We start from the raw sequence: 144,179 nt of genomic DNA, 5'->3' as shown, positions 1-144,179 counted from the left end.
TCCCCCCGGTCAAAAGGGCCATCTGAAAAAAGTGTAAAATCCAGAAAGGCAGGACAGGCCATGGAGAACTGGGAGCCTTGTTATGCTGATGGGCGGGATGTAAATTGCCAGCAGCCACTGGGGAGAAGTGTATGGTGTTTCCTGAAACATCTAAAAAACAAAGCAACAGAGCCTAGGGCACTTCCACTTATGGTCCTATAGCTTAGGGAAATTAAAATCAAAAGACACAGCCACCCCAAAGGTTGGGACGGCTCTGTTTACAAGAACCTGGTTTACGGTACAAGTTCAATATCGCAGAAAGTGAAAAATGGATCAAGAAGTTGTGGTACTTACGTACAATGCAGTATCACTCAGCAATGAAATCTATGTCATCAGGCCCGTAGCAGCATAATGAGTGGATTCAGGTATGATGATTCTAACTGAAATAAGTCACACAGGAAAAGAAACATCATAAGATATCACTAATACACGGAATGTAAACTTGGCTACATAGGAACTGAATTCCAAAACAGAACAGGGTCTCAAATTTAGAAACCCAACTTATGCTTGCTTAAGGGGAAAGGTGAGTTGGGGTGCTGCATAAAACCAGAGATTGAAATGAGCACAGATAAAGTTCCTTAAGCCAAATATGGAATAGACAAGAGCTACTCCTTGCTCAACGAAATGGATTCAACACCCCATATTAAACACCTAAGAATGTACCTGACTAGGAAGTATCTTAAAACCTATGGATTGCTATGTCTCCGAAAGAGAATCAAGCGTGTGTGCAGGGGCATAATCGCAGCAGTGATAGGATTGGAGAGGTTCGGTGAGCAAATGAAGACCCTTTGAAGTCATATTGCATGGTACCCATTCCACGGGTCTCAACTCTCCAGGTTGAAGGTATTCTTCCTTCAGCTAAAACATGCATGTGGAACCCAGAGTATGATCAACCGTGTGATCGGGAGACGTGTTCCAATATGTGTCAGTTTTCGTCCCCTGGTACTCGGGTGCAACATTCCAGACGCTTTACTAACACTCTCCCGACTTGGAGAGTCAGTGCCTTTAACCTCCTGTTTGGCCCAGTTTGCAATTTCTGCAGAAGATGAACAGAAATAGGGAGAACCAATGACAGACCAGCTGGAGGTGTCTGGACGGGCAAATTTAACTCTCATTTCCCACCAGGAAGAGGAATTAACCAAAGGCTCAGCGTGCCGTGCCGGAACCAGATTAGGGCCTGAAGCCATCCTGCGGTGTTGCGGCCAGCTCACAAGAAAGCGAGTTGAAGAAAGGAGCTCAGGGGCACTGTAATTCACAAACCTGCAGAGTTATAAATGACAGCTATCGTCCAAAAATATACTGAAGTAAGGCTGCCAAGAGGACTTGAAAGCGGGGCAGAATTGCAGGAAACCGATTTCAGGAGGTAGACTGGAATTGCATTTAAAGCATAGGAAAAGAGGCAGAACGTCCACAATGATGCACTTGGCGAAAAAGGGCGTATGCCTTTTTTCCTGAATATATTCAGGAAAAAACGCATACGCCCTTTTTGGCCAACCAAGCAAGCTTGCAAAGGAAATCTGCACTACAGTGAAGTCTCACTTCCCCCCGGTCAAAAGGGCCATCTGAAAAAAGTGTAAAATCCAGAAAGGCAGGACAGGCCATGGAGAACTGGGAGCCTTGTTATGCTGATGGGCGGGATGTAAATTGCCAACAGCCACTGGGGAGAAGTGTATGGTGTTTCCTGAAACATCTAAAAAACAAAGCAACAGAGCCTAGGGCACTTCCACTTATGGTCCTATAGCTTAGGGAAATTAAAATCAAAAGACACAGCCACCCCAAAGGTTGGGACGGCTCTGTTTACAAGAACCTGGTTTACGGTACAAGTTCAATATCGCAGAAAGTGAAAAATGGATAAAGAAGTTGTGGTACTTACGTACAATGCAGTATCACTCAGCAATGAAATCTATGTCATCAGGCCCGTAGCAGCATAATGAGTGGATTCAGGTATGATGATTCTAACTGAAATAAGTCACACAGGAAAAGAAACATCATAAGATATCACTAATACACGGAATGTAAACTTGGCTACATAGGAACTGAATTCCAAAACAGAACAGGGTCTCAAATTTAGAAACCCAACTTATGCTTGCTTAGGGGAAAGGTGAGTTGGGGTGCTGCATAAAACCAGAGATTGAAATGAGCACAGATAAATTTCCTTAAGCCAAATATGGAATAGACAAGAGCTACTCCTTGCTCAACGAAATGGATTCAACACCCCATATTAAACACCTAAGAATGTACCTGACTAGGAAGTATCTTAAAACCTATGGATTGCTATGTCTCCGAAAGAGAATCAAGCGTGTGTGCAGGGGCATAATCGCAGCAGTGATAGGATTGGAGAGGTTCGGTGAGCAAATGAAGACCCTTTGAAGTCATATTGCATGGTACCCATTCCACGGGTCTCAACTCTCCAGGTTGAAGGTATTCTTCCTTCAGCTAAAACATGCATGTGGAACCAAGAGTATGATCAACCGTGTGATCGGGAGACGTGTTCCAATATGTGTCAGTTTTCGTCCCCTGGTACTCGGGTGCAACATTCCAGACGCTTTACTAACACTCTCCCGACTTGGAGAGTCAGTGCCTTTAACCTCCTGTTTGGCCCAGTTTGCAATTTCTGCGGAAGATGAACAGAAATAGGGAGAACCAATGACAGACCAGCTGGAGGTGTCTGGACGGGCAAATTTAACTCTCATTTCCCACCAGGAAGAGGAATTAACCAAAGGCTCAGCGTGCCGTGCCGGAACCAGATTAGGGCCTGAAGCCATCCTGCGGTGTTGCGGCCAGCTCACAAGAAAGCGAGTTGAAGAAAGGAGCTCAGGGGCACTGTAATTCACAAACCTGCAGAGTTATAAATGACAGCTATCGTCCAAAAATATACTGAAGTAAGGCTGCCAAGAGGACTTGAAAGCGGGGCAGAATTGCAGGAAACCGATTTCAGGAGGTAGACTGGAATTGCATTTAAAGCATAGGAAAAGAGGCAGAACGTCCACAATGATGCACTTGGCCCAAAAGGGCGTATGCCTTTTTTCCTGAATATATTCAGGAAAAAATGCATACGCCCTTTTTGGCCAACCAAGCAAGCTTGCAAAGGAAATCTGCACTACAGTGAAGTCTCACTTCCCCCCGGTCAAAAGGGCCATCTGAAAAAAGTGTAAAATCCAGAAAGGCAGGACAGGCCATGGAGAACTGGGAGCCTTGTTATGCTGATGGGCGGGATGTAAATTGCCAACAGCCACTCGGGAGAAGTGTATGGTGTTTCCTGAAACATCTAAAAATCAAAGCAACAGAGCCTAGGGCACTTCCACTTATGGTCCTATAGCTTAGGGAAATTAAAATCAAAAAGACACAGCCACCCCAAATGTTGGGACGGCTCTGTTTACAAGAACCTGGTTTACGGTACAAGTTCAATATCGCAGAAAGTGAAAAATGGATAAAGAAGTTGTGGTACTTACGTACAATGCAGTATCACTCAGCAATGAAATCTATGTCATCAGGCCCGTAGCAGCATAATGAGTGGATTCAGGTATGATGATTCTAACTGAAATAAGTCACACAGGAAAAGAAACATCATAAGATATCACTAATACACGGAATGTAAACTTGGCTACATAGGAACTGAATTCCAAAACAGAACAGGGTCTCAAATTTAGAAACCCAACTTATGCTTGCTTAAGGGGAAAGGTGAGTTGGGGTGCTGCATAAAACCAGAGATTGAAATGAGCACAGATAAAGTTCCTTAAGCCAAATATGGAATAGACAAGAGCTACTCCTTGCTCAACGAAATGGATTCAACACCCCATATTAAACACCTAAGAATGTACCTGACTAGGAAGTATCTTAAAACCTATGGATTGCTATGTCTCCGAAAGAGAATCAAGCGTGTGTGCAGGGGCATAATCGCAGCAGTGATAGGATTGGAGAAGTACGGTGAGCAAATGAAGACCCTTTGAAATCATATTGCATGGTACCCATTCCACGGGTCTCAACTCTCCAGGTTGAAGGTATTCTTCCTTCAGCTAAAACATGCATGTGGAACCCAGAGTATGATCAACCGTGTGATCGGGAGACGTGTTCCAATATGTGTCAGTTTTCGTCCCCTGGTACTCGGGTGCAACATTCCAGACGCTTTACTAACACTCTCCCGACTTGGAGAGTCAGTGCCTTTAACCTCCTGTTTGGCCCACTTTGCAATTTCTGCGGAAGATGAACAGGAATAGGGAGAACCAATGACAGACTAGCTGGAGGTGTCTGGACGGGCAAATTTAACTCTCATTTCCCACCAGGAAGAGGAATTAACCAAAGGCTCAGCGTGCCGTGCCGGAACCAGATTAGGGCCTGAAGCAATCCTGCGGTGATGCGGCCAGCTCACGAGAAAGCGAGTTGAAGAAAGGAGCTCAGGGGCACTGTAATTCACAAACCTGCAGAGTTATAAATGACAGCTATCGTCCAAAAATATACTGAAGTAAGGCTGCCAAGAGGACTTGAAAGCGGGGCAGAATTGCAGGAAACCGATTTCAGGAGGTAGACTGGAATTGCATTTAAAGCATAGGAAAAGAGGCAGAACGTCCACAATGATGCACTTGGCCCAAAAGGGCGTATGCCTTTTTTCCTGAATATATTCAGGAAAAAACGCATACGCCCTTTTTGGCCAACCAAGCAAGCTTGCAAAGGAAATCTGCACTACAGTGAAGTCTCACTTCCCCCCGGTCAAAAGGGCCATCTGAAAAAAGTGTAAAATCCAGAAAGGCAGGACAGGCCATGGAGAACTGGGAGCCTTGTTATGCTGATGGGCGGGATGTAAATTGCCAACAGCCACTCGGGAGAAGTGTATGGTGTTTCCTGAAACATCTAAAAAACAAAGCAACAGAGCCTAGGGCACTTCCACTTATGGTCCTATAGCTTAGGGAAATTAAAATCAAAAGACACAGCCACCCCAAAGGTTGGGACGGCTCTGTTTACAAGAACCTGGTTTACGGTACAAGTTCAATATCGCAGAAAGTGAAAAATGGATAAAGAAGTTGTGGTACTTACGTACAATGCAGTATCACTCAGCAATGAAATCTATGTCATCAGGCCCGTAGCAGCATAATGAGTGGATTCAGGTATGATGATTCTAACTGAAATAAGTCACACAGAAAAAGAAACATCATAAGATATCACTAATACACGGAATGTAAACTTGGCTACATAGGAACTGAATTCCAAAACAGAACAGGGTCTCAAATTTAGAAACCCAACTTATGCTTGCTTAAGGGGAAAGGTGAGTTGGGGTGCTGCATAAAACCAGAGATTGAAATGAGCACAGATAAAGTTCCTTAAGCCAAATATGGAATAGACAAGAGCTACTCCTTGCTCAACGAAATGGATTCAACACCCCATATTAAACACCTAAGAATGTACCTGACTAGGAAGTATCTTAAAACCTATGGATTGCTATGTCTCCGAAAGAGAATCAAGCGTGTGTGCAGGGGCATAATCGCAGCAGTGATAGGATTGGAGAGGTTCGGTGAGCAAATGAAGACCCTTTGAAGTCATATTGCATGGTACCCATTCCACGGGTCTCAACTCTCCAGGTTGAAGGTATTCTTCCTTCAGCTAAAACATGCATGTGGAACCCAGAGTATGATCAACCGTGTGATCGGGAGACGTGTTCCAATATGTGTCAGTTTTCGTCCCCTGGTACTCGGGTGCAACATTCCAGACGCTTTACTAACACTCTCCCGACTTGGAGAGTCAGTGCCTTTAACCTCCTGTTTGGCCCAGTTTGCAATTTCTGCAGAAGATGAACAGAAATAGGGAGAATCAATGACAGACCAGCTGGAGGTGTCTGGACGGGCAAATTTAACTCTCATTTCCCACCAGGAAGAGGAATTAACCAAAGGCTCAGCGTGCCGTGCCGGAACCAGATTAGGGCCTGAAGCCATCCTGCGGTGTTGCGGCCAGCTCACGAGAAAGCGAGTTGAAGAAAGGAGCTCAGGGGCACTGTAATTCACAAACCTGCAGAGTTATAAATGACAGCTATCGTCCAAAAATATACTGAAGTAAGGCTGCCAAGAGGACTTGAAAGCGGGGCAGAATTGCAGGAAACCGATTTCAGGAGGTAGACTGGAATTGCATTTAAAGCATAGGAAAAGAGGCAGAACGTCCACAATGATGCACTTGGCCAAAAAGGGCGTATGCCTGTTTTCCTGAATATATTCAGGAAAAAATGCATACGCCCTTTTTGGCCAACCAAGCAAGCTTGCAAAGGAAATCTGCACTACAATGAAGTCTCACTTCCCCCCGGTCAAAAGGGCCATCTGAAAAAAGTGTAAAATCCAGAAAGGCAGGACAGGCCATGGAGAACTGGGAGCCCTGTTATGCTGATGGGCGGGATGTAAATTGCCAACAGCCACTCGGGAGAAGTGTATGGTGTTTCCTGAAACATCTAAAAATCAAAGCAACAGAGCCTAGGGCACTTCCACTTATGGTCCTATAGCTTAGGGAAATTAAAATCAAAAAGACACAGCCACCCCAAATGTTGGGACGGCTCTGTTTACAAGAACCTGGTTTACGGTACAAGTTCAATATCGCAGAAAGTGAAAAATGGATAAAGAAGTTGTGGTACTTACGTACAATGCAGTATCACTCAGCAATGAAATCTATGTCATCAGGCCCGTAGCAGCATAATGAGTGGATTCAGGTATGATGATTCTAACTGAAATAAGTCACACAGAAAAAGAAACATCATAAGATATCACTAATACACGGAATGTAAACTTGGCTACACAGGAACTGAATTACAAAACAGAACAGGTTCTCAAATTTAGAAAACCAACTTATGCTTGCTTAAGGGGAAAGGTGAGTTGGGGTGCTGCATAAAACCAGAGATTGAAATGAGCACAGATAAAGTTCCTTAAGCCAAATATGGAATAGACAAGAGCTACTCCTTGCTCAACGAAATGGACTCAACACCCCATATTAAATTCCTAAGAATGTACCTGACTAGGAAGTATCTTAAAACCTATGGATTGCTATGTCTCCGAAAAAGAATCAAGCGTGTGTACAGGGGCATAAACGCAGCAGTGATAGGATTGGAGAAGTTCGGTGAGCAAATGAAGACCCTTTGAAGTCATATTGCATGGTACCCATTCCACGGGTCTCAACTCTCCAGGTTGAAGGTATTCTTCCTTCAGCTAAAACATGCATGTGGAACCCAGAGTATGATCAACCGTGTGATCGGGAGACGTGTTCCAATATGTGTCAGTTTTCGTCCCCTGGTACTCGGGTGCAACATTCCAGACGCTTTACTAACACTCTCCCGACTTGGAGAGTCAGTGCCTTTAACCTCCTGTTTGGCCCACTTTGCAATTTCTGCGGAAGATGAACAGGAATAGGGAGAACCAATGACAGACTAGCTGGAGGTGTCTGGACGGGCAAATTTAACTCTCATTTCCCACCAGGAAGAGGAATTAACCAAAGGCTCAGCGTGCCGTGCCGGAACCAGATTAGGGCCTGAAGCAATCCTGCGGTGATGTGGCCAGCTCACGAGAAAGCGACTTGAAGAAAGGAGCTCAGGGGCACTGTAATTCACAAACCTGCAGAGTTATAAATGACAGCTATCATCCAAAAATATACTGAAGTAAGGCTGCCAAGAGGACTTGAAAGCGGGGCAGAATTGCAGGAAACCGATTTCAGGAGGTAGACTGGAATTGCATTTAAAGCATAGGAAAAGAGGCAGAACGTCCACAATGATGCACTTGGCGAAAAAGGGCGTATGCATTTTTTCCTGAATATATTCAGGAAAAAACGCATACGCCCTTTTTGGCCAACCAAGCAAGCTTGCAAAGGAAATCTGCACTACAGTGAAGTCTCACTTCCCCCCGGTCAAAAGGGCCATCTGAAAAAAGTGTAAAATCCAGAAAGGCAGGACAGGCCATGGAGAACTGGGAGCCTTGTTATGCTGATGGGCGGGATGTAAATTGCCAACAGCCACTCGGGAGAAGTGTATGGTGTTTCCTGAAACATCTAAAAAACAAAGCAACAGAGCCTAGGGCACTTCCACTTATGGTCCTATAGCTTAGGGAAATTAAAATCAAAAGACACAGCCACCCCAAAGGTTGGGACGGCTCTGTTTACAAGAACCTGGTTTACGGTACAAGTTCAATATCGCAGAAAGTGAAAAATGGATAAAGAAGTTGTGGTACTTACGTACAATGCAGTATCACTCAGCAATGAAATCTATGTCATCAGGCCCGTAGCAGCATAATGAGTGGATTCAGGTATGATGATTCTAACTGAAATAAGTCACACAGGAAAAGAAACATCATAAGATATCACTAATACACGGAATGTAACCTTGGCTACACAGGAACTGAATTACAAAACAGAACAGGGTCTCAAATTTAGAAACCCAACTTATGCTTGCTTAAGGGGAAAGGTGAGTTGGGGTGCTGCATAAAACCAGAGATTGAAATGAGAACAGATAAAGTTCCTTAAGCCAAATATGGATTAGACAAGAGCTACTCCTTGCTCAACGAAATGGACTCAACACCCCATATTAAATGCCTAAGAGTGTACCTGGCTAGGAAGTATCTTAAAACCTATGGATTGCTATGTCTCTGAAAGAGAATCAAGCATGTGTACAGGGGCCTAAACGCAGCAGTGATAGGATTGGAGAAGTTCGGTGAGCAAATGAAGACCCTTTGAAGTCATATTGCATGGTACCCATTCCACGGGTCTCAACTCTCCAGGTTGAAGGTATTCTTCCTTCAGCTAAAACATGCATGTGGAACCCAGAGTATGATCAACCGTGTGATCGGGAGACGTGTTCCAATATGTGTCAGTTTTCGTCCCCTGGTACTCGGGTGCAACATTCCAGACGCTTTACTAACACTCTCCCGACTTGGAGAGTCAGTGCCTTTAACCTCCTGTTTGGCCCAGTTTGCAATTTCTGCGGAAGATGAACAGGAATAGGGAGAACCAATGACAGACTAGCTGGAGGTGTCTGGATGGGCAAATTTAACTCTCATTTCCCACCAGGAAGAGGAATTAACCAAAGGCTCAGCGTGCCGTGCCGGAACCAGATTAGGGCCTGAAGCAATCCTGCGGTGTTGCGGCCAGCTCACGAGAAAGCGAGTTGAAGAAAGGAGCTCAGGGGCACTGTAATCCACAAACCTGCAGAGTTATAAATGACAGCTATCGTCCAAAAATATACTGAAGTAAGGCTGCCAAGAGGACTTGAAAGCGGGGCAGAATTGCAGGAAACCGATTTCAGGAGGTAGACTGGAATTGCATTTAAAGCATAGGAAAAGAGGCAGAACGTCCACAATGATGCACTTGGCCAAAAAGGGCGTATGCGTTTTTTCATGAATATATTCAGGAAAAAACGCATACGCCCTTTTTGGCCAACCAAGCAAGCTTGCAAAGGAAATCTGCACTACAATGAAGTCTCACTTCCCCCCGGTCAAAAGGGCCATCTGAAAAAAGTGTAAAATCCAGAAAGGCAGGACAGGCCATGGAGAACTGGGAGCCTTGTTATGCTGATGGGCGGGATGTAAATTGCCAACAGCCACTCGGGAGAGGTGTATGGTGTTTCCTGAAACATCTAAAAAACAAAGCAACAGAGCCTAGGGCACTTCCACTTATGGTCCTATAGCTTAGGGAAATTAAAATCAAAACGACACAGCCACCCCAAAGGTTGGGACGGCTCTGTTTACAAGAACCTGGTTTACGGTACAAGTTCAATATCGCAGAAAGTGAAAAATGGATAAAGAAGTTGTGGTACTTACGTACAATGCAATATCACTCAGCAATGAAATCTATGTCATCAGGCCCATAGCAGCATAATGAGTGGATTCAGGTATGATGATTCTAACTGAAATAAGTCACACAGGAAAAGAAACATCATAAGATATCACTAATACACGGAATGTAAACTTGGCTACATAGGAACTGAATTACAAAACAGCACAGGGTCTCAAATGTAGAAAACCAACTTATGCTTGCTTAAGGGGAAAGGTGAGTTGGGGTGCTGCATAAAACCAGAGATTGAAATGAGCACAGATAATATTCCTTAAGCCAAATATGGAATAGACAAGAGCTACTCCTTGCTCAACGAAATGGACTCAACACCCCATATTAAATGCCTAAGAGTGTACCTGACTAGGAAGTATCTTAAAACCTATGGATTGCTATGTCTCTGAAAGAGAATCAGGCGTGTGTACAGGGGCCTAAACGCAGCAGTGATAGGATTGGAGAAGTTCGGTGAGCAAATGAAGACCCTTTGAAGTCATATTGCATGGTACCCATTCCATGGGTCTCAACTCTCCAGGTTTAAGGTATTCTTCCTTCAGCTAAAACATGCATGTGGAACCCAGAGTATGATCAACCGTGTGATCGGGAGACGTGTTCCAATATGTCTCAGTTTTCGTCCCCTGGTACTCGGGTGCAACATTCCAGACACTTTACTAACACTCTCCCGACTTGGAGAGTCATTGCCTTTAACCTCCTGTTTGGCCCAGTTTGCAATTTCTGCGGAAGATGAACAGGAATAGGGAGAACCAATGACAGACTAGCTGGAGGTGTCTGGACGGGCAAATTTAACTCTCATTTCCCACCAGGAAGAGGAATTAACCAAAGGCTCAGCGTGCACTGCCGGAACCAAATTAGGGCCTGAAGCCATCCTGCGGTGTTGTGGCCAGCTCACAAGAAAGCGAGTTGAAGAAAGGAGCTCAGGGGCACTGTAATTCACAAACCTGCAGAGTTATAAATGACAGCTATCGTCCAAAAATATACTGAAGTAAGGCTGCCAAGAGGACTTGAAAGCGGGGCAGAATTGCAGGAAACCGATTTCAGGAGGTAGCCTGGAATTGCATTTAAAGCATAGGAAAAGAGGCAGAACGTCCACAATGATGCACTTGGCCAAAAAGGGCGTATGCGTTTTTTCCTGAATATATTCAGGAAAAAACGCATACGCCCTTTTTGGCCAACCAAGCAAGCTTGCAAAGGAAATCTGCACTACAATGAAGTCTCACTTCCCGCCGGTCAAAAGGGCCATCTGAAAAAAGTGTAAAATCCAGAAAGGCAGGACAGGCCATGGAGAACTGGGAGCCTTGTTATGCTGATGGGCGGGATGTAAATTGCCAACAGCCACTGGGGAGAAGTGTATGGTGTTTCCTGAAACATCTAAAAAACAAAGCAACAGAGCCTAGGGCACTTCCACTTATGGCCCTATAGCTTAGGGAAATTAAAATCAAAAAGACACAGCCACCCCAAAGTTTGGGACGGCTCTGTTTACAAGAACCTGGTTTACGGTACAAGTTCAATATCGCAGAAAGTGAAAAATGGATAAAGAAGTTGTGGTACTTACGTACAATGTAGTATCACTCAGCAATGAAATCTATGTCATCAGGCCCGTAGCAGCATAATGAGTGGATTCAGGTATGATGATTCTAACTGAAATAAGTCACACAGAAAAAGAAACATCATAAGATATCACTAATACACGGAATGTAACCTTGGCTACACAGGAACTGAATTACAAAACAGAACAGGGTCTCAAATTTAGAAACCCAACTTATGCTTGCTTAAGGGGAAAGGTGAGTTGGGGTGCTGCATAAAACCAGAGATTGAAATGAGAACAGATAAAGTTCCTTAAGCCAAATATGGATTAGACAAGAGCTACTCCTTGCTCAACGAAATGGACTCAACACCCCATATTAAATGCCTAAGAGTGTACCTGACTAGGAAGTATCTTAAAACCTATGAATTGCTATGTCTCTGAAAGAGAATCAAGCGTGTGTACAGGGGCATAAACGCAGCAGTGATAGGATTGGAGAAGTTCGGTGAGCAAATGAAGACCCTTTGAAGTCATATTGCATGGTACCCATTCCATGGGTCTCAACTCTCCCGGTTTAAGGTATTCTTCCTTCAGCTAAAACATGCATGTGGAACCCAGAGTATGATCAACCGTGTGATCGGGAGACGTGTTCCAATTTGTGTCAATTTTCGTCCCCTGTTACTCGGGTGCAACATTCCAGACGCTTTACTAACACTCTCCCGACTTGGAGAGTCAGTGCCTTTAACCTCCTGTTTGGCCCAGTTTGCAATTTCTGCGGAAGATGAACAGGAATAGGGAGAACCAATGACAGACTAGCTGGAGGTGTCTGGAATGGCAAATTTAACTCTCATTTCCCACCAGGAAGAGGAATTAACCAAAGGCTCAGCGTGCCGTGCCGGAACCAGATTAGGGCCTGAAGCCATCCTGCGGTGTTGTGGCCAGCTCACAAGAAAGCGACTTGAAGAATGGAGCTCAGGGGCACTGTAATTCACAAACCTGCAGAGTTATAAATGACAGCTATCGTCCAAAAATATACTGAAGTAAGGCTGCCAAGAGGACTTGAAAGCGGGGCAGAATTGCAGGAAACCGATTTCAGGAGGTAGCCTGGAATTGCATTTAAAGCATAGGAAAAGAGGCAGAACGTCCACAATGATGCACTTGGCCAAAAAGGGCGTATGCGTTTTTTCCTGAATATATTCAGGAAAAAACGCATACGCCCTTTTTGGCCAACCAAGCAAGCTTGCAAAGGAAATCTGCACTACAATGAAGTCTCACTTCCCCCCGGTCAAAAGGGCCATCTGAAAAAAGTGTAAAATCCAGAAAGGCAGGACAGGCCATGGAGAACTGGGAGCCTTGTTATGCTGATGGGCGGGATGTAAATTGCCAACAGCCACTCGGGAGAAGTGTATGGTGTTTCCTGAAACATCTAAAAAACAAAGCAACAGAGCCTAGGGCACTTCCACTTATGGTCCTATAGCTTAGGGAAATTAAAATCAAAACGACACAGCCACCCCAAAGGTTGGGACGGCTCTGTTTACAAGAACCTGGTTTACGGTACAAGTTCAATATCGCAGAAAGTGAAAAATGGATAAAGAAGTTGTGGTACTTACGTACAATGCAATATCACTCAGCAATGAAATCTATGTCATCAGGCCCATAGCAGCATAATGAGTGGATTCAGGTATGATGATTCTAACTGAAATAAGTCACACAGGAAAAGAAACATCATAAGATATCACTAATACACGGAATGTAAACTTGGCTACATAGGAACTGAATTACAAAACAGAACAGGGTCTCAAATTTAGAAAACCAACTTATGCTTGCTTAAGGGGAAAGGTGAGTTGGGGTGCTGCATAAAACCAGAGATTGAAATGAGCACAGATAATGTTCCTTAAGCCAAATATGGAATAGACAAGAGCTACTCCTTGCTCAACGAAATGGACTCAACACCCCATATTAAATGCCTAAGAGTGTACCTGACTAGGAAGTATCTTAAAACCTATGGATTGCTATGTCTCTGAAAGAGAATCAGGCGTGTGTACAGGGGCCTAAACGCAGCAGTGATAGGATTGGAGAAGTTCGGTGAGCAAATGAAGACCCTTTGAAGTCATATTGCATGGTACCCATTCCACGGGTCTCAACTCTCCAGGTTGAAGGTATTCTTCTTTCAGCTAAAACATGCATGTGGAACCCAGAGTATGATCAACCGTGTGATCGGGAGACGTGTTCCAATATGTGTCAGTTTTCGTCCCCTGGTACTCGGGTGCAACATTCCAGACGCTTTACTAACACTCTCCCGACTTGGAGAGTCAGTGCCTTTAACCTCCTGTTTGGCCCAGTTTGCAATTTCTGCGGAAGATGAACAGGAATAGGGAGAACCAATGACAGACTAGCTGGAGGTGTCTGGACGGGCAAATTTAACTCTCATTTCCCACCAGGAAGAGGAATTAACCAAAGGCTCAGCGGGCCGTGCCGGAACCAGATTAGGGCCTGAAGCCATCCTGCGGTGTTGTGGCCAGCTCACAAGAAAGCGACTTGAAGAAAGGAGCTCAGGGGCACTGTAATTCACAAACCTGCAGAGTTATAAATGACAGCTATCGTCCAAAAATATACTGAAGTAAGGCTGCCAAGAGGACTTGAAAGCGGGGCAGAATTGCAGGAAACCGATTTCAGGAGGTAGACTGGAATTGCATTGAAAGCATAGGAAAAGAGGCAGAACGTCCACAATGATGCACTTGGCCAAAAAGGGCGTATGCGTTTTTTCCTGAATATATTCAGGAAAAAACGCATACGCCCTGTTTGGCCAACCAAGCAAGCTTGCAAAGGAAATCTGCACTACAGTGAAGTCTCACATCACCCCGGTCAAAAGGGCCATCTGAATAAAGTGTAAAATCCAGAAAGGCAGGACAGGCCATGGAGAACTGGGAGCCTTGTTATGCTGATGGGCGGGATGTAAATTGCCAACAGCCACTCGGGAGAAGTGTATGGTGTTTCCTGAAACATCTAAAAAACAAAGCAACAGAGCCTAGGGCACTTCCACTTATGGTCCTATAGCTTAGGGAAATTAAAATAAAAAGACACAGCCACCCCAAAGGTTGGGACGGCTCTGTTTACAAGAACCTGGTTTACTGTACAAGTTCAATATCGCAGAAAGTGAAAAATGGATAAAGAAGTTGTGGTACTTACGTACAATGCAGTATCACTCAGCAATGAAATCTATGTCATCAGGCCCGTAGCAGCATAATGAGTGGATTCAGGTATGATGATTCTAACTGAAATAAGTCACACAGGAAAAGAAACATCATAAGATATCACTAATACACGGAATGTAAACTTGGCTACACAGGAACTGAATTCCAAAACAGAAGAGGGTCTCAAATTTAGAAACCCAACTTATGCTTGCTTAAGGGGAAAGGTGAGTTGGGGTGCTGCATAAAACCAGAGATTGAAATGAGCACAGATAAAGTTCCTTAAGCCAAATATGGAATAGACAAGAGCTACTCCTTGCTCAACGAAATGGACTCAACACCCCATATTAAATGCCTAAGAGTGTACCTGACTAGGAAGTATCTTAAAACCTATGGATTGCTATGTCTCTGAAAGAGAATCAGGCGTGTGTACAGGGGCCTAAACGCAGCAGTGATAGGATTGGAGAAGTTCGGTGAGCAAATGAAGACCCTTTGAAGTCATATTGCATGGTACCCATTCCATGGGTCTCAACTCTCCAGGTTTAAGGAATTCTTCCTTCAGCTAAAACATGCATGTGGAACCCAGAGTATGATCAACCGTGTGATCGGGAGACGTGTTCCAATATGTCTCAGTTTTCGTCCCCTGGTACTCGGGTGCAACATTCCAGACACTTTACTAACACTCTCCCGACTTGGAGAGTCATTGCCTTTAACCTCCTGTTTGGCTCAGTTTGTAATTTCTGCGGAAGATGAACAGGAATAGGGAGAACCAATGACAGACTAGCTGGAGGTGTCTGGACGGGCAAATTTAACTCTCATTTCCCACCAGGAAGAGGAATTAACCAAAGGCTCAGCGTGCACTGCCGGAACCAGATTAGGGCCTGAAGCCATCCTGCGGTGTTGTGGCCAGCTCACAAGAAAGCGAGTTGAAGAAAGGAGCTCAGGGGCACTGTAATTCACAAACCTGCAGAGTTATAAATGACAGCTATCGTCCAAAAATATACTGAAGTAAGGCTGCCAAGAGGACTTGAAAGCGGGGCAGAATTGCAGGAAACCGATTTCAGGAGGTAGACTGGAATTGCATTTAAAGCATAGGAAAAGAGGCAGAACGTCCACAATGATGACCTTGGCCAAAAAGGGCGTATGCGTTTTTTCCTGAATATATTCAGGAAAAAACGCATACGCCCTTTTTGGCCAACCAAGCAAGCTTGCAAAGGAAATCTGCACTACAATGAAGTCTCACTTCCCGCCGGTCAAAAGGGCCATCTGAAAAAAGTGTAAAATCCAGAAAGGCAGGACAGGCCATGGAGAACTGGGAGCCTTGTTATGCTGACGGGCCGGATGTCAATTGCCAACAGCCACTGGGGAGAAGTGTATGGTGTTTCCTGAAACATCTAAAAAACAAAGCAACAGAGCCTAGGGCACTTCCACTTATGGCCCTATAGCTTAGGGAAATTAAAATCAAAAAGACACAGCCACCCCAAAGGTTGGGACGGCTCTGTTTACAAGAACCTGGTTTACGGTACAAGTTCAATATCGCAGAAAGTGAAAAATGGATAAAGAAGTTGTGGTACTTACGTACAATGCAGTATCACTCAGCAATGAAATCTATGTCATCAGGCCCGTAGCAGCATAATGAGTGGATTCAGGTATGATGATTCTAACTGAAATAAGTCACACAGAAAAAGAAACATCATAAGATATCACTAATACACGGAATGTAAACTTGGCTACACAGGAACTGAATTACAAAACAGAACAGGGTCTCAAATTTAGAAACCCAACTTATGCTTGCTTAAGGGGAAAGGTGAGTTGGGGTGCTGCATAAAACCAGAGATTGAAATGAGAACAGATAAAGTTCCTTAAGCCAAATATGGATTAGACAAGAGCTACTCCTTGCTCAACGAAATGGACTCAACACCCCATATTAAATGCCTAAGTGTGTACCTGACTAGGAAGTATCTTAAAACCTATGAAATGCTATGTCTCTGAAAGAGAATCAAGCGTGTGTACAGGGGCATAAACGCAGCAGTGATAGGATTGGAGAAGTTCGGTGAGCAAATGAAGACCCTTTGAAGTCATATTGCATGGTACCCATTCCATGGGTCTCAACTCTCCCGGTTTAAGGTATTCTTCCTTCAGCTAAAACATGCATGTGGAACCCAGAGTATGATCAACCGTGTGATCGGGAGACGTGTTCCAATTTGTGTCAATTTTCGTCCCCTGTTACTCGGGTGCAACATTCCAGACGCTTTACTAACACTCTCCCGACTTGGAGAGTCAGTGCCTTTAACCTCCTGTTTGGCCCAGTTTGCAATTTCTGCGGAAGATGAACAGGAATAGGGAGAACCAATGACAGACTAGCTGGAGGTGTCTGGAATGGCAAATTTAACTCTCATTTCCCACCAGGAAGAGGAATTAACCAAAGGCTCAGCGTGCCGTGCCGGAACCAGATTAGGGCCTGAAGCCATCCTGCGGTGTTGTTGCCAGCTCACAAGAAAGCGACTTGAAGAATGGAGCTCAGGGGCACTGTAATTCACAAACCTGCAGAATTATAAATGACAGCTATCGTCCAAAAATATACTGAAGTAAGGCTGCCAAGAGGACTTGAAAGCGGGGCAGAATTGCAGGAAACCGATTTCAGGAGGTAGACTGGAATTGCATTTAAAGCATAGGAAAAGAGGCAGAACGTCCACAATGATGCACTTGGCCAAAAAGGGCGTATGCGTTTTTTCCTGAATATATTCAGGAAAAAACGCATACGCCCTTTTTGGCCAACCAAGCAAGCTTGCAAAGGAAATCTGCACTACAATGAAGTCTCACTTCCCCCCGGTCAAAAGGGCCATCTGAAAAAAGTGTAAAATCCAGAAAGGCAGGACAGGCCATGGAGAACTGGGAGCCTTGTTATGCTGATGGGCGGGATGTAAATTGCCAACAGCCACTCGGGAGAAGTGTATGGTGTTTCCTGAAACATCTAAAAAACAAAGCAACAGAGCCTAGGGCACTTCCACTTATGGTCCTATAGCTTAGGGAAATTAAAATCAAAACGACACAGCCACCCCAAAGGTTGGGACGGCTCTGTTTACAAGAACCTGGTTTACGGTACAAGTTCAATATCGCAGAAAGTGAAAAATGGATAAAGAAGTTGTGGTACTTACGTACAATGCAATATCACTCAGCAATGAAATCTATGTCATCAGGCCCATAGCAGCATAATGAGTGGATTCAGGTATGATGATTCTAACTGAAATAAGTCACACAGGAAAAGAAACATCATAAGATATCACTAATACACGGAATGTAAACTTGGCTACATAGGAACTGAATTACAAAACAGAACAGGGTCTCAAATTTAGAAAACCAACTTATGCTTGCTTAAGGGGAAAGGTGAGTTGGGGTGCTGCATAAAACCAGAGATTGAAATGAGCACAGATAATGTTCCTTAAGCCAAATATGGAATAGACAAGAGCTACTCCTTGCTCAACGAAATGGACTCAACACCCCATATTAAATGCCTAAGAGTGTACCTGACTAGGAAGTATCTTAAAACCTATGGATTGCTATGTCTCTGAAAGAGAATCAGGCGTGTGTACAGGGGCCTAAACGCAGCAGTGATAGGATTGGAGAAGTTCGGTGAGCAAATGAAGACCCTTTGAAGTCATATTGCATGGTACCCATTCCACGGGTCTCAACTCTCCAGGTTGAAGGTATTCTTCTTTCAGCTAAAACATGCATGTGGAACCCAGAGTATGATCAACCGTGTGATCGGGAGACGTGTTCCAATATGTGTCAGTTTTCGTCCCCTGGTACTCGGGTGCAACATTCCAGACGCTTTACTAACACTCTCCCGACTTGGAGAGTCAGTGCCTTTAACCTCCTGTTTGGCCCAGTTTGCAATTTCTGCGGAAGATGAACAGGAATAGGGAGAACCAATGACAGACTAGCTGGAGGTGTCTGGACGGGCAAATTTAACTCTCATTTCCCACCAGGAAGAGGAATTAACCAAAGGCTCAGCGTGCCATGCCGGAACCAGATTAGGGCCTGAAGCAATCCTGCGGTGATGCGGCAAGCTCACGAGAAAGCGAGTTGAAGAAAGGAGCTCAGGGGCACTGTAATTCACAAACCTGCAGAGTTATAAATGACAGCTATCGTCCAAAAATATACTGAAGTAAGGCTGCCAAGAGGACTTGAAAGCGGGGCAGAATTGCAGGAAACCGATTTCAGGAGGTAGACTGGAATTGCATTTAAAGCATAGGAAAAGAGGCAGAACGTCCACAATGATGCACTTGGCCAAAAAGGGCGTATGCGTTTTTTCCTGAATATATTCAGGAAAAAACGCATACGCCCTGTTTGGCCAACCAAGCAAGCTTGCAAAGGAAATCTGCACTACAGTGAAGTCTCACTTCCCCCCGGTCAAAAGGGCCATCTGAATAAAGTGTAAAATCCAGAAAGGCAGGACAGGCCATGGAGAACTGGGAGCCTTGTTATGCTGATGGGCGGGATGTAAATTGCCAACAGCCACTCGGGAGAAGTGTATGGTGTTTCCTGAAACATCTAAAAAACAAAGCAACAGAGCCTAGGGCACTTCCACTTATGGTCCTATAGCTTAGGGAAATTAAAATCAAAAGACACAGCCACCCCAAAGGTTGGGACGGCTCTGTTTACAAGAACCTGGTTTACGGTACAAGTTCAATATCGCAGAAAGTGAAAAATGGATAAAGAAGTTGTGGTACTTACGTACAATGCAGTATCACTCAGCAATGAAATCTATGTCATCAGGCCCGTAGCAGCATAATGAGTGGATTCAGGTATGATGATTCTAACTGAAATAAGTCACACAGGAAAAGAAACATCATAAGATATCACTAATACACGGAATGTAAACTTGGCTACACAGGAACTGAATTACAAAACAGAAGAGGGTCTCAAATTTAGAAACCCAACTTATGCTTGCTTAAGGGGAAAGGTGAGTTGGGGTGCTGCATAAAACCAGAGATTGAAATGAGCACAGATAAAGTTCCTTAAGCCAAATATGGAATAGACAAGAGCTACTCCTTGCTCAACGAAATGGACTCAACACCCCATATTAAATGCCTAAGAGTGTACCTGACTAGGAAGTATCTTAAAACCTATGGATTGCTATGTCTCCGAAAGAGAATCAAGCGTGTGTACAGGGGCATAAACGCAGCAGTGATAGGACTGGAGAGGTTCGGTGAGCAAATGAAGACCCTTTGAAGTCATATTGCATGGTACCCATTCCACGGGTCTCAACTCTCCAGGTTTAAGGTATTCTTCCTTCAGCTAAAACATGCATGTGGAACCCAGAGTATGATCAACCGTGTGATCGGGAGACGTGTTCCAATATGTGTCAGTTTTCGTCCCCTGGTACTCGGGTGCAACATTCCAGACGCTTTACTAACACTCTCCCGACTTGGAGAGTCAGTGCCTTTAACCTCCTGTTTGGCCCAGTTTGCAATTTCTGCGGAAGATGAACAGGAATAGGGAGAACCAATGACAGACCAGCTGGAGGTGTCTGGATGGGCAAATTTAACTCTCATTTCCCACCAGGAAGAGGAATTAACCAAAGGCTCAGCGTGCCGTGCCGGAACCAGATTAGGGCCTGAAGCCATCCTGCGGTGTTGCGGCCAGCTCACGAGAAAGCGAGTTGAAGAAAGGAGCTCAGGGGCACTGTAATTCACAAACCTGCAGAGTTATAAATGACAGCTATCGTCCAAAAATATACTGAAGTAAGGCTGCCAAGAGGACTTGAAAGCGGGGCAGAATTGCAGGAAACCGATTTCAGGAGGTAGACTGGAATTGCATTGAAAGCATAGGAAAAGAGGCAGAACGTCCACAATGACGCACTTGGCCAAAAAGGGCGTATGCGTTTTTTCCTGAATATATTCAGGAAAAAACGCATACGCCCTTTTTGGCCAACCAAGCAAGCTTGCAAAGGAAATCTGCACTACAGTGAAGTCTCACTTCCCCCCGGTCAAAAGGGCCATCTGAAAAAAGTGTAAAATCCAGAAAGGCAGGACAGGCCATGGAGAACTGGGAGCCTTGTTATGCTGATGGGCGGGATGTAAATTGCCAACAGCCACTCGGGAGAAGTGTATGGTGTTTCCTGAAACATCTAAAAAACAAAGCAACAGAGCCTAGGGCACTTCCACTTATGGTCCTATAGCTTAGGGAAATTAAAATCAAAAGACACAGCCACCCCAAAGGTTGGGACGGCTCTGTTTACAAGAACCTGGTTTACGGTACAAGTTCAATATCGCAGAAAGTGAAAAATGGATAAAGAAGTTGTGGTACTTACGTACAATGCAGTATCACTCAGCAATGAAATCTATGTCATCAGGCCCGTAGCAGCATAATGAGTGGATTCAGGTGTGATGATTCTAACTGAAATAAGTCACACAGGAAAAGAAACATCATAAGATATCACTAATACACGGAATGTAAACTTGGCTACATAGGAACTGAATTACAAAACAGAACAGGGTCTCAAATTTAGAAAACCAACTTATGCTTGCTTAAGGGGAAAGGTGAGTTGGGGTGCTGCATAAAACCAGAGATTGAAATGAGCACAGATAAAGTTCCTTAAGCCAAATATGGAATAGACAAGAGTTACTCCTTGCTCAACGAAATGGATTCAACACCCCATATTAAACACCTAAGAATGTACCTGACTAGGAAGTATCTTAAAACCTATGGATTGCTATGTCTCCGAAAGAGAATCAAGCGTGTGTGCAGGGGCATAATCGCAGCAGTGATAGGATTGGAGAAGTTCGGTGAGCAAATGAAGACCTTTTGAAGTCATATTGCATGGTTCCCATTCCACGGGTCTCAACTCTCCAGGTTGAAGGTATTCTTCCTTCAGCTAAAACATGCATGTGGAACCCAGAGTATGATCAACCGTGTGATCGGGAGACGTGTTCCAATATGTGTCAGTTTTCGTCCCCTGGTACTCGGGTGCAACATTCCAGACGCTTTACTAACACTCTCCCGACTTGGAGAGTCAGTGCCTTTAACCTCCTGTTTGGCCCAGTTTGCAATTTCTGCGGAAGATGAACAGGAATAGGGAGAACCAATGACAGACTAGCTGGAGGTGTCTGGACGGGCAAATTTAACTCTCATTTCCCACCAGGAAGAGGAATTAACCAAAGGCTCAGCGTGCCGTGCCGGAACCAGATTAGGGCCTGAAGCAATCCTGCGGTGATGCGGCCAGCTCACGAGAAAGCGAGTTGAAGAAAGGAGCTCAGGGGCACTGTAATTCACAAACCTGCAGAGTTATAAATGACAGCTATCGTCCAAAAATATACTGAAGTAAGGCTGCCAAGAGGACTTGAAAGCGGGGCAGAATTACAGGAAACCGATTTCAGGAGGTAGACTGGAATTGCATTTAAAGCATAGGAAAAGAGGCAGAACGTCCACAATGATGCACTTGGCCAAAAAGGGCGTATGCCTTTTTTCCTGAATATATTCAGGAAAAAACGCATACGCCCTTTTTGGCCAACCAAGCAAGCTTACAAAGGAAATCTGCACTACAATGAAGTCTCACTTCCCCCCGGTCAAAAGGGCCATCTGAAAAAAGTGTAAAATCCAGAAAGGCAGGACAGGCCATGGAGAACTGGGAGCCTTGTTATGCTGATGGGCGGGATGTAAATTGCCAACAGCCACTCGGGAGAAGTGTATGGTGTTTCCTGAAACATCTAAAAATCAAAGCAACAGAGCCTAGGGCACTTCCACTTATGGTCCTATAGCTTAGGGAAATTAAAATCAAAAAGACACAGCCACCCCAAATGTTGGGACGGCTCTGTTTACAAGAACCTGGTTTACGGTACAAGTTCAATATCGCAGAAAGTGAAAAATGGATAAAGAAGTTGTGGTACTTACGTACAATGCAGTATCACTCAGCAATGAAATCTATGTCATCAGGCCCGTAGCAGCATAATGAGTGGATTCAGGTATGATGATTCTAACTGAAATAAGTCACACAGAAAAAGAAACATCATAAGATATCACTAATACACGGAATGTAAACTTGGCTACACAGGAACTGAATTACAAAACAGAAGAGGGTCTCAAATTTAGAAACCCAACTTATGCTTGCTTAAGGGGAAAGGTGAGTTGGGGTGCTGCATAAAACCAGAGATTGAAATGAGCACAGATAAAGTTCCTTAAGCCAAATATGGATTAGACAAGAGCTACTCCTTGCTCAACGAAATGGACTCAACACCCCATATTAAATGCCTAAGAGTGTACCTGACTAGGAAGTATCTTAAAACCTATGGATTGCTATGTCTCCGAAAAAGAATCAAGCGTGGGTTCAGGGGCATAAACGCAGCAGTGATAGGATTGGAGAAGTTCGGTGAGCAAATGAAGACCCTTTGAAGTCATATTGCATGGTACCCATTCCACGGGTCTCAACTCTCCAGGTTTAAGGTATTCTTCCTTCAGCTAAAACATGCATGTGGAACCCAGAGTATGATCAACCGTGTGATCGGGAGACGTGTTCCAATATGTCTCAGTTTTCGTCCCCTGGTACTCGGGTGCAACATTCCAGACGCTTTACTAACACTCTCCCGACTTGGAGAGTCAGTGCCTTTAACCTCCTGTTTGGCCCAGTTTGCAATTTCTGCGGAAGATGAACAGGAATAGGGAGAACCAATGACAGACTAGCTGGAGGTGTCTGGATGGGCAAATTTAACTCTCATTTCCCACCAGGAAGAGGAATTAACCAAAGGCTCAGCGTGCCGTGCCGGAACCAGATTAGGGCCTGAAGCCATCCTTCGGTGTTGCGGCCAGCTCACGAGAAAGCGAGTTGAAGAAAGGAGCTCAGGGGCACTGTAATTCACAAACCTGCAGAGTTATAAATGACAGCTATCGTCCAAAAATATACTGAAGTAAGCCTGCCAAGAGGACTTGAAAGCGGGGCAGAATTGCAGGAAACCGATTTCAGGAGGTAGACTGGAATTGCATTGAAAGCATAGGAAAAGAGGCAGAACGTCCACAATGACGCACTTGGCCAAAAAGGGTGTATGCGTTTTTTCCTGAATATATTCAGGAAAAAACGCATACGCCCTTTTTGGCCAACCAAGCAAGCTTGCAAAGGAAATCTGCACTACAGTGAAGTCTCACTTCCCCCAGGTCAAAAGGGCCATCTGAAAAAAGTGTAAAATCCAGAAAGGCAGGACAGGCCATGGAGAACTGGGAGCCTTGTTATGCTGATGGGCGGGATGTAAATTTCCAACAGCCACTCGGGAGAAGTGTATGGTGTTTCCTGAAACATCTAAAAAACAAAGCAACAGAGCCTAGGGCACTTCCACTTATGGTCCTATAGCTTAGGGAAATTAAAATCAAAAGACACAGCCACCCCAAAGGTTGGGACGGCTCTGTTTACAAGAACCTGGTTTACGGTACAAGTTCAATATCACAGAAAGTGAAAAATGGATAAAGAAGTTGTGGTACTTACGTACAATGCAGTATCACTCAGCAATGAAATCTATGTCATCAGGCCCGTAGCAGCATAATGAGTGGATTCAGGTGTGATGATTCTAACTGAAATAAGTCACACAGGAAAAGAAACATCATAAGATATCACTAATACACGGAATGTAAACTTGGCTACATAGGAACTGAATTACAAAACAGAACAGGGTCTCAAATTTAGAAAACCAACTTATGCTTGCTTAAGGGGAAAGGTGAGTTGGGGTGCTGCATAAAACCAGAGATTGAAATGAGCACAGATAAAGTTCCTTAAGCCAAATATGGAATAGACAAGAGCTACTCCTTGCTCAACGAAATGGATTCAACACCCCATATTAAACACCTAAGAATGTACCTGACTAGGAAGTATCTTAAAACCTATGGATTGCTATGTCTCCGAAAGAGAATCAAGCGTGTGTGCAGGGGCATAATCGCAGCAGTGATAGGATTGGAGAAGTTCGGTGAGCAAATGAAGACCTTTTGAAGTCATATTGCATGGTTCCCATTCCACGGGTCTCAACTCTCCAGGTTGAAGGTATTCTTCCTTCAGCTAAAACATGCATGTGGAACCCAGAGTATGATCAACCGTGTGATCGGGAGACGTGTTCCAATATGTGTCAGTTTTCGTCCCCTGGTACTCGGGTGCAACATTCCAGACGCTTTACTAACACTCTCCCGACTTGGAGAGTCAGTGCCTTTAACCTCCTGTTTGGCCCAGTTTGCAATTTCTGCGGAAGATGAACAGGAATAGGGAGAACCAATGACAGACTAGCTGGAGGTGTCTGGACGGGCAAATTTAACTCTCATTTCCCACCAGGAAGAGGAATTAACCAAAGGCTCAGCGTGCCGTGCCGGAACCAGATTAGGGCCTGAAGCAATCCTGCGGTGATGCGGCCAGCTCACGAGAAAGCGAGTTGAAGAAAGGAGCTCAGGGGCACTGTAATTCACAAACCTGCAGAGTTATAAATGACAGCTATCGTCCAAAAATATACTGAAGTAAGGCTGCCAAGAGGACTTGAAAGCGGGGCAGAATTGCAGGAAACCGATTTCAGGAGGTAGACTGGAATTGCATTGAAAGCATAGGAAAAGAGGCAGAACGTCCACAATGACGCACTTGGCCAAAAAGGGCGTATGCGTTTTTTCCTGAATATATTCAGGAAAAAACGCATACGCCCTTTTTGGCCAACCAAGCAAGCTTGCAAAGGAAATCTGCACTACAGTGAAGTCTCACTTCCCCCCGGTCAAAAGGGCCATCTGAAAAAAGTGTAAAATCCAGAAAGGCAGGACAGGCCATGGAGAACTGGGAGCCTTGTTATGCTGATGGGCGGGATGTAAATTGCCAACAGCCACTCGGGAGAAGTGTATGGTGTTTCCTGAAACATCTAAAAAACAAAGCAACAGAGCCTAGGGCACTTCCACTTATGGTCCTATAGCTTAGGGAAATTAAAATCAAAAGACACAGCCACCCCAAAGGTTGGGACGGCTCTGTTTACAAGAACCTGGTTTACGGTACAAGTTCAATATCGCAGAAAGTGAAAAATGGATAAAGAAGTTGTGGTACTTACGTACAATGCAGTATCACTCAGCAATGAAATCTATGTCATCAGGCCCGTAGCAGCATAATGAGTGGATTCAGGTATGATGATTCTAACTGAAATAAGTCACACAGGAAAAGAAACATCATAAGATATCACTAATACACGGAATGTAAACTTGGCTACATAGGAAGTGAATTACAAAACAGAACAGGGTCTCAAATTTAGAAAACCAACTTATGCTTGCTTAAGGGGAAAGGTGAGTTGGGGTGCTGCATAAAACCAGAGATTGAAATGAGCACAGATAAAGTTCCTTAAGCCAAATATGGAATAGACAAGAGCTACTCCTTGCTCAACGAAATGGATTCAACACCCCATATTAAACACCTAAGAATGTACCTGACTAGGAAGTATCTTAAAACCTATGGATTGCTATGTCTCCGAAAGAGAATCAAGCGTGTGTGCAGGGGCATAATCGCAGCAGTGATAGGATTGGAGAAGTTCGGTGAGCAAATGAAGACCCTTTGAAATCATATTGCATGGTACCCATTCCACGGGTCTCAACTCTCCAGGTTGAAGGTATTCTTCCTTCAGCTAAAACATGCATGTGGAACCCAGAGTATGATCAACCGTGTGATCGGGAGACGTGTTCCAATATGTGTCAGTTTTCGTCCCCTGGTACTCGGGTGCAACATTCCAGACGCTTTACTAACACTCTCCCGACTTGGAGAGTCAGTGCCTTTAACCTCCTGTTTGGCCCAGTTTGCAATTTCTGCGGAAGATGAACAGGAATAGGGAGAACCAATGACAGACCAGCTGGAGGTGTCTGGACGGGCAAATTTAACTCTCATTTCCCACCAGGAAGAGGAATTAACCAAAGGCTCAGCGTGCCATGCCGGAACCAGATTAGGGCCTGAAGCCATCCTGCGGTGTTGCGGCCAGCTCACAAGAAAGCGAGTTGAAGAAAGGAGCTCAGGGGCACTGTAATTCACAAACCTGCAGAGTTATAAATGACAGCTATCGTCCAAAAATATACTGAAGTAAGGCTGCCAAGAGGACTTGAAAGCGGGGCAGAATTACAGGAAACCGATTTCAGGAGGTAGACTGGAATTGCATTTAAAGCATAGGAAAAGAGGCAGAACGTCCACAATGATGCACTTGGCCAAAAAGGGCGTATGCCTTTTTTCCTGAATATATTCAGGAAAAAACGCATACGCCCTTTTTGGCCAACCAAGCAAGCTTGCAAAGGAAATCTGCACTACAATGAAGTCTCACTTCCCCCCGGTCAAAAGGGCCATCTGAAAAAAGTGTAAAATCCAGAAAGGCAGGACAGGCCATGGAGAACTGGGAGCCTTGTTATGCTGATGGGCGGGATGTAAATTGCCAACAGCCACTCGGGAGAAGTGTATGGTGTTTCCTGAAACATCTAAAAATCAAAGCAACAGAGCCTAGGGCACTTCCACTTATGGTCCTATAGCTTAGGGAAATTAAAATCAAAAAGACACAGCCACCCCAAATGTTGGGACGGCTCTGTTTACAAGAACCTGGTTTACGGTACAAGTTCAATATCGCAGAAAGTGAAAAATGGATAAAGAAGTTGTGGTACTTACGTACAATGCAGTATCACTCAGCAATGAAATCTATGTCATCAGGCCCATAGCAGCATAATGAGTGGATTCAGGTATGATGATTCTAACTGAAATAAGTCACACAGAAAAAGAAACATCATAAGATATCACTAATACACGGAATGTAAACTTGGCTACACAGGAACTGAATTCCAAAACAGAAGAGGGTCTCAAATTTAGAAACCCAACTTATGCTTGCTTAAGGGGAAAGGTGAGTTGGGGTGCTGCATAAAACCAGAGATTGAAATGAGCACAGATAAAGTTCCTTAAGCCAAATATGGATTAGACAAGAGCTATTCCTTGCTCAACGAAATGGACTCAACACCCGATATTAAATGCCTAAGAGTGTACCTGACTAGGAAGTATCTTAAAACCTATGGATTGCTATGTCTCCGAAAAAGAATCAAGCGTGGGTTCAGGGGCATAAACGCAGCAGTGATAGGACTGGAGAGGTTCGGTGAGCAAATGAAGACCCTTTGAAGTCATATTGCATGGTACCCATTCCACGGGTCTCAACTCTCCAGGTTTAAGGTATTCTTCCTTCAGCTAAAACATGCATGTGGAACCCAGAGTATGATCAACCGTGTGATCGGGAGACGTGTTCCAATATGTGTCAGTTTTCGTCCCCTGGTACTCGGGTGCAACATTCCAGACGCTTTACTAACACTCTCCCGACTTGGAGAGTCAGTGCCTTTAACCTCCTGTTTGGCCCAGTTTGCAATTTCTGCGGAAGATGAACAGGAATAGGGAGAACCAATGACAGACCAGCTGGAGGTGTCTGGATGGGCAAATTTAACTCTCATTTCCCACCAGGAAGAGGAATTAACCAAAGGCTCAGCGTGCCGTGCCGGAACCAGATTAGGGCCTGAAGCCATCCTGCGGTGTTGCGGCCAGCTCACGAGAAAGCGAGTTGAAGAAAGGAGCTCAGGGGCACTGTAATTCACAAACCTGCAGAGTTATAAATGACAGCTATCGTCCAAAAATATACTGAAGTAAGGCTGCCAAGAGGACTTGAAAGCGGGGCAGAATTGCAGGAAACCGATTTCAGGAGGTAGACTGGAATTGCATTGAAAGCATAGGAAAAGAGGCAGAACGTCCACAATGACGCACTTGGCCAAAAAGGGCGTATGCGTTTTTTCCTGAATATATTCAGGAAAAAACGCATACGCCCTTTTTGGCCAACCAAGCAAGCTTGCAAAGGAAATCTGCACTACAGTGAAGTCTCACTTCCCCCCGGTCAAAAGGGCCATCTGAAAAAAGTGTAAAATCCAGAAAGGCAGGACAGGCCATGGAGAACTGGGAGCCTTGTTATGCTGATGGGCGGGATGTAAATTGCCAACAGCCACTCGGGAGAAGTGTATGGTGTTTCCTGAAACATCTAAAAAACAAAGCAACAGAGCCTAGGGCACTTCCACTTATGGTCCTATAGCTTAGGGAAATTAAAATCAAAAGACACAGCCACCCCAAAGGTTGGGACGGCTCTGTTTACAAGAACCTGGTTTACGGTACAAGTTCAATATCGCAGAAAGTGAAAAATGGATAAAGAAGTTGTGGTACTTACGTACAATGCAGTATCACTCAGCAATGAAATCTATGTCATCAGGCCCGTAGCAGCATAATGAGTGGATTCAGGTGTGATGATTCTAACTGAAATAAGTCACACAGGAAAAGAAACATCATAAGATATCACTAATACACGGAATGTAAACTTGGCTACATAGGAACTGAATTACAAAACAGAACAGGGTCTCAAATTTAGAAAACCAACTTATGCTTGCTTAAGGGGAAAGGTGAGTTGGGGTGCTGCATAAAACCAGAGATTGAAATGAGCACAGATAAAGTTCCTTAAGCCAAATATGGAATAGACAAGAGTTACTCCTTGCTCAACGAAATGGATTCAACACCCCATATTAAACACCTAAGAATGTACCTGACTAGGAAGTATCTTAAAACCTATGGATTGCTATGTCTCCGAAAGAGAATCAAGCGTGTGTGCAGGGGCATAATCGCAGCAGTGATAGGATTGGAGAAGTTCGGTGAGCAAATGAAGACCTTTTGAAGTCATATTGCATGGTTCCCATTCCACGGGTCTCAACTCTCCAGGTTGAAGGTATTCTTCCTTCAGCTAAAACATGCATGTGGAACCCAGAGTATGATCAACCGTGTGATCGGGAGACGTGTTCCAATATGTGTCAGTTTTCGTCCCCTGGTACTCGGGTGCAACATTCCAGACGCTTTACTAACACTCTCCCGACTTGGAGAGTCAGTGCCTTTAACCTCCTGTTTGGCCCAGTTTGCAATTTCTGCGGAAGATGAACAGGAATAGGGAGAACCAATGACAGACTAGCTGGAGGTGTCTGGACGGGCAAATTTAACTCTCATTTCCCACCAGGAAGAGGAATTAACCAAAGGCTCAGCGTGCCGTGCCGGAACCAGATTAGGGCCTGAAGCAATCCTGCGGTGATGCGGCCAGCTCACGAGAAAGCGAGTTGAAGAAAGGAGCTCAGGGGCACTGTAATTCACAAACCTGCAGAGTTATAAATGACAGCTATCGTCCAAAAATATACTGAAGTAAGGCTGCCAAGAGGACTTGAAAGCGGGGCAGAATTACAGGAAACCGATTTCAGGAGGTAGACTGGAATTGCATTTAAAGCATAGGAAAAGAGGCAGAACGTCCACAATGATGCACTTGGCCAAAAAGGGCGTATGCCTTTTTTCCTGAATATATTCAGGAAAAAACGCATACGCCCTTTTTGGCCAACCAAGCAAGCTTGCAAAGGAAATCTGCACTACAATGAAGTCTCACTTCCCCCCGGTCAAAAGGGCCATCTGAAAAAAGTGTAAAATCCAGAAAGGCAGGACAGGCCATGGAGAACTGGGAGCCTTGTTATGCTGATGGGCGGGATGTAAATTGCCAACAGCCACTCGGGAGAAGTGTATGGTGTTTCCTGAAACATCTAAAAATCAAAGCAACAGAGCCTAGGGCACTTCCACTTATGGTCCTATAGCTTAGGGAAATTAAAATCAAAAAGACACAGCCACCCCAAATGTTGGGACGGCTCTGTTTACAAGAACCTGGTTTACGGTACAAGTTCAATATCGCAGAAAGTGAAAAATGGATAAAGAAGTTGTGGTACTTACGTACAATGCAGTATCACTCAGCAATGAAATCTATGTCATCAGGCCCGTAGCAGCATAATGAGTGGATTCAGGTATGATGATTCTAACTGAAATAAGTCACACAGAAAAAGAAACATCATAAGATATCACTAATACACGGAATGTAAACTTGGCTACACAGGAACTGAATTACAAAACAGAAGAGGGTCTCAAATTTAGAAACCCAACTTATGCTTGCTTAAGGGGAAAGGTGAGTTGGGGTGCTGCATAAAACCAGAGATTGAAATGAGCACAGATAAAGTTCCTTAAGCCAAATATGGATTAGACAAGAGCTACTCCTTGCTCAACGAAATGGACTCAACACCCCATATTAAATGCCTAAGAGTGTACCTGACTAGGAAGTATCTTAAAACCTATGGATTGCTATGTCTCCGAAAAAGAATCAAGCGTGGGTTCAGGGGCATAAACGCAGCAGTGATAGGATTGGAGAAGTTCGGTGAGCAAATGAAGACCCTTTGAAGTCATATTGCATGGTACCCATTCCACGGGTCTCAACTCTCCAGGTTTAAGGTATTCTTCCTTCAGCTAAAACATGCATGTGGAACCCAGAGTATGATCAACCGTGTGATCGGGAGACGTGTTCCAATATGTCTCAGTTTTCGTCCCCTGGTACTCGGGTGCAACATTCCAGACGCTTTACTAACACTCTCCCGACTTGGAGAGTCAGTGCCTTTAACCTCCTGTTTGGCCCAGTTTGCAATTTCTGCGGAAGATGAACAGGAATAGGGAGAACCAATGACAGACTAGCTGGAGGTGTCTGGATGGGCAAATTTAACTCTCATTTCCCACCAGGAAGAGGAATTAACCAAAGGCTCAGCGTGCCGTGCCGGAACCAGATTAGGGCCTGAAGCCATCCTTCGGTGTTGCGGCCAGCTCACGAGAAAGCGAGTTGAAGAAAGGAGCTCAGGGGCACTGTAATTCACAAACCTGCAGAGTTATAAATGACAGCTATCGTCCAAAAATATACTGAAGTAAGCCTGCCAAGAGGACTTGAAAGCGGGGCAGAATTGCAGGAAACCGATTTCAGGAGGTAGACTGGAATTGCATTGAAAGCATAGGAAAAGAGGCAGAACGTCCACAATGACGCACTTGGCCAAAAAGGGTGTATGCGTTTTTTCCTGAATATATTCAGGAAAAAACGCATACGCCCTTTTTGGCCAACCAAGCAAGCTTGCAAAGGAAATCTGCACTACAGTGAAGTCTCACTTCCCCCAGGTCAAAAGGGCCATCTGAAAAAAGTGTAAAATCCAGAAAGGCAGGACAGGCCATGGAGAACTGGGAGCCTTGTTATGCTGATGGGCGGGATGTAAATTTCCAACAGCCACTCGGGAGAAGTGTATGGTGTTTCCTGAAACATCTAAAAAACAAAGCAACAGAGCCTAGGGCACTTCCACTTATGGTCCTATAGCTTAGGGAAATTAAAATCAAAAGACACAGCCACCCCAAAGGTTGGGACGGCTCTGTTTACAAGAACCTGGTTTACGGTACAAGTTCAATATCGCAGAAAGTGAAAAATGGATAAAGAAGTTGTGGTACTTACGTACAATGCAGTATCACTCAGCAATGAAATCTATGTCATCAGGCCCGTAGCAGCATAATGAGTGGATTCAGGTGTGATGATTCTAACTGAAATAAGTCACACAGGAAAAGAAACATCATAAGATATCACTAATACACGGAATGTAAACTTGGCTACATAGGAACTGAATTACAAAACAGAACAGGGTCTCAAATTTAGAAAACCAACTTATGCTTGCTTAAGGGGAAAGGTGAGTTGGGGTGCTGCATAAAACCAGAGATTGAAATGAGCACAGATAAAGTTCCTTAAGCCAAATATGGAATAGACAAGAGCTACTCCTTGCTCAACGAAATGGATTCAACACCCCATATTAAACACCTAAGAATGTACCTGACTAGGAAGTATCTTAAAACCTATGGATTGCTATGTCTCCGAAAGAGAATCAAGCGTGTGTGCAGGGGCATAATCGCAGCAGTGATAGGATTGGAGAAGTTCGGTGAGCAAATGAAGACCTTTTGAAGTCATATTGCATGGTTCCCATTCCACGGGTCTCAACTCTCCAGGTTGAAGGTATTCTTCCTTCAGCTAAAACATGCATGTGGAACCCAGAGTATGATCAACCGTGTGATCGGGAGACGTGTTCCAATATGTGTCAGTTTTCGTCCCCTGGTACTCGGGTGCAACATTCCAGACGCTTTACTAACACTCTCCCGACTTGGAGAGTCAGTGCCTTTAACCTCCTGTTTGGCCCAGTTTGCAATTTCTGCGGAAGATGAACAGGAATAGGGAGAACCAATGACAGACTAGCTGGAGGTGTCTGGACGGGCAAATTTAACTCTCATTTCCCACCAGGAAGAGGAATTAACCAAAGGCTCAGCGTGCCGTGCCGGAACCAGATTAGGGCCTGAAGCAATCCTGCGGTGATGCGGCCAGCTCACGAGAAAGCGAGTTGAAGAAAGGAGCTCAGGGGCACTGTAATTCACAAACCTGCAGAGTTATAAATGACAGCTATCGTCCAAAAATATACTGAAGTAAGGCTGCCAAGAGGACTTGAAAGCGGGGCAGAATTGCAGGAAACCGATTTCAGGAGGTAGACTGGAATTGCATTGAAAGCATAGGAAAAGAGGCAGAACGTCCACAATGACGCACTTGGCCAAAAAGGGCGTATGCGTTTTTTCCTGAATATATTCAGGAAAAAACGCATACGCCCTTTTTGGCCAACCAAGCAAGCTTGCAAAGGAAATCTGCACTACAGTGAAGTCTCACTTCCCCCCGGTCAAAAGGGCCATCTGAAAAAAGTGTAAAATCCAGAAAGGCAGGACAGGCCATGGAGAACTGGGAGCCTTGTTATGCTGATGGGCGGGATGTAAATTGCCAACAGCCACTCGGGAGAAGTGTATGGTGTTTCCTGAAACATCTAAAAAACAAAGCAACAGAGCCTAGGGCACTTCCACTTATGGTCCTATAGCTTAGGGAAATTAAAATCAAAAGACACAGCCACCCCAAAGGTTGGGACGGCTCTGTTTACAAGAACCTGGTTTACGGTACAAGTTCAATATCGCAGAAAGTGAAAAATGGATAAAGAAGTTGTGGTACTTACGTACAATGCAGTATCACTCAGCAATGAAATCTATGTCATCAGGCCCGTAGCAGCATAATGAGTGGATTCAGGTATGATGATTCTAACTGAAATAAGTCACACAGGAAAAGAAACATCATAAGATATCACTAATACACGGAATGTAAACTTGGCTACATAGGAAGTGAATTACAAAACAGAACAGGGTCTCAAATTTAGAAAACCAACTTATGCTTGCTTAAGGGGAAAGGTGAGTTGGGGTGCTGCATAAAACCAGAGATTGAAATGAGCACAGATAAAGTTCCTTAAGCCAAATATGGAATAGACAAGAGCTACTCCTTGCTCAACGAAATGGATTCAACACCCCATATTAAACACCTAAGAATGTACCTGACTAGGAAGTATCTTAAAACCTATGGATTGCTATGTCTCCGAAAGAGAATCAAGCGTGTGTGCAGGGGCATAATCGCAGCAGTGATAGGATTGGAGAAGTTCGGTGAGCAAATGAAGACCCTTTGAAATCATATTGCATGGTACCCATTCCACGGGTCTCAACTCTCCAGGTTGAAGGTATTCTTCCTTCAGCTAAAACATGCATGTGGAACCCAGAGTATGATCAACCGTGTGATCGGGAGACGTGTTCCAATATGTGTCAGTTTTCGTCCCCTGGTACTCGGGTGCAACATTCCAGACGCTTTACTAACACTCTCCCGACTTGGAGAGTCAGTGCCTTTAACCTCCTGTTTGGCCCAGTTTGCAATTTCTGCGGAAGATGAACAGGAATAGGGAGAACCAATGACAGACCAGCTGGAGGTGTCTGGACGGGCAAATTTAACTCTCATTTCCCACCAGGAAGAGGAATTAACCAAAGGCTCAGCGTGCCATGCCGGAACCAGATTAGGGCCTGAAGCCATCCTGCGGTGTTGCGGCCAGCTCACAAGAAAGCGAGTTGAAGAAAGGAGCTCAGGGGCACTGTAATTCACAAACCTGCAGAGTTATAAATGACAGCTATCGTCCAAAAATATACTGAAGTAAGGCTGCCAAGAGGACTTGAAAGCGGGGCAGAATTACAGGAAACCGATTTCAGGAGGTAGACTGGAATTGCATTTAAAGCATAGGAAAAGAGGCAGAACGTCCACAATGATGCACTTGGCCAAAAAGGGCGTATGCCTTTTTTCCTGAATATATTCAGGAAAAAACGCATACGCCCTTTTTGGCCAACCAAGCAAGCTTGCAAAGGAAATCTGCACTACAATGAAGTCTCACTTCCCCCCGGTCAAAAGGGCCATCTGAAAAAAGTGTAAAATCCAGAAAGGCAGGACAGGCCATGGAGAACTGGGAGCCTTGTTATGCTGATGGGCGGGATGTAAATTGCCAACAGCCACTCGGGAGAAGTGTATGGTGTTTCCTGAAACATCTAAAAATCAAAGCAACAGAGCCTAGGGCACTTCCACTTATGGTCCTATAGCTTAGGGAAATTAAAATCAAAAAGACACAGCCACCCCAAATGTTGGGACGGCTCTGTTTACAAGAACCTGGTTTACGGTACAAGTTCAATATCGCAGAAAGTGAAAAATGGATAAAGAAGTTGTGGTACTTACGTACAATGCAGTATCACTCAGCAATGAAATCTATGTCATCAGGCCCATAGCAGCATAATGAGTGGATTCAGGTATGATGATTCTAACTGAAATAAGTCACACAGAAAAAGAAACATCATAAGATATCACTAATACACGGAATGTAAACTTGGCTACACAGGAACTGAATTCCAAAACAGAAGAGGGTCTCAAATTTAGAAACCCAACTTATGCTTGCTTAAGGGGAAAGGTGAGTTGGGGTGCTGCATAAAACCAGAGATTGAAATGAGCACAGATAAAGTTCCTTAAGCCAAATATGGATTAGACAAGAGCTATTCCTTGCTCAACGAAATGGACTCAACACCCGATATTAAATGCCTAAGAGTGTACCTGACTAGGAAGTATCTTAAAACCTATGGATTGCTATGTCTCCGAAAAAGAATCAAGCGTGGGTTCAGGGGCATAAACGCAGCAGTGATAGGATAGGAGAAGTTCGGTGAGCAAATGAAGACCCTTTGAAGTCATATTGCATGGTACCCATTCCACGGGTCTCAACTCTCCAGGTTTAAGGTATTCTTCCTTCAGCTAAAACATGCATGTGGAACCCAGAGTATGATCAACCGTGTGATCGGGAGACGTGTTCCAATATGTCTCAGTTTTCGTCCCCTGGTACTCGGGTGCAACATTCCAGACGCTTTACTAACACTCTCCCGACTTGGAGAGTCAGTGCCTTTAACCTCCTGTTTGGCCCAGTTTGCAATTTCTGCGGAAGATGAACAGGAATAGGGAGAACCAATGACAGACTAGCTGGAGGTGTCTGGATGGGCAAATTTAACTCTCATTTCCCACCAGGAAGAGGAATTAACCAAAGGCTCAGCGTGCCGTGCCGGAACCAGATTAGGGCCTGAAGCCATCCTGCGGTGTTGCGGCCAGCTCACGAGAAAGCGAGTTGAAGAAAGGAGCTCAGGGGCACTGTAATTCACAAACCTGCAGAGTTATAAATGACAGCTATCGTCCAAAAATATACTGAAGTAAGGCTGCCAAGAGGACTTGAAAGCGGGGCAGAATTGCAGGAAACCGATTTCAGGAGGTAGACTGGAATTGCATTGAAAGCATAGGAAAAGAGGCAGAACGTCCACAATGACGCACTTGGCCAAAAAGGGCGTATGCGTTTTTTCCTGAATATATTCAGGAAAAAACGCATACGCCCTTTTTGGCCAACCAAGCAAGCTTGCAAAGGAAATCTGCACTACAGTGAAGTCTCACTTCCCCCCGGTCAAAAGGGCCATCTGAAAAAAGTGTAAAATCCAGAAAGGCAGGACAGGCCATGGAGAACTGGGAGCCTTGTTATGCTGATGGGCGGGATGTAAATTTCCAACAGCCACTCGGGAGAAGTGTATGGTGTTTCCTGAAACATCTAAAAAACAAAGCAACAGAGCCTAGGGCACTTCCACTTATGGTCCTATAGCTTAGGGAAATTAAAATAAAAAGACACAGCCACCCCAAAGGTTGGGACGGCTCTGTTTACAAGAACCTGGTTTACGGTACAAGTTCAATATCGCAGAAAGTGAAAAATGGATAAAGAAGTTGTGGTACTTACGTACAATGCAGTATCACTCAGCAATGAAATCTATGTCATCAGGCCCGTAGCAGCATAATGAGTGGATTCAGGTGTGATGATTCTAACTGAAATAAGTCACACAGAAAAAGAAACATCATAAGATATCACTAATACACGGAATGTAAACTTGGCTACACAGGAACTGAATTACAAAACAGAACAGGGTCTCAAATTTAGAAAACCAACTTATGCTTGCTTAAGGGGAAAGGTGAGTTGGGGTGCTGCATAAAACCAGAGATTGAAATGAGCACAGATAAAGTTCCTTAAGCCAAATATGGAATAGACAAGAGCTACTCCTTGCTCAACGAAATGGATTCAACACCCCATATTAAACACCTAAGAATGTACCTGACTAGGAAGTATCTTAAAACCTATGGATTGCTATGTCTCCGAAAGAGAATCAAGCGTGTGTGCAGGGGCATAATCGCAGCAGTGATAGGATTGGAGAAGTTCGGTGAGCAAATGAAGACCTTTTGAAGTCATATTGCATGGTTCCCATTCCACGGGTCTCAACTCTCCAGGTTGAAGGTATTCTTCCTTCAGCTAAAACATGCATGTGGAACCCAGAGTATGATCAACCGTGTGATCGGGAGACGTGTTCCAATATGTGTCAGTTTTCGTCCCCTGGTACTCGGGTGCAACATTCCAGACGCTTTACTAACACTCTCCCGACTTGGAGAGTCAGTGCCTTTAACCTCCTGTTTGGCCCAGTTTGCAATTTCTGCGGAAGATGAACAGGAATAGGGAGAACCAATGACAGACTAGCTGGAGGTGTCTGGATGGTCAAATTTAACTCTCATTTCCCACCAGGAAGAGGAATTAACCACAGGCTCAGCGTGCCGTGCCGGAACCAGTTTAGGGCCTGAAGCAATCCTGCGGTGATGCGGCCAGCTCACGAGAAAGCGAGTTGAAGAAAGGAGCTCAGGGGCACTGTAATTCACAAACCTGCAGAGTTATAAATGACAGCTATCGTCCAAAAATATACTGAAGTAAGGCTGCCAAGAGGACTTGAAAGCGGGGCAGAATTGCAGGAAACCGATTTCAGGAGGTAGACTGGAATTGCATTGAAAGCATAGGAAAAGAGGCAGAACGTCCACAATGATGCACTTGGCCAAAAAGGGCGTATGCGTTTTTTCCTGAATATATTCAGGAAAAAACGCATACGCCCTTTTTGGCCAACCAAGCAAACTTGCAAAGGAAATCTGCACTACAGTGAAGTCTCACTTCCCCCCGGTCAAAAGGGCCATCTGAAAAAAGTGTAAAATCCAGAAAGGCAGGACAGGCCATGGAGAACTGGGAGCCTTGTTATGCTGATGGGCGGGATGTCAATTGCCAACAGCCACTCGGGAGAAGTGTATGGTGTTTCCTGAAACATCTAAAAAACAAAGCAACAGAGCCTAGGGCACTTCCACTTATGGTCCTATAGCTTAGGGAAATTAAAATCAAAAGACACAGCCACCCCAAAGGTTGGGACGGCTCTGTTTACAAGAACCTGGTTTACGGTACAAGTTCAATATCGCAGAAAGTGAAAAATGGATAAAGAAGTTGTGGTACTTACGTACAATGCAGTATCACTCAGCAATGAAATCTATGTCATCAGGCCCGTAGCAGCATAATGAGTGGATTCAGGTATGATGATTCTAACTGAAATAAGTCACACAGGAAAAGAAACATCATAAGATATCACTAATACACGGAATGTAAACTTGGCTACATAGGAAGTGAATTACAAAACAGAACAGGGTCTCAAATTTAGAAAACCAACTTATGCTTGCTTAAGGGGAAAGGTGAGTTGGGGTGCTGCATAAAACCAGAGATTGAAATGAGCACAGATAAAGTTCCTTAAGCCAAATATGGAATAGACAAGAGCTACTCCTTGCTCAACGAAATGGATTCAACACCCCATATTAAACACCTAAGAATGTACCTGACTAGGAAGTATCTTAAAACCTATGGATTGCTATGTCTCCGAAAGAGAATCAAGCGTGTGTGCAGGGGCATAATCGCAGCAGTGATAGGATTGGAGAAGTACGGTGAGCAAATGAAGACCCTTTGAAATCATATTGCATGGTACCCATTCCACGGGTCTCAAATCTCCAGGTTGAAGGTATTCTTCCTTCAGCTAAAACATGCATGTGGAACCCAGAGTATGATCAACCGTGTGATCGGGAGACGTGTTCCAATATGTCTCAGTTTTCGTCCCCTGGTACTCAGGTGCAACATTCCAGACGCTTTACTAACACTCTCCCGACTTGGAGAGTCAGTGCCTTTAACCTCCTGTTTGGCCCAGTTTGCAATTTCTGCGGAAGATGAACAGGAATAGGGAGAACCAATGACAGACCAGCTGGAGGTGTCTGGACGGGCAAATTTAACTCTCATTTCCCACCAGGAAGAGGAATTAAACAAAGGCTCAGCGTGCCGTGCCGGAACCAGATTAGGGCCTGAAGCAATCCTGCGGTGATGCGGCCAGCTCACGAGAAAGCGAGTTGAAGAAAGGAGCTCAGGGGCACTGTAATTCACAAACCTGCAGAGTTATAAATGACAGCTATCGTCCAAAAATATACTGAAGTAAGGCTGCCAAGAGGACTTGAAAGCGGGGCAGAATTGCAGGAAACCGATTTCAGGAGGTAGACTGGAATTGCATTGAAAGCATAGGAAAAGAGGCAGAACGTCCACAATGATGCACTTGGCCAAAAAGGGCGTATGCGTTTTTTCCTGAATATATTCAGGAAAAAACGCATACGCCCTTTTTGGCCAACCAAGCAAGCTTGCAAAGGAAATCTGCACTACAGTGAAGTCTCACTTCCCCCCGGTCAAAAGGGCCATCTGAAAAAAGTGTAAAATCCAGAAAGGCAGGACAGGCCATGGAGAACTGGGAGCCTTGTTATGCTGATGGGCGGGATGTAAATTGCCAACAGCCACTCGGGAGAAGTGTATGGTGTTTCCTGAAACATCTAAAAAACAAAGCAACAGAGCCTAGGGCACTTCCACTTATGGTCCTATAGCTTAGGGAAATTAAAATCAAAAAGACACAGCCACCCCAAAAGTTGGGACGGCTCTGTTTACAAGAACCTGGTTTACGGTACAAGTTCAATATCGCAGAAAGTGAAAAATGGATAAAGAAGTTGTGGTACTTACGTACAATGCAGTATCACTCAGCAATGAAATCTATGTCATCAGGCCCGTAGCAGCATAATGAGTGGATTCAGGTATGATGATTCTAACTGAAATAAGTCACACAGGAAAAGAAACATCATAAGATATCACTAATACACGGAATGTAAACTTGGCTACACAGGAACTGAATTCCAAAACAGAACAGGGTCTCAAATTTAGAAACCCAACTTATGCTTGCTTAAGGGGAAAGGTGAGTTGGGGTGCTGCATAAAACCAGAGATTGAAATGAGCACAGATAAAGTTCCTTAAGCCAAATATGGATTAGACAAGAGCTACTCCTTGCTCAACGAAATGGACTCAACACCCCATATTAAACACCTAAGAGTGTACCTGACTAGCAAGTATCTTAAAACCTATGGATTGCTATGTCTCTGAAAAAGAATCAAGCGTGTGTTCAGGGGCATAAACGCAGCAGTGATAGGATTGGAGAAGTTCGGTGAGCAAATGAAGACCCTTTGAAGTCATATTGCATGGTACCCATTCCACGGGTCTCAACTCTCCAGGTTGAAGGTATTCTTCCTTCAGCTAAAACATGCATGTGGAACCCAGAGTATGATCAACCGTGTGATCGGGAGACGTGTTCCAATATGTGTCAGTTTTCGTCCCCTGGTACTCGGGTGCAACATTCCAGACGCTTTACTAACACTCTCCCGACTTGGAGAGTCAGTGCCTTTAACCTCCTGTTTGGCCCAGTTTGCAATTTCTGCGGAAGATGAACAGGAATAGGGAGAACCAATGACAGACTAGCTGGAGGTGTCTGGATGGGCAAATTTAACTCTCATTTCCCACCAGGAAGAGGAATTAACCAAAGGCTCAGCGTGCCGTGCCGGAACCAGATTAGGGCCTGAAGCAATCCTGCGGTGATGCGGCCAGCTCACGAGAAAGCGAGTTGAAGAAAGGAGCTCAGGGGCACTGTAATTCACAAACCTGCAGAGTTATAAATGACAGCTATCGTCCAAAAATATACTGAAGTAAGGCTGCCAAGAGGACTTGAAAGCGGGGCAGAATTGCAGGAAACCGATTTCAGGAGGTAGACTGGAATTGCATTTAAAGCATAGGAAAAGAGGCAGAACGTCCACAATGATGCACTTGGCCAAAAAGGGCGTATGCGTTTTTTCCTGAATATATTCAGGAAAAAACGCATACGCCCTTTTTGGCCAACCAAGCAAGCTTGCAAAGGAAATCTGCACTACAGTGAAGTCTCACTTCCCCCCGGTCAAAAGGGCCATCTGAAAAAAGTGTAAACTCCAGAAAGGCAGGACAGGCCATGGAGAACTGGGAGCCTTGTTATGCTGATGGGCGGGATGTCAATTGCCAACAGCCACTCGGGAGAAGTGTATGGTGTTTCCTGAAACATCTAAAAAACAAAGCAACAGAGCCTAGGGCACTTCCACTTATGGTCCTATAGCTTAGGGAAATTAAAATCAAAAGACACAGCCACCCCAAAGGTTGGGACGGCTCTGTTTACAAGAACCTGGTTTACGGTACAAGTTCAATATCGCAGAAAGTGAAAAATGGATAAAGAAGTTGTGGTACTTACGTACAATGCAGTATCACTCAGCAATGAAATCTATGTCATCAGGCCCGTAGCAGCATAATGAGTGGATTCAGGTATGATGATTCTAACTGAAATAAGTCACACAGGAAAAGAAACATCATAAGATATCACTAATACACGGAATGTAAACTTGGCTACATAGGAAGTGAATTACAAAACAGAACAGGGTCTCAAATTTAGAAAACCAACTTATGCTTGCTTAAGGGGAAAGGTGAGTTGGGGTGCTGCATAAAACCAGAGATTGAAATGAGCACAGATAAAGTTCCTTAAGCCAAATATGGAATAGACAAGAGCTACTCCTTGCTCAACGAAATGGATTCAACACCCCATATTAAACACCTAAGAATGTACCTGACTAGGAAGTATCTTAAAACCTATGGATTGCTATGTCTCCGAAAGAGAATCAAGCGTGTGTGCAGGGGCATAATCGCAGCAGTGATAGGATTGGAGAAGTACGGTGAGCAAATGAAGACCCTTTGAAATCATATTGCATGGTACCCATTCCACGGGTCTCAACTCTCCAGGTTGAAGGTATTCTTCCTTCAGCTAAAACATGCATGTGGAACCCAGAGTATGATCAACCATGTGATCGGGAGACGTGTTCCAATATGTGTCAGTTTTCGTCCCCTGGTACTCGGGTGCAACATTCCAGACGCTTTACTAACACTCTCCCGACTTGGAGAGTCAGTGCCTTTAACCTCCTGTTTGGCCCAGTTTGCAATTTCTGCGGAAGATGAACAGGAATAGGGAGAACCAATGACAGACCAGCTGGAGGTGTCTGGACGGGCAAATTTAACTCTCATTTCCCACCAGGAAGAGGAATTAAACAAAGGCTCAGCGTGCCGTGCCGGAACCAGATTAGGGCCTGAAGCAATCCTGCGGTGATGCGGCCAGCTCACGAGAAAGCGAGTTGAAGAAAGGAGCTCAGGGGCACTGTAATTCACAAACCTGCAGAGTTATAAATGACAGCTATCGTCCAAAAATATACTGAAGTAAGGCTGCCAAGAGGACTTGAAAGCGGGGCAGAATTGCAGGAAACCGATTTCAGGAGGTAGACTGGAATTGCATTTAAAGCATAGGAAAAGAGGCAGAACGTCCACAATGATGCACTTGGCCAAAAAGGGCGTATGCGTTTTTTCCTGAATATATTCAGGAAAAAACGCATACGCCCTTTTTGGCCAACCAAGCAAGCTTGCAAAGGAAATCTGCACTACAGTGAAGTCTCACTTCCCCCCGGTCAAAAGGGCCATCTGAAAAAAGTGTAAAATCCAGAAAGGCAGGACAGGCCATGGAGAACTGGGAGCCTTGTTATGCTGATGGGCGGGATGTAAATTGCCAACAGCCACTCGGGAGAAGTGTATGGTGTTTCCTGAAACATCTAAAAAACAAAGCAACAGAGCCTAGGGCACTTCCACTTATGGTCCTATAGCTTAGGGAAATTAAAATCAAAAAGACACAGCCACCCCAAAAGTTGGGACGGCTCTGTTTACAAGAACCTGGTTTACGGTACAAGTTCAATATCACAGAAAGTGAAAAATGGATAAAGAAGTTGTGGTACTTACGTACAATGCAGTATCACTCAGCAATGAAATCTATGTCATCAGGCCCGTAGCAGCATAATGAGTGGATTCAGGTATGATGATTCTAACTGAAATAAGTCACACAGGAAAAGAAACATCATAAGATATCACTAATACACGGAATGTAAACTTGGCTACACAGGAACTGAATTCCAAAACAGAACAGGGTCTCAAATTTAGAAACCCAACTTATGCTTGCTTAAGGGGAAAGGTGAGTTGGGGTGCTGCATAAAACCAGAGATTGAAATGAGCACAGATAAAGTTCCTTAAGCCAAATATGGATTAGACAAGAGCTACTCCTTGCTCAACGAAATGGACTCAACACCCCATATTAAATGCCTAAGAGTGTACCTGACTAGGAAGTATCTTAAAACCTATGGATTGCTATGTCTCCGAAAAAGAATCAAGCGTGTGTTCAGGGGCATAAACGCAGCAGTGATAGGATTGGAGAAGTTCGGTGAGCAAATGAAGACCCTTTGAAGTCATATTGCATGGTACCCATTCCACGGGTCTCAACTCTCCAGGTTGAAGGTATTCTTCCTTCAGCTAAAACATGCATGTGGAACCCAGAGTATGATCAACCGTGTGATCGGGAGACGTGTTCCAATATGTGTCAGTTTTCGTCCCCTGGTACTCGGGTGCAACATTCCAGACGCTTTACTAACACTCTCCCGACTTGGAGAGTCAGTGCCTTTAACCTCCTGTTTGGCCCAGTTTGCAATTTCTGCGGAAGATGAACAGGAATAGGGAGAACCAATGACAGACTAGCTGGAGGTGTCTGGATGGGCAAATTTAACTCTCATTTCCCACCAGGAAGAGGAATTAACCAAAGGCTCAGCGTGCCGTGCCGGAACCAGATTAGGGCCTGAAGCAATCCTGCGGTGATGCGGCCAGCTCACGAGAAAGCGAGTTGAAGAAAGGAGCTCAGGGGCACTGTAATTCACAAACCTGCAGAGTTATAAATGACAGCTATCGTCCAAAAATATACTGAAGTAAGGCTGCCAAGAGGACTTGAAAGCGGGGCAGAATTGCAGGAAACCGATTTCAGGAGGTAGACTGGAATTGCATTGAAAGCATAGGAAAAGAGGCAGAACGTCCACAATGATGCACTTGGCCAAAAAGGGCGTATGCGTTTTTTCCTGAATATATTCAGGAAAAAACGCATACGCCCTTTTTGGCCAACCAAGCAAGCTTGCAAAGGAAATCTGCACTACAGTGAAGTCTCACTTCCCCCCGGTCAAAAGGGCCATCTGAAAAAAGTGTAAAATCCAGAAAGGCAGGACAGGCCATGGAGAACTGGGAGCCTTGTTATGCTGATGGGCGGGATGTAAATTGCCAACAGCCACTCGGGAGAAGTGTATGGTGTTTCCTGAAACATCTAAAAAACAAAGCAACAGAGCCTAGGGCACTTCCACTTATGGTCCTATAGCTTAGGGAAATTAAAATCAAAAAGACACAGCCACCCCAAAGTTGGGACGGCTCTGTTTACAAGAACCTGGTTTACGGTACAAGTTCAATATCACAGAAAGTGAAAAATGGATAAAGAAGTTGTGGTACTTACGTACAATGCAGTATCACTCAGCAATGAAATCTATGTCATCAGGCCCGTAGCAGCATAATGAGTGGATTCAGGTATGATGATTCTAACTGAAATAAGTCACACAGGAAAAGAAACATCATAAGATATCACTAATACACGGAATGTAAACTTGGCTACACAGGAACTGAATTCCAAAACAGAACAGGGTCTCAAATTTAGAAACCCAACTTATGCTTGCTTAAGGGGAAAGGTGAGTTGGGGTGCTGCATAAAACCAGAGATTGAAATGAGCACAGATAAAGTTCCTTAAGCCAAATATGGATTAGACAAGAGCTACTCCTTGCTCAACGAAATGGACTCAACACCCCATATTAAATGCCTAAGAGTGTACCTGACTAGGAAGTATCTTAAAACCTATGGATTGCTATGTCTCCGAAAAAGAATCAAGCGTGTGTTCAGGGGCATAAACGCAGCAGTGATAGGATTGGAGAAGTTCGGTGAGCAAATGAAGACCCTTTGAAGTCATATTGCATGGTACCCATTCCACGGGTCTCAACTCTCCAGGTTGAAGGTATTCTTCCTTCAGCTAAAACATGCATGTGGAACCCAGAGTATGATCAACCGTGTGATCGGGAGACGTGTTCCAATATGTGTCAGTTTTCGTCCCCTGGTACTCGGGTGCAACATTCCAGACGCTTTACTAACACTCTCCCGACTTGGAGAGTCAGTGCCTTTAACCTCCTGTTTGGCCCAGTTTGCAATTTCTGCGGAAGATGAACAGGAATAGGGAGAACCAATGACAGACTAGCTGGAGGTGTCTGGATGGGCAAATTTAACTCTCATTTCCCACCAGGAAGAGGAATTAACCAAAGGCTCAGCGTGCCGTGCCGGAACCAGATTAGGGCCTGAAGCAATCCTGCGGTGATGCGGCCAGCTCACGAGAAAGCGAGTTGAAGAAAGGAGCTCAGGGGCACTGTAATTCACAAACCTGCAGAGTTATAAATGACAGCTATCGTCCAAAAATATACTGAAGTAAGGCTGCCAAGAGGACTTGAAAGCGGGGCAGAATTGCAGGAAACCGATTTCAGGAGGTAGACTGGAATTGCATTTAAAGCATAGGAAAAGAGGCAGACCGTCCACAATGATGCACTTGGCAAAAAAGGGCGTATGCGTTTTTTCCTGAATATATTCAGGAAAAAACGCATACGCCCTTTTTGGCCAACCAAGCAAGCTTGCAAAGGAAATCTGCACTACAGTGAAGTCTCACTTCCCCCCGGTCAAAAGGGCCATCTGAAAAAAGTGTAAAATCCAGAAAGGCAGGACAGGCCATGGAGAACTGGGAGCCTTGTTATGCTGATGGGCGGGATGTAAATTGCCAACAGCCACTCGGGAGAAGTGTATGGTGTTTCCTGAAACATCTAAAAAACAAAGCAACAGAGCCTAGGGCACTTCCACTTATGGTCCTATAGCTTAGGGAAATTAAAATCAAAAGACACAGCCACCCCAAAGGTTGGGACGGCTCTGTTTACAAGAACCTGGTTTACGGTACAAGTTCAATATCGCAGAAAGTGAAAAATGGATAAAGAAGTTGTGGTACTTACGTACAATGCAGTATCACTCAGCAATGAAATCTATGTCATCAGGCCCGTAGCAGCATAATGAGTGGATTCAGGTATGATGATTCTAACTGAAATAAGTCACACAGGAAAAGAAACATCATAAGATATCACTAATACACGGAATGTAAACTTGGCTACATAGGAAGTGAATTACAAAACAGAACAGGGTCTCAAATTTAGAAAACCAACTTATGCTTGCTTAAGGGGAAAGGTGAGTTGGGGTGCTGCATAAAACCAGAGATTGAAATGAGCACAGATAAAGTTCCTTAAGCCAAATATGGAATAGACAAGAGCTACTCCTTGCTCAACGAAATGGATTCAACACCCCATATTAAACACCTAAGAATGTACCTGACTAGGAAGTATCTTAAAACCTATGGATTGCTATGTCTCCGAAAGAGAATCAAGCGTGTGTGCAGGGGCATAATCGCAGCAGTGATAGGATTGGAGAAGTACGGTGAGCAAATGAAGACCCTTTGAAATCATATTGCATGGTACCCATTCCACGGGTCTCAACTCTCCAGGTTGAAGGTATTCTTCCTTCAGCTAAAACATGCATGTGGAACCCAGAGTATGATCAACCGTGTGATCGGGAGACGTGTTCCAATATGTGTCAGTTTTCGTCCCCTGGTACTCGGGTGCAACATTCCAGACGCTTTACTAACACTCTCCCGACTTGGAGAGTCAGTGCCTTTAACCTCCTGTTTGGCCCAGTTTGCAATTTCTGCGGAAGATGAACAGGAATAGGGAGAACCAATGACAGACTAGCTGGAGGTGTCTGGATGGTCAAATTTAACTCTCATTTCCCACCAGGAAGAGGAATTAACCACAGGCTCAGCGTGCCGTGCCGGAACCAGTTTAGGGCCTGAAGCAATCCTGCGGTGATGCGGCCAGCTCACGAGAAAGCGAGTTGAAGAAAGGAGCTCAGGGGCACTGTAATTCACAAACCTGCAGAGTTATAAATGACAGCTATCGTCCAAAAATATACTGAAGTAAGGCTGCCAAGAGGACTTGAAAGCGGGGCAGAATTGCAGGAAACCGATTTCAGGAGGTAGACTGGAATTGCATTGAAAGCATAGGAAAAGAGGCAGAACGTCCACAATGATGCACTTGGCCAAAAAGGGCGTATGCGTTTTTTCCTGAATATATTCAGGAAAAAACGCATACGCCCTTTTTGGCCAACCAAGCAAGCTTGCAAAGGAAATCTGCACTACAGTGAAGTCTCACTTCCCCCCGGTCAAAAGGGCCATCTGAAAAAAGTGTAAACTCCAGAAAGGCAGGACAGGCCATGGAGAACTGGGAGCCTTGTTATGCTGATGGGCGGGATGTCAATTGCCAACAGCCACTCGGGAGAAGTGTATGGTGTTTCCTGAAACATCTAAAAAACAAAGCAACAGAGCCTAGGGCACTTCCACTTATGGTCCTATAGCTTAGGGAAATTAAAATCAAAAGACACAGCCACCCCAAAGGTTGGGACGGCTCTGTTTACAAGAACCTGGTTTACGGTACAAGTTCAATATCGCAGAAAGTGAAAAATGGATAAAGAAGTTGTGGTACTTACGTACAATGCAGTATCACTCAGCAATGAAATCTATGTCATCAGGCCCGTAGCAGCATAATGAGTGGATTCAGGTATGATGATTCTAACTGAAATAAGTCACACAGGAAAAGAAACATCATAAGATATCACTAATACACGGAATGTAAACTTGGCTACATAGGAAGTGAATTACAAAACAGAACAGGGTCTCAAATTTAGAAAACCAACTTATGCTTGCTTAAGGGGAAAGGTGAGTTGGGGTGCTGCATAAAACCAGAGATTGAAATGAGCACAGATAAAGTTCCTTAAGCCAAATATGGAATAGACAAGAGCTACTCCTTGCTCAACGAAATGGATTCAACACCCCATATTAAACACCTAAGAATGTACCTGACTAGGAAGTATCTTAAAACCTATGGATTGCTATGTCTCCGAAAGAGAATCAAGCGTGTGTGCAGGGGCATAATCGCAGCAGTGATAGGATTGGAGAAGTACGGTGAGCAAATGAAGACCCTTTGAAATCATATTGCATGGTACCCATTCCACGGGTCTCAACTCTCCAGGTTGAAGGTATTCTTCCTTCAGCTAAAACATGCATGTGGAACCCAGAGTATGATCAACCATGTGATCGGGAGACGTGTTCCAATATGTGTCAGTTTTCGTCCCCTGGTACTCGGGTGCAACATTCCAGACGCTTTACTAACACTCTCCCGACTTGGAGAGTCAGTGCCTTTAACCTCCTGTTTGGCCCAGTTTGCAATTTCTGCGGAAGATGAACAGGAATAGGGAGAACCAATGACAGACCAGCTGGAGGTGTCTGGACGGGCAAATTTAACTCTCATTTCCCACCAGGAAGAGGAATTAAACAAAGGCTCAGCGTGCCGTGCCGGAACCAGATTAGGGCCTGAAGCAATCCTGCGGTGATGCGGCCAGCTCACGAGAAAGCGAGTTGAAGAAAGGAGCTCAGGGGCACTGTAATTCACAAACCTGCAGAGTTATAAATGACAGCTATCGTCCAAAAATATACTGAAGTAAGGCTGCCAAGAGGACTTGAAAGCGGGGCAGAATTGCAGGAAACCGATTTCAGGAGGTAGACTGGAATTGCATTTAAAGCATAGGAAAAGAGGCAGAACGTCCACAATGATGCACTTGGCCAAAAAGGGCGTATGCGTTTTTTCCTGAATATATTCAGGAAAAAACGCATACGCCCTTTTTGGCCAACCAAGCAAGCTTGCAAAGGAAATCTGCACTACAGTGAAGTCTCACTTCCCCCCGGTCAAAAGGGCCATCTGAAAAAAGTGTAAAATCCAGAAAGGCAGGACAGGCCATGGAGAACTGGGAGCCTTGTTATGCTGATGGGCGGGATGTAAATTGCCAACAGCCACTCGGGAGAAGTGTATGGTGTTTCCTGAAACATCTAAAAAACAAAGCAACAGAGCCTAGGGCACTTCCACTTATGGTCCTATAGCTTAGGGAAATTAAAATCAAAAAGACACAGCCACCCCAAAAGTTGGGACGGCTCTGTTTACAAGAACCTGGTTTACAGTACAAGTTCAATATCACAGAAAGTGAAAAATGGATAAAGAAGTTGTGGTACTTACGTACAATGCAGTATCACTCAGCAATGAAATCTATGTCATCAGGCCCGTAGCAGCATAATGAGTGGATTCAGGTATGATGATTCTAACTGAAATAAGTCACACAGGAAAAGAAACATCATAAGATATCACTAATACACGGAATGTAAACTTGGCTACACAGGAACTGAATTCCAAAACAGAACAGGGTCTCAAATTTAGAAACCCAACTTATGCTTGCTTAAGGGGAAAGGTGAGTTGGGGTGCTGCATAAAACCAGAGATTGAAATGAGCACAGATAAAGTTCCTTAAGCCAAATATGGATTAGACAAGAGCTACTCCTTGCTCAACGAAATGGACTCAACACCCCATATTAAATGCCTAAGAGTGTACCTGACTAGGAAGTATCTTAAAACCTATGGATTGCTATGTCTCCGAAAAAGAATCAAGCGTGTGTTCAGGGGCATAAACGCAGCAGTGATAGGATTGGAGAAGTTCGGTGAGCAAATGAAGACCCTTTGAAGTCATATTGCATGGTACCCATTCCACGGGTCTCAACTCTCCAGGTTGAAGGTATTCTTCCTTCAGCTAAAACATGCATGTGGAACCCAGAGTATGATCAACCGTGTGATCGGGAGACGTGTTCCAATATGTGTCAGTTTTCGTCCCCTGGTACTCGGGTGCAACATTCCAGACGCTTTACTAACACTCTCCCGACTTGGAGAGTCAGTGCCTTTAACCTCCTGTTTGGCCCAGTTTGCAATTTCTGCGGAAGATGAACAGGAATAGGGAGAACCAATGACAGACTAGCTGGAGGTGTCTGGACGGGCAAATTTAACTCTCATTTCCCACCAGGAAGAGGAATTAACCAAAGGCTCAGCGTGCCGTGCCGGAACCAGATTAGGGCCTGAAGCAATCCTGCGGTGATGCGGCCAGCTCACGAGAAAGCGAGTTGAAGAAAGGAGCTCAGGGGCACTGTAATTCACAAACCTGCAGAGTTATAAATGACAGCTATCGTCCAAAAATATACTGAAGTAAGGCTGCCAAGAGGACTTGAAAACGGGGCAGAATTGCAGGAAACCGATTTCAGGAGGTAGACTGGAATTGCATTGAAAGCATAGGAAAAGAGGCAGAACGTCCACAATGATGCACTTGGCCAAAAAGGGCGTATGCGTTTTTTCCTGAATATATTCAGGAAAAAACGCATACGCCCTTTTTGGCCAACCAAGCAAGCTTGCAAAGGAAATCTGCACTACAGTGAAGTCTCACTTCCCCCCGGTCAAAAGGGCCATCTGAAAAAAGTGTAAAATCCAGAAAGGCAGGACAGGCCATGGAGAACTGGGAGCCTTGTTATGCTGATGGGCGGGATGTAAATTGCCAACAGCCACTCGGGAGAAGTGTATGGTGTTTCCTGAAACATCTAAAAAACAAAGCAACAGAGCCTAGGGCACTTCCACTTATGGTCCTATAGCTTAGGGAAATTAAAATCAAAAAGACACAGCCACCCCAAAGTTGGGACGGCTCTGTTTACAAGAACCTGGTTTACGGTACAAGTTCAATATCACAGAAAGTGAAAAATGGATAAAGAAGTTGTGGTACTTACGTACAATGCAGTATCACTCAGCAATGAAATCTATGTCATCAGGCCCGTAGCAGCATAATGAGTGGATTCAGGTATGATGATTCTAACTGAAATAAGTCACACAGGAAAAGAAACATCATAAGATATCACTAATACACGGAATGTAAACTTGGCTACACAGGAACTGAATTCCAAAACAGAACAGGGTCTCAAATTTAGAAACCCAACTTATGCTTGCTTAAGGGGAAAGGTGAGTTGGGGTGCTGCATAAAACCAGAGATTGAAATGAGCACAGATAAAGTTCCTTAAGCCAAATATGGATTAGACAAGAGCTACTCCTTGCTCAACGAAATGGACTCAACACCCCATATTAAATGCCTAAGAGTGTACCTGACTAGGAAGTATCTTAAAACCTATGGATTGCTATGTCTCCGAAAAAGAATCAAGCGTGTGTTCAGGGGCATAAACGCAGCAGTGATAGGATTGGAGAAGTTCGGTGAGCAAATGAAGACCCTTTGAAGTCATATTGCATGGTACCCATTCCACGGGTCTCAACTCTCCAGGTTGAAGGTATTCTTCCTTCAGCTAAAACATGCATGTGGAACCCAGAGTATGATCAACCGTGTGATCGGGAGACGTGTTCCAATATGTGTCAGTTTTCGTCCCCTGGTACTCGGGTGCAACATTCCAGACGCTTTACTAACACTCTCCCGACTTGGAGAGTCAGTGCCTTTAACCTCCTGTTTGGCCCAGTTTGCAATTTCTGCGGAAGATGAACAGGAATAGGGAGAACCAATGACAGACTAGCTGGAGGTGTCTGGATGGGCAAATTTAACTCTCATTTCCCACCAGGAAGAGGAATTAACCAAAGGCTCAGCGTGCCGTGCCGGAACCAGATTAGGGCCTGAAGCAATCCTGCGGTGATGCGGCCAGCTCACGAGAAAGCGAGTTGAAGAAAGGAGCTCAGGGGCACTGTAATTCACAAACCTGCAGAGTTATAAATGACAGCTATCGTCCAAAAATATACTGAAGTAAGGCTGCCAAGAGGACTTGAAAGCGGGGCAGAATTGCAGGAAACCGATTTCAGGAGGTAGACTGGAATTGCATTTAAAGCATAGGAAAAGAGGCAGACCGTCCACAATGATGCACTTGGCAAAAAAGGGCGTATGCGTTTTTTCCTGAATATATTCAGGAAAAAACGCATACGCCCTTTTTGGCCAACCAAGCAAGCTTGCAAAGGAAATCTGCACTACAGTGAAGTCTCACTTCGCCCCGGTCAAAAGGGCCATCTGAAAAAAGTGTAAAATCCAGAAAGGCAGGACAGGCCATGGAGAACTGGGAGCCTTGTTATGCTGATGGGCGGGATGTAAATTGCCAACAGCCACTCTGGAGAAGTGTATGGTGTTTCCTGAAACATCTAAAAAACAAAGCAACAGAGCCTAGGGCACTTCCACTTATGGTCCTACAGCTTAGGGAAATTAAAATCAAAAGACACAGCCACCCCAAAGGTTGGGACGGCTCTGTTTACAAGAACCTGGTTTACGGTACAAGTTCAATATCGCAGAAAGTGAAAAATGGATAAAGAAGTTGTGGTACTTACGTACAATGCAGTATCACTCAGCAATGAAATCTATGTCATCAGGCCCGTAGCAGCATAATGAGTGGATTCAGGTATGATGATTCTAACTGAAATAAGTCACACAGGAAAAGAAACATCATAAGATATCACTAATACACGGAATGTAAACTTGGCTACATAGGAAGTGAATTACAAAACAGAACAGGGTCTCAAATTTAGAAAACCAACTTATGCTTGCTTAAGGGGAAAGGTGAGTTGGGGTGCTGCATAAAACCAGAGATTGAAATGAGCACAGATAAAGTTCCTTAAGCCAAATATGGAATAGACAAGAGCTACTCCTTGCTCAACGAAATGGATTCAACACCCCATATTAAACACCTAAGAATGTACCTGACTAGGAAGTATCTTAAAACCTATGGATTGCTATGTCTCCGAAAGAGAATCAAGCGTGTGTGCAGGGGCATAATCGCAGCAGTGATAGGATTGGAGAAGTACGGTGAGCAAATGAAGACCCTTTGAAATCATATTGCATGGTACCCATTCCACGGGTCTCAACTCTCCAGGTTGAAGGTATTCTTCCTTCAGCTAAAACATGCATGTGGAACCCAGAGTATGATCAACCGTGTGATCGGGAGACGTGTTCCAATATGTGTCAGTTTTCGTCCCCTGGTACTCGGGTGCAACATTCCAGACGCTTTACTAACACTCTCCCGACTTGGAGAGTCAGTGCCTTTAACCTCCTGTTTGGCCCAGTTTGCAATTTCTGCGGAAGATGAACAGGAATAGGGAGAACCAATGACAGACTAGCTGGAGGTGTCTGGATGGTCAAATTTAACTCTCATTTCCCACCAGGAAGAGGAATTAACCACAGGCTCAGCGTGCCGTGCCGGAACCAGTTTAGGGCCTGAAGCAATCCTGCGGTGATGCGGCCAGCTCACGAGAAAGCGAGTTGAAGAAAGGAGCTCAGGGGCACTGTAATTCACAAACCTGCAGAGTTATAAATGACAGCTATCGTCCAAAAATATACTGAAGTAAGGCTGCCAAGAGGACTTGAAAGCGGGGCAGAATTGCAGGAAACCGATTTCAGGAGGTAGACTGGAATTGCATTGAAAGCATAGGAAAAGAGGCAGAACGTCCACAATGATGCACTTGGCCAAAAAGGGCGTATGCGTTTTTTCCTGAATATATTCAGGAAAAAACGCATACGCCCTTTTTGGCCAACCAAGCAAGCTTGCAAAGGAAATCTGCACTACAGTGAAGTCTCACTTCCCCCCGGTCAAAAGGGCCATCTGAAAAAAGTGTAAAATCCAGAAAGGCAGGACAGGCCATGGAGAACTGGGAGCCTTGTTATGCTGATGGGCGGGATGTAAATTGCCAACAGCCACTCGGGAGAAGTGTATGGTGTTTCCTGAAACATCTAAAAAACAAAGCAACAGAGCCTAGGGCACTTCCACTTATGGTCCTATAGCTTAGGGAAATTAAAATCAAAAGACACAGCCACCCCAAAGGTTGGGACGGCTCTGTTTACAAGAACCTGGTTTACGGTACAAGTTCAATATCGCAGAAAGTGAAAAATGGATAAAGAAGTTGTGGTACTTACGTACAATGCAGTATCACTCAGCAATGAAATCTATGTCATCAGGCCCGTAGCAGCATAATGAGTGGATTCAGGTATGATGATTCTAACTGAAATAAGTCACACAGGAAAAGAAACATCATAAGATATCACTAATACACGGAATGTAAACTTGGCTACATAGGAAGTGAATTACAAAACAGAACAGGGTCTCAAATTTAGAAAACCAACTTATGCTTGCTTAAGGGGAAAGGTGAGTTGGGGTGCTGCATAAAACCAGAGATTGAAATGAGCACAGATAAAGTTTCTTAAGCCAAATATGGAATAGACAAGAGCTACTCCTTGCTCAACGAAATGGATTCAACACCCCATATTAAACACCTAAGAATGTACCTGACTAGGAAGTATCTTAAAACCTATGGATTGCTATGTCTCCGAAAGAGAATCAAGCGTGTGTACAGGGGCATAAACGCAGCAGTGATAGGACTGGAGAGGTTTGGTGAGCAAATGAAGACCCTTTGAAATCATATTGCATGATACCCATTCCACGGGTCTCAACTCTCCAGGTTTAAGGTATTCTTCCTTCAGCTAAAACATGCATGTGGAACCCAGAGTATGATCAACCGTGTGATCGGGAGACGTGTTCCAATATGTGTCAGTTTTCGTCCCCTGGTACTCGGGTGCAACATTCCAGACGCTTTACTAACACTCTCCCGACTTGGAGAGTCAGTGCCTTTAACCTCCTGTTTGGCCCACTTTGCAATTTCTGCGGAAGATGAACAGGAATAGGGAGAACCAATGAGAGACTAGCTGGAGGTGTCTGGACGGGCAAATTTAACTCTCATTTCCCACCAGGAAGAGGAATTAACCAAAGGCTCAGCGTGCCGTGCCGGAACCAGATTAGGGCCTGAAGCAATCCTGTGGTGATGCGGCCAGCTCACGAGAAAGAGAGTTGAAGAAAGGAGCTCAGGGGCACTGTAATTCACAAACCTGCAGAGTTATAAATGACAGCTATCGTCCAAAAATATACTGAAGTAAGGCTGCCAAGAGGACTTGAAAGCGGGGCAGAATTGCAGGAAACCGATTTCAGGAGGTAGACTGGAATTGCATTTAAAGCATAGGAAAAGAGGCAGAACGTCCACAATGATGCACTTGGCCAAAAAGGGCGTATGCGTTTTTTCCTGAATATATTCAGGAAAATACGCATACGCCCTTTTTGGCCAACCAAGCAAGCTTGCAAAGGAAATCTGCACTACAGTGAAGTCTCACTTCCCCCCGGTCAAAAGGGCCATCAGAAAAAAGTGTAAAATCCAGAAAGGCAGGACAGGCCATGGAGAACTGGGAGCCTTGTTATGCTGATGGGCGGGATGTCAATTGCCAACAGCCACTCTGGAGAAGTGTATGGTGTTTCCTGAAACATCTAAAAAGCAAAGCAACAGAGCCTAGGGCACTTCCACTTATGGTCCTATAGCTTAGGGAAATTAAAATCAAAAGACACAGCCACCCCAAAGGTTGGGACGGCTCTGTTTACAAGAACCTGGTTTACGGTACAAGTTCAATATCGCAGAAAGTGAAAAATGGATAAAGAAGTTGTGGTACTTACGTACAATGCAGTATCACTCAGCAATGAAATCTATGTCATCAGGCCCGTAGCAGCATAATGAGTGGATTCAGGTATGATGATTCTAACTGAAATAAGTCACACAGGAAAAGAAACATCATAAGATATCACTAATACACGGAATGTAACCTTGGCTACACAGGAACTGAATTACAAAACAGAACAGGGTCTCAAATTTAGAAAACCAACTTATGCTTGCTTAAGGGGAAAGGTGAGTTGGGGTGCTGCATAAAACCAGAGATTGAAATGAGCACAGATAAAGTTCCTTAAGCCAAATATGGAATAGACAAGAGCTACTCCTTGCTCAACGAAATGGACTCAACACCCCATATTTAATGCCTAAGAGTGTACCTGACAAGAAGTATCTTAAAACCTATGGATTGCTATGTCTCCGAAAAAGAATCAAGCGTGTGTTCAGGGGCATAAACGCAGCCGTGATAGGATTGGAGAAGTTCGGTGAGCAAATGAAGACCCTTTGAAGTCATATTGCATGGTACCCATTCCACGGGTCTCAACTCTCCAGGTTTAAGGTATTCTTCCTTCAGCTAAAACATGCATGTGGAACCCAGAGTATGATCAACCGTGTGATCGGGAGACGTGTTCCAATATGTCTCAGTTTTCGTCCCCTGGTACTCGGGTGCAACATTCCAGACGCTTTACTAACACTCTCCCGACCTGGAGAGTCAGTGCCTTTAACCTCCTGTTTGGCCCAGTTTGCAATTTCTGCGGAAGATGAACAGGAATAGGGAGAACCAATGACAGACTAGCTGGAGGTGTCTGGACGGGCAAATTTAACTCTCATTTCCCACCAGGAAGAGGAATTAACCAAAGGCTCAGCGTGCCGTGCCGGATCCAGATTAGGGCCTGAAGCCATCCTGCGGTGTTGCGGCCAGCTCACGAGAAAGCGACTTGAAGAAAGGAGCTCAGGGGCACTGTAATTCACAAACCTGCAGAGTTATAAATGACAGCTATCGTCCAAAAATATACTGAAGTAAGGCTGCCAAGAGGACTTGAAAGCGGGGCAGAATTGCAGGATACCGATTTCAGGAGGTAGACTGGAATTGCATTTAAAGCATAGGAAAAGAGGCAGAACGTCCACAATGATGCACTTGGCCAAAAAGGGCGTATGCCTTTTTTCCTGAATATATTCAGGAAAAAACGCATACGCCCTTTTTGGCCAACCAAGCAAGCTTGCAAAGGAAATCTGCACTACAGTGAAGTCTCACTTCCCCCCGGTCAAAAGGGCCATCTGAAAAAAGTGTAAAATCCAGAAAGGCAGGACAGGCCATGGAGAACTGGGAGCCTTGTTATGCTGATGGGCGGGATGTCAATTGCCAACAGCCACTCGGGAGAAGTGTATGGTGTTTCCTGAAACATCTAAAAAACAAAGCAACAGAGCCTAGGGCACTTCCACTTATGGTCCTATAGCTTAGGGAAATTAAAATCAAAAGACACAGCCACCCCAAAGGTTGGGACGGCTCTGTTTACAAGAACCTGGTTTACGGTACAAGTTCAATATCGCAGAAAGTGAAAAATGGATAAAGAAGTTGTGGTACTTACGTACAATGCAGTATCACTCAGCAATGAAATCTATGTCATCAGGCCCGTAGCAGCATAATGAGTGGATTCAGGTGTGATGATTCTAACTGAAATAAGTCACACAGGAAAAGAAACATCATAAGATATCACTAATACACGGAATGTAAACTTGGCTACATAGGAACTGAATTACAAAACAGAACAGGGTCTCAAATTTAGAAAACCAACTTATGCTTGCTTAAGGGGAAAGGTGAGTTGGGGTGCTGCATAAAACCAGAGATTGAAATGAGCACAGATAAAGTTCCTTAAGCCAAATATGGAATAGACAAGAGCTACTACTTGCTCAACGAAATGGATTAAACACCCCATATTAAACACCTAAGAATGTACCTGACTAAAAAGTATCTTAAAACCTATGGATTGGTATGTCTCCGAAAGAGAATCAAGCGTGTGTGCAGGGGCATAATCGCAGCAGTGATAGGATTGGAGAAGTTCGGTGAGCAAATGAAGACCCTTTGAAGTCATATTGCATGGTACCCATTCCACGGGTCTCAACTCTCCAGGTTGAAGGTATTCTTCCTTCAGCTAAAACATGCATGTGGAACCCAGAGTATGATCAACCGTGTGATCGGGAGACGTGTTCCAATATGTGTCAGTTTTCGTCCCCTGGTACTTGGGTGTAACATTCCAGACGCTTTACTAACACTCTCCCGACTTGGAGAGTCAGTGCCTTTAACCTCCTGTTTGGCCCAGTTTGCAATTTCTGCGGAAGATGAACAGGAATAGGGAGTACCAATGACAGACCAGCTGGAGGTGTCTGGACGGGCAAATTTAACTCTCATTTCCCACCAGGAAGAGGAATTAACCAAAGGCTCAGCGTGCCGTGCCGGAACCAGATTAGGGCCTGAAGCAATCCTGCGGTGATGCGGCCAGCTCACGAGAAAGCGAGTTGAAGAAAGGAGCTCAGGGGCACTGTAATTCACAAACCTGCAGAGTTATAAATGACAGCTATCGTCCAAAAATATACTGAAGTAAGGCTGTCAAGAGGACTTGAAAGCGGGGCAGAATTGCAGGAAACCGATTTCAGGAGGTAGACTGGAATTGCATTTAAAGCATAGGAAAAGAGGCAGAACGTCCACAATGATGCACTTGGCCAAAAAGGGCGTATGCGTTTTTTCCTGAATATATTCAGGAAAAAACGCATACGCCCGTTTTGGCCAACCAAGCAAGCTTGCAAAGGAAATCTGCACTACAGTGAAGTCTCACTTCCCCCCGGTCAAAAGGGCCATCTGAAAAAAGTGTAAAATCCAGAAAGGCAGGACAGGCCATGGAGAACTGGGAGCCTTGTTATGCTGATGGGCGGGATGTAAATTGCCAACAGCCACTCGGGAGAAGTGTATGGTGTTTCCTGAAACATCTAAAAAACAAAGCAACAGAGCCTAGGGCACTTCCACTTATGGTCCTATAGCTTAGGGAAATTAAAATAAAAAAGACACAGCCACCCCAAAAGTTGGGACGGCTCTGTTTACAAGAACCTGGTTTACGGTACAAGTTCAATATCGCAGAAAGTGAAAAATGGATAAAGAAGTTGTGGTACTTACGTACAATGCAGTATCACTCAGCAATGAAATCTATGTCATCAGGCCCGTAGCAGCATAATGAGTGGATTCAGGTATGATGATTCTAACTGAAATAAGTCACACAGAAAAAGAAACATCATAAGATATCACTAATACACGGAATGTAAACTTGGCTACACAGGAACTGAATTCCAAAACAGAACAGGGTCTCAAATTTAGAAACACAACTTATGCTTGCTTAAGGGGAAAGGTGAGTTGGGGTGCTGCATAAAAACAGAGATTGAAATGAGCACAGATAAAGTTCCTTAAGCCAAATATGGATTAGACAAGAGCTACTCCTTGCTCAACGAAATGGACTCAACACCCCATATTAAATGCCTAAGAGTGTACCTGACTAGGAAGTATCTTAAAACCTATGGATTGCTATGTCTCCGAAAAAGAATCAAGCGTGTGTTCAGGGGCATAAACGCAGCAGTGATAGGATTGGAGAAGTTCGGTGAGCAAATGAAGACCCTTTGAAGTCATATTGCATGGTACCCATTCCACGGGTCTCAACTCTCCAGGTTGAAGGTATTCTTCCTTCAGCTAAAACATGCATGTGGAACCCAGAGTATGATCAACTGTGTGATCGGGAGACGTGTTCCAATATGTGTCAGTTTTCGTCCCCTGGTACTCGGGTGCAACATTCCAGACGCTTTACTAACACTCTCCTGACTTGGAGAGTCAGTGCCTTTAACCTCCTGTTTGGCCCAGTTTGCAATTTCTGCGGAAGATGAACAGGAATAGGGAGAACCAATGACAGACTAGCTGGAGGTGTCTGGATGGGCAAATTTAACTCTCATTTCCCACCAGGAAGAGGAATTAACCAAAGGCTCAGCGTGCCGTGCCGGAACCAGATTAGGGCCTGAAGCAGTCCTGCGGTGATGCGGCCAGCTCACAAGAAAGCGAGTTGAAGAAAGGAGCTCAGGGGCACTGTAATTCACAAACCTGCAGAGTTATAAATGACAGCTATCGTCCAAAAATATACTGAAGTAAGGCTGCCAAGAGGACTTGAAAGCGGGGCAGAATTGCAGGAAACCGATTTCAGGAGGTAGACTGGAATTGCATTTAAAGTATAGGAAAAGAGGCAGAACGTCCACAATGATGCACTTGGCCAAAAAGGGCGTATGCGTTTTTTCCTGAATATATTCAGGAAAAAACGCATACGCCCTTTTTGGCCAACCAAGCAAGCTTGCAAAGGAAATCTGCACTACAGTGAAGTCTCACTTCCCCCCGGTCAAAAGGGCCATCTGAAAAAAGTGTAAAATCCAGAAAGGCAGGACAGGCCATGGAGAACTGGGAGCCTTGTTATGCTGATGGGCGGGATGTAAATTGCCAACAGCCACTCTGGAGAAGTGTATGGTGTTTCCTGAAACATCTAAAAAACAAAGCAACAGAGCCTAGGGCACTTCCACTTATGGTCCTATAGCTTAGGGAAATTAAAATCAAAAGACACAGCCACCCCAAAGGTTGGGACGGCTCTGTTTACAAGAACCTGGTTTACGGTACAAGTTCAATATCGCAGAAAGTGAAAAATGGATAAAGAAGTTGTGGTACTTACGTACAATGCAGTATCACTCAGCAATGAAATCTATGTCATCAGGCCCGTAGCAGCATAATGAGTGGATTCAGGTATGATGATTCTAACTGAAATAAGTCACACAGGAAAAGAAACATCATAAGATATCACTAATACACGGAATGTAACCTTGGCTACACAGGAACTGAATTCCAAAACAGAACAGGGTCTCAAATTTAGAACACCAACTTATGCTTGCTTAAGGGGAAAGGTGAGTTGGGGTGCTGCATAAAACCAGAGATTGAAATGAGCACAGATAAAGTTCCTTAAGCCAAATATGGAATAGACAAGAGCTACTCCTTGCTCAACGAAATGGACTCAACACCCCATATTAAATGCCTAAGAGTGTACCTGTCTAGGAAGTATCTTAAAACCTATGGATTGCTATGTCTCCGAAAAAGAATCAAGCGTGTGTTCAGGGGCATAAATGCAGCAGTGATAGGATTGGAGAAGTTCGGTGAGCAAATGAAGACCCTTTGAAGTCATATTGCATGGTACCCATTCCACGGGTCTCAACTCTCCAGGTTGAAGGTATTCTTCCTTCAGCTAAAACATGCATGTGGAACCCAGAGTATGATCAACCGTGTGATCGGGAGACGTGTTCCAATATGTGTCAGTTTTCGTCCCCTGGTACTCGGGTGCAACATTCCAGACGCTTTACTAACACTCTCCTGACTTGGAGAGTCAGTGCCTTTAACCTCCTGTTTGGCCCACTTTGCAATTTCTGCGGAAGATGAACAGGAATAGGGAGAACCAATGACAGACTAGCTGGAGGTGTCTGGACGGGCAAATTTAACTCTCATTTCCCACCAGGAAGAGGAATTAACCAAAGGCTCAGCGTGCCGTGCCGGAACCAGATTAGGGCCTGAAGCAATCCTGCGGTGATGCGGCCAGCTCACGAGAAAGCGAGTTGAAGAAAGGAGCTCAGGGGCACTGTAATTCACAAACCTGCAGAGTTATAAATGACAGCTATCGTCCAAAAATATACTGAAGTAAGGCTGCCAAGAGGACTTGAAAGCGGGGCAGAATTGCAGGAAACCGATTTCAGGAGGTAGACTGGAATTGCATTTAAAGCATAGGAAAAGAGGCAGAACGTCCACAATGATGCACTTGGCCAAAAAGGGCGTATGCGTTTTTTCCTGAATATATTCAGGAAAAAACGCATACGCCCTTTTTGGCCAACCAAGCAAGCTTGCAAAGGAAATCTGCACTACAATGAAGTCTCACTTCCCCCCGGTCAAAAGGGCCATCTGAAAAAAGTGTAAAATCCAGAAAGGCAGGACAGGCCATGGAGAACTGGGAGCCTTGTTATGCTGATGGGCGGGATGTAAATTGCCAACAGCCACTCGGGAGAAGTGTATGGTGTTTCCTGAAACATCTAAAAAACAAAGCAACAGAGCCTAGGGCACTTCCACTTATGGTCCTATAGCTTAGGGAAATTAAAATCAAAAAGACACAGCCCCCCAAAAGTTGGGACAGCTCTGTTTACAAGAACCTGGTTTACGGTACAAGTTCAATATCGCAGAAAGTGAAAAATGGATAAAGAAGTTGTGGTACTTACGTACAATGCAGTATCACTCAGCAAGGAAATCTATGTCATCAGACCCGTAGCACCATAATGAGTGGATTCAGGTATGATGATTCTAACTGAAATAAGTCACACAGAAAAAGAAACATCATAAGATATCACTAATACACGGAATGTAAACTTGGCTACACAGGAAGTGAATTACAAAACAGAACAGGGTCTCAAATTTAGAAAACCAACTTATGCTTGCTTAAGGGGAAAGGTGAGTTGGGGTGCTGCATAAAACCAGAGATTGAAATGAGCACAGATAAAGTTCCTTAAGCCAAATATGGATTAGACAAGAGCTACTCCTTGCTCAACGAAATGGACTCAACACCCCATATTAAATGCCTAAGAGTGTACCTGACTAGGAAGTATCTTAAAACCTATGGATTGCTATGTCTCCGAAAGAGAATCAAGCGTGTGTACAGGGGCATAAACGCAGCAGTGATAGGATTGGAGAAGTTCGGTGAGCAAATGAAGACCCTTTGAAGTCATATTGCATGGTACCCATTCCACGGGTCTCAACTCTCCAGGTTTAAGGTATTCTTCCTTCAGCTAAAACATGCATGTGGAACCCAGAGTATGATCAACCGTGTGATCGGGAGACGTGTTCCAATATGTGTCAGTTTTCGTCCCCTGGTACTCGGGTGCAACATTCCAGACGCTTTACTAACACTCTCCCGACTTGGAGAGTCAGTGCCTTTAACCTCCTGTTTGGCCCAGTTTGCAATTTCTGTGGAAGATGAACAGGATTAGGGAGAACCAATGAGAGACTAGCTGGAGGTGTCTGGACGGGCAAATTTAACTCTCATTTCCCACCAGGAAGAGGAATTAACCAAAGGCTCAGCATGCCGTGCCGGAACCAGATTAGGGCCTGAAGCCATCCTGCGGTGTTGCGGCCAGCTCACGAGAAAGCGAGTTGAAGAAAGGAGCTCAGGGGCACTGTAATTCACAAACCTGCAGAGTTATAAATGACAGCTATCGTCCAAAAATATACTGAAGTAAGGCTGCCAAGAGGACTTGAAAGCGGGGCAGAATTGCAGGAAACCGATTTCAGGAGGTAGACTGGAATTGCATTGAAAGCATAGGAAAAGGGGCAGAACGTCCACAATGATGCACTTGGCCAAAAAGGGCGTATGCGTTTTTTCCTGAATATATTCAGGAAAAAACGCATATGCCCTTTTTGGCCAACCAAGCAAGCTTGCAAAGGAAATCTGCACTACAGTGAAGTCTCACTTCCCCCCGGTCAAAAGGGCCATCTGAAAAAAGTGTAAAATCCAGAAAGGCAGGACAGGCCATGGAGAACTGGGAGCCTTGTTATGCTGATGGGCGGGATGTAAATTGCCAACAGCCACTCGGGAGAAGTGTATGGTGTTTCCTGAAACATCTAAAAAACAAAGCAACAGAGCCTAGGGCACTTCCACTTATGGTCCTATAGCTTAGGGAAATTAAGCTCAAAAAGACACAGCCACCCCAAAGTTTGGCTCGGCTGTGTTTACAAGAACCACGTTTACGGTACAAGTTCAATATCGCAGAAAGTGAAAAATGGATAAAGAAGTTGTGGTACTTACGTACAATGCAATATCACTCAGCAAGGAAATCTATGTCATCAGGCCCGTAGCAGCATAATGAGTGGATTCAGGTATGATGATTCTAACTGAAATAACTCACACAGAAAAAGAAACATCATAAGATATCACTAATACACGGAATGTAAACTTGGCTACACAGGAACTGAATTACAAAGCAGAACAGGGTCTCAAATTGAGAAACCCAACTTATGCTTGCTTAAGGGGAAAGGTGAGTTGGGGTGCTGCATAAAAGCAGACATTGAAATGAGCACAGATAAAGTTCCTTAAGCCAAATATGGAATAGACAAGAGCTACTCCTTGCTCAACGAAATGGACTCAACACCCCATATTAAACACCTAAGAACATACCTGACTAGGAAGAATCTTAAAACCTATGGATTGCTATGTCTCTGAAAGAGAATCAAGCATGTGTGCAGGGGCATAATCGCAGCAGTGATAGGACTGGAGAGGTTCGGTAAGCAAATGAAGACCCTTTGAAGTCATATTGCATGGTACCCATTCCACGGGTCTCAACTCTCCTGGTTGAAGGTATTCTTCCTTCAGCTAAAACATGCATGTGGAACCCAGAGTATGATCAACCGTGTGATCGGGAGACGTGTTCCAATATGTCTTAGTTTTCGTCCCCTGGTACTCGGGTGCAACATTCCAGACGCTTTACTAACACTCTCCCGACTTGGAGAGTCAGTGCCTTTAACCTCCTGTTTGGCTCAGTTTGCAATTTCTGCGGAAGAAGAACAGGATTAGGGAGAACCAATGACAGACTAGATGGAGGTGTCTGGATGGGCAAATTTAACTCTCATTTCGCACCAGGAAGAGGAATTAACCAAAGGCTCAGCGTGCCGTGCCGGAACCAGATTAGGGCCTGAAGCAATCCTGCGGTGTTGCGGCCAGCTCACGAGAAAGCGAGTGAAGAAAGGAGCTCAGGGGCACTGTAATTCACAAACCTGCAGAGTTATAAATGACAGCTATCGTCCAACAATATACTGAAGTAAGGCTGCCAAGAGGACTTGAAAGCGGGGCAGAATTGCAGGAAACCGATTTCAGGAGGTAGACTGGAATTGCATTTAAAGCATAGGAAAAGAGGCAGAACGTCCACAATGATGCACTTGGCCAAAAAGGGCGTATGCGTTTTTTCCTGAATATATTCAGGAAAAAACGCATACGCCCTTTTTGGCCAACCAAGCAAGCTTGCAAAGGAAATCTGCACTACAATGAAGTCTCACTTCCCCCCGGTCAAAAGGGCCATCTGAAAAAAGTGTAAAATCCAGAAAGGCAGGACAGGCCATGGAGAACTGGGAGCCTTGTTATGCTGATGGGCGGGATGTAAATTGCCAACAGCCACTCGGGAGAAGTGTATGGTGTTTCCTGAAACATCTAAAAAACAAAGCAACAGAGCCTAGGGCACTTCCACTTATGGTCCTATAGCTTAGGGAAATTAAAATCAAAAAGACACAGCCACCCCAAAGGTTGGGACGGCTCTGTTTACAAGAACCTGGTTTACGGTACAAGTTCAATATCGCAGAAAGTGAAAAGTGGATAAAGAAGTTGTGGTACTTACGTACAGTGCAATATCACTCAGCAAGGAAATCTATGTCATCAGGCCCGTAGCACCATAATGAGTGGATTCAGGTATGATGATTCTAACTGACATAAGTCACAAAGAAAAAGAAACATCATAAGATATCACTAATACACGGAATGTAAACTTGGCTACACAGGAAGTGAATTACAAAACAGAACAGGGTCTCCAATTTAGAAAACCAACTTATGCTTGCTTAAGGGGAAAGGTGAGTTGGGGTGCTGCATAAAACCAGAGATTGAAATGAGCACAGATAAAGTTCCTTAAGCCAAATATGGAATAGACAAGAGCTACTCCTTGCTCAACGAAATGGACTCAACACCCCATATTAAACGCCTAAGAATGTACCTGACTAGGAAGTATCTTAAAACCTATGGATTGCTATGTCTCCGAAAGAGAATCAAGCGTGTGTACAGGGGCATAAACGCAGCAGTGATAGGACTGGAGAGGTTCGGTGAGCAAATGAAGACCCTTTGAAGTCATATTGCATGGTACCCATTCCACGGGTCTCAACTCTCCAGGTTTAAGGTATTCTTCCTTCAGCTAAAACATGCATGTGGAACCCAGAGTATGATCAACCGTGTGATCGGGAGACGTGTTCCAATATGTGTCAGTTTTCGTCCCGTGGTACTCGGGTGCAACATTCCAGATGCTTTACTAACACTCTCCCGACTTGGAGAGTCAGTGCCTTTAACCTCCTCTTTGGCCCAGTTTGCAATTTCTGCGGAAGATGAACAGGAATAGGGAGAACCAAGGACAGACTAGCTGGAGGTGTCTGGACGGGCAAATTTAACTCTCATTTCCCACCAGGAAGAGGAATTAACCAAAGGCTCAGCGTGCCGTGCCGGAACCAGATTAGGGCCTGAAGCAATCTTGCGGTGTTGCGGCCAGCTCACGAGAAAGCGAGTTGAAGAAAGGAGCTCAGGGGCACTGTAATTCACAAACCTGCAGAGTTATAAATGACAGCTATCGTCCAAAAATATACTGAAGTAAGGCTGCCAAGAGGACTTGAAAGCGGGGCAGAATTGCAGGAAACCGATTTCAGGAGGTAGACTGGAATTGCATTGAAAGCATAGGAAAAGAGGCAGAACGTCCACAATGATGCACTTGGCGAAAAAGGGCGTATGCGTTTTTTCCTGAATATATTCAGGAAAAAACGCATACGCACTTTTTGGCCAACCAAGCAAGCTTGCAAAGGAAATCTGCACTACCATGAACTTTCACTTCCCCCCGGTCAAAAGGGCCATCTGAAAAAGGTGTAAAATCCAGAAAGGCAGGACAGGCCATGGAGAACTGGGAGCCTTGTTATGCTCATGGGCGGGATGTAAATTGCCAACAGCCACTCGGGAGAAGTGTATGCTGTTTCCTGAAACATCTAAAAAACAAAGCAACAGAGCCTAGGGCACTTCCACTTATGGTCCTATAGCTTAGGGAAATTAAAATCAAAAAGACACAGCCACCCCAAAGGTTGGGACGGCTCTGTTTACAAGAACCTGGTTTACGGTACAAGTTCAATATCGCAGAAAGTGAAAAATGGATAAAGAAGTTGTGGTACTTACATACAATGCAGTATTATTCAGCAATGAAATTTATGTCATCAGGCCCGTAGGAGCATAATGAGTGGATTCAGGTATGATGATTCTAACTGAAATAAGTCACACAGAAAAAGAAACATCATAAGATATCACTAATACACGGAATGTAAACATGGCTACACAGGAACTGAATTACAAAACAGAACAGGGTCTCAAATTTAGAAACCCAACTTATGCTTGCTTAAGGGGAAAGGTGAGTTGGGGTGCTGCATAAAACCAGAGATTGAAATGAGCACAGATAATGTTCCTTAAGCCAAATATGGAATAGACAAGAGCTACTCCTTGCTCAACGAAATGGACTCAACACCCCATATTAAACGCCTAAGAATGTACCTGACTAGGAAGTATCTTAAAACCTATGGATTGCTATGTCTCCGAAAGAGAATCAAGCGTGTGTACAGGGGCAGAAACGCAGCAGTGATAGGACTGCAGAAGTTCGGTGAGCAAATGAAGACCCTTTGAAGTCATATTGCATGGTACCCATTCCACGGGTCTCAACTCTCCAGGTTTAAGGTATTCTTCCTTCAGCTAAAACATGCATGTGGAACCCAGAGTATGATCAACCGTGTGATCGGGAGACGTGTTCAAGTATGTGTCAGTTTTCATCCCGTGGTACTCGGGTGCAACATTCCAGACGCTTTACTAACACTCTCCCGACTTGGAGAGTCAGTGCCTTTAACCTCCTGTTTGGCCCAGTTTGCAATTTCTGCAGAAGATGAACAGGAATAGGGAGAACCAATGACAGACTAGCTGGAGGTGTGTGGACGGGCAAATTTAACTCTCATTTCCCACCAGGAAGAGGAATTAACCAAAGGCTCAGCGTGCCGTGCCGGAACCAGATTAGGGCCTGAAGCCATCCTGCGGTGTTGCGGGCAGCTCACAAGAAAGCGACTTGAAGAAAGGAGCTCGGGGCACTGTAATTCACAAACCTGCAGAGTTATAAATGACAGCTATCGTCCAAAAATATACTGAAGTAAGGCTGCCAAGAGGACTTGAATGCGGGGCACAATTGCAGGAAACCGATTTCAGGAGGTAGACTGGAATTGCATGTAAAGCATAGGAAAAGAGGCAGAACGTCCACAATGATGCACTTGGCCAAAAAGGGAGTATGCGTTTTTTCCTGAATATATTCAGGAAAAAACGCATACGCCCTTTTTGGCCAACCAAGCAAGCTTGCAAAGGAAATCTGCACTACAATGAAGTCTCACTTCCCCCCGGTCAAAAGGGCCATCTGAAAAAAGTGTAAAATCCAGAAAGGCAGGACAGGCCATGGAGAACTGGGAGCCTTGTTATGCTGATGGGCAGGATGTCAATTGCCAACAGCCACTCGGGAGAAGTGTATGGTGTTTCCTGAAACATCTAAAAAACAAAGCAACAGAGCCTAGGGCACTTCCACTTATGGTCCTATAGCTTAGGGAAATTAAAATCAAAAGACACAGCCACCCCAAAGGTTGGGACGGCTCTGTTTACAAGAATCTGGTTTATGGTACAAGTTCAATATCGCAGAAAGTGAAAAATGGATAAAGAAGTTGTGGTACTTACGTACAATGCAATATCACTCAGCAATGAAATCTATGTCATCAGGCCCGTAGCAGCATAATGAGTGGATTCAGGTATGATGATTCTAACTGAAATAAGTCACACAGGAAAAGAAACATCATAAGATATCACTAATACACGGAATGTAAACTTGGCTACATAGGAAGTGAATTACAAAACAGAACAGGGTCTCAAATTTAGAAAACCAACTTATGCTTGCTTAAGGGGAAAGGTGAGTTGGGGTGCTGCATAAAACCAGAGATTGAAATGAGCACAGATAAAGTTCCTTAAGCCAAATATGGAATAGACAAGAGCTACTCCTTGCTCAACGAAATGGACTCAACACCCCATATTAAATGCCTAAGAGTGTACCTGACTAGGAAGTATCTTAAAACTTATGGATTGCTATGTCTCCGAAAGAGAATCAAGCGTGTGTACAGGGACATAAACACAGCAGTGATAGGACTGGAGAGGTTCGGTGAGCAAATGAAGACCCTTTGAAGTCATATTGCATGGTATCCATTCCACGGGTCTCAACTCTCCAGGTTTAAGGTATTCTTCCTTCAGCTAAAACATGCATGTGGAACCCAGAGTATGATCAACCGTGTGATCGGGAGACGTGTTCCAATATGTGTCAGTTTTCGTCCCCTGGTACTCGGGTGCAACATTCCAGACGCTTTACTAACACTCTCCCGACTTGGAGAGTCAGTGCCTTTAACCTCCTGTTTGGCCCAGTTTGCAATTTCTGCGGAAGATGAACAGGAATAGGGAGAACCAATGACAGACTAGCTGGAGGTGTCTGGACGGGCAAATTTAACTCTCATTTCCCACCAGGAAGAGGAATTAACCAAAGGCTCAGCGTGCCGTGCCGGAAACAGATTAGGGCCTGAAGCCATCCTGCGGTGTTGTGGCCAGCTCACAAGAAAGCGACTTGAAGAAAGGAGCTCAGGGGCACTGTAATTCACAAAACTGCAGAGTTATAAATGACAGCTATCGTCCAAAAATATACTGAAGTAAGGCTGCCAAGAGGACTTGAAAGCGGGGCAGAATTGCAGGAAACCGATTTCAGGAAGTAGACTGGAATTGCATTTAAAGCATAGGAAAAGAGGCAGAACGTCCACAATGATGCACTTGGCCAAAAAGGGCGTATGCGTTTTTTCCTGAATATATTCAGGAAAAAACGCATACGCCCTTTTTGGCCCACCAAGCAAGCTTGCAAAGGAAATCTGCACTACAGTGGAGTCTCACTTCCCCCCGGTCAAAAGGGCCATCTGAAAAAAGTGTAAAATCCAGAAAGGCAGGACAGGCCATGGAGAACTGGGAGCCTTGTTATGCTGATGGGCGGGATGTAAATTGCCAACAGCCACTCGGGAGAAGTGTATGGTGTTTCCTGAAACATCTAAAAAACAAAGCAACAGAGCCTAGGGCACTTCCACTTATGGTCCTATAGCTTAGGGAAATTAAAATCAAAAGACACAGCCACCCCAAATGTTGGGACGGCTCTGTTTACAAAAACCTGGTTTACGGTACAAGTTCAATATCGCAGAAAGTGAAAAATGGATAAAGAAGTTGTGGTACTTACGTACAATGCAATATCACTCAGCAATGAAATCTATGTCATCAGGCCCGTAGCAGCATAATGAGTGGATTCAGGTATGATGATTCTAACTGAAATAAGTCACACAGGAAAAGAAACATCATAAGATATCACTAATACACGGAATGTAAACTTGGCTACACAGGAACTGAATTACAAAACAGAACAGGGTCTCAAATTTAGAAACCCAACTTATGCTTGCTTAAGGGGAAAGGTGAGTTGGGGTGCTGCATAAAACCAGAGATTGAAATGAGCACAGATAAAGTTCCTTAAGCCAAATATGGAATAGACAAGAGCTACTCCTTGCTCAACGAAATGGATTCAACACCCCATATTAAACGCCTAAAAATATACCTGACTAGGAAGTATCTTAAAACCTACGGATTGCTATGTCTCCGAAAGAGAATCAAGCGTGTGTACAGGGGCATAAACGCAGCAGTGATAGGACTGTAGAGGTTCGGTGAGCAAATGAAGAACCTTTGAAGTCATATTGCATGGTACCCATTCCACGGGTCTCAACTCTCCAGGTTTAAGGTATTCTTCCTTCAGCTAAAACATGTATGTGGAACCCAGAGTATGATCAACCATGTGATCGGGAGACGTGTTCCAATATGTGTCAGATTTCGTCCCCTGGTAGTCAGGTGCAACATTCCAGACGCTTTACTAACACTCTCCCGACTTGGAGAGTCAGTGCCTTTAACCTCCTGTTTGGCCCAGTTTGCAATTTCTGCGGAAGATGAACAGGAATAGGGAGAACCAATGACAGACCAGCTGGAGGTGTCTGGACGGGCAAATTTAACTCTCATTTCCCACCAGGAAGAGGAATTAACCAAAGGCTCAGCGTGCCGTGCCGGAACCAGATTAGGGCCTGAAGCCATCCTGCGGTGTTGTGGCCAGCTCACAAGAAAGCGACTTGAAGAAAGGAGCTCAGGGGCACTGTAATTCACAAACCTGCAGAGTTATAAATGACAGCTATCGTCCAAAAATATACTGAAGTAATGCTGCCAACAGGACTTGAAAGCGGGGCAGAATTGCAGTAAACCGATTTCAGGAGGTAGACTGGAATTGCATTGAAAGCATAGGAAAAGAGGCAGAATGTCCACAATGATGCACTTGGCCAAAAAGGGCGTATGCGTTTTTTCCTGAATATATTCAGGAAAAAACGCATACGCCCTTTTTGGCCAACCAAGCAAGCTTGCAAAGGAAATCTGCACTACAGTGAAGTCTCACTTCCCCCCGGTCAAAAGGGCCATCTGAAAAAAGTGTAAACTCCAGAAAGGCAGGACAGGCCATGGAGAAGTGGGAGCCTTGTTATGCTGATGGGCGGGATGTAAATTTCAACAGCCACTCTGGAGAAGTGTATGGTGTTTCCTGAAACATCTAAAAAACAAAGCAACAGAGCCTAGGGCACTTCCACTTATGGTCCTATAGCTTAGGGAAATTAAAATCAAAAGACACAGCCACCCCAAATGTTGGGACGGCTCTGTTTACAAGAACCTGGTTTACGGTACAAGTTCAATATCGCAGAAAGTGAAAAATGGATAAAGAAGTTCTGGTACTTACGTACAATGCAATATCACTCAGCAATGAAATCTATGTCATCAGGCCCGTAGCAGCATAATGAGTGGATTCAGGTATGATGATTCTAACTGAAATAAGTCACACAGAAAAAGAAACATCATAAGATATCACTAATACACGGAATGTAACCTTGGCTACATAGGAACTGAATTACAAAACAGAACAGGGTCTCAAATTTAGAAAACCAACTTATGCTTGCTTAAGGGGAAAGGTGAGTTGGGGTGCTGCATAAAACCAGAGATTGAAATGAGCACAGATAAAGTTCCTTAAGCCAAATATGGAATAGACAAGAGCTACTCCTTGCTCAACGAAATGGACTCAACACCCCATATTAAATGCCTAAGAGTGTACCTGACTAGGAAGTATCTTAAAACCTATGGATTGCTATGTCTCCGAAAGAGAATCAAGCGTGTGTACAGGGGCATAAACGCAGCAGTGATAGGACTGGAGAGGTTCGGTGAGCAAATGAAGACCCTTTGAAGTCATATTGCATGGTACCCATTCCACGGGTCTCAACTCTCCAGGTTTAAGGTATTCTTCCTTCAGCTAAAACATGTATGTGGAACCCAGATTATGATCAACCGTGTGATCGGGAGACGTGTTCCAATATGTGTCAGTTTTCGTCCCCTGGTACTCGGGTGCAACATTCCAGACGCTTTACTAACACTCTCCCGACTTGGAGAGTCAGTGCCTTTAACCTCCTGTTTGGCCCAGTTTGCAATTTCTGCGGAAGATGAACAGGAATAGGGAGAACCAATGAGAGACTAGCTGGAGGTGTCTGGACGGGCAAATTTAACTCTCATTTCCCACCAGGAAGAGGAATTAACCAAAGGCTCAGCGTGCCGTGCCGGAACCAGATTAGGGCCTGAAGCCATCCTGCGGTGTTGCGGCCAGCTCACAAGAAAGCGACTTGAAGAAAGGAGCTCGGGGCACTGTAATTCACAAACCTGCAGAGTTATAAATGACAGCTATCGTCCAAAAATATACTGAAGTAAGGCTGCCAAGAGGACTTGAAAGCGGGGCAGAATTGCAGGAAACCGATTTCAGGAGGTAGACTGGAATTGCATTGAAAGCATAGGAAAAGAGGCAGAACGTCCACAATGATGCACTTGGCCAAAAAGGGCGTATGCCTTTTTTCCTGAATATATTCAGGAAAAAACGCATACGCCCTTTTTGGCCAACCAAGCAAGCTTGCAAAGGAAATCTGCACTACATTGAAGTCTCACTTCCCCCCGGTCAAAAGGGCCATCTGAAAAAAGTGTAAAATCCAGAAAGGCAGGACAGGCCATGGAGAACTGGGAGCCTTGTTATGCTGATGGGCGGGATGTAAATTGCCAACAGCCACTCGGGAGAAGTGTATGGTGTTTCCTGAAACATCTAAAAATCAAAGCAACAGAGCCTAGGGCACTTCCACTTATGGTCCTATAGCTTAGGGAAATTAAAATCAAAAAGACACAGCCACCCCAAAGGTTGGGACGGCTCTGTTTACAAGAACCTGGTTTACGGTACAAGTTCAATATCGCAGAAAGTGAAAAATGGATAAAGAAGTTGTGGTACTTACGTACAATGCAGTATCACTCAGCAATGAAATCTATGTCATCAGGCCCGTAGCAGCATAATGAGTGGATTCAGGTATGATGATTCTAACTGAAATAAGTCACACAGAAAAAGAAACATCATAAGATATCACTAATACACGGAATGTAAACTTGGCTACACAGGAACTGAATTCCAAAACAGAAGAGGGTCTCAAATTTAGAAACCCAACTTATGCTTGCTTAAGGGGAAAGGTGAGTTGGGGTGCTGCATAAAACCAGAGATTGAAATGAGCACAGATAAAGTTCCTTAAGCCAAATATGGATTAGACAAGAGCTACTCCTTGCTCAACGAAATGGACTCAACACCCCATATTAAATGCCTAAGAGTGTACCTGACTAGGAAGTATCTTAAAACCTATGGATTGCTATGTCTCCGAAAAAGAATCAAGCGTGGGTTCAGGGGCATAAACGCAGCAGTGATAGGATTGGAGAAGTTCGGTGAGCAAATGAAGACCCTTTGAAGTCATATTGCATGGTACCCATTCCACGGGTCTCAACTCTCCAGGTTTAAGGTATTCTTCCTTCAGCTAAAACATGCATGTGGAACCCAGAGTATGATCAACCGTGTGATCGGGAGACGTGTTCCAATATGTGTCAGTTTTCGTCCCCTGGTACTCGGGTGCAACATTCCAGACGCTTTACTAACACTCTCCCGACTTGGAGAGTCAGTGCCTTTAACCTCCTGTTTGGCCCAGTTTGCAATTTCTGCGGAAGATGAACAGGAATAGGGAGAACCAATGACAGACTAGCTGGAGGTGTCTGGACGGGCAAATTTAACTCTCATTTCCCACCAGGAAGAGGAATTAACCAAAGGCTCAGCGTGCCGTGCCGGAACCAGATTAGGGCCTGAAGCCATCCTGCGGTGTTGCGGCCAGCTCACAAGAAAGCGACTTGAAGAAAGGAGCTCGGGGCACTGTAATTCACAAACCTGCAGAGTTATAAATGACAGCTATCGTCCAAAAATATACTGAAGTAAGGCTGCCAAGAGGACTTGAAAGCGGGGCAGAATTGCAGGAAACCGATTTCAGGAGGTAGACTGGAATTGCATTGAAAGCATAGGAAAAGAGGCAGAACGTCCACAATGACGCACTTGGCCAAAAAGGGCGTATGCGTTTTTTCCTGAATATATTCAGGAAAAAACGCATACGCCCTGTTTGGCCAACCAAGCAAGCTTGCAAAGGAAATCTGCACTACAGTGAAGTCTCACTTCCCCCCGGTCAAAAGGGCCATCTGAAAAAAGTGTAAAATCCAGAAAGGCAGGACAGGCCATGGAGAACTGGGAGCCTTGTTATGCTGATGGGCGGGATGTAAATTGCCAACAGCCACTCGGGAGAAGTGTATGGTGTTTCCTGAAACATCTAAAAAACAAAGCAACAGAGCCTAGGGCACTTCCACTTATGGTCCTATAGCTTAGGGAAATTAAAATCAAAAGACACAGCCACCCCAAAGGTTGGGACGGCTCTGTTTACAAGAACCTGGTTTACGGTACAAGTTCAATATCGCAGAAAGTGAAAAATGGATAAAGAAGTTGTGGTACTTACATACAATGCAGTATCACTCAGCAATGAAATCTATGTCATCAGGCCCGTAGCAGCATAATGAGTGGATTCAGGTATGATGATTCTAACTGAAATAAGTCACACAGGAAAAGAAACATCATAAGATATCACTAATACACGGAATGTAAACTTGGCTACATAGGAAGTGAATTACAAAACAGAACAGGGTCTCAAATTTAGAAAACCAACTTATGCTTGCTTAAGGGGAAAGGTGAGTTGGGGTGCTGCATAAAACCAGAGATTGAAATGAGCACAGATAAAGTTCCTTAAGCCAAATATGGAATAGACAAGAGCTACTCCTTGCTCAACGAAATGGATTCAACACCCCATATTAAACACCTAAGAATGTACCTGACTAGGAAGTATCTTAAAACCTATGGATTGCTATGTCTCCGAAAGAGAATCAAGCGTGTGTGCAGGGGCATAATCGCAGCAGTGATAGGATTGGAGAAGTTCGGTGAGCAAATGAAGACCCTTTGAAATCATATTGCATGGTACCCATTCCACGGGTCTCAACTCTCCAGGTTGAAGGTATTCTTCCTTCAGCTAAAACATGCATGTGGAACCCAGAGTATGATCAACCGTGTGATCGGGAGACGTGTTCCAATATGTGTCAGTTTTCGTCCCCTGGTACTCGGGTGCAACATTCCAGACGCTTTACTAACACTCTCCCGACTTGGAGAGTCAGTGCCTTTAACCTCCTGTTTGGCCCAGTTTGCAATTTCTGCGGAAGATGAACAGAAATAGGGAGAACCAATGACAGACCAGCTGGAGGTGTCTGGACGGGCAAATTTAACTCTCATTTCCCACCAGGAAGAGGAATTAACCAAAGGCTCAGCGTGCCGTGCCGGAACCAGATTAGGGCCTGAAGCAATCCTGCGGTGTTGTGGCCAGCTCACAAGAAAGCGACTTGAAGAAAGGAGCTCAGGGGCACTGTAATTCACAAACCTGCAGAGTTATAAATGACAGCTATCGTCCAAAAATATACTGAAGTAATGCTGCCAAGAGGACTTGAAAGCGGGGCAGAATTGCAGGAAACCGATTTCAGGAGGTAGACTGGAATTGCATTGAAAGCATAGGAAAAGAGGCAGAATGTCCACAATGATGCACTTGGCCAAAAAGGACGTATGCGTTTTTTCCTGAATATATTCAGGAAAAAACGCATACGCCCTTTTTGGCCAACCAAGCAAGCTTGCAAAGGAAATCTGCACTACAGTGAAGTCTCACTTCCCCCCGGTCAAAAGGGCCATCTGAAAAAAGTGTAAACTCCAGAAAGGCAGGACAGGCCATGGAGAACTGGGAGCCTTGTTATGCTGATGGGCGGGATGTAAATTTCAACAGCCACTCTGGAGAAGTGTATGGTGTTTCCTGAAACATCTAAAAAACAAAGCAACAGAGCCTAGGGCACTTCCACTTATGGTCCTATAGCTTAGGGAAATTAAAATCAAAAGACACAGCCACCCCAAATGTTGGGACGGCTCTGTTTACAAGAACCTGGTTTACGGTACAAGTTCAATATCGCAGAAAGTGAAAAATGGATAAAGAAGTTCTGGTACTTACGTACAATGCAATATCACTCAGCAATGAAATCTATGTCATCAGGCCCGTAGCAGCATAATGAGTGGATTCAGGTATGATGATTCTAACTGAAATAAGTCACACAGAAAAAGAAACATCATAAGATATCACTAATACACGGAATGTAACCTTGGCTACATAGGAACTGAATTACAAAACAGAACAGGGTCTCAAATTTAGAAAACCAACTTATGCTTGCTTAAGGGGAAAGGTGAGTTGGGGTGCTGCATAAAACCAGAGATTGAAATGAGCACAGATAAAGTTCCTTAAGCCAAATATGGAATAGACAAGAGCTACTCCTTGCTCAACGAAATGGACTCAACACCCCATATTAAATGCCTAAGAGTGTACCTGACTAGGAAGTATCTTAAAACCTATGGATTGCTATGTCTCCGAAAGAGAATCAAGCGTGTGTACAGGGGCATAAACGCAGCAGTGAAAGGACTGGAGAGGTTCGGTGAGCAAATGAAGACCCTTTGAAGTCATATTGCATGGTACCCATTCCACGGGTCTCAACTCTCCAGGTTTAAGGTATTCTTCCTTCAGCTAAAACATGCATGTGGAACCCAGAGTATGATCAACCGTGTGATCGGGAGACGTGTTCCAATATGTCTCAGTTTTCGTCCCCTGGTACTCGGGTGCAACATTCCAGACGCTTTACTAACACTCTCCCGACTTGGAGAGTCAGTGCCTTTAACCTCCTGTTTGGCCCAGTTTGCAATTTCTGCGGAAGATGAACAGGAATAGGGAGAACCAATGAGAGACTAGCTGGAGGTGTCTGGACGGGCAAATTTAACTCTCATTTCCCACCAGGAAGAGGAATTAACCAAAGGCTCAGCGGGCCGTGCCGGAACCAGATTAGGGCCTGAAGCCATCCTGCGGTGTTGCGGCCAGCTCACAAGAAAGCGACTTGAAGAAAGGAGCTCAGGGGCACTGTAATTCACAAACCTGCAGAGTTATAAATGACAGCTATCGTCCAAAAATATACTGAAGTAAGGCTGCCAAGAGGACTTGAAAGCGGGGCAGAATTGCAGGAAACCGATTTCAGGAGGTAGACTGGAATTGCATTTAAAGCATAGGAAAAGAGGCAGAACGTCCACAATGATGCACTTGGCCAAAAAGGGCGTATGCCTTTTTTCCTGAATATATTCAGGAAAAAACGCATACGCCCTTTTTGGCCAACCAAGCAAGCTTGCAAAGGAAATCTGCACTACATTGAAGTCTCACTTCCCCCCGGTCAAAAGGGCCATCTGAAAAAAGTGTAAAATCCAGAAAGGCAGGACAGGCCATGGAGAACTGGGAGCCTTGTTATGCTGATGGGCGGGATGTAAATTGCCAACAGCCACTCGGGAGAAGTGTATGGTGTTTCCTGAAACATCTAAAAATCAAAGCAACAGAGCCTAGGGCACTTCCACTTATGGTCCTATAGCTTAGGGAAATTAAAATAAAAAAGACACAGCCACCCCAAATGTTGGGACGGCTCTGTTTACAAGAACCTGGTTTACGGTACAAGTTCAATATCGCAGAAAGTGAAAAATGGATAAAGAAGTTGTGGTACTTACGTACAATGCAGTATCACTCAGCAATGAAATCTATGTCATCAGGCCCGTAGCAGCATAATGAGTGGATTCAGGTATGATGATTCTAACTGAAATAAGTCACACAGAAAAAGAAACATCATAAGATATCACTAATACACGGAATGTAAACTTGGCTACACAGGAACTGAATTCCAAAACAGAAGAGGGTCTCAAATTTAGAAACCCAACTTATGCTTGCTTAAGGGGAAAGGTGAGTTGGGGTGCTGCATAAAACCAGAGATTGAAATGAGCACAGATAAAGTTCCTTAAGCCAAATATGGATTAGACAAGAGCTACTCCTTGCTCAACGAAATGGACTCAACACCCCATATTAAATGCCTAAGAGTGTACCTGACTAGGAAGTATCTTAAAACCTATGGATTGCTATGTCTCCGAAAAAGAATCAAGCGTGGGTTCAGGGGCATAAACGCAGCAGTGATAGGATTGGAGAAGTTCGGTGAGCAAATGAAGACCCTTTGAAGTCATATTGCATGGTACCCATTCCACGGGTCTCAACTCTCCAGGTTTAAGGTATTCTTCCTTCAGCTAAAACATGCATGTGGAACCCAGAGTATGATCAACCGTGTGATCGGGAGACGTGTTCCAATATGTGTCAGTTTTCGTCCCCTGGTACTCGGGTGCAACATTCCAGACGCTTTACTAACACTCTCCCGACTTGGAGAGTCAGTGCCTTTAACCTCCTGTTTGGCCCAGTTTGCAATTTCTGCGGAAGATGAACAGGAATAGGGAGAACCAATGACAGACTAGCTGGAGGTGTCTGGATGGGCAAATTTAACTCTCATTTCCCACCAGGAAGAGGAATTAACCAAAGGCTCAGTGTGCCGTGCCGGAACCAGATTAGGGCCTGAAGCCATCCTGCGGTGTTGCGGCCAGCTCACGAGAAAGCGAGTTGAAGAAAGGAGCTCAGGGGCACTGTAATTCACAAACCTGCAGAGTTATAAATGACAGCTATCGTCCAAAAATATACTGAAGTAAGGCTGCCAAGAGGACTTGAAAGCGGGGCAGAATTGCAGGAAACCGATTTCAGGAGGTAGACTGGAATTGCATTGAAAGCATAGGAAAAGAGGCAGAACGTCCACAATGACGCACTTGGCCAAAAAGGGCGTATGCGTTTTTTCCTGAATATATTCAGGAAAAAACGCATACGCCCTTTTTGGCCAACCAAGCAAGCTTGCAAAGGAAATCTGCACTACAGTGAAGTCTCACTTCCCCCCGGTCAAAAGGGCCATCTGAAAAAAGTGTAAAATCCAGAAAGGCAGGACAGGCCATGGAGAACTGGGAGCCTTGTTATGCTGATGGGCGGGATGTAAATTGCCAACAGCCACTCGGGAGAAGTGTATGGTGTTTCCTGAAACATCTAAAAAACAAAGCAACAGAGCCTAGGGCACTTCCACTTATGGTCCTATAGCTTAGGGAAATTAAAATCAAAAGACACAGCCACCCCAAAGGTTGGGACGGCTCTGTTTACAAGAACCTGGTTTACGGTACAAGTTCAATATCGCAGAAAGTGAAAAATGGATAAAGAAGTTGTGGTACTTACGTACAATGCAGTATCACTCAGCAATGAAATCTATGTCATCAGGCCCGTAGCAGCATAATGAGTGGATTCAGGTGTGATGATTCTAACTGAAATAAGTCACACAGGAAAAGAAACATCATAAGATATCACTAATACACGGAATGTAAACTTGGCTACATAGGAACTGAATTACAAAACAGAACAGGGTCTCAAATTTAGAAAACCAACTTATGCTTGCTTAAGGGGAAAGGTGAGTTGGGGTGCTGCATAAAACCAGAGATTGAAATGAGCACAGATAAAGTTCCTTAAGCCAAATATGGAATAGACAAGAGCTACTCCTTGCTCAACGAAATGGATTCAACACCCCATATTAAACACCTAAGAATGTACCTGACTAGGAAGTATCTTCAAACCTATGGATTGCTATGTCTCCGAAAGAGAATCAAGCGTGTGTGCAGGGGCATAATCGCAGCATTGATAGGATTGGAGAAGTTCGGTGAGCAAATGAAGACCTTTTGAAGTCATATTGCATGGTTCCCATTCCACGGGTCTCAACTCTCCAGGTTGAAGGTATTCTTCCTTCAGCTAAAACATGCATGTGGAACCCAGAGTATGATCAACCGTGTGATCGGGAGACGTGTTCCAACATGTGTCAGTTTTCGTCCCCTGGTACTCGGGTGCAACATTCCAGACGCTTTACTAACACTCTCCCGACTTGGAGAGTCAGTGCCTTTAACCTCCTGTTTGGCCCAGTTTGCAATTTCTGCGGAAGATGAACAGGAATAGGGAGAACCAATGAGAGACTAGCTGGAGGTGTCTGGACGGGCAAATTTAACTCTCATTTCCCACCAGGAAGAGGAATTAACCAAAGGCTCAGCGTGCCGTGCCGGAACCAGATTAGGGCCTGAAGCAATCCTGTGGTGATGCGGCCAGCTCACGAGAAAGCGAGTTGAAGAAAGGAGCTCAGGGGCACTGTAATTCACAAACCTGCAGAGTTATAAATGACAGCTATCGTCCAAAAATATACTGAAGTAAGGCTGCCAAGAGGACTTGAAAGCGGGGCAGAATTGCAGGAAACCGATTTCAGGAGGTAGACTGGAATTGCATTGAAAGCATAGGAAAAGAGGCAGAACGTCCACAATGACGCACTTGGCCAAAAAGGGCGTATGCGTTTTTTCCTGAATATATTCAGGAAAAAACGCATACGCCCTTTTTGGCCAACCAAGCAAGCTTGCAAAGGAAATCTGCACTACAGTGAAGTCTCACTTCCCCCCGGTCAAAAGGGCCATCTGAAAAAAGTGTAAAATCCAGAAAGGCAGGACAGGCCATGGAGAACTGGGAGCCTTGTTATGCTGATGGGCGGGATGTAAATTGCCAACAGCCACTCGGGAGAAGTGTATGGTGTTTCCTGAAACATCTAAAAAACAAAGCAACAGAGCCTAGGGCACTTCCACTTATGGTCCTATAGCTTAGGGAAATTAAAATCAAAAGACACAGCCACCCCAAAGGTTGGGACGGCTCTGTTTACAAGAACCTGGTTTACGGTACAAGTTCAATATCGCAGAAAGTGAAAAATGGATAAAGAAGTTGTGGTACTTACGTACAATGCAGTATCACTCAGCAATGAAATCTATGTCATCAGGCCCGTAGCAGCATAATGAGTGGATTCAGGTATGATGATTCTAACTGAAATAAGTCACACAGGAAAAGAAACATCATAAGATATCACTAATACACGGAATGTAAACTTGGCTACATAGGAAGTGAATTACAAAACAGAACAGGGTCTCAAATTTAGAAAACCAACTTATGCTTGCTTAAGGGGAAAGGTGAGTTGGGGTGCTGCATAAAACCAGAGATTGAAATGAGCACAGATAAAGTTCCTTAAGCCAAATATGGAATAGACAAGAGCTACTCCTTGCTCAACGAAATGGATTCAACACCCCATATTAAACACCTAAGAATGTACCTGACTAGGAAGTATCTTAAAACCTATGGATTGCTATGTCTCCGAAAGAGAATCAAGCGTGTGTGCAGGGGCATAATCGCAGCAGTGATAGGATTGGAGAAGTTCGGTGAGCAAATGAAGACCCTTTGAAATCATATTGCATGGTACCCATTCCACGGGTCTCAACTCTCCAGGTTGAAGGTATTCTTCCTTCAGCTAAAACATGCATGTGGAACCCAGAGTATGATCAACCGTGTGATCGGGAGACGTGTTCCAATATGTGTCAGTTTTCGTCCCCTGGTACTCGGGTGCAACATTCCAGACGCTTTACTAACACTCTCCCGACTTGGAGAGTCAGTGCCTTTAACCTCCTGTTTGGCCCAGTTTGCAATTTCTGCGGAAGATGAACAGAAATAGGGAGAACCAATGACAGACCAGCTGGAGGTGTCTGGACGGGCAAATTTAACTCTCATTTCCCACCAGGAAGAGGAATTAACCAAAGGCTCAGCGTGCCGTGCCGGAACCAGATTAGGGCCTGAAGCAATCCTGCGGTGTTGTGGCCAGCTCACAAGAAAGCGACTTGAAGAAAGGAGCTCAGGGGCACTGTAATTCACAAACCTGCAGAGTTATAAATGACAGCTATCGTCCAAAAATATACTGAAGTAATGCTGCCAAGAGGACTTGAAAGCGGGGCAGAATTGCAGGAAACCGATTTCAGGAGGTAGACTGGAATTGCATTGAAAGCATAGGAAAAGAGGCAGAATGTCCACAATGATGCACTTGGCCAAAAAGGACGTATGCGTTTTTTCCTGAATATATTCAGGAAAAAACGCATACGCCCTTTTTGGCCAACCAAGCAAGCTTGCAAAGGAAATCTGCACTACAGTGAAGTCTCACTTCCCCCCGGTCAAAAGGGCCATCTGAAAAAAGTGTAAACTCCAGAAAGGCAGGACAGGCCATGGAGAACTGGGAGCCTTGTTATGCTGATGGGCGGGATGTAAATTTCAACAGCCACTCTGGAGAAGTGTATGGTGTTTCCTGAAACATCTAAAAAACAAAGCAACAGAGCCTAGGGCACTTCCACTTATGGTCCTATAGCTTAGGGAAATTAAAATCAAAAGACACAGCCACCCCAAATGTTGGGACGGCTCTGTTTACAAGAACCTGGTTTACGGTACAAGTTCAATATCGCAGAAAGTGAAAAATGGATAAAGAAGTTCTGGTACTTACGTACAATGCAATATCACTCAGCAATGAAATCTATGTCATCAGGCCCGTAGCAGCATAATGAGTGGATTCAGGTATGATGATTCTAACTGAAATAAGTCACACAGAAAAAGAAACATCATAAGATATCACTAATACACGGAATGTAACCTTGGCTACATAGGAACTGAATTACAAAACAGAACAGGGTCTCAAATTTAGAAAACCAACTTATGCTTGCTTAAGGGGAAAGGTGAGTTGGGGTGCTGCATAAAACCAGAGATTGAAATGAGCACAGATAAAGTTCCTTAAGCCAAATATGGAATAGACAAGAGCTACTCCTTGCTCAACGAAATGGACTCAACACCCCATATTAAATGCCTAAGAGTGTACCTGACTAGGAAGTATCTTAAAACCTATGGATTGCTATGTCTCCGAAAGAGAATCAAGCGTGTGTACAGGGGCATAAACGCAGCAGTGAAAGGACTGGAGAGGTTCGGTGAGCAAATGAAGACCCTTTGAAGTCATATTGCATGGTACCCATTCCACGGGTCTCAACTCTCCAGGTTTAAGGTATTCTTCCTTCAGCTAAAACATGCATGTGGAACCCAGAGTATGATCAACCGTGTGATCGGGAGACGTGTTCCAATATGTCTCAGTTTTCGTCCCCTGGTACTCGGGTGCAACATTCCAGACGCTTTACTAACACTCTCCCGACTTGGAGAGTCAGTGCCTTTAACCTCCTGTTTGGCCCAGTTTGCAATTTCTGCGGAAGATGAACAGGAATAGGGAGAACCAATGAGAGACTAGCTGGAGGTGTCTGGACGGGCAAATTTAACTCTCATTTCCCACCAGGAAGAGGAATTAACCAAAGGCTCAGCGGGCCGTGCCGGAACCAGATTAGGGCCTGAAGCCATCCTGCGGTGTTGCGGCCAGCTCACAAGAAAGCGACTTGAAGAAAGGAGCTCAGGGGCACTGTAATTCACAAACCTGCAGAGTTATAAATGACAGCTATCGTCCAAAAATATACTGAAGTAAGGCTGCCAAGAGGACTTGAAAGCGGGGCAGAATTGCAGGAAACCGATTTCAGGAGGTAGACTGGAATTGCATTTAAAGCATAGGAAAAGAGGCAGAACGTCCACAATGATGCACTTGGCCAAAAAGGGCGTATGCCTTTTTTCCTGAATATATTCAGGAAAAAACGCATACGCCCTTTTTGGCCAACCAAGCAAGCTTGCAAAGGAAATCTGCACTACATTGAAGTCTCACTTCCCCCCGGTCAAAAGGGCCATCTGAAAAATGTGTAAAATCCAGAAAGGCAGGACAGGCCATGGAGAACTGGGAGCCTTGTTATGCTGATGGGCGGGATGTAAATTGCCAACAGCCACTCGGGAGAAGTGTATGGTGTTTCCTGAAACATCTAAAAATCAAAGCAACAGAGCCTAGGGCACTTCCACTTATGGTCCTATAGCTTAGGGAAATTAAAATAAAAAAGACACAGCCACCCCAAATGTTGGGACGGCTCTGTTTACAAGAACCTGGTTTACGGTACAAGTTCAATATCGCAGAAAGTGAAAAATGGATAAAGAAGTTGTGGTACTTACGTACAATGCAGTATCACTCAGCAATGAAATCTATGTCATCAGGCCCGTAGCAGCATAATGAGTGGATTCAGGTATGATGATTCTAACTGAAATAAGTCACACAGAAAAAGAAACATCATAAGATATCACTAATACACGGAATGTAAACTTGGCTACACAGGAACTGAATTCCAAAACAGAAGAGGGTCTCAAATTTAGAAACCCAACTTATGCTTGCTTAAGGGGAAAGGTGAGTTGGGGTGCTGCATAAAACCAGAGATTGAAATGAGCACAGATAAAGTTCCTTAAGCCAAATATGGATTAGACAAGAGCTACTCCTTGCTCAACGAAATGGACTCAACACCCCATATTAAATGCCTAAGAGTGTACCTGACTAGGAAGTATCTTAAAACCTATGGATTGCTATGTCTCCGAAAAAGAATCAAGCGTGGGTTCAGGGGCATAAACGCAGCAGTGATAGGATTGGAGAAGTTCGGTGAGCAAATGAAGACCCTTTGAAGTCATATTGCATGGTACCCATTCCACGGGTCTCAACTCTCCAGGTTTAAGGTATTCTTCCTTCAGCTAAAACATGCATGTGGAACCCAGAGTATGATCAACCGTGTGATCGGGAGACGTGTTCCAATATGTCTCAGTTTTCGTCCCCTGGTACTCGGGTGCAACATTCCAGACGCTTTACTAACACTCTCCCGACTTGGAGAGTCAGTGCCTTTAACCTCCTGTTTGGCCCAGTTTGCAATTTCTGCGGAAGATGAACAGGAATAGGGAGAACCAATGACAGACTAGCTGGAGGTGTCTGGATGGGCAAATTTAACTCTCATTTCCCACCAGGAAGAGGAATTAACCAAAGGCTCAGTGTGCCGTGCCGGAACCAGATTAGGGCCTGAAGCCATCCTGCGGTGTTGCGGCCAGCTCACGAGAAAGCGAGTTGAAGAAAGGAGCTCAGGGGCACTGTAATTCACAAACCTGCAGAGTTATAAATGACAGCTATCGTCCAAAAATATACTGAAGTAAGGCTGCCAAGAGGACTTGAAAGCGGGGCAGAATTGCAGGAAACCGATTTCAGGAGGTAGACTGGAATTGCATTGAAAGCATAGGAAAAGAGGCAGAACGTCCACAATGACGCACTTGGCCAAAAAGGGCGTATGCGTTTTTTCCTGAATATATTCAGGAAAAAACGCATACGCCCTTTTTGGCCAACCAAGCAAGCTTGCAAAGGAAATCTGCACTACAGTGAAGTCTCACTTCCCCCCGGTCAAAAGGGCCATCTGAAAAAAGTGTAAAATCCAGAAAGGCAGGACAGGCCATGGAGAACTGGGAGCCTTGTTATGCTGATGGGCGGGATGTAAATTGCCAACAGCCACTCGGGAGAAGTGTATGGTGTTTCCTGAAACATCTAAAAAACAAAGCAACAGAGCCTAGGGCACTTCCACTTATGGTCCTATAGCTTAGGGAAATTAAAATCAAAAGACACAGCCACCCCAAAGGTTGGGACGGCTCTGTTTACAAGAACCTGGTTTACGGTACAAGTTCAATATCGCAGAAAGTGAAAAATGGATAAAGAAGTTGTGGTACTTACGTACAATGCAGTATCACTCAGCAATGAAATCTATGTCATCAGGCCCGTAGCAGCATAATGAGTGGATTCAGGTGTGATGATTCTAACTGAAATAAGTCACACAGGAAAAGAAACATCATAAGATATCACTAATACACGGAATGTAAACTTGGCTACATAGGAACTGAATTACAAAACAGAACAGGGTCTCAAATTTAGAAAACCAACTTATGCTTGCTTAAGGGGAAAGGTGAGTTGGGGTGCTGCATAAAACCAGAGATTGAAATGAGCACAGATAAAGTTCCTTAAGCCAAATATGGAATAGACAAGAGCTACTCCTTGCTCAACGAAATGGATTCAACACCCCATATTAAACACCTAAGAATGTACCTGACTAGGAAGTATCTTCAAACCTATGGATTGCTATGTCTCCGAAAGAGAATCAAGCGTGTGTGCAGGGGCATAATCGCAGCATTGATAGGATTGGAGAAGTTCGGTGAGCAAATGAAGACCTTTTGAAGTCATATTGCATGGTTCCCATTCCACGGGTCTCAACTCTCCAGGTTGAAGGTATTCTTCCTTCAGCTAAAACATGCATGTGGAACCCAGAGTATGATCAACCGTGTGATCGGGAGACGTGTTCCAACATGTGTCAGTTTTCGTCCCCTGGTACTCGGGTGCAACATTCCAGACGCTTTACTAACACTCTCCCGACTTGGAGAGTCAGTGCCTTTAACCTCCTGTTTGGCCCAGTTTGCAATTTCTGCGGAAGATGAACAGGAATAGGGAGAACCAATGAGAGACTAGCTGGAGGTGTCTGGACGGGCAAATTTAACTCTCATTTCCCACCAGGAAGAGGAATTAACCAAAGGCTCAGCGTGCCGTGCCGGAACCAGATTAGGGCCTGAAGCAATCCTGTGGTGATGCGGCCAGCTCACGAGAAAGCGAGTTGAAGAAAGGAGCTCAGGGGCACTGTAATTCACAAACCTGCAGAGTTATAAATGACAGCTATCGTCCAAAAATATACTGAAGTAAGGCTGCCAAGAGGACTTGAAAGCGGGGCAGAATTGCAGGAAACCGATTTCAGGAGGTAGACTGGAATTGCATTGAAAGCATAGGAAAAGAGGCAGAACGTCCACAATGACGCACTTGGCCAAAAAGGGCGTATGCGTTTTTTCCTGAATATATTCAGGAAAAAACGCATACGCCCTTTTTGGCCAACCAAGCAAGCTTGCAAAGGAAATCTGCACTACAGTGAAGTCTCACTTCCCCCCGGTCAAAAGGGCCATCTGAAAAAAGTGTAAAATCCAGAAAGGCAGGACAGGCCATGGAGAACTGGGAGCCTTGTTATGCTGATGGGCGGGATGTAAATTGCCAACAGCCACTCGGGAGAAGTGTATGGTGTTTCCTGAAACATCTAAAAAACAAAGCAACAGAGCCTAGGGCACTTCCACTTATGGTCCTATAGCTTAGGGAAATTAAAATCAAAAGACACAGCCACCCCAAAGGTTGGGACGGCTCTGTTTACAAGAACCTGGTTTACGGTACAAGTTCAATATCGCAGAAAGTGAAAAATGGATAAAGAAGTTGTGGTACTTACGTACAATGCAGTATCACTCAGCAATGAAATCTATGTCATCAGGCCCGTAGCAGCATAATGAGTGGATTCAGGTATGATGATTCTAACTGAAATAAGTCACACAGGAAAAGAAACATCATAAGATATCACTAATACACGGAATGTAAACTTGGCTACATAGGAAGTGAATTACAAAACAGAACAGGGTCTCAAATTTAGAAAACCAACTTATGCTTGCTTAAGGGGAAAGGTGAGTTGGGGTGCTGCATAAAACCAGAGATTGAAATGAGCACAGATAAAGTTCCTTAAGCCAAATATGGAATAGACAAGAGCTACTCCTTGCTCAACGAAATGGATTCAACACCCCATATTAAACACCTAAGAATGTACCTGACTAGGAAGTATCTTAAAACCTATGGATTGCTATGTCTCCGAAAGAGAATCAAGCGTGTGTGCAGGGGCATAATCGCAGCAGTGATAGGATTGGAGAAGTTCGGTGAGCAAATGAAGACCCTTTGAAATCATATTGCATGGTACCCATTCCACGGGTCTCAACTCTCCAGGTTGAAGGTATTCTTCCTTCAGCTAAAACATGCATGTGGAACCCAGAGTATGATCAACCGTGTGATCGGGAGACGTGTTCCAATATGTGTCAGTTTTCGTCCCCTGGTACTCGGGTGCAACATTCCAGACGCTTTACTAACACTCTCCCGACTTGGAGAGTCAGTGCCTTTAACCTCCTGTTTGGCCCAGTTTGCAATTTCTGCGGAAGATGAACAGAAATAGGGAGAACCAATGACAGACCAGCTGGAGGTGTCTGGACGGGCAAATTTAACTCTCATTTCCCACCAGGAAGAGGAATTAACCAAAGGCTCAGCGTGCCATGCCGGAACCAGATTAGGGCCTGAAGCCATCCTGCGGTGTTGCGGCCAGCTAACAAGAAAGCGAGTTGAAGAAAGGAGCTCAGGGGCACTGTAATTCACAAACCTGCAGAGTTATAAATGACAGCTATCGTCCAAAAATATACTGAAGTAAGGCTGCCAAGAGGACTTGAAAGCGGGGCAGAATTACAGGAAACCGATTTCAGGAGGTAGACTGGAATTGCATTTAAAGCATAGGAAAAGAGGCAGAACGTCCACAATGATGCACTTGGCCAAAAAGGGCGTATGCCTTTTTTCCTGAATATATTCAGGAAAAAACGCATACGCCCTTTTTGGCCAACCAAGCAAGCTTGCAAAGGAAATCTGCACTACATTGAAGTCTCACTTCCCCCCGGTCAAAAGGGCCATCTGAAAAAAGTGTAAAATCCAGAAAGGCAGGACAGGCCATGGAGAACTGGGAGCCTTGTTATGCTGATGGGCGGGATGTAAATTGCCAACAGCCACTCGGGAGAAGTGTATGGTGTTTCCTGAAACATCTAAAAATCAAAGCAACAGAGCCTAGGGCACTTCCACTTATGGTCCTATAGCTTAGGGAAATTAAAATCAAAAAGACACAGCCACCCCAAATGTTGGGACGGCTCTGTTTACAAGAACCTGGTTTACGGTACAAGTTCAATATCGCAGAAAGTGAAAAATGGATAAAGAAGTTGTGGTACTTACGTACAATGCAGTATCACTCAGCAATGAAATCTATGTCATCAGGCCCGTAGCAGCATAATGAGTGGATTCAGGTATGATGATTCTAACTGAAATAAGTCACACAGAAATAGAAACATCATAAGATATCACTAATACACGGAATGTAAACTTGGCTACACAGGAACTGAATTCCAAAACAGAAGAGGGTCTCAAATTTAGAAACCCAACTTATGCTTGCTTAAGGGGAAAGGTGAGTTGGGGTGCTGCATAAAACCAGAGATTGAAATGAGCACAGATAAAGTTCCTTAAGCCAAATATGGATTAGACAAGAGCTACTCCTTGCTCAACGAAATGGACTCAACACCCCATATTAAATGCCTAAGAGTGTACCTGACTAGGAAGTATCTTAAAACCTATGGATTGCTATGTCTCCGAAAAAGAATCAAGCGTGGGTTCAGGGGCATAAACGCAGCAGTGATAGGATTGGAGAAGTTCGGTGAGCAAATGAAGACCCTTTGAAGTCATATTGCATGGTACCCATTCCACGGGTCTCAACTCTCCAGGTTTAAGGTATTCTTCCTTCAGCTAAAACATGCATGTGGAACCCAGAGTATGATCAACCGTGTGATCGGGAGACGTGTTCCAATATGTCTCAGTTTTCGTCCCCTGGTACTCGGGTGCAACATTCCAGACGCTTTACTAACACTCTCCCGACTTGGAGAGTCAGTGCCTTTAACCTCCTGTTTGGCCCAGTTTGCAATTTCTGCGGAAGATGAACAGGAATAGGGAGAACCAATGACAGACTAGCTGGAGGTGTCTGGATGGGCAAATTTAACTCTCATTTCCCACCAGGAAGAGGAATTAACCAAAGGCTCAGCGTGCCGTGCCGGAACCAGATTAGGGCCTGAAGCCATCCTGCGGTGTTGCGGCCAGCTCACGAGAAAGCGAGTTGAAGAAAGGAGCTCAGGGGCACTGTAATTCACAAACCTGCAGAGTTATAAATGACAGCTATCGTCCAAAAATATACTGAAGTAAGGCTGCCAAGAGGACTTGAAAGCGGGGCAGAATTGCAGGAAACCGATTTCAGGAGGTAGACTGGAATTGCATTGAAAGCATAGGAAAAGAGACAGAACGTCCACAATGACGCACTTGGCCAAAAAGGGCGTATGCGTTTTTTCCTGAATATATTCAGGAAAAAACGCATACGCCCTTTTTGGCCAACCAAGCAAGCTTGCAAAGGAAATCTGCACTACAGTGAAGTCTCACTTCCCCCCGGTCAAAAGGGCCATCTGAAAAAAGTGTAAAATCCAGAAAGGCAGGACAGGCCATGGAGAACTGGGAGCCTTGTTATGCTGATGGGCGGGATGTAAATTGCCAACAGCCACTCGGGAGAAGTGTATGGTGTTTCCTGAAACATCTAAAAAACAAAGCAACAGAGCCTAGGGCACTTCCACTTATGGTCCTATAGCTTAGGGAAATTAAAATCAAAAGACACAGCCACCCCAAAGGTTGGGACGGCTCTGTTTACAAGAACCTGGTTTACGGTACAAGTTCAATATCGCAGAAAGTGAAAAATGGATAAAGAAGTTGTGGTACTTACGTACAATGCAGTATCACTCAGCAATGAAATCTATGTCATCAGGCCCGTAGCAGCATAATGAGTGGATTCAGGTGTGATGATTCTAACTGAAATAAGTCACACAGAAAAAGAAACATCATAAGATATCACTAATACACGGAATGTAAACTTGGCTACATAGGAACTGAATTACAAAACAGAACAGGGTCTCAAATTTAGAAAACCAACTTATGCTTGCTTAAGGGGAAAGGTGAGTTGGGGTGCTGCATAAAACCAGAGATTGAAATGAGCACAGATAAAGTTCCTTAAGCCAAATATGGAATAGACAAGAGCTACTCCTTGCTCAACGAAATGGATTCAACACCCCATATTAAACACCTAAGAATGTACCTGACTAGGAAGTATCTTAAAACCTATGGATTGCTATGTCTCCGAAAGAGAATCAAGCGTGTGTGCAGGGGCATAATCGCAGCAGTGATAGGATTGGAGAAGTTCGGTGAGCAAATGAAGACCTTTTGAAGTCATATTGCATGGTTCCCATTCCACGGGTCTCAACTCTCCAGGTTGAAGGTATTCTTCCTTCAGCTAAAACATGCATGTGGAACCCAGAGTATGATCAACCGTGTGATCGGGAGACGTGTTCCAATATGTGTCAGTTTTCGTCCCCTGGTACTCGGGTGCAACATTCCAGACGCTTTACTAACACTCTCCCGACTTGGAGAGTCAGTGCCTTTAACCTCCTGTTTGGCCCAGTTTGCAATTTCTGCGGAAGATGAACAGGAATAGGGAGAACCAATGACAGACTAGCTGGAGGTGTCTGGACGGGCAAATTTAACTCTCATTTCCCACCAGGAAGAGGAATTAACCAAAGGCTCAGCGTGCCGTGCCGGAACCAGATTAGGGCCTGAAGCAATCCTGCGGTGATGCGGCCAGCTCACGAGAAAGCGAGTTGAAGAAAGGAGCTCAGGGGCACTGTAATTCACAAACCTGCAGAGTTATAAATGACAGCTATCGTCCAAAAATATACTGAAGTAAGGCTGCCAAGAGGACTTGAAAGCGGGGCAGAATTGCAGGAAACCGATTTCAGGAGGTAGACTGGAATTGCATTGAAAGCATAGGAAAAGAGGCAGAACGTCCACAATGATGCACTTGGCCAAAAAGTGCGTATGCGTTTTTTCCTGAATATATTCAGGAAAAAACGCATACGCCCTTTTTGGCCAACCAAGCAAGCTTGCAAAGGAAATCTGCACTACAGTGAAGTCTCACTTCCCCCCGGTCAAAAGGGCCATCTGAAAAAAGTGTAAAATCCAGAAAGGCAGGACAGGCCATGGAGAACTGGGAGCCTTGTTATGCTGATGGGCGGGATGTAAATTGCCAACAGCCACTCGGGAGAAGTGTATGGTGTTTCCTGAAACATCTAAAAAACAAAGCAACAGAGCCTAGGGCACTTCCACTTATGGTCCTATAGCTTAGGGAAATTAAAATAAAAAGACACAGCCACCCCAAAGGTTGGGACGGCTCTGTTTACAAGAACCTGGTTTATGGTACAAGTTCAATATCGCAGAAAGTGAAAAATGGATAAAGAAGTTGTGGTACTTACGTACAATGCAGTATCACTCAGCAATGAAATCTATGTCATCAGGCCCGTAGCAGCATAATGAGTGGATTCAGGTGTGATGATTCTAACTGAAATAAGTCACACAGAAAAAGAAACATCATAAGATATCACTAATACACGGAATGTAAACTTGGCTACATAGGAAGTGAATTACAAAACAGAACAGGGTCTCAAATTTAGAAAACCAACTTATGCTTGCTTAAGGGGAAAGGTGAGTTGGGGTGCTGCATAAAACCAGAGATTGAAATGAGCACAGATAAAGTTCCTTAAGCCAAATATGGAATAGACAAGAGCTACTCCTTGCTCAACGAAATGGATTCAACACCCCATATTAAACACCTAAGAATGTACCTGACTAGGAAGTATCTTAAAACCTATGGATTGCTATGTCTCCGAAAGAGAATCAAGCGTGTGTGCAGGGGCATAATCGCAGCAGTGATAGGATTGGAGAAGTTCGGTGAGCAAATGAAGACCTTTTGAAGTCATATTGCATGGTTCCCATTCCACGGGTCTCAACTCTCCAGGTTGAAGGTATTCTTCCTTCAGCTAAAACATGCATGTGGAACCCAGAGTATGATCAACCGTGTGATCGGGAGACGTGTTCCAATATGTGTCAGTTTTCGTCCCCTGGTACTCGGGTGCAACATTCCAGACGCTTTACTAACACTCTCCCGACTTGGAGAGTCAGTGCCTTTAACCTCCTGTTTGGCCCAGTTTGCAATTTCTGCGGAAGATGAACAGGAATAGGGAGAACCAATGACAGACTAGCTGGAGGTGTCTGGACGGGCAAATTTAACTCTCATTTCCCACCAGGAAGAGGAATTAACCAAAGGCTCAGCGTGCCGTGCCGGAACCAGATTAGGGCCTGAATCAATCCTGCGGTGATGCGGCCAGCTCACGAGAAAGCGAGTTGAAGAAAGGAGCTCAGGGGCACTGTAATTCACAAACCTGCAGAGTTATAAATGACAGCTATCGTCCAAAAATATACTGAAGTAAGGCTGCCAAGAGGACTTGAAAGCGGGGCAGAATTGCAGGAAACCGATTTCAGGAGGTAGACTGGAATTGCATTGAAAGCATAGGAAAAGAGGCAGAACGTCCACAATGATGCACTTGGCCAAAAAGGGCGTATGCGTTTTTTCCTGAATATATTCAGGAAAAAACGCATACGCCCTTTTTGGCCAACCAAGCAAGCTTGCAAAGGAAATCTGCACTACAGTGAAGTCTCACTTCCCCCCGGTCAAAAGGGCCATCTGAAAAAAGTGTAAAATCCAGAAAGGCAGGACAGGCCATGGAGAACTGGGAGCCTTGTTATGCTGATGGGCGGGATGTAAATTGCCAACAGCCACTCGGGAGAAGTGTATGGTGTTTCCTGAAACATCTAAAAAACAAAGCAACAGAGCCTAGGGCACTTCCACTTATGGTCCTATAGCTTAGGGAAATTAAAATCAAAAGACACAGCCACCCCAAAGGTTGGGACGGCTCTGTTTACAAGAACCTGGTTTACGGTACAAGTTCAATATCGCAGAAAGTGAAAAATGGATAAAGAAGTTGTGGTACTTACGTACAATGCAGTATCACTCAGCAATGAAATCTATGTCATCAGGCCCGTAGCAGCATAATGAGTGGATTCAGGTATGATGATTCTAACTGAAATAAGTCACACAGGAAAAGAAACATCATAAGATATCACTAATACACGGAATGTAAACTTGGCTACATAGGAAGTGAATTACAAAACAGAACAGGGTCTCAAATTTAGAAAACCAACTTATGCTTGCTTAAGGGGAAAGGTGAGTTGGGGTGCTGCATAAAACCAGAGATTGAAATGAGCACAGATAAAGTTCCTTAAGCCAAATATGGAATAGACAAGAGCTACTCCTTGCTCAACGAAATGGATTCAACACCCCATATTAAACACCTAAGAATGTACCTGACTAGGAAGTATCTTAAAACCTATGGATTGCTATGTCTCCGAAAGAGAATCAAGCGTGTGTGCAGGGGCATAATCGCAGCAGTGATAGGATTGGAGAAGTACGGTGAGCAAATGAAGACCCTTTGAAATCATATTGCATGGTACCCATTCCACGGGTCTCAACTCTCCAGGTTGAAGGTATTCTTCCTTCAGCTAAAACATGCATGTGGAACCCAGAGTATGATCAACCGTGTGATCGGGAGACGTGTTCCAATATGTGTCAGTTTTCGTCCCCTGGTACTCGGGTGCAACATTCCAGACGCTTTACTAACACTCTCCCGACTTGGAGAGTCAGTGCCTTTAACCTCCTGTTTGGCCCAGTTTGCAATTTCTGCGGAAGATGAACAGGAATAGGGAGAACCAATGACAGACTAGCTGGAGGTGTCTGGATGGTCAAATTTAACTCTCATTTCCCACCAGGAAGAGGAATTAACCACAGGCTCAGCGTGCCGTGCCGGAACCAGTTTAGGGCCTGAAGCAATCCTGCGGTGATGCGGCCAGCTCACGAGAAAGCGAGTTGAAGAAAGGAGCTCAGGGGCACTGTAATTCACAAACCTGCAGAGTTATAAATGACAGCTATCGTCCAAAAATATACTGAAGTAAGGCTGCCAAGAGGACTTGAAAGCGGGGCAGAATTGCAGGAAACCGATTTCAGGAGGTAGACTGGAATTGCATTGAAAGCATAGGAAAAGAGGCAGAACGTCCACAATGATGCACTTGGCCAAAAAGGGCGTATGCGTTTTTTCCTGAATATATTCAGGAAAAAACGCATACGCCCTTTTTGGCCAACCAAGCAAGCTTGCAAAGGAAATCTGCACTACAGTGAAGTCTCACTTCCCCCCGGTCAAAAGGGCCATCTGAAAAAAGTGTAAAATCCAGAAAGGCAGGACAGGCCATGGAGAACTGGGAGCCTTGTTATGCTGATGGGCGGGATGTAAATTGCCAACAGCCACTCGGGAGAAGTGTATGGTGTTTCCTGAAACATCTAAAAATCAAAGCAACAGAGCCTAGGGCACTTCCACTTATGGTCCTATAGCTTAGGGAAATTAAAATCAAAAGACACAGCCACCCCAAAGGTTGGGACGGCTCTGTTTACAAGAACCTGGTTTACGGTACAAGTTCAATATCGCAGAAAGTGAAAAATGGATAAAGAAGTTGTGGTACTTACGTACAATGCAGTATCACTCAGCAATGAAATCTATGTCATCAGGCCCGTAGCAGCATAATGAGTGGATTCAGGTATGATGATTCTAACTGAAATAAGTCACACAGGAAAAGAAACATCATAAGATATCACTAATACACGGAATGTAAACTTGGCTACATAGGAAGTGAATTACAAAACAGAACAGGGTCTCAAATTTAGAAAACCAACTTATGCTTGCTTAAGGGGAAAGGTGAGTTGGGGTGCTGCATAAAACCAGAGATTGAAATGAGCACAGATAAAGTTTCTTAAGCCAAATATGGAATAGACAAGAGCTACTCCTTGCTCAACGAAATGGATTCAACACCCCATATTAAACACCTAAGAATGTACCTGACTAGGAAGTATCTTAAAACCTATGGATTGCTATGTCTCCGAAAGAGAATCAAGCGTGTGTACAGGGGCATAAACGCAGCAGTGATAGGACTGGAGAGGTTTGGTGAGCAAATGAAGACCCTTTGAAATCATATTGCATGATACCCATTCCACGGGTCTCAACTCTCCAGGTTTAAGGTATTCTTCCTTCAGCTAAAACATGCATGTGGAACCCAGAGTATGATCAACCGTGTGATCGGGAGACGTGTTCCAATATGTGTCAGTTTTCGTCCCCTGGTACTCGGGTGCAACATTCCAGACGCTTTACTAACACTCTCCCGACTTGGAGAGTCAGTGCCTTTAACCTCCTGTTTGGCCCACTTTGCAATTTCTGCGGAAGATGAACAGGAATAGGGAGAACCAATGAGAGACTAGCTGGAGGTGTCTGGACGGGCAAATTTAACTCTCATTTCCCACCAGGAAGAGGAATTAACCAAAGGCTCAGCGTGCCGTGCCGGAACCAGATTAGGGCCTGAAGCAATCCTGTGGTGATGCGGCCAGCTCACGAGAAAGAGAGTTGAAGAAAGGAGCTCAGGGGCACTGTAATTCACAAACCTGCAGAGTTATAAATGACAGCTATCGTCCAAAAATATACTGAAGTAAGGCTGCCAAGAGGACTTGAAAGCGGGGCAGAATTGCAGGAAACCGATTTCAGGAGGTAGACTGGAATTGCATTTAAAGCATAGGAAAAGAGGCAGAACGTCCACAATGATGCACTTGGCCAAAAAGGGCGTATGCGTTTTTTCCTGAATATATTCAGGAAAATACGCATACGCCCTTTTTGGCCAACCAAGCAAGCTTGCAAAGGAAATCTGCACTACAGTGAAGTCTCACTTCCCCCCGGTCAAAAGGGCCATCAGAAAAAAGTGTAAAATCCAGAAAGGCAGGACAGGCCATGGAGAACTGGGAGCCTTGTTATGCTGATGGGCGGGATGTCAATTGCCAACAGCCACTCTGGAGAAGTGTATGGTGTTTCCTGAAACATCTAAAAAGCAAAGCAACAGAGCCTAGGGCACTTCCACTTATGGTCCTATAGCTTAGGGAAATTAAAATCAAAAGACACAGCCACCCCAAAGGTTGGGACGGCTCTGTTTACAAGAACCTGGTTTACGGTACAAGTTCAATATCGCAGAAAGTGAAAAATGGATAAAGAAGTTGTGGTACTTACGTACAATGCAGTATCACTCAGCAATGAAATCTATGTCATCAGGCCCGTAGCAGCATAATGAGTGGATTCAGGTATGATGATTCTAACTGAAATAAGTCACACAGGAAAAGAAACATCATAAGATATCACTAATACACGGAATGTAACCTTGGCTACACAGGAACTGAATTACAAAACAGAACAGGGTCTCAAATTTAGAAAACCAACTTATGCTTGCTTAAGGGGAAAGGTGAGTTGGGGTGCTGCATAAAACCAGAGATTGAAATGAGCACAGATAAAGTTCCTTAAGCCAAATATGGAATAGACAAGAGCTACTCCTTGCTCAACGAAATGGACTCAACACCCCATATTAAATGCCTAAGAGTGTACCTGACTAGGAAGTATCTTAAAACCTATGGATTGCTATGTCTCCGAAAAAGAATCAAGCGTGGGTTCAGGGGCATAAACGCAGCAGTGATAGGATTGGAGAAGTTCGGTGAGCAAATGAAGACCCTTTGAAGTCATATTGCATGGTACCCATTCCACGGGTCTCAACTCTCCAGGTTTAAGGTATTCTTCCTTCAGCTAAAACATGCATGTGGAACCCAGAGTATGATCAACCGTGTGATCGGGAGACGTGTTCCAATATGTCTCAGTTTTCGTCCCCTGGTACTCGGGTGCAACATTCCAGACGCTTTACTAACACTCTCCCGACTTGGAGAGTCAGTGCCTTTAACCTCCTGTTTGGCCCAGTTTGCAATTTCTGCGGAAGATGAACAGGAATAGGGAGAACCAATGACAGACTAGCTGGAGGTGTCTGGATGGGCAAATTTAACTCTCATTTCCCACCAGGAAGAGGAATTAACCAAAGGCTCAGCGTGCCGTGCCGGAACCAGATTAGGGCCTGAAGCCATCCTGCGGTGTTGCGGCCAGCTCACGAGAAAGCGAGTTGAAGAAAGGAGCTCAGGGGCACTGTAATTCACAAACCTGCAGAGTTATAAATGACAGCTATCGTCCAAAAATATACTGAAGTAAGGCTGCCAAGAGGACTTGAAAGCGGGGCAGAATTGCAGGACACCGATTTCAGGAGGTAGACTGGAATTGCATTGAAAGCATAGGAAAAGAGGCAGAACGTCCACAATGACGCACTTGGCCAAAAAGGGCGTATGCGTTTTTTCCTGAATATATTCAGGAAAAAACGCATACGCCCTTTTTGGCCAACCAAGCAAGCTTGCAAAGGAAATCTGCACTACAGTGAAGTCTCACTTCCCCCCGGTCAAAAGGGCCATCTGAAAAAAGTGTAAAATCCAGAAAGGCAGGACAGGCCATGGAGAACTGGGAGCCTTGTTATGCTGATGGGCGGGATGTAAATTGCCAACAGCCACTCGGGAGAAGTGTATGGTGTTTCCTGAAACATCTAAAAAACAAAGCAACAGAGCCTAGGGCACTTCCACTTATGGTCCTATAGCTTAGGGAAATTAAAATAAAAAGACACAGCCACCCCAAAGGTTGGGACGGCTCTGTTTACAAGAACCTGGTTTACGGTACAAGTTCAATATCGCAGAAAGTGAAAAATGGATAAAGAAGTTGTGGTACTTACGTACAATGTAGTATCACTCAGCAATGAAATCTATGTCATCAGGCCCGTAGCAGCATAATGAGTGGATTCAGGTGTGATGATTCTAACTGAAATAAGTCACACAGAAAAAGAAACATCATAAGATATCACTAATACACGGAATGTAAACTTGGCTACATAGGAACTGAATTACAAAACAGAACAGGGTCTCAAATTTAGAAAACCAACTTATGCTTGCTTAAGGGGAAAGGTGAGTTGGGGTGCTGCATAAAACCAGAGATTGAAATGAGCACAGATAAAGTTCCTTAAGCCAAATATGGATTAGACAAGAGCTACTCCTTGCTCAACGAAATGGACTCAACACCCCATATTAAATGCCTAAGAGTGTACCTGACTAGGAAGTATCTTAAAACCTATGGATTGCTATGTCTCCGAAAAAGAATCAAGCGTGTGTTCAGGGGCATAAACGCAGCAGTGATAGGATTGGAGAAGTTCGGTGAGCAAATGAAGACCCTTTGAAGTCATATTGCATGGTACCCATTCCACGGGTCTCAACTCTCCAGGTTGAAGGTATTCTTCCTTCAGCTAAAACATGCATGTGGAACCCAGAGTATGATCAACCGTGTGATCGGGAGACGTGTTCCAATATGTCTCAGTTTTCGTCCCCTGGTACTCGGGTGCAACATTCCAGACGCTTTACTAACACTCTCCCAACTTGGAGAGTCAGTGCCTTTAACCTCCTGTTTGGCCCAGTTTGCAATTTCTGCGGAAGATGAACAGGAATAGGGAGAACCAATGACAGACTAGCTGGAGGTGTCTGGATGGGCAAATTTAACTCTCATTTCCCACCAGGAAGAGGAATTAACCAAAGGCTCAGCGTGCCGTGCCGGAACCAGATTAGGGCCTGAAGCAATCCTGCGGTGATGCGGCCAGCTCACGAGAAAGCGAGTTGAAGAAAGGAGCTCAGGGGCACTGTAATTCACAAACCTGCAGAGTTATAAATGACAGCTATCGTCCAAAAATATACTGAAGTAAGGCTGCCAAGAGGACTTGAAAGCGGGGCAGAATTGCAGGAAACCGATTTCAGGAGGTAGACTGGAATTGCATTTAAAGCATAGGAAAAGAGGCAGAACGTCCACAATGATGCACTTGGCCAAAAAAGGCGTATGCGTTTTTTCCTGAATATATTCAGGAAAAAACGCATACGCCCTTTTTGGCCAACCAAGCAAGCTTGCAAAGGAAATCTGCACTACAGTGAAGTCTCACTTCCCCCCGGTCAAAAGGGCCATCAGAAAAAAGTGTAAAATCCAGAAAGGCAGGACAGGCCATGGAGAACTGGGAGCCTTGTTATGCTGATGGGCGGGATGTCAATTGCCAACAGCCACTCTGGAGAAGTGTATGGTGTTTCCTGAAACATCTAAAAAACAAAGCAACAGAGCCTAGGGCACTTCCACTTATGGTCCTATAGCTTAGGGAAATTAAAATCAAAAGACACAGCCACCCCAAAGGTTGGGACGGCTCTGTTTACAAGAACCTGGTTTACGGTACAAGTTCAATATCGCAGAAAGTGAAAAATGGATAAAGAAGTTGTGGTACTTACGTACAATGCAGTATCACTCAGCAATGAAATCTATGTCATCAGGCCCGTAGCAGCATAATGAGTGGATTCAGGTATGATGATTCTAACTGAAATAAGTCACACAGAAAAAGAAACATCATAAGATATCACTAATACACGGAATGTAAACTTGGCTACACAGGAACTGAATTCCAAAACAGAAGAGGGTCTCAAATTTAGAAACCCAACTTATGCTTGCTTAAGGGGAAAGGTGAGTTGGGGTGCTGCATAAAACCAGAGATTGAAATGAGCACACATAAAGTTCCTTAAGCCAAATATGGATTAGACAAGAGCTACTCCTTGCTCAACGAAATGGACTCAACACCCCATATTAAATGCCTAAGAGTGTACCTGACTAGGAAGTATCTTAAAACCTATGGATTGCTATGTCTCCGAAAAAGAATCAAGCGTGTGTTCAGGGGAATAAACGCAGCAGTGATAGGATTGGTGAAGTTCAGTGAGCAAATGAAGACCCTTTGAAGTCATATTGCATGGTACCCATTCCACGGGTCTCAACTCTCCAGGTTTAAGGTATTCTTCCTTCAGCTAAAACATGCATGTGGAACCCAGAGTATGATCAACCGTGTGATCGGGAGACGTGTTCCAATATGTCTCAGTTTTCGTCCCCTGGTACTCGGGTGCAACATTCCAGACGCTTTACTAACACTCTCCCGACCTGGAGAGTCAGTGCCTTTAACCTCCTGTTTGGCCCAGTTTGCAATTTCTGCGGAAGATGAACAGGAATAGGGAGAACCAATGACAGACTAGCTGGAGGTGTCTGGACGGGCAAATTTAACTCTCATTTCCCACCAGGAAGAGGAATTAACCAAAGGCTCAGCGTGCCGTGCCGGATCCAGATTAGGGCCTGAAGCCATCCTGCGGTGTTGCGGCCAGCTCACGAGAAAGCGAGTTGAAGAAAGGAGCTCAGGGGCACTGTAATTCACAAACCTGCAGAGTTATAAATGACAGCTATCGTCCAAAAATATACTGAAGTAAGGCTGCCAAGAGGACTTGAAAGCGGGGCAGAATTGCAGGAAACCGATTTCAGGAGGTAGACTGGAATTGCATTTAAAGCATAGGAAAAGAGGCAGAACGTCCACAATGATGCACTTGGCCAAAAAGGGCGTATGCCTTTTTTCCTGAATATATTCAGGAAAAAACGCATACGCCCTGTTTGGCCAACCAAGCAAGCTTGCAAAGGAAATCTGCACTACAGTGAAGTCTCACTTCCCCCCGGTCAAAAGGGCCATCTGAAAAAAGTGTAAAATCCAGAAAGGCAGGACAGGCCATGGAGAACTGGGAGCCTTGTTATGCTGATGGGCGGGATGACAATTGCCAACAGCCACTCGGGAGAAGTGTATGGTCTTTCCTGAAACATCTAAAAAACAAAGCAACAGAGCCTAGGGCACTTCCACTTATGGTCCTATAGCTTAGGGAAATTAAAATCAAAAGACACAGCCACCCGAAAGGTTGGGACGGCTCTGTTTACAAGAACCTGGTTTACGGTACAAGTTCAATATCGCAGAAAGTGAAAAATGGATAAAGAAGTTGTGGTACTTACGTACAATGCAGTATCACTCAGCAATGAAATCTATGTCATCAGGCCCGTAGCAGCATAATGAGTGGATTCAGGTGTGATGATTCTAACTGAAATAAGTCACACAGGAAAAGAAACATCATAAGATATCACTAATACACGGAATGTAAACTTGGCTACATAGGAACTGAATTACAAAACAGAACAGGGTCTCAAATTTAGAAACCCAACTTATGCTTGCTTAAGGGGAAAGGTGAGTTGGGGTGCTGCATAAAACCAGAGATTGAAATGAGCACAGATAAAGTTCCTTAAGCCAAATATGGATTAGACAAGAGCTACTCCTTGCTCAACGAAATGGACTCAACACCCCATATTAAATGCCTAAGAGTGTACCTGACTAGGAAGTATCTTAAAACCTATGGATTGCTATGTCTCCGAAAAAGAATCAAGCGTGTGTTCAGGGGAATAAACGCAGCAGTGATAGGATTGGTGAAGTTCAGTGAGCAAATGAAGACCCTTTGAAGTCATATTGCATGGTACCCATTCCACGGGTCTCAACTCTCCAGGTTTAAGGTATTCTTCCTTCAGCTAAAACATGCATGTGGAACCCAGAGTATGATCAACCGTGTGATCGGGAGACATGTTCAAATATGTCTCAGTTTTCGTCCCCTGGTACTCGGGTGCAACATTCCAGACGCTTTACTAACACTCTCCCGACTTGGAGAGTCAGTGCCTTTAACCTCCTGTTTGGCCCAGTTTGCAATTTCTGCGGAAGATGAACAGGAATAGGGAGAACCAATGAGAGACTAGCTGGAGGTGTCTGGACGGGCAAATTTAACTCTCATTTCCCACCAGGAAGAGGAATTAACCAAAGGCTCAGCGTGCCGTGCCGGAACCAGATTAGGGCCTGAAGCAGTCCTGCGGTGATGCGGCCAGCTCACAAGAAAGCGAGTTGAAGAAAGGAGCTCAGGGGCACTGTAATTCACAAACCTGCAGAGTTATAAATGACAGCTATCGTCCAAAAATATACTGAAGTAAGGCTGCCAAGAGGACTTGAAAGCGGGGCAGAATTGCAGGAAACCGATTTCAGGAGGTAGACTGGAATTGCATTTAAAGTATAAGAAAAGAGGCAGAACGTCCACAATGATGCACTTGGCCAAAAAGGGCGTATGCGTTTTTTCCTGAATATATTCAGGAAAAAACGCATACGCCCTTTTTGGCCAACCAAGCAAGCTTGCAAAGGAAATCTGCACTACAGTGAAGTCTCACTTCCCCCCGGTCAAAAGGGCCATCTGAAAAAAGTGTAAAATCCAGAAAGGCAGGACAGGCCATGGAAAACTGGGAGCCTTGTTATGCTGATGGGCGGGATGTAAATTGCCAACAGCCACTCGAAAAAAGTGTATGGTGTTTCCTGAAACATCTAAAAAACAAAGCAACAGAGCCTAGGGCACTTCCACTTATGGTCCTATAGCTTAGGGAAATTAAAATCAAAAGACACAGCCACCCCAAAGGTTGGGACGGCTCTGTTTACAAGAACCTGGTTTACGGTACAAGTTCAATATCGCAGAAAGTGAAAAATGGATAAAGAAGTTGTGGTACTTACGTAAAATGCAATATCACTCAGCAATGAAATCTATGTCATCAGGCCCGTAGCAGCATAATGAGTGGATTCAGGTATGATGATTCTAACTGAAATAAGTCAGACAGAAAAAGAAACATCATAAGATATCACTAATACACGGAATGTAAACTTGGCTACACAGGAACTGAATTCCAAAACAGAACAGGGTCTCAAATTTAGAAACCCAACTTATGCTTGCTTAAGGGAAAAGGTGAGTTGGGGTGCTGCATAAAACCAGAGATTGAAATGAGCACAGATAAATTTCCTTAAGCCAAATATGGAATAGACAAGAGCTACTCCTTGCTCAACGAAATGGATTCAACACCCCATATTAAACACCTAAGAATGTACCTGACTAGGAAGTATCTTAAAACCTATGGATTGCTATGTCTCCGAAAGAGAATCAAGCGTGTGTGCAGGGGCATAATCGCAGCAGTGATAGGATTGGAGAGGTTCGGTGAGCAAATGAAGACCCTTCGAAGTCATATTGCATGGTACCCATTCCACGGGTCACAACTCTCCAGGTTGAAGGTATTCTTCCTTCAGCTAAAACATGCATGTGGAACCCAGAGTATGATCAACCGTGTGATCGGGAGACGTGTTCCAATATGTGTCAGTTTTCGTCCCCTGGTACTCGGGTGCAACATTCCAGACGCTTTACTAACACTCTCCCGACTTGGAGAGTCAGTGCCTTTAACCTCCTGTTTGGCCCAGTTTGCAATTTCTGCGGAAGATGAACAGGAATAGGGAGAACCAATGACAGACCAGCTGGAGGTGTCTGGACGGGCAAATTTAACTCTCATTTCCCACCAGGAAGAGGAATTAACCAAAGGCTCAGCGTGCCGTGCCGGAACCAGATTAGGGCCTGAAGCCATCCGGCGGTGTTGCGGCCAGCTCACGAGAAAGCGACTTGAAGAAAGGAGCTCAGGGGCACTGTAATTCACAAACCTGCAGAGTTATAAATGACAGCTATCGTCCAAAAATATACTGAAGTAAGGCTGCCAAGAGGACTTGAAAGCGGGGCAGAATTGCAGGAAACCGATTTCAGGAGGTAGACTGGAATTGCATTTAAAGCATAGGAAAAGAGGCAGAACGTCCACAATGATGCACTTGGCCAAAAAGGGCGTATGCGTTTTTTCCTGAATATATTCAGGAAAAAACGCATACGCCCTTTTTGGCCAACCAAGCAAGCTTGCAAAGGAAATCTGCACTACAATGAAGTCTCACTTCCCCCCGGTCAAAAGGGCCATCTGAAAAAAGTGTAAAATCCAGAAAGGCAGAACAGGCCATGGAGAACTGGGAGCCTTGTTATGCTGATGGGCGGGATGTAAATTGCCAACAGCCACTCGGAAGAAGTGTATGGTGTTTCCTGAAACATCTAAAAAACAAAGCAACAGAGCCTAGGGCACTTCCACTTATGGTCCTATAGCTTATGGAAATTAAAATCAAAAGACACAGCCACCCCAAAGGTTGGGACGTCTCTGTTTACAAGAACCTGGTTTACGGTACAAGTTCAATATCGCAGAAAGTGAAAAATGGATAAAGAAGTTGTGGTACTTACGTACAATGCAATATCACTCAGCAATGAAATCTATGTCATCAGGCCCGTAGCAGCATAATGAGTGGATTCAGGTATGATGATTCTAACTGAAATAAGTCACACAGGAAAAGAAACATCATAAGATATCACTAATACACGGAATGTAAACTTGGCTACATAGGAACTGAATTACAAAACAGAACAGGGTCTCCAATTTAGAAACCCAACTTATGCTTGCTTAAGGGGAAAGGTGAGTTGGGGTGCTGCATAAAACCAGAGATTGAAATGAGCACAGATAAAGTTCCTTAAACCAAATATGGAATAGACAAGAGCTACTCCTTGCTCAACGAAATGGATTCAACACCCCATATTAAACACCTAAGAATATACCTGACTAGGAAGTATCTTAAAACCTATGGATTGCTATGTCTCCAAAAGAGAATCAAGCGTGTGTACAGGGGCATAAACGCAGCAGTGATAGGACTGGAGAGGTTTGGTGAGCAAATGAAGACCCTTTGAAATCATATTGCATGATACCCATTCCACGGGTCTCAACTCTCCAGGTTTAAGGTATTCTTCCTTCAGCTAAAACATGCATGTGGAACCCAGAGTATGATCAACCATGTGATCGGGAGACGTGTTCCAATATGTGTCAGTTTTCGTCCCCTGGTACTCGGGTGCAACATTCCAGACGCTTTACTAACACTCTCCCGACTTGGAGAGTCAGTGCCTTTAACCTCCTGTTTGGCCCAGTTTGCAATTTCTGCGGAAGATGAACAGGAATAGGGAGAACCAATGAGAGACTAGCTGGAGGTGTCTGGACGGGCAAATTTAACTCTCATTTCCCACCAGGAAGAGGAATTAACCAAAGGCTCAGCGTGCCGTGCCGGAACCAGATTAGGGCCTGAAGCAATCCTGCTGTGATGCGGCCAGCTCACGAGAAAGAGAGTTGAAGAAAGGAGCTCAGGGGCACTGTAATTCACAAACCTGCAGAGTTATAAATGACAGCTATCGTCCAAAAATATACTGAAGTAAGGCTGCCAAGAGGACTTGAAAGCGGGGCAGAATTGCAGGAAACCGATTTCAGGAGGTAGACTGGAATTGCATTTAAAGCATAGGAAAAGAGGCAGAACGTCCACAATGATGCACTTGGCCAAAAAGGGCGTATGCGTTTTTTCCTGAATATATTCAGGAAAATACGCATACGCCCTTTTTGGCCAACCAAGCAAGCTTGCAAAGGAAATCTGCACTACAGTGAAGTCTCACTTCCCCCCGGTCAAAAGGGCCATCAGAAAAAAGTGTAAAATCCAGAAAGGCAGGACAGGCCATGGAGAACTGGGAGCCTTGTTATGCTGATGGGCGGGATGTCAATTGCCAACAGCCAGTCTGGAGAAGTGTATGGTGTTTCCTGAAACATCTAAAAAGCAAAGCAACAGAGCCTAGGGCACTTCCACTTATGGTCCTATAGCTTAGGGAAATTAAAATCAAAAGACACAGCCACCCCAAAGGTTGGGACGGCTCTCTTTACAAGAACCTGGTTTACGGTACAAGTTCAATATCGCAGAAAGTGAAAAATGGATAAAGAAGTTGTGGTACTTACGTACAATGCAGTATCACTCAGCAATGAAATCTATGTCATCAGGCCCGTAGCAGCATAATGAGTGGATTCAGGTATGATGATTCTAACTGAAATAAGTCACACAGGAAAAGAAACATCATAAGATATCACTAATACACGGAATGTAACCTTGGCTACACAGGAACTGAATTACAAAACAGAACAGGGTCTCAAATTTAGAAAACCAACTTATGCTTGCTTAAGGGGAAAGGTGAGTTGGGGTGCTGCATAAAACCAGAGATTGAAATGAGCACAGATAAAGTTCCTTAAGCCAAATATGGATTAGACAAGAGCTACTCCTTGCTCAACGAAATGGACTCAACACCCCATATTAAATGCCTAAGAGTGTACCTGACTAGGAAGTATCTTAAAACCTATGGATTGCTATGTCTCCGAAAAAGAATCAAGCGTGTGTTCAGGGGAATAAACACAGCAGTGATAGGATTGGAGAAGTTCGGTGAGCAAATGAAGACCCTTTGAAGTCATATTGCATGGTACCCATTCCACGGGTCTCAACTCTCCAGGTTGAAGGTATTCTTCCTTCAGCTAAAACATGCATGTGGAACCCAGAGTATGATCAACCGTGTGATCGGGAGACGTGTTCCAATATGTGTCAGTTTTCGTCCCCTGGTACTCGGGTGCAACATTCCAGACGCTTTACTAACACTCTCCCGACTTGGAGAGTCAGTGCCTTTAACCTCCTGTTTGGCCCAGTTTGCAATTTCTGCAGAAGATGAACAGGAATAGGGAGAACCAATGACAGACTAGCTGGAGGTGTCTGGACGGGCAAATTTAACTCTCATTTCGCACCAGGAAGAGGAATTAACCAAAGGCTCAGCGTGCCGTGCCGGAACCAGATTAGGGCCTGAAGCCATCCTGCGGTGTTGCGGCCAGCTCACAAGAAAGCGACTTGAAGAAAGGAGCTCGGGGCACTGTAATTCACAAACCTGCAGAGTTATAAATGACAGCTATCGTCCAAAAATATACTGAAGTAAGGCTGCCAAGAGGACTTGAAAGCGGGGCAGAATTGCAGGAAACCGATTTCAGGAGGTAGACTGGAATTGCATTTAAAGCATAGGAAAAGAGGCAGAACGTCCACAATGATGCACTTGGCCAAAAAGGGCGTATGCCTTTTTTCCTGAATATATTCAGGAAAAAACGCATACGCCCTTTTTGGCCAACCAAGCAAGCTTGCAAAGGAAATCTGCACTACAGTGAAGTCTCACTTCCCCCCGGTCAAAAGGGCCATCTGAAAAAAGTGTAAAATCCAGAAAGGCAGGACAGGCCATGGAGAACTGGGAGCCTTGTTATGCTGATGGGCGGGATGTAAATTGCCAACAGCCACTCGGGAGAAGTGTATGGTGTTTCCTGAAACATCTAAAAAACAAAGCAACAGAGCCTAGGGCACTTCCACTTATGGTCCTATAGCTTAGGGAAATTAAAATCAAAAGACACAGCCACCCCAAAGGTTGGGACGGCTCTGTTTACAAGAACCTGGTTTACGGTACAAGTTCAATATCGCAGAAAGTGAAAAATGGATAAAGAAGTTGTGGTACTTACGTACAATGCAATATCACTCAGCAAGGAAATCTATGTCATCAGGCCCGTAGCAGCATAATGAGTGGATTCAGGTATGATGATTCTAACTGAAATAAGTCACACAGGAAAAGAAACATCATAAGATATCACTAATACACGGAATGTAAACTTGGCTACACAGGAACTGAATTACAAAACAGAACAGGGTCTCAAATTTAGAAAACCAACTTATGCTTGCTTAAGGGGAAAGGTGAGTTGGGGTGCTGCATAAAACCAGAGATTGAAATGAGCACAGATAAAGTTCCTTAAGCCAAATATGGAATAGACAAGAGCTACTCCTTGCTCAACGAAATGGACTCAACACCCCATATTAAATGCCTAAGAGTGTACCTGACTAGGAAGTATCTTAAAACCTATGGATTGCTATGTCTCCGAAAGAGAATCAAGCGTGTGTACAGGGGCATAAACGCAGCAGTGATAGGACTGGAGAGGTTCGGTGAGCAAATGAAGACCCTTTGAAGTCATATTGCATGGTACCCATTCCACGGGTCTCAACTCTCCAGGTTTAAGGTATTCTTCCTTCAGCTAAAACATGCATGTGGAACCCAGAGTATGATCAACCGTGTGATCGGGAGACGTGTTCCAATATGTGTCAGTTTTCGTCCCCATGTGCTCGGGTACAACATTCCAGACGCTTTACTAACACTCTCCCGACTTGGAGAGTCAGTGCCTTTAACCTCCTGTTTGGCCCAGTTTGCAATTTCTGCGGAAGATGAACAGGAATAGGGAGAACCAATGACAGACCAGCTGGAGGTGTCTGGACGGGCAAATTTAACTCTCATTTCCCACCAGGAAGAGGAATTAACCAAAGGCTCAGCATGCCGTGCCGGAACCAGATTAGGGCCTGAAGCCATCCTGCGGTGTTGCGGCCCGCTCACAAGAAAGCGACTTGAAGAAAGGAGCTCGGGGCACTGTAATTCACAAACCTGCAGAGTTATAAATGACAGCTATCGTCCAAAAATATACTGAAGTAAGGCTGCCAAGAGGACTTGAAAGCGGGGCAGAATTGCAGGAAACCGATTTCAGGAGGTAGACTGGAATTGCATTTAAAGCATAGGAAAAGAGGCAGAACGTCCACAATGATGCACTTGGCCAAAAAGGGCGTATGCGTTTTTTCCTGAATATATTCAGGAAAAAACGCATACGCCCTTTTTGGCCAACCAAGCAAGCTTGCAAAGGAAATCTGCACTACAATGAAGTCTCACTTCCCCCCGGTCAAAAGGGCCATCTGAAAAAAGTGTAAAATCCAGAAAGGCAGGACAGGCCATGGAGAACTGGGAGCCTTGTTATGCTGATGGGCGGGATGTCAATTGCCAACAGCCACTCGGGAGAAGTGTATGGTGTTTCCTGAAACATCTAAAAAACAAAGCAACAGAGCCTAGGGCACTTCCACTTATGGTCCTATAGCTTAGGGAAATTAAAATCAAAAGACACAGCCACCCCAAAGGTTGGGACGGCTCTGTTTACAAGAACCTGGTTTACGGTACAAGTTCTATATCGCAGAAAGTGAAAAATGGATAAAGAAGTTGTGGTACTTACGTACAATGCAGTATCACTCAGCAATGAAATCTATGTCATCAGGCCCGTAGCAGCATAATGAGTGGATTCAGGTATGATGATTCTAACTGAAATAAGTCACACAGGAAAAGAAACATCATAAGATATCACTAATACACGGAATGTAACCTTGGCTACACAGGAACTGAATTACAAAACAGAACAGGGTCTCAAATTTAGAAAACCAACTTATGCTTGCTTAAGGGGAAAGGTGAGTTGGGGTGCTGCATAAAACCAGAGATTGAAATGAGCACAGATAAAGTTCCTTAAGCCAAATATGGAATAGACAAGAGCTACTCCTTGCTCAACGAAATGGACTCAACACCCCATATTAAATGCCTAAGAGTGTACCTGACTAGGAAGTATCTTAAAACCTATGGATTGCTATGTCTCCGAAAGAGAATCAAGCGTGTGTACAGGGGCATAAACGCAGCAGTGATAGGACTGGAGAGGTTCGGTGAGCAAATGAAGACCCTTTGAAGTCATATTGCATGGTACCCATTCCACGGGTCTCAACTCTCCAGGTTTAAGGTATTCTTCCTTCAGCTAAAACATGCATGTGGAACCCAGAGTATGATCAACCGTGTGATCGGGAGACGTGTTCCAATATGTGTCAGTTTTCGTCCCCATGTGCTCGGGTACAACATTCCAGACGCTTTACTAACACTCTCCCGACTTGGAGAGTCAGTGCCTTTAACCTCCTGTTTGGCCCAGTTTGCAATTTCTGCGGAAGATGAACAGGAATAGGGAGAACCAATGACAGACTAGCTGGAGGTGTCTGGACGGGCAAATTTAACTCTCATTTCCCACCAGGAAGAGGAATTAACCAAAGGCTCAGCGTGCCGTGCCGGAACCAGATTAGGGCCTGAAGCCATCCTGTGGTGTTGCGGCCAGCTCACGAGAAAGCGAGTTGAAGAAAGGAGCTCAGGGGCACTGTAATTCACAAACCTGCAGAGTTATAAATGACAGCTATCGTCCAAAAATATACTGAAGTAAGGCTGCCAAGAGGACTTGAAAGCGGGGCAGAATTGCAGGAAACCAATTTCAGGAGGTAGACTGGAATTGCATTTAAAGCATAGGAAAAGAGGCAGAACGTCCACAATGATGCACTTGGCCAAAAAGGGCGTATGCGTTTTTTCCTGAATATATTCAGGAAAAAACGCATACGCCCTTTTTGGCCAACCAAGCAAGCTTGCAAAGGAAATTTGCACTACAATGAAGTCTCACTTCCCCCCGGTCAAAAGGGCCATCTGAAAAAAGTGTAAACTCCAGAAAGGCAGGACAGGCCATGGAGAACTGGGAGCCTTGTTATGCTGATGGGCGGGATGTAAATTGCCAACAGCCACTCGGGAGAAGTGTATGGTGTTTCCTGAAACATCTAAAAAACAAAGCAACAGAGCCTAGGGCACTTCCACTTATGGTCCTATAGCTTAGGGAAATTAAAATCAAAAGACACAGCCACCCCAAAAGTTGGGACGGCTCTGTTTACAAAAACCTGGTTTACGGTACAAGTTCAATATCGCAGAAAGTGAAAAATGGATAAAGAAGTTGTGGTATTTACGTACAATGCAGTATCACTCAGCAATGAAATCTATGTCATCAGGCCCGTAGCAGCATAATGAGTGGATTCAGGTATGATGATTCTAACTGAAATAAGTCACACAGGAAAAGAAACATCATAAGATATCACTAATACACGGAATGTAACCTTGGCTACACAGGAACTGAATTACAAAACAGAACAGGGTCTCAAATTTAGAAAACCAACTTATGCTTGCTTAAGGGGAAAGGTGAGTTGGGGTGCTGCATAAAACCAGAGATTGAAATGAGCACAGATAAAGTTCCTTAAGTCAAATATGGAATAGACAAGAGCTACTACTTGCTCAACGAAATGGACTCAACACCGCATATTAAATGCCTAAGGGTGTACCTGACTAGGAAGTATCTTAAAACCTATGGATTGCTATGTCTCCGAAAGAGAATCAAGCGTGTGTACAGGGGCATAAACGCAGCAGTGATAGGACTGGAGAGGTTCGGTGAGCAAATGAAGACCCTTTGAAGTCATATTGCATGGTACCCATTCCACGGGTCTCAACTCTCCAGGTTTAAGGTATTCTTCCTTCAGCTAAAATATGCATGTGGAACCCAGAGTATGATCAACCGTGTGATTGGGAGACGTGTTCCAATATGTGTCAGTTTTGGTCCCCTGGTACTCGGGTGCAACATTCCAGACGCTTTACTAACACTCTCCCGACTTGGAGAGTCAGTGCCTTTAACCTCCTGTTTGGCCCAGTTTGCAATTTCTGCGGAAGATGAACAGGAATAGGGAGAACCAATGACAGACTAGCTGGAGGTGTCTGGACGGGCAAATTTAACTCTCATTTCCCACCAGGAAGAGGAATTAACCAAAGGCTCAGCGTGCCGTGCCGGAACCAGATTAGGGCCTGAAGCCATCCTGCGGTGTTGCGGTCAGCTCACGAGAAAGCGAGTTGAAGAAAGGAGCTCAGGGGCACTGTAATTCACAAACCTGCAGAGTTATAAATGACAGCTATCGTCCAAAAATATACTGAAGTAAGGCTGCCAAGACGACATGAAAGCGGGGCAGAATTGCAGGAAACCGATTTCAGGAGGTAAACTGGAATTGCATTTAAAGCATAGGAAAAGAGGCAGAACGTCCACAATGATGCACTTGGCCAAAAAGGGCGTATGCGTTTTTTCCTGAATATATTCAGGAAAAAACGCATACGCCCTTTTTGGCCAACCAAGCAAGCTTGCAAAGGAAATCTGCACTACAATGAAGTCTCACTTCCCCCCGGTCAAAAGGGCCATCTGAAAAAAGTGTAAAATCCAGAAAGGCAGGACAGGCCATGGAGAACTGGGAGCCTTGTTATGCTGATGGGCGGGATGTAAATTGCCAACAGCCACTCGGGAGAAGTGTATGGTGTTTCCTGAAACATCTAAAAAACAAAGCAACAGAGCCTAGGGCACTTCCACTTATGGTCCTATAGCTTAGAGAAATTAAAATCAAAAAGACACAGCCACCCCAAAGGTTGGGACGGCTCTGTTTACAAGAACCTGGTTTACGGTACAAGTTCAATATTGCAGAAAGTGAAAAATGGATAAAGAAGTTGTGGTACTTACGTACAATGCAGTATCACTCAGCAATGAAATCTATGTCATCAGGCCCGTAGCAGCATAATGAGTGGATTCAGGTATGATGATTCTAACTGAAATAAGTCACACAGGAAAAGAAACATCATAAGATATCACTAATACACGGAATGTAACCTTGACTACACAGGAACTGAATTACAAAACAGAACAGGGTCTCAAATTTAGAAAACCAACTTATGCTTGCTTAAGGGGAAAGGTGAGTTGGGGTGCTGCATAAAACCAGAGATTGAAATGAGCACAGATAAAGTTCCTTAAGCCAAATATGGAATAGACAAGAGCTACTCCTTGCTCAACGAAATGGACTCAACACCCCATATTAAATGCCTAAGAGTGTACCTGACTAGGAAGTATCTTAAAACCTATGGATTGCTATGTCTCTGAAAGAGAATCAAGTGTGTGTACAGGGGCATAAACGCAGCAGTGATAGGATTGGAGAGGTTCGGTGAGCAAATGAAGACCCTTTGAAGTCATATTGCATGGTACCCATTCCAAGGGTCTCAAGTCTCCAGGTTTAAGGTATTCTTCCTTCAGCTAAAACATGCATGTGGAACCCAGAGTATGATCAACCGTGTGATCAGGAGACGTGTTCCACTATGTCTCACTTTTCGTCCCCTGGTACTCGGGTGCAACATTCCAGACGCTTTACTAACACTCTCCCGACTTGGAGAGTCAGTGCCTTTAACCTCCTGTTTGGCCCAGTTTGCAATTTCTGCGGAAGATGAACAGGAATAGGGAGAACCAATGAGAGACTAGCTGGAGGTGTCTGGACGGGCAAATTTAACTCTCATTTCCCACCAGGAAGAGGAATTAACCAAAGGCTCAGCGTGCCGTGCCGGAACCAGATTAGGGCCTGAAGCCATCCTGCGGTGTTGCGGCCAGCTCACGAGAAAGCGAGTTGAAGAAAGGAGCTCAGGGGCACTGTAATTCACAAACCTGCAGAGTTATAAATGACAGCTATCGTCCAAAAATATACTGAAGTAAGGCTGCCAAGAGGACTTGAAAGCGGGGCAGAATTGCAGGAAACCGATTTCAGGAGGTAGACTGGAATTGCATTTAAAGCATAGGAAAAGAGGCAGAACGTCCACAATGATGCACTTGGCCAAAAAGGGCGTATGCGTTTTTTCCTGAATATATTCAGGAAAAAACGCATACGCCCTTTTTGGCCAACCAAGCAAGGTTGCAAAGGAAATCTGCACTACAATGAAGTCTCAATTCCCCCCGGTCAAAAGGGCCATCTGAAAAAAGTGTAAAATCCAGAAAGGCAGGACAGGCCATGGAGAACTGGGAGCCTTGTTATGCTGATGGGCGGGATGTAAATTGCCAACAGCCACTCGGGAGAAGTGTATGGTGTTTCCTGAAACATCTAAAAAGCAAAGCAACAGAGCCTAGGGCACTTCCACTTATGGTCCTATAGCTTAGGGAAATTAAAATCAAAAAGACACAGCCACCCCAAAGGTTGGGACGGCTCTGTTTACAAGAACCTGGTTTACGGTACAAGTTCAATATCGCAGAAAGTGAAAAATGGATAAAGAAGTTGTGGTACTTACGTACAATGCAGTATCACTCAGCAATGAAATCTATGTCATCACGTCCGTAGCATCATAATGAGCGGATTCAGGTACGATGATTCTAACTGAAATAAGTCACACAGGAAAAGAAACATCATAAGATATCACTAATACACGGAATGTAACCTTGGCTACACAGGAACTGAATTACAAAACAGAACAGGGTCTCAAATTTAGAAAACCAACTTATGCTTGCTTAAGGGGAAAGGTGAGTTGGGGTGCTGCATAAACCAGAGATTGAAATGAGCACAGATAAAGTTCCTTAAGCCAAATATGGAATAGACAAGAGCTACTCTTTGCTCAACGAAATGGACTCAACACCCCATATTAAATGCCTAAGAGTGTACCTGACTAGGAAGTATCTTAAAACCTATGGATTGCTATGTCTCTGAAAGAGAATCAAGTGTGTGTACAGGGGCATAAACGCAGCAGTGATAGGATTGGAGAGGTTCGGTGAGCAAATGAAAACCCTTTGAAGTCATATTGCATGGTACCCATTCCACGGGTCTCAACTCTCCAGGTTTAAGGTATTCTTCCTTCAGCTAAAACATGCATGTGGAACCCAGAGTATGATCAACCGTGTGATCGGGAGACGTGTTCCAATATGTCTCAGTTTTCGTCCCCTGGTACTTGGGTGCAACATTCCAGACGCTTTAGTAACACTCTCCTGTCTTGGAGAGACAGTGCCTTTAACCTCCTGTTTGGCCCAGTTTGCAATTTCTGCGGAAGATGAACAGGAATATGGAGAACCAATGAGAGACTAGCTGGAGGTGTCTGGACGGGCAAATTTAACTCTCATTTCCCACCAGGAAGAGGAATTAACCAAAGGCTCAGCGTGCCGTGCCGGAACCAGATTAGGGCCTGAAGCCATCCTGCGGTGTTGCGGCCAGCTCACGAGAAAGCGACTTGAAGAAAGGAGCTCAGGGGCACTGTAATTCACAAACCTGCAGAGTTATAAATGACAGCTATCGTCCAAAAATATACTGAAGTAAGGCTGCCAAGAGGACTTGAAAGCGGGGCAGAATTGCAGGAAACCGATTTCAGGAGGTAGACTGGAATTGCATTGAAAGCATAGGAAAAGAGGCAGAACGTCCACAATGATGCACTTGGCCAAAAAGGGCGTATGCGTTTTTTCCTGAATATATTCAGGAAAAAACGCATACGCCCTTTTTGGCCAACCAAGCAAGGTTGCAAAGGAAATCTGCACTACAATGAAGTCTCACTTCCCCCCGGTCAAAAGGGCCATCTGAAAAAAGTGTAAAATCCAGAAAGGCAGGAGAGGCCATGGAGAACTGGGAGCCTTGTTATGCTGATGGGCGGGATGTAAATTGCCAACAGCCACTCGGGAGAAGTGTATGGTGTTTCCTGAAACATCTAAAAAACAAAGCAACAGAGCCTAGGGCACTTCCACTTATGGTCCTATAGCTTAGGGAAATTAAAATCAAAAGACACAGCCACCCCAAATGTTGGGACGGCTCTGTTTACAAGAACCTGGTTTACGGTACAAGTTCAATATCGCAGAAAGTGAAAAATGGAAAAAGAAGTAGTGGTACTTACGTACAATGCAATATCACTCAGCAATGGAATCTATGTCATCAGGCCCGTAGCAGCATAATGAGTGGATTCAGGTATGATGATTCTAACTGAAATAAGTCACACAGGAAAAGAAACATCATAAGATATCACTAATACACGGAATGTAACCTTGGCTACACAGGAACTGAATTACAAAACAGAACAGGGTCTCAAATTTAGAAAACCAACTTATGCTTGCTTAAGGGGAAAGGTGAGTTGGGGTGCTGCATAAAACCAGAGATTGAAATGAGCACAGATAAAGTTCCTTAAGCCAAATATGGAATAGACAAGAGCTACTCCTTGCTCAACGAAATGGACTCAACACCCCATATTAAATGCCTAAGAGTGTACCTGACTAGGAAGTATCTTAAAACCTATGGATTGCTATGTCTCTGAAAGAGAATCAAGTGTGTGTACAGGGGCATAAACGCAGCAGTGATAGGATTGGAGAGGTTCGGTGAGCAAATGAAGACCCTTTGAAGTCATATTGCATGGTACCCATTCCACGGGTCTCAACTCTCCAGGTTTAAGGTATTCTTCCTTCAGCTAAAACATGCATGTGGAACCCAGAGTATGATCAACCGTGTGATCGGGAGACGTGTTCCACTATGTCTCAGTTTTCGTCCCCTGGTACTCGGGTGCAACATTCCAGACGCTTTACTAACACTCTCCCGACTTGGAGAGTCAGTGCCTTTAACCTCCTGTTTGGCCCAGTTTGCAATTTCTGCGGAAGATGAACAGGAATAGGGAGAACCAATGAGACACTAGCTGGAGGTGTCTGGACGGGCAAATTTAACTCTCATTTCCCACCAGGAAGAGGAATTAACCAAAGGCTCAGCGTGCCGTGCCGGAACCAGATTAGGGCCTGAAGCCATCCTGCGGTGTTGCGGCCAGCTCACGAGAAAGCGAGTTGAAGAAAGGAGCTCAGGGGCACTGTCATTCACAAACCTGCAGAGTTATAAATGACAGCTATCGTCCAAAAATATACTGAAGTAAGGCTGCCAAGAGGACTTGAAAGCGGGGCAGAATTGCAGGAAACCGATTTCAGGAGGTAGACTGGAATTGCATTTAAAGCATAGGAAAAGAGGCAGAACGTCCACAATGATGCACTTGGCCACAAAGAGCGTATGCGTTTTTTCCTGAATATATTCAGGAAAAAACGCATACGCCCTTTTTGGCCAACCAAGCAAGCTTGCAAAGGAAATGTGCACTACAATGAAGTCTCACTTCCCCCCGGTCAAAAGGGCCATCTGAAAAAAGTGTAAAATCCAGAAAGGCAGGACAGGCCATGGAGAACTGGGAGCCTTGTTATGCTGATGGGCGGGATGTAAATTGCCAACAGCCACTCGGGAGAAGTGTATGGTGTTTCCTGAAACATCTAAAAAACAAAGCAACAGAGCCTAGGGCACTTCCACTTATGGTCCTATAGCTTAGGGAAATTAAAATCAAAAAGACACAGCCACCCCAAAGGTTGGGACGGCTCTGTTTACAAGAACCTGGTTTACGGTACAAGTTCAATATCGCAGAAAGTGAAAAATGGATAAAGAAGTTGTGGTACTTACGTACAATGCAGTATCACTCAGCAATGAAATCTATGTCATCACGTCCATAGCATCATAATGAGCGGATTCAGGTACGATGATTCTAACTGAAATAAGTCACACAGGAAAAGAAACATCATAAGATATCACTAATACACGGAATGTAAACTTGGCTACACAGGAACTGAATTCCAAAACAGAACAGGGTCTCAAATTTAGAAAACCAACTTATGCTTGCTTAAGGGGAAAGGTGAGTTGGGGTGCTGCATAAAACCAGAGATTGAAATGAGCACAGATAAAGTTCCTTAAGCCAAATATGGAATAGACAAGAGCTACTCCTTGCTCAACGAAATGGACTCAACACCCCATATTAAATGCCTAAGAGTGTACCAGACTAGGAAGTATCTTAAAACCTATGGATTGCTATGTCTCTGAAAGAGAATCAAGTGTGTGTACAGGGGCATAAACGCAGCAGTGATAGGATTGGAGAGGTTCGGTGAGCAAATGAAGACCCTTTGAAGTCATATTGCACGGTACCCATTCCACGGGTCTCAACTCTCCAGGTTTAAGGTATTCTTCCTTCAGCTAAAACATGCATGTGGAACCCAGAGTATGATCAACCGTGTGATCGGGAGACGTGTTCCAATATGTCTCAGTTTTCGTCCCCTGGTACTTGGGTGCAACATTCCAGACGCTTTAGTAACACTCTCCTGTCTTGGAGAGACAGTGCCTTTAACCTCCTGTTTGGCCCAGTTTGCAATTTCTGCGGAAGATGAACAGGAATATGGAGAACCAATGAGAGACTAGCTGGAGGTGTCTGGACGGGCAAATTTAACTCTCATTTCCCACCAGGAAGAGGAATTAACCAAAGGCTCAGCGTGCCGTGCCGGAACCAGATTAGGGCCTGAAGCCATCCTGCGGTGTTGCGGCCAGCTCACGAGAAAGCGACTTGAAGAAAGGAGCTCAGGGGCACTGTAATTCACAAACCTGCAGAGTTATAAATGACAGCTATCGTCCAAAAATATACTGAAGTAAGGCTGCCAAGAGGACTTGAAAGCGGGGCAGAATTGCAGGAAACCGATTTCAGGAGGTAGACTGGAATTGCATTGAAAGCATAGGAAAAGAGGCAGAACGTCCACAATGATGCACTTGGCCAAAAAGGGCGTATGCGTTTTTTCCTGAATATATTCAGGAAAAAACGCATACGCCCTTTTTGGCCAACCAAGCAAGCTTGCAAAGGAAATCTGCACTACAATGAAGTCTCACTTCCCCCCGGTCAAAAGGGCCATCTGAAAAAAGTGTAAAATCCAGAAAGGCAGGACAGGCCATGGAGAACTGGGAGCCTTGTTATGCTGATGGGCGGGATGTCAATTGCCAACAGCCACTCGGGAGAAGTGTATGGTGTTTCCTGAAACATCTAAAAATCAAAGCAACAGAGCCTAGGGCACTTCCACTTATGGTCCTATAGCTTAGGGAAATTAAAATCAAAAAGACACAGCCACCCCAAAGGTTGGGACAGCTCTGTTTACAAGAACCTGGTTTACGGTACAAGTTCAATATCGCAGAAAGTGAAAAATGGATAAAGAAGTTGTGGTACTTACGTACAATGCAGTATCACTCAGCAATGAAATCTATGTCATCAGGCCCGTAGCAGCATAATGAGTGGATTCAGGTACGATGATTCTAACTGAAATAAGTCACACAGGAAAAGAAACATCATAAGATATCACTAATACACGGAATGTAACCTTGGCTACACAGGAACTGAATTACAAAACAGAACAGGGTCTCAAATTTAGAAAACCAACTTATGCTTGCTTAAGGGGAAAGGTGAGTTGGGGTGCTGCATAAAACCAGAGATTGAAATGAGCACAGATAAAGTTCCTTAAGCCAAATATGGAATAGACAAGAGCTACTCCTTGCTCAACGAAATGGACTCAACACCCCATATTAAATGCCTAAGAGTGTACCTGACTAGGAAGTATCTTAAAACCTATGGATTGCTATGTCTCTGAAAGAGAATCAAGTGTGTGTACAGGGGCATAAACGCAGCAGTGATAGGATTGGAGAGGTTCGGTGAGCAAATGAAGACCCTTTGAAGTCATATTGCATGGTACCCATTCCACGGGTCTCAACTCTCCAGGTTGAAGGTATTCTTCCTTCAGCTAAAACATGCATGTGGAACCCAGAGTATGATCAACCGTGTGATCGGGAGACGTGTTCCAATATGTCTCAGTTTTCGTCCCCTGGTACTCGGGTGCAACATTCCAGACGCTTTACTAACACTCTCCCGACTTGGAGAGTCAGTGCCTTTAACCTCCTGTTTGGCCCAGTTTGCAATTTCTGCGGAAGATGAACAGGAATAGGGAGAACCAATGACAGACTAGCTGGAGGTGTCTGGACGGGCAAATTTAACTCTCATTTCCCACCAGGAAGAGGAATTAACCAAAGGCTCAGCGTGCCGTGCCGGAACCAGATTAGGGCCTGAAGCCATCCTGCGGTGTTGCGGCCAGCTCACGAGAAAGCGAGTTGAAGAAAGGAGCTCAGGGGCACTGTAATTCACAAACCTGCAGAGTTATAAATGACAGCTATCGTCCAAAAATATACTGAAGTAAGGCTGCCAAGAGGACTTGAAAGCGGGGCAGAATTGCAGGAAACCGATTTCAGGAGGTAGACTGGAATTGCATTTAAAGCATAGGAAAAGAGGCAGAACGTCCACAATGATGCACTTGGCCAAAAAGGGCGTATGCGTTTTTTCCTGAATATATTCAGGAAAAAACGCATACGCCCTTTTTGGCCAACCAAGCAAGCTTGCAAAGGAAATGTGCACTACAATGAAGTCTCACTTCCCCCCGGTCAAAAGGGCCATCTGAAAAAAGTGTAAAATCCAGAAACGCAGGACAGGCCATGGAGAACTGGGAGCCTTGTTATGCTGATGGGCGGGATGTAAATTGCCAACAGCCACTCGGGAGAAGTGTATGGTGTTTCCTGAAACATCTAAAAAACAAAGCAACAGAGCCTAGGGCACTTCCACTTATGGTCCTATAGCTTAGGGAAATTAAAATCAAAAAGACACAGCCACCCCAAAGGTTGGGACGGCTCTGTTTACAAGAACCTGGTTTACGGTACAAGTTCAATATCGCAGAAAGTGAAAAATGGATAAAGAAGTTGTGGTACTTACGTACAATGCAGTATCACTCAGCAATGAAATCTATGTCATCAGGCCCGTAGCAGCATAATGAGTGGATTCAGGTACGATGATTCTAACTGAAATAAGTCACACAGGAAAAGAAACATCATAAGATATCACTAATACACGGAATGTAACCTTGGCTACACAGGAACTGAATTACAAAACAGAACAGGGTCTCAAATGTAGAAAACCAACTTATGCTTGCTTAAGGGGAAAGGTGAGTTGGGGTGCTGCATAAAACCAGAGATTGAAATGAGCACAGATAAAGTTCCTTAAGCCAAATATGGAATAGACAAGAGCTACTCCTTGCTCAACGAAATGGACTCAACACCCCATATTAAATGCCTAAGAGTGTACCTGACTAGCAAGTATCTTAAAACCTATGGATTGCTATGTCTCTGAAAGAGAATCAGGCGTGTGTACAGGGGCCTAAACGCAGCAGTGATAGGATTGGAGAAGTTCGGTGAGCAAATGAAGAACCTTTGAAGTCATATTGCATGGTACCCATTCCACGGGTCTCAACTCTCCAGGTTTAAGGTATTCTTCCTTCAGCTAAAACATGCATGTGGAACCCAGAGTATGATCAACCGTGTGATCGGGAGACGTGTTCCAATATGTGTCAGTTTTCGTCCCCTGGTACTCGGGTGCAACATTCCAGACGCTTTACTAACACTCTCCCGACTTGGAGAGTCAGTGCCTTTAAACTCCTGTTTGGCCCAGTTTGCAATTTCTGCGGAAGATGAACAGGAATAGGGAGAACCAATGAGAGACTAGCTGGAGGTGTCTGGACGGGCAAATTTAACTCTCATTTCCCACCAGGAAGAGGAATTAACCAAAGGCTCAGCATGCCGTGCCAGAACAAGATTAGGGCCTGAAGCCATCCTGCGGTGTTGCGGCCAGCTCACGAGAAAGCGAGTTGAAGAAAGGAGCTCAGGGGCACTGTAATTCACAAACCTGCAGAGTTATAAATGACAGCTATCGTCCAAAAATATACTGAAGTAAGGCTGCCAAGAGGACTTGAAAGCGGGGCAGAATTGCAGGAAACCGATTTCAGGAGGTAGACTGGAATTGCATTGAAAGCATAGGAAAAGAGGCAGAACGTCCACAATGATGCACTTGGCCAAAAAGGGCGTATGCGTTTTTTCCTGAATATATTCAGGAAAAAACGCATACGCCCTTTTTGGCCAACCAAGCAAGCTTGCAAAGGAAATCTGCACTACAATGAAGTCTCACTTCCCCCCGGTCAAAAGGGCCATCTGAAAAAAGTGTAAAATCCAGAAAGGCAGGACAGGCCATGGAGAACTGGGAGCCTTGTTATGCTGATGGGCGGGATGTAAATTGCCAACAGCCACTCGGGAGAAGTGTATGGTGTTTCCTGAAACATCTAAAAAACAAAGCAACAGAGCCTAGGGCACTTCCACTTATGGTCCTATAGCTTAGGGAAATTAAAATCAAAAAGACACAGCCACCCCAAAGGTTGGGACGGCTCTGTTTACAAGAACCTGGTTTACGGTACAAGTTCAATATCGCAGAAAGTGAAAAGTGGATAAAGAAGTTGTGGTACTTACGTACAATGCAGTATCACTCAGCAATGAAATCTATGTCATCAGGCCCGTAGCAGCATAATGAGTGGATTCAGGTACAATGATTCTAACTGAAATAAGTCACACAGGAAAAGAAACATCATAAGATATCACTAATACACGGAATGTAACCTTGGCTACACAGGAACTGAATTACAAAACAGAACAGGGTCTCAAATTTAGAAAACCAACTTATGCTTGCTTAAGGGGAAAGGTGAGTTGGGGTGCTGCATAAAACCAGAGATTGAAATGAGCACAGATAAAGTTCCTTAAGCCAAATATGGAATAGACAAGAGCTACTCCTTGCTCAACGAAATGGACTCAACACCCCATATTAAATGCCTAAGAGTGTACCTGACTAGCAAGTATCTTAAAACCTATGGATTGCTATGTCTCTGAAAGAGAATCAAGTGTGTGTACAGGGGCATAAACGCAGCAGTGATAGGATTGGAGAGGTTCGGTGAGCAAATGAAGACCCTTTGAAGTCATATTGCATGGTACCCATTCCACGGGTCTCAACTCTCCAGGTTGAAGGTATTCTTCCTTCAGCTAAAACATGCATGTGGAACCCAGAGTATGATCAACCGTGTGATCGGGAGACGTGTTCCAATATGTCTCAGTTTTCGTCCCCTGATACTCGGGTGCAACATTCCAGACGCTTTACTAACACTCTCCCGACTTGGAGAGTCAGTGCCTTTAACCTCCTGTTTGGCCCAGTTTGCAATTTCTGCGGAAGATGAACAGGAATAGGGAGAACCAATGACAGACTAGCTGGAGGTGTCTGGACGGGCAAATTTAACTCTCATTTCCCACCAGGAAGAGGAATTAACCAAAGGCTCAGCGTGCCGTGCCGGAACCAGATTAGGGCCTGAAGCCATCCTGCGGTGTTGCGGCCAGCTCACGAGAAAGCGACTTGAAGAAAGGAGCTCAGGGGCACTGTAATTCACAAACCTGCAGAGTTATAAATGACAGCTATCGTCCAAAAATATACTGAAGTAAGGCTGCCAAGAGGACTTGAAAGCGGGACAGAATTGCAGGACACCGATTTCAGGAGGTAGACTGGAATTGCATTGAAAGCATAGGAAAAGAGGCAGAACGTCCACAATGATGCACTTGGCCAAAAAGGGCGTATGCGTTTTTTCCTGAATATATTCAGGAAAAATCGCATACGCCCTTTTTGGCCAACCAAGCAAGCTTGCAAAGGAAATCTGCACTACAATGAAGTCTCACTTCCCCCCGGTCAAAAGGGCCATCTGAAAAAAGTGTAAAATCCAGAAAGGCAGGACAGGCCATGGAGAACTGGGAGCCTTGTTATGCTGATGGGCGGGATGTCAATTGCCAACAGCCACTCGGGAGAAGTGTATGGTGTTTCCTGAAACATCTAAAAAACAAAGCAACAGAGCCTAGGGCACTTCCACTTATGGTCCTATAGCTTAGGGAAATTAAAATCAAAAGACACAGCCACCCCAAAGGTTGGGACGGCTCTGTTTACAAGAACCTGGTTTACGGTACAAGTTCAATATCGCAGAAAGTGAAAAATGGATAAAGAAGTTGTGGTACTTACGTACAATGCAGTATCACTCAGCAATGAAATCTATGTCATCAGGCCCGTAGCAGCATAATGAGTGGATTCAGGTATGATGATTCTAACTGAAATAAGTCACACAGGAAAAGAAACATCATAAGATATCACTAATACACGGAATGTAACCTTGGCTACACAGGAACTGAATTACAAAACAGAACAGGGTCTCAAATTTAGAAAACCAACTTATGCTTGCTTAAGGGGAAAGGTGAGTTGGGGTGCTGCATAAAACCAGAGATTGAAATGAGCACAGATAAAGTTCCTTAAGCCAAATATGGAATAGACAAGAGCTACTCCTTGCTCAACGAAATGGACTCAACACCCCATATTAAATGCCTAAGAGTGTACCTGACTAGGAAGTACCTTAAAACCTATGGATTGCTATGTCTCCGAAAGAGAATCAAGCGTGTGTACAGGGGAATAAACGCAGCAGTGATAGCATTGGAGAAGTTCGGTGAGCAAATGAAGACCCTTTGAAGTCATATTGCATGGTACCCATTCCACGGGTCTCAACTCTCCAGGTTTAAGGTATTCTTCCTTCAGCTAAAACATGCATGTGGAACCCAGAGTATGATCAACCGTGTGATCGGGAGACGTGTTCCAATATGTGTCAGTTTTCGTCCCCTGGTACTCGGGTACAACATTCCAGACGCTTTACTAACACTCTCCCGACTTGGAGAGTCAGTGCCTTTAACCTCCTGTTTGGCCCAGTTTGCAATTTCTGCGGAAGATGAACAGGAATAGGGAGAACCAATGAGAGACTAGCTGGAGGTGTCTGGACGGGCAAATTTAACTCTCATTTCCCACCAGGAAGAGGAATTAACCAAAGGCTCAGCGTGCCGTGCCGGAACCAGATTAGGGCCTGAAGCCATCCTGCGATGTTGCGGCCAGCTCACAAGAAAGCGACTTGAAGAAAGGAGCTCGGGGCACTGTAATTCACAAACCTGCAGAGTTATAAATGACAGCTATCGTCCAAAAATATACTGAAGTAAGGCTGCCAAGAGGACTTGAATGCGGGGCAGAATTGCAGGAAACCGATTTCAGGAGGTAGACTGGAATTGCATTTAAAGCATAGGAAAAGAGGCAGAACGTCCACAATGATGCACTTGGCCAAAAAGGGCGTATGCGTTTTTTCCTGAATATATTCAGGAAAAAACGCATACGCACTTTTTGGCCAACCAAGCAAGCTTGCAAAGGAAATCTGCACTACAATGAAGTCTCACTTCCCCCCGGTCAAAAGGGCCATCTGAAAAAAGTGTAAAATCCAGAAAGGCAGGACAGGCCATGGAGAACTGGGAGCCTTGTTATGCTGATGGGCGGGATGTCAATTGCCAACAGCCACTCGGGAGAAGTGTATGGTGTTTCCTGAAACATCTAAAAAACAAAGCAACAGAGCCTAGGGCACTTCCACTTATGGTCCTATAGCTTAGGGAAATTAAAATCAAAAGACACAGCCACCCCAAAGGTTGGGACGGCTCTGTTTACAAGAACCTGGTTTACGGTACAAGTTCAATATCGCAGAAAGTGAAAAATGGATAAAGAAGTTGTGGTACTTACGTACAATGCAGTATCACTCAGCAATGAAATCTATGTCATCAGGCCCGTAGCAGCATAATGAGTGGATTCAGGTATGATGATTCTAACTGAAATAAGTCACACAGGAAAAGAAACATCATAAGATATCACTAATACACGGAATGTAAACTTGGCTACACAGGAACTGAATTACAAAACAGAACAGGGTCTCAAATTTAGAAAACCAACTTATGCTTGCTTAAGGGGAAAGGTGAGTTGGGGTGCTGCATAAAACCAGAGATTGAAATGAGCACAGATAAAGTTCCTTAAGCCAAATATGGAATAGACAAGAGCTACTCCTTGCTCAACGAAATGGACTCAACACCCCATATTAAATGCCTAAGAGTGTACCTGACTAGGAAGTATCTTAAAACCTATGGATTGCTATGTCTCCGAAAGAGAATCAAGCGTGTGTACAGGGGCATAAACGCAGCAGTGATAGGACTGGAGAGGTTCGGTGAGCAAATGAAGACCCTTTGAAGTCATATTGCATGGTACCCATTCCACGGGTCTCAACTCTCCAGGTTTAAGGTATTCTTCCTTCCGCTAAAACATGTATGTGGAGCCCAGAGTATGATCAACCGTGTGATCGGGAGACGTGTTCCAATATGTGTCAGTTTTCGTCCCCTGGTACTCGGGTGCAACATTCCAGACGCTTTACTAACACTCTCCCGACTTGGAGAGTCAGTGCCTTTAACCTCCTGTTTGGCCCAGTTTGCAATTTCTGCGGAAGATGAACAGGAATAGGGAGAACCAATGACAGACTAGCTGGAGGTGTCTGGACGGGCAAATTTAACTCTCATTTCCCACCAGGAAGAGGAATTAACCAAAGGCTCAGCGTGCCGTGCCGGAACCAGATTAGGGCCTGAAGCCATCCTGCGGTGTTGTGGCCAGCTCACAAGAAAGCGACTTGAAGAAAGGAGCTCAGGGGCACTGTAATTCACAAACCTGCAGAGTTATAAATGACAGCTATCGTCCAAAAATATACTGAAGTAAGGCTGCCAAGAGGACTTGAAAGCGGGGCAGAATTGCAGGAAACCGAGTTCAGGAGGTAGACTGGAATTGCATGGAAAGCATAGGAAAAGAGGCAGAACGTCCACAATGATGCACTTGGCCAAAAAGGGCGTATGCGTTTTTTCCTGAATATATTCAGGAAAAAACGCATACGCCCTTTTTGGCCAACCAAGCAAGCTTGCAAAGGAAATCTGCACTACAGTGAAGTCTCACTTCCCCCCGGTCAAAAGGGCCATCTGAAAAAAGTGTAAAATCCAGAAAGGCAGGACAGGCCATGGAGAACTGGGAGCCTTGTTATGCTGATGGGCGGGATGTAAATTGCCAACAGCCACTCGGGAGAAGTGTATGGTGTTTCCTGAAACATCTAAAAAACAAAGCAACAGAGCCTAGGGCACTTCCACTTATGGTCCTATAGCTTAGGGAAATTAAAATCAAAAGACACAGCCACCCCAAAGGTTGGGACGGCTCTGTTTACAAGAACCTGGTTTACGGTACAAGTTCAATATCGCAGAAAGTGAAAAATGGAAAAAGAAGTAGTGGTACTTATGTACAATGCAATATCACTCAGCAATGAAATCTATGTCATCAGGCCCGTAGCAGCATAATGAGTGGATTCAGGTATGATGATTCTAACTGAAATAAGTCACACAGGAAAAGAAACATCATAAGATATCACTAATACACGGAATGTAAACTTGGCTACATAGGAACTGAATTACAAAACAGAACAGGGTCTCCAATTTAGAAACCCAACTTATGCTTGCTTAAGGGGAAAGGTGAGTTGGGGTGCTGCATAAAACCAGAGATTGAAATGAGCACAGATAAAGTTCCTTAAGCCAAATATGGAATAGACAAGAGCTACTCCTTGCTCAACGAAATGGACTCAACACCCCGTATTAAATGCCTAAGAGTGTACCTGACTAGGAAGTATCTTAAAACCTATGGATTGCTATGTCTCCGAAAGAGAATCAAGCGTGTGTACAGGGGCATAAACGCAGCAGTGATAGGACTGGAGAGGTTCGGTGAGCAAATGAAGACCCTTTGAAGTCATATTGCATGGTACCCATTCCACGGGTCTCAACTCTCCAGGTTTAAGGTATTCTTCCTTCAGCTAAAACATGTATGTGGAGCCCAGAGTATGATCAACCGTGTGATCGGGAGACGTGTTCCAATATGTGTCAGTTTTCGTCCCCTGGTACTCGGGTGCAACATTCCAGACGCTTTACTAACACTCTCCCGACTTGGAGAGTCAGTGCCTTTAACCTCCTGTTTGGCCCAGTTTGCAATTTCTGCGGAAGATGAACAGGAATAGGGAGAACCAATGACAGACTAGCTGGAGGTGTCTGGACGGGCAAATTTAACTCTCATTTCCCACCAGGAAGAGGAATTAACCAAAGGCTCAGCGTGCCGTGCCGGAACCAGATTAGGGCCTGAAGCCATCCTGCAGTGTTGTGGCCAGCTCACAAGAAAGCGACTTGAAGAAAGGAGCTCAGGGGCACTGTAATTCACAAACCTGCAGAGTTATAAATGACAGCTATCGTCCAAAAATATACTGAAGTAAGGCTGCCAAGAGGACTTGAAAGCGGGGCAGAATTGCAGGAAACCGAGTTCAGGAGGTAGACTGGAATTGCATGGAAAGCATAGGAAAAGAGGCAGAACGTCCACAATGATGCACTTGGCCAAAAAGGGCGTATGCGTTTTTTCCTGAATATATTCAGGAAAAAACGCATACGCCCTTTTTGGCCAACCAAGCAAGCTTGCAAAGGAAATCTGCACTACAGTGAAGTCTCACTTCCCCCCGGTCAAAAGGGCCATCTGAAAAAAGTGTAAAATCCAGAAAGGCAGGACAGGCCATGGAGAACTGGGAGCCTTGTTATGCTGATGGGCGGGATGTAAATTGCCAACAGCCACTCGGGAGAAGTGTATGGTGTTTCCTGAAACATCTAAAAAACAAAGCAACAGAGCCTAGGGCACTTCCACTTATGGTCCTATAGCTTAGGGAAATTAAAATCAAAAGACACAGCCACCCCAAAGGTTGGGACGGCTCTGTTTACAAGAACCTGGTTTACGGTACAAGTTCAATATCGCAGAAAGTGAAAAATGGATAAAGAAGTTGTGGTACTTACGTACAATGCAGTATCACTCAGCAATGAAATCTATGTCATCAGGCCCGTAGCAGCATAATGAGTGGATTCAGGTATGATGATTCTAACTGAAATAAGTCACACAGGAAAAGAAACATCATAAGATATCACTAATACACGGAATGTAAACTTGGCTACACAGGAACTGAATTACAAAACAGAACAGGGTCTCAAATTTAGAAAACCAACTTATGCTTGCTTAAGGGGAAAGGTGAGTTGGGGTGCTGCATAAAACCAGAGATTGAAATGAGCACAGATAAAGTTCCTTAAGCCAAATATGGAATAGACAAGAGCTACTCCTTGCTCAACGAAATGGACTCAACACCCCATATAAAATGCCTAAGAGTGTACCTGACTAGGAAGTATCTTAAAACCTATCGATTGCTATGTCTCCGAAAGAGAATCAAGCGTGTGTACAGGGGCATAAACGCAGCAGTGATAGCATTGGAGAAGTTCGGTGAGCAAATGAAGACCCTTTGAAGTCATATTGCATGGTACCCATTCCACGGGTCACAACTCTCCAGGTTTAAGGTATTCTTCCTTCAGCTAAAACATGCATGTGGAACCCAGAGTATGATCAACCATGTGATCGGGAGACGTGTTCCAATATGTGTCAGTTTTCGTCCCCTGGTGCTCGGGTACAACATTCCAGACGCTTTACTAACACTCTCCCGACTTGGAGAGTCAGTGCCTTTAACCTCCCGTTTGGCCCAGTTTGCAATTTCTGCGGAAGATGAACAGGAATAGGGAGAACCAATGAGAGACTAGCTGGAGGTGTCTGGACGGGCAAATTTAGCTCTCATTTCCCACCAGGAAGAGGAATTAACCAAAGGCTCAGCGTGCCGTGCCGGAACCAGATTAGGGCCTGAAGCCATCCTGCGGTGTTGCGGCCAGCTCACAAGAAAGCGACTTGAAGAAAGGAGCTCGGGGCACTGTAATTCACAAACCTGCAGAGTTATAAATGACAGCTATCGTCCAAAAATATACTGAAGTAAGGCTGCCAAGAGGACTTGAAAGCGGGGCAGAATTGCAGGAAACCGATTTCAGGAGGTAGACTGGAATTGCATTGAAAGCATAGGAAAAGAGGCAGAACGTCCACAATGATGCACTTGGCCAAAAAGGGCGTATGCGTTTTTTCCTGAATATATTCAGGAAAAAACGCATACGCCCTTTTTGGCCAACCAAGCAAGCTTGCAAAGGAAATCTGCACTACAGTGAAGTCTCACTTCCCCCTGGTCAAAAGGGCCATCTGAAAAAAGTGTAAACTCCAGAAAGGCAGGACAGGCCATGGAGAACTGGGAGCCTTGTTATGCTGATGGGCGGGATGTCAATTGCCAACAGCCACTCGGGAGAAGTGTATGGTGTTTCCTGAAACATCTAAAAAACAAAGCAACAGAGCCTAGGGCACTTCCACTTATGGTCCTATAGCTTAGGGAAATTAAAATCAAAAGACACAGCCACCCCAAAGGTTGGGACGGCTCTGTTTACAAGAACCTGGTTTACGGTACAAGTTCAATATCGCAGAAAGTGAAAAATGGAAAAAGAAGTAGTGGTACTTATGTACAATGCAATATCACTCAGCAATGAAATCTATGTCATCAGGCCCGTAGCAGCATAATGAGTGGATTCAGGTATGATGATTCTAACTGAAATAAGTCACACAGGAAAAGAAACATCATAAGATATCACTAATACACGGAATGTAAACTTGGCTACATAGGAACTGAATTACAAAACAGAACAGGGTCTCCAATTTAGAAACCCAACTTATGCTTGCTTAAGGGGAAAGGTGAGTTGGGGTGCTGCATAAAACCAGAGATTGAAATGAGCACAGATAAAGTTCCTTAAGCCAAATATGGAATAGACAAGAGCTACTCCTTGCTCAACGAAATGGACTCAACACCCCGTATTAAATGCCTAAGAGTGTACCTGACTAGGAAGTATCTTAAAACCTATGGATTGCTATGTCTCCGAAAGAGAATCAAGCGTGTGTACAGGGGCATAAACGCAGCAGTGATAGGACTGGAGAGGTTCGGTGAGCAAATGAAGACCCTTTGAAGTCATATTGCATGGTACCCATTCCACGGGTCTCAACTCTCCAGGTTTAAGGTATTCTTCCTTCAGCTAAAACATGTATGTGGAGCCCAGAGTATGATCAACCGTGTGATCGGGAGACGTGTTCCAATATGTGTCAGTTTTCGTCCCCTGGTACTCGGGTGCAACATTCCAGACGCTTTACTAACACTCTCCCGACTTGGAGAGTCAGTGCCTTTAACCTCCTGTTTGGCCCAGTTTGCAATTTCTGCGGAAGATGAACAGGAATAGGGAGAACCAATGACAGACTAGCTGGAGGTGTCTGGACGGGCAAATTTAACTCTCATTTCCCACCAGGAAGAGGAATTAACCAAAGGCTCAGCGTGCCGTGCCGGAACCAGATTAGGGCCTGAAGCCATCCTGCAGTGTTGTGGCCAGCTCACAAGAAAGCGACTTGAAGAAAGGAGCTCAGGGGCACTGTAATTCACAAACCTGCAGAGTTATAAATGACAGCTATCGTCCAAAAATATACTGAAGTAAGGCTGCCAAGAGGACTTGAAAGCGGGGCAGAATTGCAGGAAACCGAGTTCAGGAGGTAGACTGGAATTGCATGGAAAGCATAGGAAAAGAGGCAGAACGTCCACAATGATGCACTTGGCCAAAAAGGGCGTATGCGTTTTTTCCTGAATATATTCAGGAAAAAACGCATACGCCCTTTTTGGCCAACCAAGCAAGCTTGCAAAGGAAATCTGCACTACAGTGAAGTCTCACTTCCCCCCGGTCAAAAGGGCCATCTGAAAAAAGTGTAAAATCCAGAAAGGCAGGACAGGCCATGGAGAACTGGGAGCCTTGTTATGCTGATGGGCGGGATGTAAATTGCCAACAGCCACTCGGGAGAAGTGTATGGTGTTTCCTGAAACATCTAAAAAACAAAGCAACAGAGCCTAGGGCACTTCCACTTATGGTCCTATAGCTTAGGGAAATTAAAATCAAAAGACACAGCCACCCCAAAGGTTGGGACGGCTCTGTTTACAAGAACCTGGTTTACGGTACAAGTTCAATATCGCAGAAAGTGAAAAATGGATAAAGAAGTTGTGGTACTTACGTACAATGCAGTATCACTCAGCAATGAAATCTATGTCATCAGGCCCGTAGCAGCATAATGAGTGGATTCAGGTATGATGATTCTAACTGAAATAAGTCACACAGGAAAAGAAACATCATAAGATATCACTAATACACGGAATGTAAACTTGGCTACACAGGAACTGAATTACAAAACAGAACAGGGTCTCAAATTTAGAAAACCAACTTATGCTTGCTTAAGGGGAAAGGTGAGTTGGGGTGCTGCATAAAACCAGAGATTGAAATGAGCACAGATAAAGTTCCTTAAGCCAAATATGGAATAGACAAGAGCTACTCCTTGCTCAACGAAATGGACTCAACACCCCATATAAAATGCCTAAGAGTGTACCTGACTAGGAAGTATCTTAAAACCTATGGATTGCTATGTCTCCGAAAGAGAATCAAGCGTGTGTACAGGGGCATAAACGCAGCAGTGATAGCATTGGAGAAGTTCGGTGAGCAAATGAAGACCCTTTGAAGTCATATTGCATGGTACCCATTCCACGGGTCACAACTCTCCAGGTTTAAGGTATTCTTCCTTCAGCTAAAACATGCATGTGGAACCCAGAGTATGATCAACCATGTGATCGGGAGACGTGTTCCAATATGTGTCAGTTTTCGTCCCCTGGTGCTCGGGTACAACATTCCAGACGCTTTACTAACACTCTCCCGACTTGGAGAGTCAGTGCCTTTAACCTCCCGTTTGGCCCAGTTTGCAATTTCTGCGGAAGATGAACAGGAATAGGGAGAACCAATGAGAGACTAGCTGGAGGTGTCTGGACGGGCAAATTTAGCTCTCATTTCCCACCAGGAAGAGGAATTAACCAAAGGCTCAGCGTGCCGTGCCGGAACCAGATTAGGGCCTGAAGCCATCCTGCGGTGTTGCGGCCAGCTCACAAGAAAGCGACTTGAAGAAAGGAGCTCGGGGCACTGTAATTCACAAACCTGCAGAGTTATAAATGACAGCTATTGTCCAAAAATATACTGAAGTAAGGCTGCCAAGAGGACTTGAAAGCGGGGCAGAATTGCAGGAAACCGATTTCAGGAGGTAGACTGGAATTGCATTGAAAGCATAGGAAAAGAGGCAGAACGTCCACAATGATGCACTTGGCCAAAAAGGGCGTATGCGTTTTTTCCTGAATATATTCAGGAAAAAACGCATACGCCCTTTTTGGCCAACCAAGCAAGCTTGCAAAGGAAATCTGCACTACAGTGAAGTCTCACTTCCCCCTGGTCAAAAGGGCCATCTGAAAAAAGTGTAAACTCCAGAAAGGCAGGACAGGCCATGGAGAACTGGGAGCCTTGTTATGCTGATGGGCGGGATGTAAATTGCCAACAGCCACTCGGGAGAAGTGTATGGTGTTTCCTGAAACATCTAAAAAACAAAGCAACAGAGCCTAGGGCACTTCCACTTATGGTCCTATAGCTTAGGGAAATTAAAATCAAAAGACACAGCCACCCCAAATGTTGGGACGGCTCTGTTTACAAGAACCTGGTTTACGGTACAAGTTCAATATCGCAGAAAGTGAAAAATGGATAAAGAAGTTGTGGTACTTACGTACAATGCAATATCACTCAGCAATGAAATCTATGTCATCAGGCCCGTAGCAGCATAATGAGTGGATTCAGGTATGATGATTCTAACTGAAATAAGTCACACAGGAAAAGAAACATCATAAGATATCACTAATACACGGAATGTAAACTTGGCTACATAGGAACTGAATTACAAAACAGAACAGAGTCTCAAATTTAGGAAACCAACTTATGCTTGCTTAAGGGGAAAGGTGAGTTGGGGTGCTGCATAAAACCAGAGATTGAAATGAGCACAGATAAAGTTCCTTAAGCCAAATATGGAATAGACAAGAGCTACTCCTTGCTCAACGAAATGGACTCAACACCCCGTATTAAATGCCTAAGAGTGTACCTGACTAGGAAGTATCTTAAAACCTATGGATTGCTATGTCTCCGAAAGAGAATCAAGCGTGTGTACAGGGGCATAAACGCAGCAGTGATAGGACTGGAGAGGTTCGGTGAGCAAATGAAGACCCTTTGAAGTCATATTGCATGGTACCCATTCCACGGGTCTCAACTCTCCAGGTTTAAGGTATTCTTCCTTCCGCTAAAACATGTATGTGGAGCCCAGAGTATGATCAACCGTGTGATCGGGAGACGTGTTCCAATATGTGTCAGTTTTCGTCCCCTGGTACTCGGGTGCAACATTCCAGACGCTTTACTAACACTCTCCCGACTTGGAGAGTCAGTGCCTTTAACCTCCTGTTTGGCCCAGTTTGCAATTTCTGCGGAAGATGAACAGGAATAGGGAGAACCAATGACAGACTAGCTGGAGGTGTCTGGACGGGCAAATTTAACTCTCATTTCCCACCAGGAAGAGGAATTAACCAAAGGCTCAGCGTGCCGTGCCGGAACCAGATTAGGGCCTGAAGCCATCCTGCGGTGTTGTGGCCAGCTCACAAGAAAGCGACTTGAAGAAAGGAGCTCAGGGGCACTGTAATTCACAAACCTGCAGAGTTATAAATGACAGCTATCGTCCAAAAATATACTGAAGTAAGGCTGCCAAGAGGACTTGAAAGCGGGGCAGAATTGCAGGAAACCGAGTTCAGGAGGTAGACTGGAATTGCATGGAAAGCATAGGAAAAGAGGCAGAACGTCCACAATGATGCACTTGGCCAAAAAGGGCGTATGCGTTTTTTCCTGAATATATTCAGGAAAAAACGCATACGCCCTTTTTGGCCAACCAAGCAAGCTTGCAAAGGAAATCTGCACTACAGTGAAGTCTCACTTCCCCCCGGTCAAAAGGGCCATCTGAAAAAAGTGTAAAATCCAGAAAGGCAGGACAGGCCATGGAGAACTGGGAGCCTTGTTATGCTGATGGGCGGGATGTAAATTGCCAACAGCCACTCGGGAGAAGTGTATGGTGTTTCCTGAAACATCTAAAAAACAAAGCAACAGAGCCTAGGGCACTTCCACTTATGGTCCTATAGCTTAGGGAAATTAAAATCAAAAGACACAGCCACCCCAAAGGTTGGGACGGCTCTGTTTACAAGAACCTGGTTTACGGTACAAGTTCAATATCGCAGAAAGTGAAAAATGGAAAAAGAAGTAGTGGTACTTATGTACAATGCAATATCACTCAGCAATGAAATCTATGTCATCAGGCCCGTAGCAGCATAATGAGTGGATTCAGGTATGATGATTCTAACTGAAATAAGTCACACAGGAAAAGAAACATCATAAGATATCACTAATACACGGAATGTAAACTTGGCTACATAGGAACTGAATTACAAAACAGAACAGGGTCTCCAATTTAGAAACCCAACTTATGCTTGCTTAAGGGGAAAGGTGAGTTGGGGTGCTGCATAAAACCAGAGATTGAAATGAGCACAGATAAAGTTCCTTAAGCCAAATATGGAATAGACAAGAGCTACTCCTTGCTCAACGAAATGGACTCAACACCCCATATTAAATGCCTAAGAGTGTACCTGACTAGGAAGTATCTTAAAACCTATGGATTGCTATGTCTCCGAAAGAGAATCAAGCGTGTGTACAGGGGCATAAACGCAGCAGTGATAGGACTGGAGAGGTTCGGTGAGCAAATGAAGACCCTTTGAAGTCATATTGCATGGTACCCATTCCACGGGTCTCAACTCTCCAGGTTTAAGGTATTCTTCTTTCAGCTAAAACATGCATGTGGAACCCAGAGTATGATCAACCGTGTGATCGGGAGACGTGTTCCAATATGTCTCAGTTTTCGTCCCCTGGTACTCGGGTGCAACATTCCAGACGCTTTACTAACACTCTCCCGACTTGGAGAGTCAGTGCCTTTAACCTCCTGTTTGGCCCAGTTTGCAATTTCTGCAGAAGATGAACAGGAATAGGGAGAACCAATGACAGACTAGCTGGAGGTGTCTGGACGGGCAAATTTAACTCTCATTTCCCACCAGGAAGAGGAATTAACCAAAGGCTCAGCGTGCCGTGCCGGAACAAGATTAGGGCCTGAAGCCATCCTGCGGTGTTGCGGCCAGCTCACGAGAAAGCGAGTTGAAGAAAGGAGCTCAGGGGCACTGTAATTCACAAACCTGCAGAGTTATAAATGACAGCTATCGTCCAAAAATATACTGAAGTAAGGCTGCCAAGAGGACTTGAAAGCGGGGCAGAATTGCAGGACACCGATTTCAGGAGGTAGACTGGAATTGCATTGAAAGCATAGGAAAAGAGGCAGAACGTCCACAATGATGCACTTGGCCAAAAGGGCGTATGCGTTTTTTCCTGAATATATTCAGGAAAAAACGCATACGCCCTTTTTGGCCAACCAAGCAAGCTTGCAAAGGAAATCTGCACTACAATGAAGTCTCACTTCCCCCCGGTCAAAAGGGCCATCTGAAAACAGTGTAAAATCCAGAAAGGCAGGACAGGCCATGGAGAACTGGGAGCCTTGTTATGCTGATGGGCGGGATGTCAATTGCCAACAGCCACTCGGGAGAAGTGTATGGTGTTTCCTGAAACATCTAAAAAACAAAGCAACAGAGCCTAGGGCACTTCCACTTATGGTCCTATAGCTTAGGGAAATTAAAATCAAAAGACACAGCCACCCCAAAGGTTGGGACGGCTCTGTTTACAAGAACCTGGTTTACGGTACAAGTTCAATATCGCAGAAAGTGAAAAATGGATAAAGAAGTTGTGGTACTTACGTACAATGCAGTATCACTCAGCAATGAAATCTATGTCATCAGGCCCGTAGCAGCATAATGAGTGGATTCAGGTATGATGATTCTAACTGAAATAAGTCACACAGGAAAAGAAACATCATAAGATATCACTAATACACGGAATGTAACCTTGGCTACACAGGAACTGAATTACAAAACAGAACAGGGTCTCAAATTTAGAAAACCAACTTATGCTTGCTTAAGGGGAAAGGTGAGTTGGGGTGCTGCATAAAACCAGAGATTGAAATGAGCACAGATAAAGTTCCTTAAGCCAAATATGGAATAGACAAGAGCTACTCCTTGCTCAACGAAATGGACTCAACACCCCATATTAAATGCCTAAGAGTGTACCTGACTAGGAAGTACCTTAAAACCTATGGATTGCTATGTCTCCGAAAGAGAATCAAGCGTGTGTACAGGGGCATAAACGCAGCAGTGATAGCATTGGAGAAGTTCGGTGAGCAAATGAAGACCCTTTGAAGTCATATTGCATGGTACCCATTCCACGGGTCTCAACTCTCCAGGTTTAAGGTATTCTTCCTTCAGCTAAAACATGCATGTGGAACCCAGAGTATGATCAACCGTGTGATCGGGAGACGTGTTCCAATATGTGTCAGTTTTCGTCCCCTGGTACTCGGGTACAACATTCCAGACGCTTTACTAACACTCTCCCGACTTGGAGAGTCAGTGCCTTTAACCTCCTGTTTGGCCCAGTTTGCAATTTCTGCGGAAGATGAACAGGAATAGGGAGAACCAATGACAGACTAGCTGGAGGTGTCTGGACGGGCAAATTTAGCTCTCATTTCCCACCAGGAAGAGGAATTAACCAAAGGCTCAGCGTGCCGTGCCGGAACCAGATTAGGGCCTGAAGCCATCCTGCGATGTTGCGGCCAGCTCACAAGAAAGCGACTTGAAGAAAGGAGCTCGGGGCACTGTAATTCACAAACCTGCAGAGTTATAAATGACAGCTATCGTCCAAAAATATACTGAAGTAAGGCTGCCAAGAGGACTTGAATGCGGGGCAGAATTGCAGGAAACCGATTTCAGGAGGTAGACTGGAATTGCATTGAAAGCATAGGAAAAGAGGCAGAACGTCCACAATGATGCACTTGGCCAAAAAGGGCGTATGCGTTTTTTCCTGAATATATTCAGGAAAAAACGCATACGCACTTTTTGGCCAACCAAGCAAGCTTGCAAAGGAAATCTGCACTACAATGAAGTCTCACTTCCCCCCGGTCAAAAGGGCCATCTGAAAAAAGTGTAAAATCCAGAAAGGCAGGACAGGCCATGGAGAACTGGGAGCCTTGTTATGCTGATGGGCGGGATGTCAATTGCCAACAGCCACTCGGGAGAAGTGTATGGTGTTTCCTGAAACATCTAAAAAACAAAGCAACAGAGCCTAGGGCACTTCCACTTATGGTCCTATAGCTTAGGGAAATTAAAATCAAAAGACACAGCCACCCCAAAGGTTGGGACGGCTCTGTTTACAAGAACCTGGTTTACGGTACAAGTTCAATATCGCAGAAAGTGAAAAATGGATAAAGAAGTTGTGGTACTTACGTACAATGCAGTATCACTCAGCAATGAAATCTATGTCATCAGGCCCGTAGCAGCATAATGAGTGGATTCAGGTATGATGATTCTAACTGAAATAAGTCACACAGGAAAAGAAACATCATAAGATATCACTAATACACGGAATGTAACCTTGGCTACACAGGAACTGAATTACAAAACAGAACAGGGTCTCAAATTTAGAAAACCAACTTATGCTTGCTTAAGGGGAAAGGTGAGTTGGGGTGCTGCATAAAACCAGAGATTGAAATGAGCACAGATAAAGTTCCTTAAGCCAAATATGGAATAGACAAGAGCTACTCCTTGCTCAACGAAATGGACTCAACACCCCATATAAAATGCCTAAGAGTGTACCTGACTAGGAAGTATCTTAAAACCTATGGATTGCTATGTCTCCGAAAGAGAATCAAGCGTGTGTACAGGGGCATAAACGCAGCAGTGATAGCATTGGAGAAGTTCGGTGAGCAAATGAAGACCCTTTGAAGTCATATTGCATGGTACCCATTCCACGGGTCACAACTCTCCAGGTTTAAGGTATTCTTCCTTCAGCTAAAACATGCATGTGGAACCCAGAGTATGATCAACCATGTGATCGGGAGACGTGTTCCAATATGTGTCAGTTTTCGTCCCCTGGTGCTCGGGTACAACATTCCAGACGCTTTACTAACACTCTCCCGACTTGGAGAGTCAGTGCCTTTAACCTCCTGTTTGGCCCAGTTTGCAATTTCTGCGGAAGATGAACAGGAATAGGGAGAACCAATGAGAGACTAGCTGGAGGTGTCTGGACGGGCAAATTTAGCTCTCATTTCCCACCAGGAAGAGGAATTAACCAAAGGCTCAGCGTGCCGTGCCGGAACCAGATTAGGGCCTGAAGCCATCCTGCGGTGTTGCGGCCAGCTCACAAGAAAGCGACTTGAAGAAAGGAGCTCGGGGCACTGTAATTCACAAACCTGCAGAGTTATAAATGACAGCTATCGTCCAAAAATATACTGAAGTAAGGCTGCCAAGAGGACTTGAAAGCGGGGCAGAATTGCAGGAAACCGATTTCAGGAGGTAGACTGGAATTGCATTTAAAGCATAGGAAAAGAGGCAGAACGTCCACAATGATGCACTTGGCCAAAAAGGGCGTATGCGTTTTTTCCTGAATATATTCAGGAAAAAACGCATACGCCCTTTTTGGCCAACCAAGCAAGCTTGCAAAGGAAATCTGCACTACAGTGAAGTCTCACTTCCCCCCAGTCAAAAGGGCCATCTGAAAAAAGTGTAAACTCCAGAAAGGCAGGACAGGCCATGGAGAACTGGGAGCCTTGTTATGCTGATGGGCGGGATGTAAATTGCCAACAGCCACTCGGGAGAAGTGTATGGTGTTTCCTGAAACATCTAAAAAACAAAGCAACAGAGCCTAGGGCACTTCCACTTATGGTCCTATAGCTTAGGGAAATTAAAATCAAAAGACACAGCCACCCCAAATGTTGGGACGGCTCTGTTTACAAGAACCTGGTTTACGGTACAAGTTCAATATCGCAGAAAGTGAAAAATGGATAAAGAAGTTGTGGTACTTACGTACAATGCAATATCACTCAGCAATGAAATCTATGTCATCAGGCCCGTAGCAGCATAATGAGTGGATTCAGGTATGATGATTCTAACTGAAATAAGTCACACAGGAAAAGAAACATCATAAGATATCACTAATACACGGAATGTAAACTTGGCTACATAGGAACTGAATTACAAAACAGAACAGGGTCTCAAATTTAGGAAACCAACTTATGCTTGCTTAAGGGGAAAGGTGAGTTGGGGTGCTGCATAAAACCAGAGATTGAAATGAGCACAGATAAAGTTCCTTAAGCCAAATATGGAATAGACAAGAGCTACTCCTTGCTCAACGAAATGGACTCAACACCCCATATTAAATGCCTAAGAGTGTACCTGACTAGGAAGTATCTTAAAACCTATGGATTGCTATGTCTCCGAAAGAGAATCAAGCGTGTGTACAGGGGCATAAACGCAGCAGTGATAGGACTGGAGAGGTTCGGTGAGCAAATGAAGACCCTTTGAAGTCATATTGCATGGTACCCATTCCACGGGTCTCAACTCTCCAGGTTTAAGGTATTCTTCTTTCAGCTAAAACATGCATGTGGAACCCAGAGTATGATCAACCGTGTGATCGGGAGACGTGTTCCAATATGTCTCAGTTTTCGTCCCCTGGTACTCGGGTGCAACATTCCAGACGCTTTACTAACACTCTCCCGACTTGGAGAGTCAGTGCCTTTAACCTCCTGTTTGGCCAGGTTTGCAATTTCTGCAGAAGATGAACAGGAATAGGGAGAACCAATGACAGACTAGCTGGAGGTGTCTGGACGGGCAAATTTAACTCTCATTTCCCACCAGGAAGAGGAATTAACCAAAGGCTCAGCGTGCCGTGCCGGAACCAGATTAGTGCCTGAAGCCATCCTGCGGTGTTGCGGCCAGCTCACGAGAAAGCGAGTTGAAGAAAGGAGCTCAGGGGCACTGTAATTCACAAACCTGCAGAGTTATAAATGACAGCTATCGTCCAAAAATATACTGAAGTAAGGCTGCCAAGAGGACTTGAAAGCGGGGCAGAATTGCAGGACACCGATTTCAGGAGGTAGACTGGAATTGCATTGAAAGCATAGGAAAAGAGGCAGAACGTCCACAATGATGCACTTGGCCAAAAGGGCGTATGCGTTTTTTCCTGAATATATTCAGGAAAAAACGCATACGCCCTTTTTGGCCAACCAAGCAAGCTTGCAAAGGAAATCTGCACTACAATGAAGTCTCACTTCCCCCCGGTCAAAAGGGCCATCTGAAAACAGTGTAAAATCCAGAAAGGCAGGACAGGCCATGGAGAACTGGGAGCCTTGTTATGCTGATGGGCGGGATGTCAATTGCCAACAGCCACTCGGGAGAAGTGTATGGTGTTTCCTGAAACATCTAAAAAACAAAGCAACAGAGCCTAGGGCACTTCCACTTATGGTCCTATAGCTTAGGGAAATTAAAATCAAAAGACACAGCCACCCCAAAGGTTGGGACGGCTCTGTTTACAAGAACCTGGTTTACGGTACAAGTTCAATATCGCAGAAAGTGAAAAATGGATAAAGAAGTTGTGGTACTTACGTACAATGCAGTATCACTCAGCAATGAAATCTATGTCATCAGGCCCGTAGCAGCATAATGAGTGGATTCAGGTATGATGATTCTAACTGAAATAAGTCACACAGGAAAAGAAACATCATAAGATATCACTAATACACGGAATGTAACCTTGGCTACACAGGAACTGAATTACAAAACAGAACAGGGTCTCAAATTTAGAAAACCAACTTATGCTTGCTTAAGGGGAAAGGTGAGTTGGGGTGCTGCATAAAACCAGAGATTGAAATGAGCACAGATAAAGTTCCTTAAGCCAAATATGGAATAGACAAGAGCTACTCCTTGCTCAACGAAATGGACTCAACACCCCATATTAAATGCCTAAGAGTGTACCTGACTAGGAAGTATCTTAAAACCTATGGATTGCTATGTCTCCGAAAGAGAATCAAGCGTGTGTACAGGGGCATAAACGCAGCAGTGATAGCATTGGAGAAGTTCGGTGAGCAAATGAAGACCCTTTGAAGTCATATTGCATGGTACCCATTCCACGGGTCTCAACTCTCCAGGTTTAAGGTATTCTTCCTTCAGCTAAAACATGCATGTGGAACCCAGAGTATGATCAACCGTGTGATCGGGAGACGTGTTCCAATATGTGTCAGTTTTCGTCCCCTGGTACTCGGGTACAACATTCCAGACGCTTTACTAACACTCTCCCGACTTGGAGAGTCAGTGCCTTTAACCTCCTGTTTGGCCCAGTTTGCAATTTCTGCGGAAGATGAACAGGAATAGGGAGAACCAATGAGAGACTAGCTGGAGGTGTCTGGACGGGCAAATTTAACTCTCATTTCCCACCAGGAAGAGGAATTAACCAAAGGCTCAGCGTGCCGTGCCGGAACCAGATTAGGGCCTGAAGCCATCCTGCGATGTTGCGGCCAGCTCACAAGAAAGCGACTTGAAGAAAGGAGCTCGGGGCACTGTAATTCACAAACCTGCAGAGTTATAAATGACAGCTATCGTCCAAAAATATACTGAAGTAAGGCTGCCAAGAGGACTTGAATGCGGGGCAGAATTGCAGGAAACCGATTTCAGGAGGTAGACTGGAATTGCATTGAAAGCATAGGAAAAGAGGCAGAACGTCCACAATGATGCACTTGGCCAAAAAGGGCGTATGCGTTTTTTCCTGAATATATTCAGGAAAAAACGCATACGCACTTTTTGGCCAACCAAGCAAGCTTGCAAAGGAAATCTGCACTACAATGAAGTCTCACTTCCCCCCGGTCAAAAGGGCCATCTGAAAAAAGTGTAAAATCCAGAAAGGCAGGACAGGCCATGGAGAACTGGGAGCCTTGTTATGCTGATGGGCGGGATGTCAATTGCCAACAGCCACTCGGGAGAAGTGTATGGTGTTTCCTGAAACATCTAAAAAACAAAGCAACAGAGCCTAGGGCACTTCCACTTATGGTCCTATAGCTTAGGGAAATTAAAATCAAAAGACACAGCCACCCCAAAGGTTGGGACGGCTCTGTTTACAAGAACCTGGTTTACGGTACAAGTTCAATATCGCAGAAAGTGAAAAATGGATAAAGAAGTTGTGGTACTTACGTACAATGCAGTATCACTCAGCAATGAAATCTATGTCATCAGGCCCGTAGCAGCATAATGAGTGGATTCAGGTATGATGATTCTAACTGAAATAAGTCACACAGGAAAAGAAACATCATAAGATATCACTAATACACGGAATGTAAACTTGGCTACACAGGAACTGAATTACAAAACAGAACAGGGTCTCAAATTTAGAAAACCAACTTATGCTTGCTTAAGGGGAAAGGTGAGTTGGGGTGCTGCATAAAACCAGAGATTGAAATGAGCACAGATAAAGTTCCTTAAGCCAAATATGGAATAGACAAGAGCTACTCCTTGCTCAACGAAATGGACTCAACACCCCATATAAAATGCCTAAGAGTGTACCTGACTAGGAAGTATCTTAAAACCTATGGATTGCTATGTCTCCGAAAGAGAATCAAGCGTGTGTACAGGGGCATAAACGCAGCAGTGATAGCATTGGAGAAGTTCGGTGAGCAAATGAAGACCCTTTGAAGTCATATTGCATGGTACCCATTCCACGGGTCTCAACTCTCCAGGTTTAAGGTATTCTTCCTTCAGCTAAAACATGCATGTGGAACCCAGAGTATGATCAACCATGTGATCGGGAGACGTGTTCCAATATGTGTCAGTTTTCGTCCCCTGGTGCTCGGGTACAACATTCCAGACGCTTTACTAACACTCTCCCGACTTGGAGTGTCAGTGCCTTTAACCTCCTGTTTGGCCCAGTTTGCAATTTCTGCGGAAGATGAACAGGAATAGGGAGAACCAATGAGAGACTAGCTGGAGGTGTCTGGACGGGCAAATTTAGCTCTCATTTCCCACCAGGAAGAGGAATTAACCAAAGGCTCAGCGTGCCGTGCCGGAACCAGATTAGGGCCTGAAGCCATCCTGCGGTGTTGCGGCCAGCTCACAAGAAAGCGACTTGAAGAAAGGAGCTCAGGGCACTGTAATTCACAAACCTGCAGAGTTATAAATGACAGCTATCGTCCAAAAATATACTGAAGTAAGGCTGCCAAGAGGACTTGAAAGCGGGGCAGAATTGCAGGAAACCGATTTCAGGAGGTAGACTGGAATTGCATTGAAAGCATAGGAAAAGAGGCAGAACGTCCACAATGATGCACTTGGCCAAAAAGGGCGTATGCGTTTTTTCCTGAATATATTCAGGAAAAAACGCATACGCCCTTTTTGGCCAACCAAGCAAGCTTGCAAAGGAAATCTGCACTACAGTGAAGTCTCACTTCCCCCCGGTCAAAAGGGCCATCTGAAAAATGTGTAAAATCCAGAAAGGCAGGACAGGCCATGGAGAACTGGGAGCCTTGTTATGCTGATGGGCGGGATGTCAATTGCCAACAGCCACTCGGGAGAAGTGTATGGTGTTTCCTGAAACATCTAAAAAACAAAGCAACAGAGCCTAGGGCACTTCCACTTATGGTCCTATAGCTTAGGGAAATTAAAATCAAAAGACACAGCCACCCCAAAGGTTGGGACGGCTCTGTTTACAAGAACCTGGTTTACGGTACAAGTTCAATATCGCAGAAAGTGAAAAATGGATAAAGAAGTTGTGGTACTTACGTACAATGCAATATCACTCAGCAATGAAATCTATGTCATCAGGCCCGTAGCAGCATAATGAGTGGATTCAGGTATGATGATTCTAACTGAAATAAGTCAGACAGAAAAAGAAACATCATAAGATATCACTAATACACGGAATGTAAACTT

The sequence above is a fragment of the Lagenorhynchus albirostris genome, chromosome 4, assembly GCF_949774975.1.
Source record: "Lagenorhynchus albirostris chromosome 4, mLagAlb1.1, whole genome shotgun sequence".
Taxonomy (NCBI): domain Eukaryota; kingdom Metazoa; phylum Chordata; class Mammalia; order Artiodactyla; family Delphinidae; genus Lagenorhynchus; species Lagenorhynchus albirostris.
Note: the sequence above shows the minus strand (reverse complement) of the source record.